This window comes from Hypanus sabinus, unplaced genomic scaffold, assembly GCF_030144855.1.
Source record: "Hypanus sabinus isolate sHypSab1 unplaced genomic scaffold, sHypSab1.hap1 scaffold_131, whole genome shotgun sequence".
In the NCBI taxonomy this organism is placed as follows: domain Eukaryota; kingdom Metazoa; phylum Chordata; class Chondrichthyes; order Myliobatiformes; family Dasyatidae; genus Hypanus; species Hypanus sabinus.
Window position 1 is genome coordinate 840891 of NW_026779378.1, and position 144179 is coordinate 985069.

Consider the following 144179-nt stretch of genomic DNA (forward strand, 5'->3'; position numbering starts at 1 on the left):
CGCTATTAATTCGGGTCTGGGACCCAGGAAATGAGAGCGAATCCACAAGGTTTGGAATGTGTCCTGGCCCCAGCGAGACAAAGCCACGGATACCGGCCATTGTCTCTGGGAGACGGAATTGTGTATTGAACGCTGTACTATTCATTGAAGCCCTCAGGGAATGACCAGAGTGGGCTGGTTGAGGGATTGCATCATCCCAACCTGATTGACATCTGAGACCCCGTGAGTGAGGATAAAAGAGGGTCTGGGGAACAACCCCTTTAGACGCACCAGGAGAAACGCTAGGAATCCCGTGACAGCGTTTAATAGCGACAGTCGGTGGGGGGTTCGTGTGTGTCCTTTCCCTTGCCTGGGATTGGCGACCTCACCACGGAAGAACGAGAGGCCACAAGTGAACGGCCACACCAACGGGACTCCCGAAGGATCGAAATCAGAAAGGTTGGAAAACCCGGAGCGGCAGCTGTTCCATTCTATTCTTATTTCTCTCTCTCTCCAACAAAGTGCAACACAGCGACAACCAAAAGACGGCAGCTTGTGGAACTTCAGTGAACTGTATATTTCCATTGGACAATTCGTTATCCCCGAGACAACGATAGAGCTTATTTCTTATTGATTATTAATATACCCGCACTTTTAGATTTAGTATTGACGACGTATATTATCTGTATATTTGCATTGATATTATTTTTGTGTATTTTTACTAATAAATACTGTTAAAAATAGTATCGTCAGACTTCAACAGACATCTCTATCTTTGCTGGTAAGTGACCCAGTTACGGGGTTCGTAACAAGTGCTACACCTGCCCTTACACTTCCTCCCTCACCACCACTCAGGGCCCCAGACAGTCCTTCCAGGTGAGGCGACACTTCACCTGTGAGTTGGCTGGTGTGGTATACTGCGTCCGGTGCTCCCGCTGTGGCCTTTTATATATTGGTGAGACCCGATGCAGACTGGGAGACCGTTTCGTCCGCCAGAAAAAGCAGGATCTCCCAGTGGCCACACATTTTAATTCCATGTCCCATTCCCATTCTGATATGTCTATCCATGGTCTCCTCTACTGTCAAGATGAAGCCACACTCAGGTTGGGGGAACAACACCTTATATCAGGCTGGGTAGCCCCCAACCTGATGGCATGAAGATTGACTTCTCTAACTTCTGTTAATGCCCCTCCTCCCCTTCTTACCCCATCCCTGACATAATTAGTTTTTTTTGCCACCCTCCTCCTTTTTTTCTCTCTTTCTGCCCGTCACTCTGCCTGTTCTCCAACTCCCTCTGGTGCCCCCTCCCCCTTTCTTTCTCCCGAGGCCTCCCGTCCCCTGATCCTTTCCCTTCTCCAGCTCTGTATCACTTTCGCCATTCACCTTTCGAGCTCTTGGCTTCTCCCCACCCCCTCCGGTCTTCTCCTATCATTTCGCATTTTCCCCTCCCCTCGTACTTTCAAATCTCCTACTATCTTTCCTTTCCGTTAGTCCTGACGAAGGGTCTCGGCCCGAAACGTCGACAGAGCTTCTCCCTGTAGATGCTGCCTGGCCTGCTGTGTTCCGCCGGCATTTTGTGTGTGTGAGTGTTGTCTGGAGAAGGGAAGATCTGATTGGGGAAAGAGGTAAAAAGCTGGAGAACAACACACGCAAAAAATGCTGGTGGACGTCCTGACGAAGGGTCTCGGCCCGAAACGTCGACAGTGCTTCTCCCTGTAGATGCTGCCTGGCCTGCTGTGTTCCACCAGCATTTTGTGTGTGTTGTCTGGAGATGCTGCGGATCCGCGGTAAAACGGGATCACGTGACGGGTGGAGGGTCTCCCACGTGACCCGGTGACTCCACTCCTCGCCCCTCACACGCTGCCCGACCTCCCCACCGCATCTCCCACGTTATCCCATATTTACACCGGGTACATGTTTAACATTTTCCCTCCGTATATTCCCGTCCCATCCCTCCACCTCCCTGGGTTAGGGGCTACGGGTTCGAATCCCATTCCGATCCGACTAACATTTTAGATCCAAACCAGAATTGTGCAGGTTTCATGTAAATCAGTCGATGTTTATAAACACTAATTTGTATTCACATTCCTCCTGCCTCACTGGACAGGAACACTGAAACATCAAGTGAGAATCCGCTGGAGGTGGCCATTTAGCCCCTCAAACCATCAACAAGATGGCGGCTGCTCTCCCATAGACACATGTTTCTGTCCGATCCTAATTTCCTCAATCCCTTCGGTCTCCACACATGAGTCAGCCTCTGTTTTACGTGGGGACGATCATCGAGTCTTCACCACCCTCTGAGGTGGGATTTACAGACATTCACCACCCTCGGAATGGAGACATTTCCCCTCATCTCAGTCCCGGACAGACCACTCCTTTTTTCAGAGACTGTGATCCCTCCCTGGTTCAGCCGGTAATGATGTTGTACATTTCAATGTGTCTCAATCCTCGATTCTCTAAATCAAAGGGTTATCACATTTGATCTTTATTCATATGATGAGCCCAGCACCCCAGGGATCAGTCTGGTGAATCTTCATTGCACTCTCTATAACAAATACTCTCTAACTTCTTTGTTAATCTTCTGTGGAATTAACTTCCATCTTCTGCAGCCCCATGTTGCCCCAACCACTCACCTCCCACCACTGTCACTATTTCCACCTTCCCACCTCCCCCTCACCTGGATCCACCTCTCACTCCCCAGCTCTTACCCCATCCCCACCCCTCTCCTCTTTTCTCTGACTATTTCCCGTCCACTCTCAGTCCAGAGGGAGGGTCTCGGCCCGAAATGTTGACGGTCCATTTCCGTCCACAGATGCTGTCCGACCCACTGAGTTCCTCCGGCAGTTTGTTCTTTGGTCTGTATAACCCGTGTTAGTCTGGGGAGCGGGATTTTACACCATATTCCAGGTACAATCTCAACAAAGCTCAAATAATTGTCACTTTGCCCGGACCATTGGCCCCGCTTGCAGGGCAACAGTCTGCCGGTGTTTGCCCCCAATGTGGTGAATCCCTCTGCTCGACACCACCGTGTGCTCAGACATTTCCACAGATGAGCCCCTCCTGTCCCCACCGGGACAAACATCCTGTCCGCCCCGTCTCTCAGCATCTTCATCCTTTCAATAAAATCCCTCCCCGGGGAACCGGCATCGAACCGACGGGCCGAGCGGTCTCCTCCTACCTCTCAGCGATACATCAGACTCCGGCCGCGGGAGACGCTTCACAAACGCCCCAACTTCCCTCGGAGGGAAAGGGAAATAAATCAGAAAGCGGACATTTACTTTGGGGTTTTCTCCGCTCTGATGAGGCGGTCGGCGCTTGAGCGGGAGACGAACTCAGAGGGGTAACGCCCACTCGGCTTGTCCGCCTCTGCGATTGGTTGTAACCAGTGACTGACATCGCTTCGCACCAATAGGAATAGCGCAGCTCCTAAATCCTCTGTTGACAGCGGTGGGGGAGGGGCTGGTCACGTGATTATTAGCCCTGCTGTTAAACCGATAAAGCTCGAGCACAGCAGCGCGTGGGTGACGTAAGACACCGCGCACGTGAGGGCAGATCCCGGTGTGGGGAGCCCATGTGTGACGTCAGGCGCGTGGGAACTGTGTCTGACGTCACCTGTGGGCGAGCGCTGGCATTTAAAAGCACCTCAATGGACTTTTCAGTGGGACAACAACATTAATGACGGGTTTCATCACTGAATCCAGTGTTGTGGGATGTAAAGTCCCCTGTTATGTGTCCGGCTGTGCCGTGTTGTTGGTGGAGTGGGCAGCGTGGTGTTTGTCTCGATTCGGGTCACAACACCAGAATTGCCAGCGGGGTCCACACACATATTAGTCAACAGAATACACTGTGTGTATTCTCAAGTGAGGAGTCTGTGTGGAGATGCAGCTTCGCTGGAGGTGGACGAAAGAGGACACACCAACAGGTGGAACCATCTGCGGGAAGACATGATTTTTCAGGTCTGATGACGAGCTGAATGTACCATAACCTTCAGACTGAATCAGAAAACCATTCTGAGGATATTTGAAACGTCAGAAGCAGAGGAGATGTGATCCTATGTCTCCATCAGACCCTCAGTGAGATGGTTCCAGTTAGAACGTGCAGGGATGAAAGCACAGTGTTTGGGGTCTGATTTAATCACTGATTCTGACACAGTGAGAGGGTTAGTTTTGCTGTAAGGCAGCAACATTAATGCAAGAAGACACAGGAACTTCATCAGTTGCCAGTTGTTTAGCAGAAGTGACCAATCTCTATGCTACTTTGACAGAAACAGATACTCCCAGAGGTGAGAAAGGGGTGCAGTCTGGTTTATTTCAGTTTGGAGAGGGGTGTGGAGTTTTGAAATCAATGCCTCGTGGTGCCACCATCGTTAATTTACCATGTCCGGAGCGGTGGATCACACAGCACGGGAACAGGCCTTTGGCCGGCCATACCTGTTCTGACCATCCACTCACTGTCCACACGGGTCCCATTCATCAGCACTTGGTTCACAGCCGACTGTATCTCGGCAGTTTCAATGCTCATCCTCTTCGTAAATGTTGTGAAGGGACCTGCCTCCACCACCACCTCGGGCAGTGAGTTCCAGATTTCAGCTACCCTGGTGACACCGGCTCCTCCGCTATTGTGCGGGGTAGGGTTGTTTCCTTTGGGGGGGGGGGCTCGATGTTATTGTTCCCTTTTGTCCAGAGCGGTGGGGTTTGTAGATTGATGATCGGGATGCCGTTCTTTTTTTAAGCTGGGGTTGGGGTGGGAGTTTGATTTTTCTCTCTGAACGACTTTCATGCTGGGACTCACAAACACAACAGCTCGTTAGTTCCGCTGTATCTGTCAGTTCACCAGCGCTTGAATGCCGCCAATCCTTGAATGTGGAGGCGGAGATGCTGGAGAAGACAGCGCCCCACTCGCTACAAGGAGAGCACAATCACGTGTCCATGTACGTGATGTGATTGGATACATCGCCATGACGTTCAGAGCAGTGAGATATCATTCCCTGGATCTCATTTTGGAAGGGATTCAGTCGGCCATCGCAGATTCACCAACAGCTTCGCGCTGGGAAGCGGCCGTTCACCTGCTCCGTGCGTGCGAAGAGACTCATTCAGTTAACCCACCTTGTGATGCTCCGGTGAGTTCACAATAAATAGAGGCCACATTTCTGTCCGGAGTGAGCAAAGAGTTTTACTCAATCATCCCAGCTGCTGCAACACCAGCAACTTCACATCAGGGAGGAAGTTCAAATCAGCTCTATGTTAAATGTTTAACCATCACGGTGACTGAAGGCAGCTGCTCATCGTAGCCAGGACTGAACCCTGGTCACTGAGCATTGGAGGAGTCGGTTCTGCTGATGTTAGACTTAAACTAGTCTGGTGTTTAATATTGTGGAGCTGTGAAAGATAAATCAGTTTGTATCAAATCCCGTGTCTCAGGTTCTTATCGTCTCTAACACACTCACAATGTACACTAGAGTGGCCACTCTGTCCATCTGGTCCCTGCCCATGTTTCTGTTCCATATCAGTATATTAAAATCTACCCCTGCCGTTCCCCCTCTCACTCTCCCTGTGATGACAGGTTACAACTAGTCACCGCTCCGTGGAATAGGAGATTTCTCTTGAATTTCAGAGAATCATAGAAATCTACAAAATATTACAGACGCTTTGGCCCACAATGTTGCGCCGACCATGTAACTTACACTAAAAACTGCTTTAAAATTACCCTACCGCATAGCCACCTATTTTCCTAAGCTCCGTGTACCTATCATAGGACTCTTAAAATACTCTATTGTATTCGCTTCTGCCACCATCGCTGGCAATGCATTCCACACAAACACCACTCTTTGCTTTAAAACCTTAGCTCTGACATCTCCTCTGTACCTACTTCCAAGCAGCTTAAACCTATTCCCCCTCGTGTTAGCCGTTTCTGCCCTGGGAAAAAAGCCCCTGGCTATCCACACGACCAATGCCTCTCATCATCTTATACACCTGCATGAATTTCCTGCATGATTTTCTCCGGGCTGAACAAGACGATGAGCTCACTGTGGTTGTGACGTTGTTCAGGGCTCCGGACGAAGTTGGTTAAACTCCTTCTTCTCCGCTCTTTTCAATGTTTTGTGTCATTTTCACCTATTTTAAAGGACTGTGCCTCAGACAGCTGGGTTGTTGCAATTTTTACGTACCAGCAGCAATAGATCACTAACGGAGTCTGGTTTCGATGTTAAAACCACTCTCTTCATTAGTATCTACTCCAAATCTAAAAGATTGAACGAAATAAACAGCAATTAACGGTGTTGTACGTATTCCAAACTATTGGGAAACAATGCTTAAAGTCTTAAGATGGTAAAGTGGAAAAGTTCAGTAATCTACGGAACAAGCGAGTGAGAGGAGAGATTTGTAAATCCACACGAAGATGTAGAGAGAAGGCAATTACGAAGAATTCCACACACATTCCACGCTGGGTGGACGAAATAACAGTCGCCGAAGATCTTATCCGTCGATTAGTTCCGAAATACACTTAGAAATATCACCAGGTGACAGTGACAGGAATATCGTTTCCAAGTGGTTACCACAGAACACCCCGATTCCGGGTAAGGGAAATCCACACATATGGATTATACGAAGTGACAGTCACACATCCGTTGTGCACTGCGTGCCGGTGATCAACCCAATCTTTTGGGCATAGCAGTGACAAGCTGAAGTCTCTCTCACTCTTCCTCTCTTCCTCTCCCTCTATCTCTCTCTCTCCCCTCCCTCTCCTCTGCCCTTTGTCTCTCTGTCTCTGCTGCAGCGCCTGTCTGACGTCACAGACCCGCCTCACTCAGGCACTTAAAGCGACACTCACAGTAAACGAACCTGCGGTCTCGTAACACAATACACCTCTAAAGTCTGACAGCAGACTGGCGAGTGAAACTTCGATGGTGCAGAATCAGAAACCAAAGAGTTGCCAGCCTGAGTCAGGCTTTGCGGCTCCAGAGAGAGATGGGGTCTGGAGTTTACGAGGAGGAGGAGAGGGAAGAAACAGACCAACAGGATATGGCTACAGAAGGAAAATCAGAAAAATTTGGAAAAAAGATTGTTAGTTTCTGCAAAATACTGGTGGAAATCAAAAGATTAGGCAGCAATTGTGGAGAGGAATAAATAAACAACTTTTAGACCGAGCCTCTTCAGCATGCCTAGACTGTGGACTCCACTGCTTAGTTACTACCTGAACTGCAGAGCTCCCCAGCATTTTGTGTGTGTGCGTCTCTGTATGTCCAGCCACTGCAGAATCTCCTGTGTTTTATACTTGCATTTTACATTGGCACTAGATACACGTGGATATTGAATACATTGTTTATGTGAGCCGCTTCCTGCGTTAAAAAAGCTTCAGATTTTTTCTATATACCCGAAAAAAAATGAGATATGGTCATTGAATCGGTGCTTCAAGAACTGTTTAATGGCACCGGTATTACCCAAAAGGCCCTGCCAGAATAATTCTTATCAGGCACTGAAGCTCTGATGAACTGCGCAGGCGTCAGGCTGACGACGTCCCCGAGTATCACGCATGCGCGCAGCACACGAGGCCTTGAAAATGTCGGTTGCAGGTAAGAGCGATTCTCCGTGTTTTTTTCGTAAACACCGACTTCGGGATAATTCCTCTGAATTTCGGAGACCGTGACCCGCAATCCCGGGACAGTCCTGTTCTCTTCCCTCTCTCTCAGTCCCACGATCCGTACACGGGCCCCGGGGAGCTTCCGGCTGCTGAGGGAATGGGAACCGATGGATCTCTCAGACAGAGCTGAGCTCCAGCTATCTAAATGCAAGGATTAGGAACTCGGAGAAAGGGAATGTCAGAAACACACTGAGTCTCAGCAATTTGCAGAACGGTAAACTTTATTTTTCGAGTCTGCAGAGTCGGACCCAACCAGCTCCTGCTAGATTGAGTGCCGAATTACACTTTGCACAGTTTTTTTTATACCCTACTTGTTTACGATTTTGTGAGTTGCACCCATGTGAGGTGCAGACATTCTTCCTTATTACAAAATTACAAATGTGACTACTCTTTGGCCCACTTATCAGCCTCAGCGCATTAACACCGTTATTGTTCAACCGTTAAGCATGTCTTCCCGTTACCTGTATCGCTTCTTTAATCAGCAAGCTATTGTTTCATCCTGATTTTGCAAATTGGTTTATACGTTGCCCTGCAAGTTGCTTTGCACGTTCTTTCTGTGTCAGCACATTCTAAATGGACTCCTTAAGAATCATTTCTCTCAATCCACCCTTTTTCTTTTTAGAATGTGCTATCAGTTGGGCTTTTGCCACGGGTTTACATAGGCTTCTTCCTCTAGCTCTATTTCCCTTTGTAGGAGTACCTGAACAGGATCAGCTGGGGCCCCTGGTTGCATGACTTGTCTTGCCACCCGAGCTACTAGCTCCCGCAAGCAGGGAATCAGACATGGTAGCAGAAGGAGGACCATCAATCCCCTCCTATAACCCCTAAAGCGGTTCGCCACCAGCCTCCTTTCAACCATCCGTCCAGCCAGTCCCAATACCCCAGCGGCTTCCAGGTCTGTACCGGCACGTGGGCCAGTTTCCTTATTTTATCTGATATTTTTTGAACCACCTTTCCGTTGTCATCTATCTTTAAGCAGCAGTTGGTTAGATTAAACTTTCCACATACTCCTCCTTTTTGTTGTAGTCATAACATTTCTCGTTTACATGCGAGTGTGATACAAAGGACCCTGGAAAAACCGTCATGCCCACCCTTACCGTCGTCCTGCACTTATCACATCCCCCTTCAGCGCTTCTCAACAATAGCAGTATATACATTACAGTCCCAAAGTTCATTCTGTCCGTCTTTTGAGCTTTAGCACCATCGGGTCTTCTCCCTGGATGCAAGTCCATTCTGCACCTTCTTCGGGCTTTACGGGTCCCTTGATTCTCGCGGCGTGGGTCCACCCTTTTTCTTTTGTCCTTACTGCGGCTTCGGTGGTCAGTAGCACCTGGAATGGGCCTTCCCACTGCGGCTGTAACTTCTCTGGCTTCCAAGTCTTAATCAGGACCCAGTCACCGGGCTGAGTTCGGTGGAGTGCGAAGTCCAGAGGTGGGGTTTGTGCGAGTAACCCCTTCCTGCGCAATTCTGCAAAAGAACGAGATAGTGCCTGTAAATAGTCCCTTACAAAGACATCTCCCCCTTGCAGGGAAGGATAGCCCTCCACCTTGTTCCAATATGGAAGGCCAAACAACATTTCATAAGGGGATACTCCTATATCTTTTCGAGGAGCCGTGCGGATTCTTAGTAGGGCCAGGGGTAGACACTTGGTCCAGGGTAGCTTGGTTTCCATCATTAGTTTTGTCAATTGCGTCTTCAAAGTACTGTTCATCCTCTCAACTCTTCCTGAGCTCTGAGGGTGCCAGGGGGTGTGCAGCTTCCACTGGATTCCTAAGGCGTCACAGATTAGCTGGTGTGTTTTTGAGGCAAAGTGTGTTCCCCTATCTGAATCAATAGACCCCATTATTCCATATCTCGGGACTATATTTTCTAATAGGATCCGTGCCACTGTAGGGGCGTCCGCTTTAGTGGTTGGGAATGCTTCCACCCACCGAGTGAAGTGATCCACAATTACTAACAGGTACTTCCATCTCTGAACTTGTGGTAGTTCCGTAAAGTCTATTTGGATCCGATGGAACGGTCGGTCGGCTAGTGTTTGTCCCCCCTTATGGGTGGCACGCATCATTTTCTTGTTTACCTTTTGGCAGGTGTAACAGCCCCACACCTCCTGTTGAGCTAGTGTGAATATCCCTTTACAAACATAGTCCCTTAGGATAGTGTCGCACATAGCTTGCACTCCCCAATGGCTTTGTTGGTGTAGTTGTTGCAGTATATGACGAGTTACTTCCTTATTCAGTACTTGCCGTCCGTCGGGGGTCTTCCACTCGCCTTCTGATGTTTGTCGGGCTCCCCTGTTGATTCCCCATATAAGAACTGTGCCGGGTTACAACTATTGTTCCTTTCAAAGCTTACATCATCCCCGACCATCAGAATGGTTTCGTATTTCAGTATGCGAGAGTCCGTCAACCACCGCTGAGCTTTTTGGGCTAAGAGGGTGCTAACGGAGTGCTGGGTATACACCGTCATTCTTCCCCCAAAGGTTAATTTCCGTGCTTCTTCTACTAGTACGGCTGCTGCCGCTACGGCTTGTATGCACGTCGGCCATCCCCGGGATACCGGGTCTAACATTTTTGATAAAAAGGCCACAGGTTGCCGCTTTCCTCCTTTTTCTTGGGTTAGTACTCCTAACGCAGTTCCTTCATTGTTTGTTGCATACAGCTGAAAGAGCTTTTCCAGTGCTGGCAGTGTTAATACCGGGGCCCGAATTAGTTGCCCTTTTATTTTCCTGAACTTCTGTTCTTCTTCTTCGGTCCAGCGGATTATTCCCCGGTCTTCCTTTGCCAATTTGTCGTACATAAACTTCACCAGGGAGGTATAATTCTCTATCCAAATCCGGCAATAGCCCACTAAGCCCAGAAATTGTCTTATTTCCTTCTTTGTCCTGGGAAGCGGTATTTTAGTTATTCCCGCTATTCTTTCTGGGGTTATTTGGCGGTGCCCTTTACTGACTCTGTGTCCGAGATATGTTATTTCCTTCTCGACAAATTGCAGTTTCTTCTTGGGCACCCGCAATCCTTTTTCTCCTAGGTAATTCAGGAGTCTTATAGTATCGTCTCGCACTACCTCCTCTGCTGGTCCCGATAGTAGTAGGTCATCGACATACTGTAATAGTTGGTTCTTTTCGGTACAATGGAATCCAGCCAATACTTGCTCCAGTACCTGTTCGAATAGGTTTGGGGACTCCGTGAACCCTTGGGGCAAGACGGTCCACCGGAGTTGCTTCTTCCGCCCAGTGAAGGGATTTTCCCATTCAAATGCGAACATATCTCGGCTACCTTCCTCCAACGGGCAACTCCAAAAGGCATCTTTTAGATCTATCACACTGAACCATTCATGTTCAGGAGGTATTTTGCTCATTAATGTATAGGGGTTAGGCACTACCGGGTATCGTGTTTGGACTACCGCATTTAAGCCTCTCAGATCTTGAACCATTCGATACGTGCCGTCGGGCTTTCGGACCGGTAGGATGGGGGTGTTAAAGGGTGACATACATTCTTCCAGGAGTCCATCTGATACTAATGTCTCAATTACAGGTTGTAATCCCCTCCTCCCTTCCATGGCAATGGGATATTGCCGTCTTCTCACCGGGCGGCTGTTTGGCAACAGGGTGATTTTCAGTGGGGTGATGTCCAGGCCGCCCCGATTACCTTCTTGATACCAGACACTGGCCTTTATTTCCTGATCATCCTTTTCAGTCATTACGAACAGTTTCACCTGAATTTCACCTTGATATGGCACTGTCCCGATCCCTAGCAGTGCCTGCAAATCTCTTCCCAATAAGTTGAATCCGGCTGACGGAAGTAATAACACATCCTGGATACCTTCCCGGTCGTCGCATTTTATCTGTACATCTTCTATTATTGGGACCTGCATAGTTTTTCCTCCTATTCCGGAAACCCCAATGGTTTTGGTCCCAATCTTGGTTCCCGGAGGGGCTTGGATTATACTAGTTCTTTCAGCTCCTGAGTCGACCATAAAGGTTACTTCTGACCCTTGAGGACCTAATTTTAAATTTACCAGGGGTTCCTGCTTGTATCTCGTCCCCAAGGGTTGGGAGCCCTGACACCCCTATTCTTCTTCCATGAGGGCATAAGCTCGGACTTCTTTTCGATATCTTGGGCACTCCCTCTTAAAGTGGCCTTCCTCATTGCAGTAAAAACATCGTGCCGCCCTCCTCATCCTCCTTCCCTCTCCGGGTCTATTTCTTCTGTTTTTTTTACTTTCTTCACGTCCTCCCTCTGCTCCCGCAAGGGGCGCAGAAGGCTGGACATAGGGAGGGGGTAAATGATCGAGTGGGTCCCACTTCCGCTCCCCTTTAATGCCCAACTTAAAACTCTTTGTTGTTACTCCTGGCCAGGGAGCCCAACAAAAAGCATAAGCAATTTCTTCCGGTTTTACATTTGGTTTTGAATTAACGTAAATGTTTAAGGCTTGTCGTACCCAATCCTCCTCAGACCCAAGCCGCGGCCACCAGACCGCAGGTTTTTCTATCGGCTGTTTCGACCAAATTAAACAGTACTGTATCATTTTTTTTCTTTTGTTTCCCTTTTAGTCTTCCACATCCCCAATTCTCAAACATTCTACCGAGGGGCCTATCAGGAGGAACCCCCGGGTATGGTCCCGGTCTCTCCGTTTCCTCTTTCTTTTTAGAGCCACCCCCTCCCATCTTATTCCGCTCTTACTTAATCAGGAGGACCCCCGGGTAGCGATCCCGGTCTTCTCCGTCCTTACTTATTCCCGCACCTTTCTACTATAATAGTAGGCACTTACCCGGTGCGTCCTGGGGACTTCCAGTTCCAGGTACTGTCCCCTTCTCCCCGTTTACCGCTCTGCGCTGTCCGGATATCACTCGCTCAAGCCGCGCTGGAGCGACGAGCAAGGAGTCAGGGACCGCCAAACTCGGCGGGGTGCACCGTCTCCGATGTCCTTCCTCGTGTCCACCGCGGCCGGAGTGTGGATCCCGGACGAGCCCCCACGTTGTCAGAAACACACTGAGTCTCAGCAATTTGCAGAACGGTAAACTTTATTTTTCGAGTCTGCAGAGTCGGACCCAACCAGCTCCTGCTAGATTGAGTGCCGAATTACACTTTGCACAGTTTTTTTTATACCCTACTTGTTTACGATTTTGTGAGTTGCACCCATGTGAGGTGCAGACATTCTTCCTTAATCTCATTACAAAATTACAAATGTGATTACCCTTTGGCCCACTTATCAGCCTCAGCGCATTAACACCGTTATTGTTCAACCGTCAAGCATGTCTTCCCGTTACCCGTATCGCTTCTTTAATCAGCAAGCTATTGTTTCATCCTGATTTTGCAAATTGGTTTATACGTTGCCCTGCAAGTTGCTTTGCACGTTCTTTCTGTGTCAGCACATTCTAAATGGACTCCTTAAGAATCATTTCTCTCAGGGAACAAAATCTTTTACATCACCCATCTGTGGACACTCTCTGGAGGTCTAAGATTCGTATGTTACACGACCGCTGGACTAAGTGTGTAAATGTAGGAGTGGACTATGCTGAAAAATAGATGTGCTAGATTTTCTAAAATTGACTCCTTCTTCCTTAGACCACAACCTTATCTGTCATTCCTTATTTATTTATTTATTTATCTATCTATCTATCTATCTATCTATCTATCTATCTATCTTATATATGGAAAAGCAGTATAACATTAGATGATCATCAGCATAAGATGAAAGTTTAAACCTTAGCCTTTGTTTTAAATTAGTACTTAGTCCTTTCTGTGATTAGAAAATCGGAATCTTGGTTAAATTACTGGACATAAAGTATGGTGAGGTGCAGTGCTAGCATTGTAGATTAGCAAAGATTCTACTTTGGATTGGACTTCCAGAGCACAGTTAGTGGATATCCACAGGACAGTACTGTCGAAGACTAAGACAGTACTTCCAAATAGAATTGGAAAGGAAATGAGAGTGAATTTTTGCAGTGATGCAGGGCAAGAGAAAAGGATTGGAGTTGAAAGGATAGTTCTGGTTGATGATCTCCTTTCATGCCAACAATAATTTTATAAAATTGTTCTGTGATTCTGTGTGAAGCTTTCCCTGGTCATTTGCCAGCTCTTCTTGTGATTCTGCTCCTAAATGTGAAAACTTGGGGAAGTGAGTTTAAAATTATGCCATTGAACTGGTTGTAAGAATGGACCACACCTATTGGTCCTCATTTGCTTTATTCAGAGCCTTGTCAATAGCATGAATAACTGAATAAACATTTCATTAGAACGGGGTGGATTAAACTGAATATATAGGATCTTTAAATTATACCCCTTCCCACTTATTATTTTCACTGGAAAAGAGATGTTGAAATTCTAAGTAATCCTGACTAAAGTGTAATATGGTTTTAAAAAAAAGCTCAAGGTCAAATAAGTGTGAAACATCTGTCGAGCATTTTATAGGAAGGGACATTAAAGACATTCATCATTCATGCTGATTTTTCCTCCCAGCACTGCCGCAAATACACAAACCACTCCACCTCCCTTCAGACCTTCTCCATGCTGTGCCTGATGAACCAGCCAAGATTAGCAGTTCACCATCTGTGGGAAAAATTGAGTACAAATACCTAATAAGGTTGGGATGTGTACATTTGTCTCCCAATTTATGATGTAGGAGCATTGATATTATGCTGCTTTGTGCGTAAAATATACAATCCTCTTTGTTCAATTCTTTATTAGCTAGTGAACTTACAAGTTTGCTTCAGGGAGTTAAGCAATTTAATTTTAAACAAAAGCATGAATTGATAAATGTTACCAATTTTAAATAGCAAAAAGTTTATAGTATTTTTTTCCTGGGAAAAAATAAAAGGGGGAAAAATAAGACTTTTGGTCAGAAGTTTGAATAGTATTATGATGTGACTGCATTTTTCGAAAGAAAAGAAGAAAAATTGTAGATATCCAAATGCAGAAAGGTTAATTCTATGTTAAACTTGTGAATTAGGATTAAGAGATGCAAGATAATGTTAATTTAATAAAATAATTTAAATCCAATTAATGCTTTAAATCTGCAGTATACGTTCAAGAATGCATTTTAGGTAGCTCAACACCTCATGCAGGTCAGTCAGGTATCTCTGCTCCCTTTAAACTTGCACGTTTCTGTTTCCCAGATGACTTTGAAACTTACTTTGACCTTATTTTCACATTATTCTAGAATGTGATGTCTAAAAACAGTGATTTGGAAGTGAGGTATGATGTATTAATAAGAGAACATCTAATAATACAGAAAATCTGCTGGTCCGACACCCAAGACCCAACCATGGCAGGTTCACTAAGTTTTACTGTGGTTCGTCACATGTTTGGAGGGCTGTCGCCTGAAAGTAATGATCATTAATCACCATCAATGTTACATAGTTCACACTGAAAATAAAAGCACAAGGGAGAAATCGGCCTCTGCCGCACCTTTTTTTCAGAGTGCTCAGTGGTTCATTTGAAATCAGGTACAGAATTTTCCTGCACTTCTGATGGGAAATCTGTTGGATGTGTTTCTGACAAACATACACCCAAAAAATGTAATGAGTCAATGCACCAAGTGGATTGAACGCCAGCACTTTTGAACAGTGTGTTTCAGCCTATTCTGTTTCAATCTTTATGAAATGTGAAATAATATGAAAGGTCTAGAACTTGATAGAGGGCTAAAAGATTACGAGAGGCATAGACAGGGTGGATAGTCAGTACCTGTTTGCCAGGGCACCAACAGCAAACACCAGAGGGCATATGTATAAAATTAAGGGAGGGAAGTTTAGGGGAGACTTCAGGGGTAAGTTTTTTTTTTACACAGAGAGTTATGAGTGCCTGGAATGACTTGCCAGGGGTGGTGGTGGAGGCTAAAACATTAGGGGTATTTAACAGCCTCTTGGACAGGCACATGGATGAAAGAAAAATGGAGGGTTACGGGGTAGTGTGGGTTTAGTTCTTTTTTTAAGGTTTATATGGGTTGGCACAACATGGAGGGCTGAAGGGCCTGTACTGTGCTGTAGTGTTCTATTCTATGGCTCTAAAATCTTTTACATCACCAGTTGAGAAAAATCATCTTTGTTCTTCCTCCAATCACAAAGAGGAATTCGGCAGTTGCTGGAAATCCAAGCTACACACACAAATTGCTGGAGGAATTCAGCATTAGTACTCTTTTCCATAGATGTTGCCTGGCCTGCTGAGTTCCTCCAGCATTTTGTGTGTGTTGCTTGTTCTACCTCCTCTTGGTCTGCATTTTTCTACCAGTGAGAACATGCTTCCACCAATTCTGTCTGGCTACATAATGATATCAAACACCTTTGACCTGGCCAACAAGTAGCTTTCACATCAGAAATGTGCCAGACTCCAGGGAGACAGACTACTGCCCTTAGAGGCAGTATTCCTTGGCATTACCATCACTGAGTTCACCACTGTCAGTCACCTGGGTGAGACTTCAGGGGAAATACTTATGTACAATACCGTCTGTATTGTTGCTGGAGAATTTTCAAGTGGGAAGAAGTGGAGTGATATTTGGAAATCTGAAATTTAAAGCATCATTTAGCAAGAAAATCACAAATAGGTCATTTGCAGAAGCTGTGGCGAGTAAATCCTTCATTAACCTCTTACATAGGTTGTATGAGAGTGCAGATGAACTCAATCAAGACTCAACCAGAGGAGATTAAAGTTCTTACTGACAGTGACTTGCTCGCTGTTGAAATGAATACCTCTCTATATAAAATTCAGTTTGCACATGTTGTTGTCACTGGGTAAAAATTGTACAGTACAAGGTTTTTGCACACACTGGTCATTACAAATTAGAGGGGATATTGGTGGGAAGGCTGGGAGACCTCCAGTGTCCCTGACGCCCTCACGTATATCCAGCTGCACTTTAAGGAGTTGGAGTAGGTAATGGATGAATTCCGCATCATCCAAGCGTCAGAGGGTGTGATAGGTATGATGTGCAGAGAGGTGAGTTGTACCCAGGGTGCAGGACACAGGAAACTGGGTGAGAGTCAGGAAGGGGAATGAGGTTAAATAGCCATCGCCGAGTACTCTTGTTGCCATCCCACACAACAACAGGTGGACACTTTAGAAACTGTTGGGGGGAATTACCTGGCAGAGGAAAGTCAAAGGGGTGATAGGGGATTTGTTAGTTAGTGGAACAGAACTAGAAAGGGATGAGTATCCTAGTGGCAAGGCTTGCTGGTGCTCCCCCTGTGGGGTGGGTGGTTAAACTAAAGTTGCAGGGAGGATTGGAGCCAGAATGACAGAACAGATAGTGGAGAGGTTGAATTGAATCGAATTGACTTTATTACTTACATTCTTCATACATGAGTTGTAGAAATCTTTATGTTACGTCTCTGTCTAAATGTGCAATGTGAAATTTATAATAGTTTATAATAAATAGTATGTACAACAGGACAGTCAGGATAAATAAAAGTACAATTGTATCAGCATGAATTAATCAATCAGAGGGCCTGGTGGAAGAAGCTGTCCCTGGGCCTGTTGATCCGGGCTTTCAGGCTGTGCTACCGTTTCCCAGATGGTAGCAGCTGGAACAGTTTGTGGTTGGGGTGACTCTGGTCCCCAATCATCCTTTTTACACAGTGGCCCTTTTTACACACCTGTTTTTGTCAATGTCCTGAATAGTGAGAAGTTCACATCTACATATGCGCTGGGCTGTCTGCACCACTCTCTGCAGAGTCCTGCAACTGAGTGAAGTACAGCACCCATACCAGGCAGTCATGCAGCCAGTCAGGATGCTCTCAATTGTGCCCCTGTAGAAAGTTGTTAGTATTTGGGGCCCCGTCCCACACTTCCTGAACCGCCTGCGGTGAAAGTGGTGCTGTTGTGCCTTTTTCACCACACAGCCAGTATGTACAGACCCGGTGAGATCCTCGGTGTTGTGTGTGCCAGGGAACTTAAAGCTGTTCACCCTCTCAGCCCCAGATCCTGGGTCAGCCTGTCTCCATTTCTCCTGTAGTCTACAGCCAGCTCCTTTGTTTCAGTGACATTGAGGGCAAGGTTCTTTTTTTGACATCAAACAGATGTCATTCAGACCTCAGGACATGAAATTATGATATTGTAGCCATTACTTGGACTTGCTTGCGCCCAACAGTCTGATGGATTTCAAGGAACAAATCTGTAGAGAGATTGCGGACTATGCCAAGAAACAAAGGTTGATAAAGTGAGTGATTTTAACTTTCCATTTATTGACTGGAATCCTAGGCTGTAAAAGGACTAGATGAGGTAGAGCTTATCAAATCTACCTTAATCAGTATGTAAAATTCCCGATGTAGAAGTGTGCAATAAGCTATTGGGAAGTGATCTAGGGCGAGTGACAGAAATTAGTGTATGGGAACACTTTGTATCTACTGATCATGAGATTCCAAGTAAATACAGAAAAGCAGAGGCCTAGACCTCTCTTGAGATTCTAAATTGGAGAAAGGCCAATTTTTTTATGATATTTGCAAGGATTTGACAAGCGTTAATTGGGACAGGATGTTTTTTAGCAAAGGAGTACTTGGTAAGTGGGAGTTCTTCAGAAGTGAAATTTTAAGGGTGTAGAGTTTGTATGTGTCTGACAAAATAGAAGTTGAATGGTAACGAGTGCAGGGAATCTTGGTTTTCAAGAGATATTGAGGCCCTGGATATCTCGTTCCTCTAAATGCCGCGGACTGTTGGGTGCAACCAAAACTCATTAATGACAGCCATTTCATAATTCCACTCCCAAACTCATCTGACTTTCCTTTAGTTGTCTTCTGTTGGATTCTAAAAGCTTCCTAATGGTCCTTTGCTCTTTTGTTTGCCCTCTCCTCTGCTTTTATGTTGGTTTTGGATTCTCATTTATCCCACGGTTGTGCCCTGCTGCCTTTCCAATGCTTCCACGTCTTTGGGATGTATCGATTACTCAGCTCTCGAATTGCTCCCAGAAACTCCAGCCATTGCTGCTCCGTTGTCACTCCTACCTTTTCCCTTCCAAACAAGTTTGGCCAGCTTCTCTGTCACAGAAACATGAAGAAGTTCAGTGGAGAAACAGGCTATTTGGCCCATTTAGTCAATGCCACAAAAACATTTAAGCTCTCTATTGCAACTACCTGCACCGGGATCATCACCCTCTGTACCCCTACCATCCAGGTACCTGTCAAACTTCTCTTAATGGTGAAATCGAGCTCATATTCACCACTAGTGCTGACATCTCATTCTGCACTCTCATGACCATTTCAGTAAAGAACTTTTCCAAATGTTCCCATTAAATTTTCACCTTCCCCACTTACCCATGACCTCTGGTTGTCATCCCACCCAACCTCAGTGGAAAAAGCTGATTGCATTTACCCTATCTATACCCTCATAATTTTGTTTACTTCTGACAAATCCTCAGAGCAATGTAAAATTTCCTTGTTTATGTTTAGAGCCTTTTTTAGGTGTATAAGATGATGAGGGGCATTGAGTGTGTGGAGAGCCAGAGGATTTTTTTCCAGCGTTAACATGGCTAACAGGATGGGGCATAGTTTTAAGGTGCTTGGAAATATATGCGGAGGGGATGTCAGGGGTAGGTTTTTTACACAGAGAGTGTTGGATGTGTCGAATGCACTGCCAGCAGCGGTTGTCGAGGCGGATACAACAGGGACTTTTCACACTCTCTTAGATAGTTACATGGAGCTCAGAAACATAGAGGACTATGCGCTAGGGAAACTCCAGGCAGTTTCTAGAGTAAGTTACATAGTCGGCACAGCACTGTGGGCCAAAGGGTCTGTAATGTGCTATAGATTTCTATGATTCTATGAAATTCAAGGGAAATCTCCAAACCCACGGAGTGGTGACTAGTAGTGAATAGTGGGAAAGTTACTGGAACGTATGTTCAGGAACCGGAAATATAAGTATTTGGATAGATGTGGACTGATTAAGTATAGGCAGCACGGCTTTGTGCATGGTAGGTCATGTCTAACCAATCTCATGGAGCTACTCGAGGAAGTTATCAGGAAAGTGGATGAAGACAAGGCAGTGGATGTCGTCTACATGGACTTTAGCAAGGCGCTTGACAAAGTCTCATATGGGAGGTTGGTCAAGAAGTTTCAGTCACTCAGCATTCAAGATGAGATAGTAAATTGGATGAGACACTGTCTTTGGCAGAAGCCAGAGTGTGGTAGCAGATGGTTGCCTCTCTGACTGGAGGCCTGTGACTAGTGGTTGCCACAGGGATCAGTGCTGGATCTGTTGTTGTTTGTCATCTATAACAGTAATCTGGGTGATAGTGTGGTTAACTGGATTAGCAGATTTATGACTGGTGGTGTAGTGGACAGCGAGGAAGACTATCATGGCTTGCAGTGCAATCTGGACCCCCTGGGAAAATGGTTTGAGAAATGGAAAATGGAATTTAATGCAGACAAGTGTGAGTTGTTGCACTTTGGACTGACCTACCAACAGAGGTCTTTCACAGTGACTGGTCGGGCACGGAGGAGTGTTGTAGAAGAAAGGGACCTGGGAATATAAGTCCTTAATTCACTGAAAGTGGTATCACAGTTAGATAGTGATGGAAAGAAAGATTTTAGCCCATTGGCTTTCATGAACCAAATACTGACAATAGATGGATATTATGTTGACTTGTAAAAGAGGCCTAATTTGGAGTGTTGTGTGATGTTTTGGTCACCTACCTACAGGAAAGATTTAAAAGAGTTTCAGAGATTTCAGAGGAAATTCACAAGGATGTTGCCAAGTTTGGAGTACTTGGTTATAAGGAAAGATTGAACAGGTCAGGACTTCATTCCTTGGAATGTGGAAGATCGAGGTGAGATTTGATTGTGGTAGAGGGGCACAGATAGTGTAAATGCAAGCTGGCTTTCTCCACTGAGATTGGGTGGGACTTCAACCAGTGGCCAGGGGTCAAGGGTGAAAGGTGAAATGTTGAGGGGAACATGAGGGGAATCTTCTTCACACAGATGGTCATCTAGGTTTGGAATGAGCAGCCATCCCGAGTGGTGCATGCGAACTCGATTTCAACATTTAAGAGGTTCATGTAGGTACCTGGATGGTAGGGGTGTGGGAGTGGCAGTTTAAATAGTTCAGCACAGACTAGATGGCCCAAAGGACCTGTTTCTGTGTTGTAATTTTCTACAAGAACCTGAAATATTACAAAAATTCACTCTAACCCCTTTTAACCGCTTTGCGGACCAACCATTCATCTCAGCACGAGTTTTTTTTTTATATGGTGTTAAAACTGTGGCAGTTTAAGTTAATAATACATAAAAGAAAATCCTAGGTGCACATCCACAAAGACAATTTGCGTGAGACTGTTTCAGTTACTGTGGGGCCAGGCACCCATACTGCTCAACAGGAACAGGGAATAATACCAACGGAGAGAGTCAGACTGAGCCAGGTCACAGATCGGAGGCGGCAGAAATGCCCCATTGTTATAGAGACAGGAAGAGTATCAGGGAATTGATGGTCATTCCAGGTTCCAGCACTCTGCCCAGTCAGGAGATGATTTCTCTGTCCAACTTGGGTTGAACATCACTGTAACAGTGTGATACCAGATCAAACCTTGGCAACTCAAGAATTCTCATCTGAAATGTGGTCCTAAATCCATTGATGGATTTTGTAAATCTTTTCACAGGATAAAAATGAGAAGGAATTTGTCACCGGGAATCTCAAACACAGTCCGCCAGTTTTGCTGTCTCTGTCTGGATATTTAAGAAGTGGAGCAAGGATATTCAATCAACCATCCTTCCTGCTCAGACTGTGGGGAGGGATTTATTCGGTCATCTCAACTGAAGGTACATCAGCAAGTTCACACTGGGCAGGGCCATTCACCTGTTCTGTGTGTGAAAAAGGATTCAGTTGGTCTTCCCGCCTGTGGACACACCAGTCAGTTCACACCACACCGGGCGGAGGCTGGTCATCTGTTGAATTTCTGGGAAAGGATTCACTCAGTCATTTGACCTAATGGCTCACCAGCAAGTTCACACTGGGGAGAAGCCATTCACCTGTTCAGTCTGTGGGAAGGGATTCACTCAGTCATCCGCCCTACAGAGACATCAGCGAGCTCACACTGGGGAGAAGCCATTCACCTGCTCAGTCTGTGCGAAGGGATTCACTCAGGCATCCAACCTACGGAGACATCAGCGAGTTCACACTGGGGAGAAGCCATTCACCTGCTCAGAATGTGGGAAAGGATTCAGTGAGTTATCCAACCTACTGGTACATCAGCGAGTTCACACTGGGGAGAAGCCGTTCACCTGCTCAGAATGTGGGAAAGGATTCAGTGAGTTATCCAGCCTACTGAGACATCGGCGAGTTCACACTGGGGAGAAGCCGTTCACCTGCTCAGAATGTTGGAAAGGATTCAGTGCTTTATCCAGCCAACTGAGACATCGTCGAGTTCACACTGGGGAAAAGCCATTCACCTGCTCAGAATGTGGGAAAGGATTTACTGATTCATCCACCCTACAGAGTCATCAGCGACTTCACACTGGGGAGAAGCCGTACACCTGTTCAGAATGTGGGAAGAGTTTTACTCAGTTATCCCAAGTACAGAGTCATCTGCGAGTTCACACTGGGGAGAGGCCATTCACCTGCTCAGACTGTGGGAGCAGATTCACTCATTTATCCAGCCTACAGAGACATCAGCGAGTTCACACTGGGGAGAAGCCGTACATCTGCTCAGAATGTGGAAAGGGATTCATTCAGTTATCCCACCTACAGAGTCATCAGCGAGTTCACACTGGGGAGAAGCCGTTCACCTGTTCAGAATGTGGGAAGAGATTTAATCAGTCATCTAACCTACTGGTACACCAGCGAGTTCACACTGGGGAGAAGCCGTTCACCTGCTCAGAGTGTGGGAAAGGATTTACACAGTCATCTGCCCTACTGGTACATCAGCGAGTTCACACTGGGGAGAAGCCGTTCACCTGTTCAGTCTGTGAGAAGGGATTCACTCAGTTAGCTACCCTACTGAAACACCAGCGAGTTCACACTGGGGAGAAGCCGTTCACCTGCTCAGTCTGTGGGAAGGGATTCTCTGACTCTTCCACCCTTCTGATTCATCAGCGAGTTCACACTGGGGAGAGGCCGTTCAGCTGCTCCAAATGTGGGAAGGGATTCACTCAGTCATCCCACCTACGGAGTCACCAGCGAGTTCACTCCGAGGCGAAGCCATTCACCTGCTCAATTTGTGGAAAGGGATTCACTCAGTCATCTACCCTGCTGGTACATCAGCAAGATCACACTGGGGAGAAGCCGTTCACCTGCTCAGTCTGAGGGAAGGGATTCACTCAGACATTCACCCTACAGAGACATCAACGAGTTCACACTAGAGAAAGGCCATTCACCTGCTGAGAATGTGGGAAAGGATTCACTCAGTCATCCCACCTACTGGCACACCATCAGTTCACAATGGGGAGTGGCCATTGTTATGAATCTCTAGGTTTTGTTTGCTGTGGAGAGAGAGAGAGAGAGAGAGATTAAGAAGGCAAATGTGTCTGACTTGCAGCTTGTTTACATCGCGTGCAGCTTGTTTAGTTTTAACCGAGGACACAGACACTCAGAGACAGATAGAGACAAAGGAGGAAAAATGGAAGAATTGAAACCAGGGAACTAGTGGCCAAGGGTCACTGTTTGGAACCTTCCTTCGCCCACAAGGGTGGACAAATTATCGATTCACCATACATCGAATGTGTGGTTGTCACCTCATTTGATCCATAGCAGAGGATCTGATTTGGGGTATCCTGTGGAGACCACTTATGTGTTAACCCTTGCCTGGCTGTGGTGTGGTAGTTCACTTGAAGATGATACCCCTTATGACAAGTCACTTCGGGTGATAATTAGTATGTGGATTTGGAAGGATGACAGATAAAATCTACAGCGACTGTTGGTCTCGTTTTACCACCATGGAACCTGTGGAATATGACATAATGGCCTTCTCTCAACATTTACCCTGGATTACAAATATCTCTCTCTCATCACTTATTCTGTAGTTGAACTGAACTTTCATACTTTACCATCTCAAGACTCCAAGCCTTGTTTCCCCCGAGCTCAATAGTTTGGGAGTTTTATTTCTACAGATTTATACACATAACACTCATGAGGAAATCTGTAGATGCTGGAAATTCAAACAACACACACAAAATGCTGGTGGAACCCAGCAAGCGAGGCAGTATCTATAAGGAGAAGAAATGTCGATGTTTCAGGCTGAGACCCTTCGTCAGGATTAACTGAAAGGAAAGATACAAAGAGATTTGAAAGTAGTGGGGGGAGGGTGAAATGCGAAATGATAGGAGACAGGAGTTGGTGGGATGAAGCTAAGAACTGGAAAGGTGATTGGCGAACGTGATACAGAGCTGGAGATGGGAAAGAATCATTGGACAGGAGGCCTCAGGAGAAAGTAAGGTGCGGGGGAAGCACCAGAGAGACATGGAAAACAGGCAAACAATTAAATATGTCAGTGATGGGGTAAGAAGTGGAAGAGGGGCATTAACGGAAGTTAGAGAAGTCAATGTTCATCCCATCAGGTTGGAGGCTACCCAGCCGGTATATAAGGTGTTGTTCCTCCAACCTGTGTTTGGATTAATTTTGACAGTAGAGGAGGCCATGGATAGACATATCAGAATGGGAATGGGATGTGGAAATAAAATGTATGGCCACTGGGAGTAGTCTGTTGCTGCTGGTTCTTTTTTAAAGCGTTATGGTTTGTAACAAAATGGGGCCTGCGTCTGGGATATGAACAAATTTAAGGATTGATTTAATATCGATTTCATTGGATAAATCCCTTTTGATTTATTTGTGTGTGGAAAATCTGCAGCAATGGATGTTGATAGATATCTGGAAGTGTGAACCTCTCAGGCATTAGAAGACACCAGAAGGATTGAGTTATTGAGTATTGCTAAAGTGTTAATATTTGCTAAGGTGAAATTGACAATGAGCAGGGCACAGATGCAGAGGATAATAGCTGAACATTATGTATCTGAGGGGGTGTTTAAAGTGGAGGAGTTGGAGGTGTTTCCTGAACGTAAACCTAGTGAGCTTGAGCTCCAGTACAAGTGAGAAAAATTAAAGATGGAGGCAGAGGCAATTTCAGGCTGGAGAGACAGAAAAGCAGTAAGAAAATACTCTTACTAAGTGTAATTAAGGGGAAGGCTGAGCAAGCCTATTCTGCTTTGACAGCGCTGAAGCAGCTTATTATTTATTTATTTATGCTTCCCCAATCATCGCCACTGGGCTATAAATGTGCAGGAGCTGTGTGTGGTTCAGTGCTTTGCTCAAGGACACACAAGCTGCCTTGGCTGAGGCTCAAACTCATGACTTTCAGATTGCTAGTTCAACACCTTAACCACATGGTCACGCACCACATATTATGACATAGTGAAACAGGCTGTGCTCAAAGCTTATGAGTTGGTCCCAGAAGCAGACAGGCAAAAGTTTAGAAATTTGAAGAAAACTGTGAACCAGACATACAGAATTTGCTTACGAGAAATTTGTGTGTTTTGACCGCTGGTGCACATCTGAACATGTAAATGATGATTTTAACAGCTTGAAAGAGTTGGTTTTAATTGAAGAATTCAGAAGGTGTGTCCCTGATGACAGAAAGATGTATTTAGATGGAAATGATGCTGCCACTATGGAGGAATCTGCTGGATTAGCAGATCAGTTTGCTTTAACTCATAAAGTTATGTTTACCCTGAATAAGAGTTTCCAAAAGGTACTTGTCAAGTTGTGGGTAAACCTAATGAGCTCACCCCAGTGGCCTGTACCTGCATTCAGTGAACCCTTTTCCAAAGTTATAGTGGATTGTGTTGGCCCATTGCCAAAGACCAAAGCTGGCCATCAGTATCTGCTAACTATTCTGTGTACTGCATCCAGATTCCCAGAGGCAATACCTCTCAGAAATATTAAAGCTAAAACTGTGGCAAAGGCTCTCACCAAGATTTTCACATTATTCGATTTGCCTAAAGAAATCCAGTCTGATCAAGGATGTAATTTTACATTTGGATTATCCCAGCAGGTAGTTTCTGAACTGGGAGCAAAACAAATTGCATCACCTGCATACCATATAGAATCACAAGGGGCTTTAGAAAGATTTCATTCTACCCTCAAAACAATGATTAAGACATATTGTGTTGAAAATGGAAAAGACTGGGATGAAAGAATACATTTGCTTTTGTCCACAGAAAGAGAGTCAGTACAGGAATCACTGGGCTTTACTCCATTTGAACTTGTATTTGGTCGCAGAGTGACCTTTTAAAAGAAACAATGGATTGATGTTAACTCGTTAGACTATATTTTGAAGTTCAAAAATAAACTACACCAAACCTGTAATCCAGTGAGACAAAACTTAAAGATTTCTCAAAACAAAATGAAGTGTTGGTTTGATAACAGGGCTCGCGAAAGAAAATACCAGGTGGGAGATAAGGTACTTGCCTTATGTTGACGAATCCACTTCAGGCGAAATTCAATAGACCATATGAAATAGTCTCCCAAATTAATGATGTGAATTATGTTATTAAAACACCCAACTGACTTGAACTAACGCAGGTGGTACACATAAATATGATAAAGCCTTTTTTGACAAGCAGGTACCATCTGTGAGTGTTGTTGTCAAAACAAATGAAACTGCCAACCCTGAAAATGAAACAATTGACTTGTCTGAGACTTTTCACAAGCCAAACGTGGTCCCAGTTAGGCTAATGAACTCAGTTGTTCCAGAAAACATTGCTAACAGATTGTCTCATCTGCAGCCAAAGCAACAACAACTTGCTTGTCCGAGAAAATCTTATGGCGGTGCTTTGGAAGGATAGATTAGAGAGCTCTTCTAAGGAGGCCATTTGGGTGGAATTGAAGAATGGGAAAGGTGCAGTAACACTGATAGGAGTGTATTATAGGCCACCTAATGGGGCGCGTGAGTTGGAAGAGCAAATGTGTAAGGAGATAGCAGATATTTGTAGTAAACACAAGGTGGTGATTGTGGAAGATTTTAATTTTCCACACGTAGACTGGAAAGCTCATTCTGTAAAAGGGCTGGATGGTTTAGAATTTGTGAAATGTGTGCAGGATAGTTTTTTGCAACAATACATAGAAGTACCGACTAGAGATGGGGCAGTGTTGGATCTCCTGTTAGGGAATGCGATAGGTCAGCTGACAGATGTATGTGTTGGGGAGCACTTCGTTTCCATTGATCACAATAGCATTAGCTTCAATATAATTATGGAGAAGGACAGGACTGGACCTAGAGTTGAGATTTTTGATTGGAGAAAGGCTAACTTTGAGGGGATGCGAAGGGATTTAGAGAGAGTGGATTGGGTCAAGTTGTTTTATGGGAAGGAAATGGAGGTCATTTAAGGGTGAAATTATGAGGATACAGAATCTTTATGTTCCTGTTAGGGTGAAAGGAAAGGTTAAAGGTTTGAGAGCACCATGGTTTTCAAGGGATATTAGAAATTTGGTTCAGAAAAAGAGGGATGTCTACAATAGATATAGGCAGCATGGAGTAAAGGAATTGCTCGAGGAATATAAAGAATGTAAAAGGAATCTTAAGAAAGAGATTAGAAAAGCTAAAAGAAGATACGAGGTTGGTTTGGCAAATAAGGTGAAAGTAAATCCGAAAGGTTTCTACAGTTATATTAAAAGCAAGAGGATAGTGAGGGATAAAATTGGCCCCTTAGAGAATCAGAGTGGTCAGCTATGTGTGGAACCGAAGGAGATGGGAGAGATTTTGAATGATTTCTTCTCTTCGGTATTCACTAAGGAGAAGGATATTGAATTGTCTAAGGTGTGGGAAACAAGTAAGGAAGTTATGGAACCTATGACAATTAAAGAGGTGGAGGTACTGGCGCTTTTAAGAAATTTAAAAGTGGATAAATCTCCGGGTCCTGACAGGATATTCCCCAGGACCTAGAGGGAATTTTGTGTAGAAATAGCAGGAGCTCTGACGGAGATCTTTAATATGTCATTAGAAACGGAGATTGTGCCGGAGGATTGGTGTATTGCTCATGTGGTTCCATTGTTTAAAAAGGGTTCTAGAAGGAAGCCTAGCAATTATAGACCTGTCAGTTTGACATCAGTGGTGGGTAAATTAATGGAAAGTATTCTTAGAGATAGTATTTATAATTATCTGGATAGACGGGATCTGATTAGAAGTAGCCAGCATGGATTTGTGCGTGGAAGGTCATGTTTGACAAACCTTATTGAATTTTTTGAAGAAGTTACGAGGGTAAGGCAGTGGATGTAGTCTATATGGACTTCAGCAAAGCCTTTGACAAAGTTCCACATGGAAGGTTAAGAAGGTTCAGTCGTTAGGTATTAATGCTGGAGTAATAAAATGGATTCAACAGTGGCTAGAAGGGAGATGCCAGAGAGTAGTGGTGGATAATTGTTTATCAGGATGGAGGCCGGTGACTAGCGGGGTGCCTCAGCGATCTGTTTTGGGCCCAATGTTGTTTGTAATATACATAAATGATCTGGATGATGGGGTGGTAAATTGGATTAGTAAGTATGCCGATGATACTAAGGTAGGAGGTGTTGTGGATAATGAGGTGGATTTTCAAAGCTTGCAGGGAGATTTATGCCGGTTAGAAGAATGGGCTGAACGTTGGCAGATGGAGTTTAATGCTGAGAAGTGTGCGATTCTACATTTTGGCAGGAATAATCCAAATAGAACATACAGAGTAAATGGTAGGGCATTGAGGAATGCAGAGGAACAGGGAGATCTAGGAATAACTGTGCATAGTTCCCTGAAGGTGGAGTCTCATGTAGATAGGTGGTGAAGAAGGCTTTTGGAACGCTTGCCTTTATAAATCAAAGCATTGAGTACAGAAGTTGGGATGTAATGCTAAAGTTGTACAAGGCATTGGTAAGGCCAAATTTGGAATATTGTGTGCAGTTCTGGTCACCGAATTATAGGAAAGATATCAATAAATTAGAGAGAGTGCAGAGACGATTTACTAGGATGTTACCTGGGTTTCAGCAATTAAGTTACAGAGAAAGGTTGAACAAGTTAGGTCTCTATTCATTGGAGCGTAGAAGGTTGAGGGGGGATTTGATCGAGGTATTTAAAATTTTGAGAGGGATAGATAGAGTTGACGTGAACAGGCTGTTTCCATTGAGAGTAGGGGAGATTCAAACTTGAGTACGTGATTTGAGAGTTAGGGGGCAGAAGTTTAAGGGAAACACAAGGGGGTATTTCTTTACTCAAAGAGTGATAGTTGTGTGGAATGAGCTTCCTGTAGAAGTAGTAGAGGCCAGTTCAGTTGTGTCATTTAAGGTAAAATTGGATAGGTATATGGACAGGAAATGAGTGGAGGGTTATGGGCTGAGTGCGGGTAGGTGGGACTAGGTGAGATTAAGGGTTCGGCACGGACTAGGAGGGCCAAGATGGCCTGTTTCCGTGCTGTGATTGTTATATGGTTATATGGTTTATATGGTTAACAGCTGAAGGAATTATTTCTGAAGTTTAAGGATTTATTTCCCTTTGTTCCCAAGCAAACCACGGACGTAGTACATGACGTAGATGTTGGTCAAGCTAAACTGATTAAACAACACCCAAATTGCATGAACGTAGAAAAGTGTAAATTCGCTGACCAGGGAATTGAGTATATGCTGGAGAATGGTATTATTAGGCCTTCAAAATGAGATTGGAGTCACCCTGCATTATTGTGCCCATACCTGATGGTAGTGTTAGATTTTGCACTAATTATAGAAAGGTAAATACAGTAACAAAAACAGATGCCTATCCTATCCCTAGAGTGGATGATTGCATCGATAAGGCTGGAAAAGCTAATTTCTTACAACGATTGATCTGTTGAAAGGGTATTGGTGTGTTCCATTGATGGACAGAGGTAGAGAAATTTCTGCATTTGTGACACCATCTGGGTTGTATGAATACAATGTTTTGCCTTTTGGAAGGAAAAATGCTCCAGGAACATCCCAGAGAAAGACTGATTTTGTAATTCGAGGGTTAGAAGACACAGATACCTATATTGATGACTTAGTTACAGGGAGTGGCACTTGGGAAGAGCATATCTCTGCAGTAGAAAAGCTGTTTGACAGGCTTTCCTGGGACAACCTTACAGTTAACTTGGCTAAGAGTGAATTTGGCCATGCCAGTATGACCTATCTTGGCTATGTTGTTGGTCAAAGCAAGTTGGCTCCTGTTCGGGCAAAAGTCCAGACAATTTCTCAAGTTCCTATTCTGACTGCTAAGAAGGCTCTTAGAAGGTTTCTGGGAATGGATGGATATTATCGTAAGAACTCTGCTGCGATTGCTCTTCCTCTGACCAATCTCCTGAAGAAGCGTGAAAAGTTTGTTTGGACCGACCCTTGTCAGAAGGCATTTGATTGATTGATATCAGTATTTGAGATTAGGCCAATCAATGTAGTGCTGTCAGCAAAATTTAATTAGCAGATTGGAGCTGTGGGTGGCAACACAAGTCATGGGTGCACAGAGAGTAAAGGAGGGGTCCAAAGTGCCAACCCTGTGGGGTATGTGTGCTGAGGGTCAGAGAGACAAAGGAGATGGAGCCCACTCTTACTACCTGCTGGTGACCTGACAGGAAGTCCAGGATCCAGCTACACAAGGCAGGGTGAAGGCCGAGGTCTCTGAGCTCCTTGTCGATACTTCACACCTTTTTATGGCTACTGCTCTGCCCAAGACTGCAAGGAACGGCAGAGAACTTTGGAGAGCAGAGAACATCAGAGAAACAAGCCTCCACTCCATGGACTCTTCCTACACTTCCACTCCCTCGGAAAAGCAGGCCATGTACTCAAAGAACCTCATTACATGGACATTCTTGCTGCAAACCCGCTCCTCCATCGGGGAAGAGATACAAAAGCCTTAAAGTGCGTAACACCAAGCTGAAGTATGGCTTCCTGTCTACAGCTATAAGCCAAATGAATGATAAGATGGACTCGACCTCACAATTTAACTGGACGTGACCCTGCACCATTTGCCTATCTGCACTGCACTTTCTCTGCAGCCACAATGCTTTGTTACAGTGATTATTTTGTTGTATATCAGCTCAATGTACTGTTGGAATGTATCCATCTGTGTGGATGGTACATCAGGCAAGATTTTCACTGTAGCTCAGTACATGATGATAATAAACAAATTTCCCATTTCAATTGTGTGGAAATATTAAACAGACTGAGCTTCTGCTCTGGAAGCTCAGAAGGAAACTGAACTGTTGTCATTTCTGAGGAATACAAATATATGGAAAATGCTTCAATCTCACATTACGATCTGTGGTACCTGGGATCAGGGTGGTGGGTCTCCCATCAGAATCCGGTTTAATAGCACCGGCATGTGTCATGAAATTCGTTGTCCCTGCGGCAGCAGTAGAACCTAATTCAGAACAATAGATTTTAACAATTGTGATTTAAAATATGAATATACATATATATAGTACAAAAATGGAAAAAATGCAATAAGCTATTTTAATTGTGTGGAGCAATTTGACTGACTGGGTGTTGCTTTGGAAATTCTGAAGTGAAGCTGAACTAAACTTTACACATTTATGAGAAGCGCAGATAAATACAAAAGGCTAAATTCTCACATAAACGGGTCAGACACCCAGAAACATCAGCTGCACTTCAGCACCACAAAACAGTGGAATGAAACAACAGAACGTGTCGCAGAGAAATAAACATTGTCCACAAACAACGAGAGGACGTGACAGATCCGGATCTCACTGCCTTGTCTGAACGGGGAAAGGTGGAGCTACACGGACACATAGAACAGTGACCCGCAGATGCTGCAGATCTGCGGAACAACATGAACAGGAAACGGGATCAGTTGACGGGTGGAGGGACTCCCTCCTGAACCGGTGACTCTGCTCCTCACCCCTCACACGCTGCCAAACCCATCCACCACATTCCCCACATTATTCCATATTTATCCCAGATACATGATTATTTTTCCACACCATATCTTCCCCGATCCTTTTCCCTCCACCTCCAGGTCACAGAGTCACCGGCTCATTCCCATCCAGGTCCAAAACATAATTCAGACCCAAACAGGAAATGTTCACGTTTCATTTAAATCAGTTCTATGTTTATAAACTCTAATTTCTATTTACATTCCTCCAGAGCCTTGCTGGACAGGAACTCTGAAACATCAAGTGAGAAACAGCAGGAAGAGGCCATTCAGCCCCTCTAACCATCAGCAAGGAGGCGGCTGCTCTCCCATCTCAGCCACACGTTCCTGCCCAATCCTCATTTCCTCCACCCCTTCGGTCTCCACACAACTGCCGGCCTCTGTTTTACATGGGGACGATCACTGAGTCTTCACTGCCCTCTGTGGTGGGGATTTACAGACATTCACCACCCTCGGAGTGGAGACATTTCCCCTCATCTCAGTCCCAGACAGACCACTCCTCTTTTCAGAGACTGGGATCCCTGGTTCAACCGGTAATGATGTTGTGCATTTCAATGTTCACCTCTCAGTCCTCGATTCTCTAAATGAAAGGGTTATCACATTTCATTTTTCTTCATATGATGACCCACCACTCCAGGGATCAGTCTGGTGAATCTTCATTGCACTCTCTATAATAAATACTCTCTAACCACTTTGTTAATCCTCTGTGGAATTAATTACCATCTTCTGCAGACCCATGTTGCCCCGACCACTCACCTCCCACCCCTGTCACTATTTCCACCTTCCCACCTCCCCCTCACCTGGATCCACCTCTCACTCCCCATCTCTTGCCCCATCCCCACCCCTCACCTCTTTTCTCTGACTATTTCCCGTCCACTCTCAGTCCAGAGGGCCCGAAATGTTGACGGTCCATTTCCCTCCACAGATGCTGTCCGACCCACTGAGTTCCTCCGGCAGTTTGTTCTTCGGTCTGTATAACCCGTGTTAGTTTGGGGAGCGGGATTTTACACCATATTCCAGGTACAATCCCAACAAAGCTCAAATAATTGTCACTCTGCCCGGACCATTGGCCCCGCTTGCAGGGCAACAGTCTGCCGGTGTTTGCCCCCAATGTGGTGAATCCCTCTGCTCGACACCACCGTGGGCTCAGACATTTCCACAGATGAGCCCCTCCTGTCCCCACCGGGACAAACATCCTGTCCGCCCCCTCTCTCACCATCTTCATCCTTTCAATAAAATCCCTCCCTCCCCGGGGAACCGGCATCGAACCGACGGGCCGAGCGGTCTCCTCCTACCTCTCAGCGATACATCAGACTCCGGCCGCAGGAGACGCTTCACAAACGCCCCAACTTCCCTCGGAGGGAAATGGAAATAAATCAGAAAGCGGACATTTACTTTGAGGTTTTCTCCGCTCTGAGGAGGCGGTCGGCGCTTGAGCGGGGTAACGCCCACTCGGCTTGTCCGCCTCCGCGATTGGTTGTAACCAGTGACTGACATCGCTTAGCACCAATAGGAATAGCGTAGCTCCTGAATCCTCTGTTGACAGCGGTGGGGGAGGGGATGGTCACGTGATTATTAGCCCAGCCGTTAAACCGATAAAGCTCGAGCACAGCAGCGCGTGGGTGACGTAAGACACCACGCACGAGGGCAGATCCCGGTGTGGGGAGCCCATGTGTGACGTCAGGCGCGTGGGAACTGTGTCTGACGTCACCAGTGGGCGAGCGCTGGCATTCAAAAGCACCTTAATGGACTTTTCGGTGGGACAACAACATTAATGACGGGTTTCATCACTGAATCCAGTGTTGTGGGATGTAAAGTCCCCCGTTATGTGTCCGGCTGTGCCGTGTTGTTGGTGGAGTGGGCAGCGTGGTGTTTGTCTCGATTCGGGTCACAACACCAGAATTGCCAGCGGGGTCCACACACAGTGTATTAGTCAACAGAAAACACTGTGTGTATTCTCAAGTGAGGAGTCTGTGTGGAGATGCAGCTTCCCTGGAGGTGGACGAAAGAGGACACACCAACAGGAGGAACCAGCTGCGGGAAGACATGATTTTTCAGGTCTGATGACGAGCTGAATGTACCATAACCTTCAGACTGAATCAGAAAACCATTCTGAGGGTATTTGAAACGTCAGAAGCAGAGGAGATGTGATCCTATGTCTCCATCAGACCCTCAGTGAGATGGTTCCAGTTATAACGTGCAGGGATGAAAGCACAGTGTTTGGGGTCTGATTTAATCACTGATTCTGACACAGTGAGAGGGTTAGTTTTGCTGTAAGGAAGCAACATTAATGCAAGAAGACACAGGAACTTCATCAGTTGCCAGTTGTTTAGCAGAAGAGACCAATCTCTATGCAACTTTGACAGAAACAGATATTCCCAGAGGTGAGAAAGGGGTGCAGTCTGGTTTATTTCAGTTTGGAGAGGGGAGTGGAGTTTTGAAATCAGTGCCCTGCGGTGCCACCATCGTTAATTTAGCATGTGCGGAGTGGCGGATCACACAGCACGGAAACAGGCCTTTGGCCGGCCATACCTGTTCTGACCATCCACTCACTGTCCACACGGGTCCCATTCATCAGCACTTGGTTCACAGCCGACTGTATCTCGGCAGTTTCAATGCTCATCCTCTTCGTAAATGTTGTGAAGGGACCTGCCTCCACCACCACCTCGGGCAGTGAGTTCCAGATTTCAGCTACCCTGGTGACACCGGCTCCTCCGCTGTTGTGCGGGGTAGGGTTGTTTCCTTTGGGGGGGGGGGGGGGGCTCGATGTTATTGTTCCCTTTTGTCCAGAGGGGTGGGGTTTGTAGATTGATGATCGGGATGCCGTTCTTTTTTTAAGCTAGGGTTGGGGTGGGAGTTTGATTTTGCTCTCTGAACGACTTTCATGCTGGGACTCACAAACACAACAGCTCGTTAGTTCCGCTGTATCTGTCAGTTCACCAGCGCTTGAATGTCGCCGATCCTTGAATGTGGAGGCGGAGATGCTGGAGAAGACAGCGCCCCACTGGCGATAAGGAGAACCCGAGCACGTGTCCATGTCCGTGATCTGATTGGATACATCGCCATGACGTTCAGAGCAGTGAGATATCATTCCCTGGATCTCATTTTGGAAGGGATTCAGTCGGCCATCGCAGATACACCAACAGCTTCGCTCTGGGAAGCGGCCGTTCACCTGCTCCGTGTGTGCGAAGAGACATATTCAGTGAACCCACCTTGTGATGCTCCGGTGAGTTCACATTAAATAGAGGCCACATTTCTGTCCGGAGTGAGCAAAGAGTTTTACTCAATCATCCCAGCTGCTGCAACACCAGCAACTTCACATCAGGGAGGAAGTTCAAATCAGCTCCGTGTTAAATGTTTAACCATCACGGTGACTGAAGGCAGCTGCAGGTTCATGAGGGACTGTTACTGTCAGATTCTGCAGTTCTTGCGGCTGCTCATCGCACCCAGGACTGAACCCTGGTCACTGAGCATTGGAGGAGTCGGTTCTGCTGATGTTAGACTTAAACTAGTCTGGTGTTTAATATTGTGGAGCTGTGAAAGATAAATCAGTTTGTATCAAATCCCGTGTCTCAGGTTCTTATCGTCTCTAACACACTCACAATGTACACTAGAGTGGCCACTCTGTCCATCTGGTCCCTGCCCATGTTTCTGTTCCATATCAGTATATTAAAATCTACCCCTGCCGTTCCCCCTCTCACTCTCCCTGTTACAGGTTACAACTAGTCACCGCTCCGTGGAATAGGAGATTTCTCTTGAATTTCAGAGAATCATAGAAATCTACAACACATTACAGACGCTTTGGCCCACAATGTTGCGCCGACCATGTAACTTACACTAGAAACTGCTTTAAAATTACCCTACCGCATAGCCACCTATTTTCCTAAGCTCCGTGTACCTATCTAAGAGACTCTTAAAATACTCTATTGTATTCGCTTCTGCCACCATCGCTGGCAATGCATTCCACACAAACACCACTCTTTGCTTTAAAACCTTAGCTCTGACATCTCCTCTGTACCTACTTCCAAGCAGCTTAAACCTATTCCCCCTCTTGTTAGCCGTTTCTGCCCTGGGAAAAAGCCTCTGGCTATCCACACGACCAATGCCTCTCATCATCTTATACACCTGCATGAATTTCCTGCATGATTTTCTCCGGGCTGAACAAGACGATGAGCTCACTGTGGTTGTGACGTTGTTCAGGGCTCTGGACGAAGTTGGTTAAACTCCTTCTTCTCCGCTCTTTTCAATGTTTTGTGTCATTTTCACCAATTTTAAAGGACTGTGACTCAGACATCTGGGTTGTTGCAATTTTTACGTACCAGCAGCAATAGATCACTAACGGAGTCTGGTTTCGATGTTAAAACCACTCTCTTCATTAGTATCTACTCCAAATCTAAAAGATTGAACGAAATAAACAACAATTAACGGTGTTGTACGTATTCCAAACTATCAAACTTGGGAAACAATGCTTAAACTCTTAAGATGGTAAAGTGGAAAAGTTCAGTAATCTACGGAACAAGCGAGTGAGAGGAGAGATTTGTAAATCCACACGAAGATGTAGAGAGAAGGCAATTACGAAGAATTCCACACACATTCCACGCTGGGTGAACGAAATAACAGTCGCCGAAGATCTTATCCGTCGATTAGTTCAGAAATCCACTTAGAAATATCACCAGGTGACAGTCACAAGAATATCTTCTTCGGGTGGTTACCACAGAACACCCCGATTCCGGGTAAGGGAAATCCACACATATGGATTATACGAAGTGACAGTCACACATCCGTTGTGCACTGCGTGCCGATGATCAACCCAATCTTTTGGGCATAGCAGTGACAAGCTGAAGTCTCTCTCACTCTTCCTCTCCCTCTATCTCTCTCTCTCTCCCCTCCCTCTCCTCCCCCCTCTGTCTCTCTGTCTCTGCTGTAGCGCCTGTGTGACGTCACAGACCCGCCTCAGTCAAGCACTTAAAGCGACACTCACAGTAAACGAATCTGCGGTCTCGTAACACAATGCACCTCTAAAGTCTGACAGCAGACCAGCGAGTGAATCTTCGATGGTGCAGAGTCAGAAACCAAAGAGTTGCCAGCCTGAGTCAGGCTTTGGGGCTCCAGAGAGAGATGGGGTCTAGAGTTTACGAGGAGGAGGCGGAATCAGACCAGCAGGATATGGCTACAAAAGGAAGATCAGAAAAATTTGGAAACTGGTTGACCGGAAAAAAAAGATTGTTAGTTTCTGCAAAATACTGGTGGAAATCAAAAGATTAGGCAGCAATTGTGGAAAGGAATAAATAAACAACTTTTAGACCGATCCTCTTCAGCATGCCTAGACTGTGGACTCTGCTGCTTAGTTGCTACCTGAACTGCAGAGCTCCTCCAGCATTTTGTGTGCATGCATCTCTGTATGTTCAGCCACTGCAGAATCTCTTGTGTTTTATATCCACATTTTACCTTGGCATTAAATACATGTTGATATTATATTGTTTATGTGAGCCGCTTCCTGCGTTAAAAAAGCTTCAGATTTTTTCTATATACCCGAAAAAAAATGAGATATGGACATTGAACCGGTGCTTCAAGAACTGTTTAATGGCACCGTTATTACCCTTAAGGCCGTGCGCGAATAATTTTTATCAGGCACTGAAGCACTGATGAACTGCGCAGGCGTCAGGCTGACAACGTCCCCGAGTATCACGCATGCGCGCAGCACACGAGGCCTTGAAAATGTCGGTTGCAGGTAAGAGCGATTCTCCGTGTTTTTATCTTAAACACCGACTTCGGGATAATTCCTCTGAATTTCGGACACCGTGGGCAGCAACCCCGGGACAGTCCTGCCCTCTTCCCTCTCTCTCAGCCCCACGATCCGTACACGGGCCCCGGGGAGCTTCCGGCTGATGAGGGAATGGGAACCGATGGATCTCTCAGACAGAGCTGAGCTCCAGCTATCTAAATGCAAGGATTAGGAACTCGGAGAAAGGGAACAAAATCTTTTACATCACCCATCTGTGGACACTCTCTGGAGGTCCAAGATTCGTATGTTACACGACCGCTGGACTAAGTGTGTAAATGTAGGAGTGGACTATGTTGAAAAATAGATGTGCTAGATTTTCTAAAATTGACTCCTTCTACCTTAGACCACAACCTTATCTGTCATTCCTTATTTATTTATTTATCTATCTATCTATCTATCTATCTATCTATCTATCTATCTTATATATATATATATATACATATGGAAAAGCAGTATAACATTAGATGATCATCAGCATAAGATGAAAGTTTAAACCTTAGCCTTTGTTTTAAATTAGTACCTAGTCTTTTCTGTGATTAGAAAACCGGAATCTTGGTTAAATTACCGGACATAAAGTATGGTGAGGTGCAGTGCTAGCATTGTAGATTAGCAAAGATTCTACTGTGGATTGGACTTCCAGAGCACAGTTACTGGATATCCACAGGACAGTACTGTCAAAGACTAAGACGGTACTTTCAAATAGAATTGGAAAGGAAATGAGAGGGAATTTTTGAGTGATGCAGGGCAAGAGAAAAGGATTGGAATTGAGAGGATAGTTCTGGTTGATGATCTCCTTTCATGCCAACAATAATTTTATAAAATTGTTCTGTGATTCTGTGTGAAGCTTTCCCTGGTCATTTGCCACCTCTTCTTGTGATTCTGCTCCTAAATGTGAAAACTTGGAGAAGTGAGTTTAAAATTATGCCATTGAACTGGTTGTAAGAATGGATCACACCTATTGGTCCTCATTTGGTTTATTCGGAGCCTTGTCAATAGCATGAATAACTGAATAAACATCTCATTAGAATGGGGTAGATTAAACTGAATATATAGGATCTTTAAATTATACCCCTTCCCACTTATTATTTTCGCTGGAAAAGAGATGTTGAAATTCTAAGTAATCCTGACTAAAGTGTATTAATGTTTGAAAAAAAAGCTCAAGGTCAAATAAGTGTGAAACATTTGAAGAGTATTTTATAGGAAGGGACATTAAAGACATTCATCATTCATGCTGATTTTTCCTCCCAGCACTGCCGCAAATACACAAACCACCCCACCTCCCTTCAAATCTACTCCATGCTATGCCTGATGAACCAGCCAAGATTAGCAGTTCACCATCTGTGGGAAAAATTGAGTACAAATACCTAATAAGGTTGGGATGTGTACATTCGTCTCCCAATTTATGATATAGGAGCATTGACATTATGCTGCTTTGTGCGTAAAATATACAATCCTCTTTGTTCAATTCTTTATTAGCTAGTGAACTTACAAGTTTGCTTCAGGGAGTTAAGCAATTTAATTTTAAACAACAGAATGAATTGACAAATGTTACCAATTTTAAATAGCAAAAAGTTTATAGTATTTTTTTCCTGGGAAAAAATAGAAGTGGGGAAAAAAAAGACTTTTGGTCTGAAGTTTGAATAGTGTTATCATGTGACTGCATTTTTCAAAAGAAAAGAACAAAGATTGTAATTATCCAAATGCAGAAGGGTTAATCCTACGTTAAACTTGTGAATTAGGATTAAGAGATCCAAGATAATGTTAATTTAATGAAATAATTTAAATCCAATTAATGCTTTAAATCTACACTATACGTTCAAGAATGCATTTTAGGTAGCTCAACACCTCATGCAGGTCAGTCAGGTATCTCTGCTCCCTTTAAACTTGCACGTTTCTGTTTCCCAGATGACTTTGAAACTTACTTTGACCTTATTTTCTGAGCGTCTTTTAAACTTGGAGGTTATGTGGAACACATCATTCTGTAATGTGATGTCTAAAAACAGTGATTTGGAAGTGAGGTATGATATATTAATATGAGAACATCTAATAATACAGAAAATCTGCTGGTCCGACACCCAAGACCCAACCATGGCAGGTTCACTAAGTTTTACTGTGGTTCGTCACATGTTTGGAGGGCTGTCGCCTGAAAGTAATGATCATTAATCACCATCAATGTTACATAGTTCACACGAAAAATAAAAGCACAGGGGAGAAATCGGCCTCTGCCGCACCTTTTTTTCAGAGTGCTCAGTGGTTCATTTGAAATCAGGTCCAGAATTTACCTGCACTTCTGATGGGAAATCTGTTGGATGTGTTTCTGACAAACATAAACCCAAAAAATGTAATGAGTCAATGCACCAAGTGGATTGAACGCCAGCACTTTTGAACAGTGTGTTTCAGCCTATTCTGTTTCAATCTTTATGAAATGTGAAATAATATGAAAGGTCTAGAACTTGATAGAGGGCTAAAAGATTACGAGAGGCATAGACAGGGTGGATAGTCAGTACCCGTTTCCCAGGGCACCAACAGCAAACACCAGAGGGCATATGTATAAAATTAAGGGAGGGAAGTTTAGGGGAGACATCATGGGTAAGTTTTTTTTTACACAGAGTGTTGTGAGTGACTGGAATGACTTGCCAGGGGTGATGGTGGAGGCTAAAACATTAGGGGTATTTAACAGCCTCTTGGACAGGCACATGGATGAAAGAAAAATGGAGGGTTACGGGGTAGTGTGGGTTTAGTTCTTTTTTTTAAGGTTTATATGGGTTGGCACAACATGGAGGGCTGAAGGGCCTGTACTGTGCTGTCGTGTTCTATTCTATGGCTCTAAAATCTTTTACATCACCAGTTGAGAAAATCATCTTTGATCTACCTCCAATCACAAAGAGGAAATCTGCAGATGCTGGAAATCCAAGCTACACACACAAATTGCTGGAGGAATTCAGCATTAGTACTCTTTTCCATAGATACTGCCTGGCCTGCTGAGTTCCTCCGGCATTTTGTGTCTGTTGCTTGTTCTACCTCCACTCGGTCTGCATTTTTCTACCAGTGAGAACACGCTTCCACCAATTCTGTCTGGCTACGTAATGATATCAAACACCTTTGCCCTGGGCAACAAGTAGCTTTCACATCAGAAATGTGCCAGACTCCAGGGAGACGGACTACTGTCCTTAAAGGCAGTATTCCTTGGCATTACCATCACTGTTCACCACTGTCAGTCACCTGGGTGAGACTTCAGGGGAAATATTTATGTACAATACTGTGTGTGTTGTGGTGATGCAAGAGTTGCTGGAGAATTTTCTAGTGGAGTGATATTTGGAAATCTGAAGTTGAAAGCATCATTTAGCAAGAAAATCACAAATAGGTGGTTTGCAAAAGCTGTGGCGAGTAAATCCTTCATTAACCTGTTACATAGGTTGTGTGAGAGTGCAGATGAACTCAATCAAGACTCAACCAGAGGAGATTAAAGATCTTACTGACAGTGACTTGTTCGCTGTTGAAATGAATATCTCTCTATGTAAAATTCAGTTTGTACATGTTGTTGTCAGTGGGTAAAAATTGTACAGTACAAGGTTTTTGCACACACTGGTCACTACAAATTAGAGGGGACATTGGTGGGAAGGCGGGGAGACCTCCAGTGTCCCTGACGCACTCACGTAGAAGGTGTATATCCAGCTGCACTTTAAGGAGTTGGAGCTGGAAGTGGATGAATTCCGCATCATCCAAGCGTCAGAGGGTGTGATAGGTATGACGAGCAGGGAGGTGAGTTGCACCCAAGGTGCAGGACACAGGAAACTGGGTGAGAGTCAGGAAGGGGAGTGAGGTTAAATAGCCATTGCCGAGTACTCTTGTTGCTATCCCACACAACAACAGGTGGACACTTTAGAAACTGTTGGGGGGAATTACCTGGCAGAGGAAAGTCAAAGGGGTGATAGGGGATTTGTTAGTTAGTGGAACAGAACTAGAAAGGGACGAATATCCTAGTGGCAAGGCTTGCTGGTGCTCCCCTGTGGGGTGGGTGGTTAAACTAAAGTTGCAGGGAGGATTGGAGCCAGAATGACAGAACAGATAGTGGAGAGGGTGAATTGAATCGAATTGACTTTATTACTTACATTCTTCATACACGAGTTGTAGAAATCTTTATGTTACGTCTCTGAGGTCTAAAGTTGCAATGTGAAATTTATAATAGTTTATAATAAATAGTATGTACAACAGGACAGTCAGGATAAATAAAAGTACAATTGTATCAGCATGAATTAATCAATCAGAGGGCCTGGTGGAAGAAGCTGTCCCTGGGCCTGTTGGTCCGGGCTTTCAGGCTGTTGTACCGTTTCCCAGATGGTAGCAGCTCGAACAGTTTGTGGTTGGGGTGACTCTGGTCCCCAATGATCCTTTTTACACAGTGGCCCTTTTTACACACCTGTTTTTGTCAATGTCCTGAATAGTGAGAAGTTCACATCTACATATGCGCTGGGCTGTCTGCACCACTCTCTGCAGAGTCCTGCAACTGAGTGAAGTACAGCACCCATACCAGGCAGTCATGCAGCCAGTCAGGATGCTCTCAATTGTGCCCCTGTAGAAAGTTGTTAGTATTTGGGGCCCCGTCCCACACTTCCTGAACCGCCTGCGGTGAAAGTGGTGCTGTTGTGCCTTTTTCACCACACAGCCAGTATGTACAGACCCGGTGAGATCCTCGGTGTTGTGTGTGCCAGGGAACTTAAAGCTGTTCACCCTCTCAACCCCAGATCCTGGGTCAGCCTGTCTCCATTTCTCCTGTAGTCTGCAGCCAGCTCCTTTGTTTCAGTGACATTGAGGGCAAGGTTGTTTTTTTGACAGCAAACAGATGTCATTCAGACCTCAGGACATGAAATTATGATATTGTAGCCATTACTTGGACTTGCTTGCGCCCAACAGTCTGAGGGATTTCAAGGAACAAATCTGTAGAGAGATTGCGGACTATGCCAAGAAACAAAGGTTGATAAAGTGAGTGATTTTAACTTTCTGTTTATTGACTGGAATCCTAGGCTGTAAAAGGACTAGATGGGGTAGAGCTTATCAAATCTACCTTAATCAGTATATAAAATTCCCGATGTAGAAGTGTGCAATAAGCTATTGGGAAGTGATCTAGGGCTAGTGACAGAAATTAGTGTATGGGAACACTTTGTATCTACTGATCATGAGATTCCAAGTAAATACAGAAAAGCAGAGGCCTGGACCTCTCTTGAGATTCTAAATTGAAAGGCCAATTTTTATGATATTTGCAAGGATTTGACAAGTGTTAATTGGGACAGGATGTTTTTTAGCAAAGCAGTACTTGGTAAGTGCGAGTTCTTCAGAAGTGAAATTTTAAGGGTGTAGAGTTTGTATGTGTCTGACAAAATAAAAGTTGAATGGTAACTAGTGCAGGGAATCTTGGTTTTCAAGAGATATTGAGGCCCTGGATAACTTGTTCCTCTAAATGCCGCGGACTGTTGGGTGCAACCAAAACTCATTAATGACAGCCATTTCATAATTCCACTCCCGAACTCATCTGACTTTCCTTTAGTTGTCTTCTGTTGGATTCTAAAAGCTTCTTAATGGTCTTTTGCTCTTTTGTTTGCCCTCTCCTCTGCTTTTATGTTGGTTTTGGATTCTCATTTAACCCACGGTTGTGCCCTGCTGCCATTCCAATGCTTCCACGTCTTTGGGATGTATCGATTACTCAGCTCTCGAATTGCTCCCAGAAACTCCAGCCATTGCTGCTCCATTGTCACTCCTACCTTTTCCCTTCCAAACAAGTTTGGCCAGCTTCTCTGTCGCAGAAACATGGAGAAGTTCAGTGGAGAAACAGGCTATTTGGCCCATTTAGTCAATGCCACAAAAACATTTAAGCTCTCTAATGCAACTACCTGCACTGGGATCATCACCCTCCGTACCCCTACCATCCAGGTACCTGTCAAACTTCTCTTAATGGTGAAATCGAGCTCATATTCTCCACTAGTGCTGACATCTCATTCTACACTCTCATGACCATTTCAGCAAAGAACTTTTCCAAATGTTCCCATTAAATTTTCACCTTCCCCACTTACCCATCTGGTTGTCATCCCACCCAACCTCAGTGGAAAAAGCTGTTTGCATTTACCCTATCTATACCCTCATAATTTTGTTTACTTCCAACAAATCCTCAGAGCAATGTATAATTTCTTTGTTTATGTTTGGAGCCTTTTTTAGGTGTATAAGATGATGAGGGGCATTGAGTGTGTGGATAGCCAGAGGATTTTTTCCCAGCGTTAACATGGCTAACAGGATGGGGCATAGTTTTAAGGTGCTTGGAAATATATGCGGAGGGGATGTCAGGGGTAGGTTTTTTACACAGAGAGTGTTGGATGTGTCGAATGCAATGCCAGCAGCGGATGTCGAGGCGGATACAACAGGGACTTTTAACACTCTCTTAGATAGTTACATGGAGCTCAGAAAAATAGAGGACTATGCGCTAGGGAAACTCCAGTCAGCTTCTAGAGTAAGTTACATAGTCGGCACAGCACTGTGGGCCAAAGGGTCTGTAATGTGCTATAGATTTCTATCATTCTATGAAATTCAAGGGAAATCTCCAAACCCACGGAGTGGTGACTAGTAGTGAATAGTGGGGAAGTTACTGGAACTTATGTGCAGGAACCGGAAATATAAGTATTTGGGTCGATGTGGACTGATTAAGGATAGACAGCATGGCTTTTTGCATGGTAGGTCATGTCTAACCAGTCTTACAGAGTCTCTTGAGGAAGTTATCAGGAAAGTGGTTGAAGTCAAGGCAGTGGATGTTGTCTACATGGACGTTAGCAAGGCACTTGACAAAGTCTCATATGGGAGGTTGGTCAAGAAGTTTCAGTCACTCAGCATTAAAGATGAGACAGTAAATCGGATGAGACACTGTCTTTGGGAGAAGCCAGAGTGTGGCAGCAGATGGTTGCCTCTCTGACTGGAAGCCTGTGACTAGTGGTTGCCACAGGGATCAGTGCTGGATCTGTTGTGGATTGTCATCTATATCAGTAATCTGGATGATAGTGTGGTTAACTGGATTAGCAGATTTATGACTACCAAGACTGGTGGTGTTGTGGACAGCGAGGAAGACTATCATGGCTTGCAGTGCAATCTGGACCCCCTGGGAAAATGGTTTGAGAAATGGAAAATGGAATTTAATTCAGACCAGTGTGAGCTGTTGCACTTTGGTCTGACCTACCAAGGGAGGTCTTTCATAGTGACTGGTCGGGCACGGAGGAGTGTTGTAGAAGAAAGGGACCTGGGAATACAAGTCCTTAATTCACTGAAAGTGGTATCACAGTTCGATAGTGACGGAAAGAAAGATTTTAGCCCATTGGCTTTCGTGAACCAAATACTGACAATAGATGGATATTATGTTGACTTGTAAAAGAGGCCTAATTTGGAGTATTGTGTGATGTTTTGGTCACCTACCTACAGGAAAGATTTAAAAGAGATTCAAAGATTTCAGAGAAAATTCACAAGGCTGTTGTCAAGTTTGGAGGACTTGGGTTATAAGGAAAGATTGAACAGGTCAGGACTTTATTCTCTGGAATGTAGAAGATTGAGGGGAGATTTGATTGTGGTAGAGGGGCACAGATAGTGTAAATGCAAGCTGGCTTTCTCCACTGAGATTGGGTGGGACTTCAACCAGTGGCCAGGGGTTAAGGGTGAAAGGTGAAATGTTAAGGGGAACATGAGGGGAAACTTCTTCACACAGATGGTCATCTGGGTGTGGAATGAGCAGCCAGCACAAGTGGTGCATGCGAGCTCGATTTCAACATTTAGGAGGTTCGTGTAGGTACCTGGATTGTAGGGGTGTGGGAGGGGCAATTTAAATAGTTCAGCACAAGACTAGATGGCCCAAAGGACCTGTTTCTGTGTTGTACTTTTCTACAAGAACCTGAAATATTACAAAAATTCACTCTAACCCCTTTTAACAGCTGTGCGGACCAACCAGTCATCTCAGCAGGAATTTTTTTACATGGTGTTAAAGCTGTAGCACTTTAAGTTAATAATACATAAAAGAAAATCCCAGATGCACATCCACAAAGACAATTTGCGTGAGACTGGTTCAGTTACTGTGGGGCCAGGCACCCATGCAGCTCAGCAGGAACGGGGAATAATACCAATGGAGAGAGTCAAACTGAGCCAGGTCACAGATTGGAGATGGCAGAAATGCCCCATTCTTATAGAGACAGGAAGAGCATCAGAGAGTTTGATGGTCTTCCAGATACCAGCACTGTGCCCAGTCAGAAGATGATTTCTCTGTCCAACTTGGGTTGAACCTCACTGTAACCGTGTGATACCAAGTCAAACCATGGCAACTCAAGTTATCTCATCTGAAATGTTGTCCTAAACCCATTGATGGATTTTGTAAATCTTTTCACAGGTTAAAAACGAGAAGGAATTTGTCGTGGGGATCTCAAACAGAAAACGCCAGTTTTGCTGTCTCTGTCTGGATATTTAAGAAGTGGAGCGAGGGATTCAATCGACCATCCTTCATGCTCAGACTGTGGAGAGGGATTCAATTGATCATTTGACCAAATAGCAAGCCAGTCATCTTACACAGGAGAAAGGCTGTTCACCTGCTCAGACAGTGGGAGTAGATTCACTCAGTTATCACAATTAAAGGTACATCAGCAAGTTCACACTGGGCAAGGCCATTCATCTGTTCTGTGTGTGAGAAAGGATTCAGTTGGACCTGTGGACACACCAGTCAGTTCACACCACACCTGGTAGAGGCTGGTGATCTGCTGAATTTCTGGGAAAGGATTCACTCAGTCATTTGACCTTATGGCTCACCAGCGAGTTCACACTGGGGAGAAGCCATTCACCTGTTCAGTCTGTGGGAAGGGATTCACTCAGTCATCCAACCTACGGAGTCCCCAGCGAGTTCACACTGGGGAGAGGCCGTTCACCTGTTCAGAATGTGAGAAGAGATTCACTCAGTCATCCAACCTACGGAGTCCCCAGCGAGTTCACACTGGAGAGAGGCGCTTCACCTGCTCAGTCTGTGGGAAGAGATTCACTCATTCATCCGCCCTACAGAGACATCAGCGAGCTCACACTGGGGAGAAGCCGTTCACCTGCTCAGTCTGTGCGAAGGGATTCACTCGGTCATCCAACCTACTGGTACATCAGCGAGTTCACACTGGGGAGAAGCCATTCACCTGCTCAGAATGTGGGAAAGGATTCAGTGAGTTATCCAACCTACTGGTACATCAGCGAGTTCACTCTGGGGAGAAGCCATTCACCTGCTCAGTCTGTGCGAAGGGATTCAGTCGGTCATCCAACCTAAGGAGACATCAGCGAGTTCATACTGGGGAGAAGCCATTCACCTGCTCAGAATGTGGGAAAGGATTCAGTGAGTTATCCATCCTACTGGTACATCAGCGAGTTCACACTGGGGAGAAGCCATTCACCTGCTCAGAATGTGGGAAAGGATTCAGTGATTTATCCAGCCAACTGAGACATCAGCGAGTTCACACTGGGGAGAAGCCATTCACATGCTCAGAATGTGGGAAAGGATTCAGTGAGTTATCCAGCCTACTGAGACATCAGCGAGTTCATACTGGGGAGAAGCCATTCACCTGCTCAGAATGTGGGAAAGGATTCAGTGAGTTATCCACCCTACAGAGACATCAGCGACTTCACACTGGGCAGAAACCGTTCACCTGTTCAGAATGCGGGAAGAGATTCACTCAGTCATCCCACCTACAGAGTCATCTGCCAGTTCACACTGGGGAGAGGCCATTCACCTGCTCAGACTGTGGGAAAGGATTCACTCTGATATCCCGCCTACAGAGACATCAGCGAGTTCACACGGGGGAGAAGCCGTTCAACTGCTCAGACTGTGGGAAGGGATTCACCCAGTCATCCGACCTACGGAGTCACCAGCGAGTTCACACAGGGGAGAAGCCATTCACCTGCTCAGTCTGTGGGAAGAGATTCACTGTGTCATCCCACCTACAGAGTCATCAGCGAATTCACACTGGGGTGAAGCCGTTCACCTGTTCAGAATGTGGGAAGGGATTCACTCAGTCATCCAACCTACGGAGTCATCAGCGAGTTCACACTGGAGAGAGGCCGTTCACCTGCTCAGAATGTGGGAAGAGATTCACTCATTCATCCGCCCTACAGAGTCACCAGCGAGCTCACACTGGGGAGAAGCCGTTCATCTGCTCAGAATGTGGGAAGAGATTCACTCATTCATCCGCCCTACAGAGACACCAGCGAGCTCACACTGGGGAGAAGCCGTTCATCTGCTCAGAATGTGGGAAGGGATTCACTGAGTCATCCTACCTACAGAGACATGAGAGTGTTCACACTGGTGAAAAGCCGTTCAATTGCACAGAATGTGGGAAACGGTTCACTCTGTCATCCAACCTTCTGAAACACCAGCGAGCTCACACTGGGGAGAAGCCGTTCATCTACTCAGAATGTGGGAAGAGATTCACTCATTCATCCGCCCTACAGAGACACCAGCGAGCTCGCACTGGGGAGAAGCCGTTCCTCTGCTCAGAATGTGGGAAGAGATTCACTCGCTCATCCGACCTGCAGAGTCATCAGCGAGTTCACACTGGAGAGAAGCCATTCCCCTGCTCAGAATGTGGGAAGAGGTTCAGTCACTCACGCTCCCTGCAGAGACACCAGTCAGTTCACACTGGGGAGAAGCCGTTCATCTGCTTAGTCTGTGGGAAGAGATTCACTGAGTCATCCAGATTACTGGAACATCAGCGAGTTCACACTGGGGAGAAGCCGTTCATCTGCTTAGTCTGTGGGAAGAGATTCAATAACTCATCCAGATTGCTGGAACATCAGCGAGCTCACACTGGAGAGAGGCCATTCACCTGCTCAGAATGTGGGAAGAGATTCACTCACTCTTCCACACTACAGAGACATCAGCGAGTTCACACTGGAGAGGAGCCATTTACCTGCTGAGAATGTGGGATAGGATTCACTCAGTCATTCCAACTGCTGGCACACCAGTCAGTTGATATGAATCCCTAGGTTTTGTTTGCTGTGGACTGTCATTTTAAGAGAGAGAGATTAGGAAGTTTAATCAGTCTGACTTGCAGCTTGTTTAGTTTTAACTGAGGACACAGACACTCAGAGTCAGACGGAGATGAAGGAGGAAAAATGGAAAGATCGATACAAGGGAAATAGGTGCCCGCAAGTGTGGGTTAATTATCAATTCATCATACATCGAATGTGTGGTTGTCACCTCGTTTGATCCATAGGAGTGGATCTGATTTGGGGTATCATGTGAAGACCACCGATGTGTTAACCCTTGCCTGGGTGTGGTGTGGTAATTCACTTGAAGACGATACGCCTTGTGACAAGTCACTTTGGGTGATAATTATTATGTGGATTTGGAAGGATGACAGATAATATCTACAGTGACTGTTCTCTTGTTTTACCACCATGGAACCTGTGGAATTCGACATAATTGCCTTCTCTCGACATTTACCCTGGATTACATATATCTCTCTCATCACCTATTCTGTGGTTGAACTGAACTTTCATACTTTACCATCTCAAGACTCCAAGCCTTGTTCTCCCCAAGCTCAATAGTTTTGGATTTATATTTACACACATATATACACATAACACTGTTAACTTTTGTTTATCTTGCTTAAGTTACTACATTATAAGTCGATTCTAATAAAGATAGTTTTAAGATCAAAAACAGACTCCTGGTGTAGTCTTCACGAGGAAATCTGCAGATGCTTGGAATTCAAACACACACAAAATGCTGGTGGAGCACAGCAGGCCAGGGAGCATCTATAAGGAGAAGCACTGTCAACGTTTCAGGCCGAGGCCCTTTGTCCGGCAGTCTCAGGCAGTCCTGATGAAGGGTCTCGGCCTGAAACGTCGACTATGCTTCTTCTTATAGATGCTGCCTGGCCTGCTGTGTTCCACCAGTATTTTGTGTGTGTTGTTCCAGGTGTAGTCTATTGGTGCTGATTCTTTTTTAAAGCTTTACGATTCATAACAAAATTGGGGCCTGCATCCGGGATATGAACATCTATGGGGGCGTCGTCATTAATTATCGATTTCATTGGGGAAGTCCCTTTTGATTTATTTGTGTGTGGAAAATCAGCAGCGGATGCTGATTATTGTTTGGAAGCAGCAACCTCTGAGGCATTAGAGGATGCCAGAAGGATTGAGTTGTTGAGTCTTGTTAGAAGGTTAAAACTTGTTATGTTGAAATTGACAATGAGGAGGGCACAGTTGCAGAGGATAACAGCTGAACATTATGTTTCTGAGAGTGTGTTTAAAGTGGAGGAGTTGGAGGTGTTTCCTGAAAGTAAATCTAGTGAGCTTGAGCTCCAGTATGAGTGAGAAAAATTAAAGATGGAGGCTGCGGAAAGGCAGAGGCAGTTTGAGGCTATCGAGGCAGAAAATCAGAGAGGAGGCAGAAAAACAGAGGGAGGAAGCAGAAGGACAGAGGCTATTCGAGCTGGAAAAGATACAGTGGTTGCAGCAAAGGGGTCTAGCGTTAGACTCTGGTGATGAGTTTGAGGCCAGTTAGGAAATTAAATTGGTACCTCCATTTGATGAGACAGAGGTTGATAAATACTTACAGCATTTTGAGAAGGTTGCTTAGAATTTAAAGTGGCCAAAAGAGGGTTGGTTCTCTTACAAAGGGGGAGGCTTAGCAAGCCTATTCTGCTTTGACAGTTGATGAAGTAGCTGATTATGACATAGTGAAACAGGCTGTGCTCAAAGCTTATGAGTTGGTCCCAGAATCATACAGGCAAAAGTTTAGAAATTTGTGGAAATCTGTGAACCGGACATATGTAATTTGCTTATGAGAAGTCTGTGTGTTTTGATTGCTGGTGCACATATATGATGATATATATGATGATGATAAATATATGATGATTTTAATAGCTTGAAAGAGTTAGTTTTAATTGAAGAATTCAAAAAGTGTGTCCCTGATGACACAAAAACATATTTAGATGAAAAGGATGCTGCCACTTTGCAGGAGTCTGCTAGATTAGCAGATGAGTTTGCTTTAACTCATAAGTTTAAGTTTACCCAGAATAAGAGCTTCCAAAAGAGTAGCAGGGATCACCAGGGTAAACGCGAAATTATAGCTGGGACTAGTGACAAGTGTAAGGATGAAGGGAAGCAGTTGAAAGAGAAATATTCTGGTCTTGCTTGTTACTATTGTAAGAAAGCTGGTCATATGATGGCTAATTGTTCTATCCTGAAGAAGAAAAAGGAAAAGGTGTCAGTCCCGAATACCTGTGATCAGTCTGTTGAAGCACCTATCAACCCACAGGGTTCTGAACATTCTGTTGAGGCTCAGTTATGGACTGAGAGTTCTGACCGAATTAAGAAGGCTTTTGATCATTTTATGTCAAATGGGTTTGTATTAGTAAAGTAAGGGTGAACCCAAGAACCAGTGAAAATTCTTCGAGTTACTGGCGATTCTCAGTCACTTATATTAGACAGCATTCTAAAGTTTGGTGATGAGATTTAACACTGGTGAGGTAAATCTTATTAAAGGCATTGTGCCGTTGTACAAGGTAACTTTACTGTCAGGGTTGGTTTCGGGACCTGTTAAAATCGGATTATACTCCATTTTACCATTGGAAGATGTTGGTTTGCTGTTAGGGAATGACCTAAAGTTGTTCCTGCAGCGCTATTGACAACTAAGACAACCACTGACGACCCACAGATGGAATTTAACATTTATCCTTCCTGCGCAGGAACTCAAAGTATGGCTAAGAAGTCTGCCGATGCAGACGGTTCTGTGCAGCATGATTCTGATATCCATGATAGCCAACATCGGGATTCAGGTTATGATGTCAGGGAATTTCTGCCTTCATTGTTTCAACAGGATTCAGGTCGTAAGTCTGATGAGAAAGATTTATCCCTGTGTCGGAAGGAGTTTATAGCAGAACAGAACCGAGACCCTGAGATTGAAGCTTTAAAAGAAACAACTTTCTCAGATGATGAGATTAAGAAAGTGCCAGTAGGGTATTATCTCAAGGATGGAGCGTCAATGAGGAAGTGGAGGCCACCTGCTATTCCAGCGAGTGAGGAATGGGCAATTGTTCACCAAGTTGTAGTTCCTAAAGTTATATGGCTGAAATTTTAACTTTGGCCTGCAGTCTGCCATCAGGTCGACATTTTGGAGTGAATAAAACTGTAAACAGTTATGAAATAATTCTACTGGCCTAATTTGAGGAAAGATGTTGTGACCTTTTGCATAATCTGTCACACTTGTCAAGTTGTGGGTAAACCGAATCACTCTGCCCTATACCTGCATTCGGTGAACCCTTTTTAAAATTTATAGTGAGGGGACCTTTGTCCTTGTTAAAGGAACAGTGGATTGATGGGGATGTACATCTTAACTTGTTAGACTTTGTGTAGAAGTTCAAGAATAAACTACAAGTCTGTAGTCCAGTGAGACAAAACTTAAAGATTTCTCAAAACACAATGAAGTGTTGGTTTGATAAGTTGGCTTTGGAAAGAAAATACCAGGTGGGGGATAAGGTGCTTGCCTTATCTCCAATATTGATGAATCCACTTCAGGCTAAGTTCAATAGACCGCATGAAATAGTCTCTCAAATTAATGATCTGAATAATGCTATTAAAACACCTGACCAACGTAAACTAACACAGGTGGTACACATAAATATGATAAAGCCTATTTTGACAAGCAGGCTCCATCTGTGAGTGTTGTTGTCAAAACATATGAATCTGGTAACCCTGAGAATGAAACAATTGACTCGTCTGAGAATTTTCACAAGCCAAACATGGTCGCAGTTAGGCTAATCAACTCGGATGTTCCAGAAAACATTGTTAACAAGTCGGCTCATCTGCAGCCAAAGCAACAACAACAGCTGAAGGAAGTAATCCGGATGTTTAAAGATTTATTTCCCGATGTTCTCAAGCAAACCACGGTCGCAGTACATGATGTAGATATTGGTCAAGCCAAACCGATTAAACAACACCCATATTGTATGAACGTTGAAAAATGTAAATTGGCTGAGCAAGGAATTGAATATATGCTGAAAATGGTACTATGAGTCCTTCAGCATCAGATTGGAGCTCACCCTGCATTATTGTGCCTTAACCTGATGGTGGTGTTAGATATTGCACTGATTATGGGAAGGTAAATTCATTAACAAAAACAGAATCCTCTCCTATCCCTAGGGAGGATGATTGCATCAATAAGGTTGGAAAAGCTAAATTTCTTACAAAGATTGATCTATTGAAAGGGTATTGGTGTGTTTCATTGACGGACAGAGGTAGAGAAATTTCTGCATTTGTGACACCTTCTGGGTTGTGTGAATACAATGTTTTCTCTTTTGGAAGGAAAAATGGTCCAGGATCATTCCAGGGAATGATTGATTCTCTAATTCGAGGGTTAGAATATACAGATGCCTATATTGATGACTTAGCCACAGGGAGTGGCACTTGGGAAGAGCATATCTCTGCAGTAGAGAAGCCGTTTGACAGGCTTTCCCAGGACAACCTTACAGTTAACTTGGCTAAGAGTGAATTTGGCCATGCCACTGTGACCTGTCTTGGCTATGTTGTTGGTCAAAGCAAGTTGGCTCCTGTTGGGGCAAAAGTCCAGGCAATTTCTCAAGTTCCTATTCTGACTGCTAAGAAGGCTCTTAGAAGGTTTCTGGGAATGGATGGATAGTATGTAAGTTCTGTAAGAACTTTGCTGCTATCACTCTTCCTCTGACCAATCTCCTGAAGAAGCGTGAAAAGTTTGTTTGGACCGAACCTTGTCGGGAGGCATTTGATCGATTGAAAGTTATTATTTGAGGTTAGGCCAATCAATGTAGTGTTGTCAGCCAATTTCATTAGCAGGTTGGAGCTGTGGGTGGCAACACAGTGTTATAGGTGCACAGAGAGTAAAGGAGAGGGCCAAAGAGACAACCCTGTGGGGTATGTGTGCTGAGGGTCAGAGAGACAGAGGAGATGGAGCCCACTCTTACCACCTGCCGGCGATCTGACAGGAAGTCCAGGATCCAGCTACACAAGGCAGGGTGAAGGCCGAGGTCTCTGAGCTCCATGTCGATACTTCACGCCTTCGTCTGGCTACTTCTCTGCCCATGACTGCAAGGAACTGCAGAGAACTTTGGAGAGCAGAGAACATCAGGGAAACAAGCCTCCCCTCCATGGACTCTCCCTACACTTCCCCTCCCTTGGAAAAGCAGGCCATGCACTCAAAGAACCTCATAACCTGGACATTCTCGCTGCAAACCCGCTCCCCCATCGGGGAAGAGATACAAAAGCCTTAAAGTGCGTAACACCAGGCTGAAGGATGGCTTCCTGTCTGCAGTTATAAGCCAAATGAATGATAAAATGGACTCGACCTCACAATGTAACTCGACGTGACCCTGCACCATATGTCTATCTGCACTGCACTTTCTCTGCAGCAATAATGCTTTGTTACAGTTATTGTTTTATCGTATATCAGCTCGATGTACCTTTGTAATGTATCGATCTGTGTGGATGGTACGTCAGGGAAGATTTGAACTGTCGTTCAGTACATGATGATAATAAACAAATTCCCCATTTTAATTGTGTGCAAATATTAGACAGACTGAGCTTCTGCTCTGGAACCACAGAAGGAAACTGAACAGTTCTCTTTCTGAGGAACGCAAGTAAATAGAAAAGGCTTTAATCTCTCATTACGATCTGCGGTAAGTGGGATCAGGTGACTGGTGGTGGGTCTCCCATATTAACATCAGAATCAGGTTTAATAGCACCGGCATATGTCATGAAATACGTTCAGAAGTAGAACCTAATTTTTAACCATAGATTTTAACAATTGTGATTTAATATAAGAATATTAATATCACATTGTTAAATTATATAAATAGTACAAAATGAAAAAAAGATGTAATAAACTATTTTAACTGTGCCGACTGTTTGACTGACTGGGTTGTTGCTTTGGAAGTAGTGGAGTGAAGCTTAACTGAACTGTACACATTTATGAGAAGCTCAGATAATTATAAATGCTAAATTCTCACATAAGTGGGTCAGACACCCAGAAACATCGGCAGCACTTCAGCAGGTGAAAACAGTGGAATGAAACATGCTGAAAATATTGCCGGAAAAAAACCATATTGTCCACCACAACGAGAGGACGTGACAGATCCGGATCTCACTGCCTTGTCTGAACGGGTGAAAGATGAAGCTACACGTATAGGTAGAGCAGTGACCCGCAGATGCTGCAGATCTGCAGAGAAACGTGAACAGGAAACGGGATCACATGGCCGCTTTGGTCTCTCACCCCCAGATAGATTTCCGTTTACCCACTACTCTGTGGAAAGACGCAAACGCCGCTCACATCTCCACTCACCTTAACTGGATTAGACATTTCAACCCCCAGGAAAAATATATCGTCTGTCCACTCGATCTATTCCTCTCGTAATCTTGTAAACGTCCATCCAGTCTCACCCCAGCCTGCGCCGCTCTGGAGAAAACAACACAAGTTTGTCCAGCCTCTCGTTATAGCTCATGCCCTCTAATCCAGGCAGTGTCCTGGTAAACCTCTTCTGCGCCCTCTCCAAAGCCCCGACATCCTCCCGAGAATGGGGGCGACCAGAACTGTATGAAACACTCCAGATGTGGGCTAACTAGTTTTATAAAATTGTGTTACAAACTGTAGCGTTTTAGAAACAAACCAGCAGCAATAGAGTTCACAGTGGAGTCTGGTTTTGATGTTAAAACCATTATCTTTAGTAGTATCGACTGATAATATAGTAACTTAACGAAATAAAGGAAAGTTAACAGTGTTATGTGTATATATGTGTAAATATAACTCCCAGACTATCGAGCGTGAGGGAACAATGCTCAGAGTCTTGAGATGGTAAAGTAGGAAAGTTCAGTAATCCACGGAATAAATGATGGGAGAGAGATATTTGTAATCCAAGGTGAAACGTAGAGAAAAGGCCGTTACTTCAAAACAACCACCGTCGAAGTTCTTATCCGCTGAATCCGTCCACAGACGAGTTATCAGCGAAAGTGACCTGTCACATGAATACCGTCTTCCAGGGGTTACCACACAACATTCCCAGGCAAGGGTTAACACAAGATATTCCACAATCCACTCCTATGGATTATACGAAGTGACAGCCACACACATTCGTTGTGTTTCCGTGTACCGATGATCAAACCACTCTTGTGGGCATAGGAGAGTTCCAAGCATCTGCTGCGACTAACTAAAGCGATCAGCTTTTCTTCTCTCTCTCTCTCTCTCTCTCTCTCTTCCCCTCTTCCCTCTCTCCCTCCCTCTCCCTCTCTCTCCTCCTCTCTCTCTTCTCTCTCTCTCTCTCTCTCTCTCTCTCTCTCTCTCTCTCTCTCTCTCTCTCTCTCTCTCTCTCTCTCTCTCTCTCATGGTTCAGTCCACAGTCAGCGCTGTCAGCCTGTGACTGACGTCATAGTCCCGCCTCCTCACGCCGGCGCTCTTAAAGAAACAGTCACAGTACGACCACAGGCTCGTAACAGCCGGAACACAACTTCCCGACTGTTGAACTCAATGCTTCAACTAAGAAAGACAACCATGCCATTTGCCTTCTTAACCACCCGATCAATCTGTGCAGTCTCTTTCAGGGAGCGATGAACTTGGAGTCTAAGATCCCTCTGATCATCAACACTGTTCAGGGTTTTACATTTAACAGTGTACTGTCTCATACATTCGACCTACAGAGCTGCCAAGATGATCATCACTAATCAAATCTCACTGAGATTTCTCAGGACCTGTTGAATTTATTGCCAAGTGCACAAGTACGGGAAGGTACAGGTACAGAGAAACACTGACTTGTGGCAGCATCACAGGCAAGTACATTCAGATAACACGCGGAACACAAATTATACGATTCTCTGTCAGTAACAATCTATAAATATGTTTTATGTCATTAACAATATATAAAATACATTGTGCCATGATCAATATTAAAATGTGCATTTTGTGTCAATAACAGACTTGGAAATGTTGAATTTGGTCCCTGTCTCCATTCCTCCTGTAATCCACAACCAGCTCCTTTGTTTTTGTCACAATGAGGGAGAGATTGTTTTCTTGACACCACTGTGTCGGGGTGATGACTTCTTCTTCATAAGTTGTCTCGTTATTATTTCGGATTCGGTCGTGTACTGCCGTCAGCAAATCTAATTAGCAGATTGGGACCCGCCACTGCAGCCCCACAGTGCACTATGTACTGATTGCAAAGCTACGAAATTGCATGTGAATAGCCTCCCCTCCCCCAATTCCACTCTTTCTGCGTCAACAGCAGACTGGGGCATCTCACATCTCGCTGCCTCCGCCAGGACATTAAACTGTGAACAACTGTGGTCAGGGACTGATCTCTGGGGTACTCCAAACGCTACCTCCTTCCAGTCTGAAAACGACCCACTCATCCAGACACACACTACCGGCAGTTTATCGATCTCCAACGAAAAAGCCTAATCACCTACTCCTGAGGGTCAATACCATTGCTGACTCTGAGTTTACCACCGTCAAATGCCGGGAGGGACATAATAATCAGAAAGTCTCTAGTCACAGCCGTGTAAATACAATGTGATCTCAGTGGGTGTGTGGCGCATGCTCAGAATGCGAAGGAGACGGACAAACTGAGCCAAGTCACAGACTGATGAAGGGGAGGAATAATCCATTTTGATACAGAGAGGGAAGCGGAGAGTTTGATGTTGTGCCTGATGCCGGAACTGTAGCCTGTTAGAAGATGAAGTCTTGTTCCTCCAACTTGTTCTGAGCTGTGACAGTTTTTTTCAGAAGGCACCATGGAGAGTAAAATTACCTGAGTTGAAATGTTGTCCTTCACCCTCCAACGTGCTTTGTAAGCTTTTAACAGTGTAGAAAAGGCAAAGGAATTGTCTATGGGACTCACAAACACGTTAGTCTGCTGTATCTGTCAGGTCACCATCGCTTGAATGCCTCCGGTCCTTGAATGTGGAGGCAGAGATGTTGGAGAAGACAGCGTCCCACTCGCGACAAGGAGAGCCCGATCACGTGTCCATGTCCGTGATCTGATTGGATACATCGCTATGACGTTATAGCACTGTGACGTCATTCACTGGCTCTCATTTTGGAAGGGATTCAGTCGGCCATCGCAGATACACTAACAGCTTCGCACTGGGAAGCGGCCGTTCACCTGCTCCGTGTGTGTGAAGAGACTCATTCAGTTAATCCACCTTGTGATGCTCCGGTGAGTTCGCAATAAATAGAGGCCACATTTCTGTCTGGAGTGAGCAAAGAGTTTTACTCAATCATCCCAGCTGCTGCAACACCAGAAACTTCACATCAGGGAGGAAGTTCAAATCAGCTCCGTGTTAAATGTTTAACCATCACGGTGACTGAAGGCAGCTGCAGGTTTATGAGGGACCGTTACTGTCAGATTCTGCAGTTCTTGCGGCTGCTCATCGCGCCCAGGACTGAACCCTGGTCACTGAGCATTGGAGGAGTCGGTTCTGCTGATGTTAGCCTTAAACTATACTGGTGTTTAATATTGTGGAGCTGTGAAAGATAAATCAGTTTGTATCAAATCCCGTGTCTCACTTGAGAGACCACTCGGCCCAGCTGATCCCTGTCCATTTTTCTGTTCCATATCAGTATATTAAAATCTATCCCTGCCGTTCCCCTCTCACCCTCCCTGAGATGACAGATTGCAACTAGTCACTACTCCGTGGGATAGGAGATTTCCCTTGAATTTCACAGAAACATAGAAATCTACAACATATTACTGATGCTTTGGCCCACAATATCGTACCGACCATGTAACTTAGTCTCTTAACTGTCTAGAATTACCCTACCGCATAGCCACCTATTTCCTAAGCTCCATGTACCTATCTAAGCGTCTCTTAAAAGATCCTATTTTATCCGCCTCTACCGACGCTGGCGGTGCATTCCACACAGACATCACTCTCTGTTTAAAAAAAAAACTTGGCTCTGACGCCTCCCCTGTACCTACCTCCAAGCAGCTTAAACCTATTCCCCCTCGTGTTAGCCGTTTATGCCCTGGGAAAAAGCCTCTGACTATCCACACGACCAATGCCTCTCATCATCTTATACACCTGCATGAATTCCCTGCATGATTTTTGCCCGGGCTGAACAAGACGATGAGCTCACTGTGGTTGTGACGTTGTTCAGGGCTCAGGACGAAGTTGGTTAAACTCCTTCTTACCCGCCCTTTTCAACGTTTTAGGTCACTCTCACTAATTTCAAAGGTCTTCGCTTCGAACTGCTGGGTTGTTACAATGAACATCTGAAGTCTGACAGCAGACTAGCGAGTGAATGGAGCAGAGTCAGAAACCAAGTTGCCAGTCAGGGATTTGGGGCTCCAGAAAGAGATGGGGCCTGGAGTTTACAAGGAGGAGGAAGAAGACAAACCGAACCTGCAGGATGTGGCTACAAATGAAAGATCAGACACATTTGGAAACTGCTTGATTGAAAAAAAAGTGGTTAATTTCTGCAAAATACTGGAGGAAATCAACATATCAGGCAGAAGATGTGGAGAGGAATAAATAGACAACGTTTAGGCCGAGCCCTTCAGTATGCCTAGACTGTGGACTCCTCTGCTCAGTTGCTGCCTGAACTGCACAGTTCCTCCAGCATTGTGGGTTTGTGTGTGTGTGTCTGTATTTCTAGCAACTGCAGAATCGTTTGTGTTTTATATCTTCATTTGTAAGAGGGTTGTACTTCGGCATTAGATAAACAGAATGCCTGTTGATATTGTTTTTGGGAGCCGCTTTCTACGTTAAAAGAGCTGCTGAGTTTTCTACACAGAAAAAACCCTGAGGTGTGGACATAGAACCGGTGCTTGCAGGAACTTTTTATGGCACCGTGATTACCCATAAAACAGTGCGTTTAAAATTTCTCTGCCTCTGAACCACCAATCAAATGCGCAGGCGTCAAGGTTGTTGACGTATTCAGATCGCATGCACGCTGTACACAAAAGGACTCAGCAGGAGCGTTCAAGGTAAGAATGAATCTACGGGCGGCTATCTTAAACACCGAGTGTGGAACAATTGCTCTGATGCCGGACACCGTGACCCACAATCCCGGGACAGTCCTGCTGTCTTCCCCTTCTCTCAGCCCCACGATCCGTACACAGGCCCTGGGAAGCTTCCGGCTGCTGAGGGAATGGGAACCGATGGATCTCTCAAACAGAGCTGAGATCCAGCTATTTAAATGCAAGGATTAGGAACTCGGAGAAAGGGAACAAAATCTTTTACATCACCAGTTGAGAAAATCTTCTTTGTTCTACCTCCAATCACAAACAAGAGAAAACCCGTGGAGAGGGCGCAGTTTTAAGGTGCTTCGAAGCAGGTACGAAGGAGATGTCAGGGGTGTTGTGTTCTTTATACGGACCGTGGGTTACTCATAACAAACTATATTAGGGAAGAATTGACCTTTTATTTAACAGCAACAAAACCACGTTTTACACTGCCATGCTTCTCGATCATTCTTCATTTCTGCGCATTCTCAGAACTCTGTCCAGTCACGTCCTGGCACGTGATATCACCACGGGGGGGTGAGTTTCTTTACGCAGAGTGATGAGTGTCCGGAATGGGCTGCCGGCGACTGTGATGAAGGCGGATGCAATAGTGTCTTTTAAGAGGCTTCTGGTACATGGTGCGCAGAAAAATAGAGGACTATGGGAAACTCTAGGTAATTTCAAAAGTAAGTAATATGTGGCACAGCATTGTAGGCCGAAGGGCCTGTATTGTATTGTATAAATGGTGAAGTCACTTACCCATGACCTCTGCTTGTCAGCCCACCCAACATCAGTGGAAAATGCTGCTTGCAAATACCTCTATCTATACCCTTATAATTCTGTATACTTCCAACAAATCCTCAAAGCAGTGTACAAACTCCATTTCCAAAAAAGTTGAGATATTTTCTAAAATGCAATAAAAACAAAAATCTGTGATATGTTAATTCACGTGAACCTTTATTTAACTGACAAAAGAACAAAGAAAAGATTTTCTATAGTTTTACTGACCAACTTAATTGTATTTTGTAAATATACACAAATTTAGAATTTGATGGCTGCAACAGACTCAACAAAAGTTGGGACAGAGTTAAAATAAGATTGAAAAGTGCACAGAATATTCAAGTAACACCGGTTTGGAAGACTCCACATGAAGCAGGCTAATTGGTAGCAGGTGAGGTATCATGACTGTGTATAAAAGTAGCGTCCATCAAAGGCTCAGTCTTTGCAAGCAAGGATGGGTCGTGGCTCACCCCTTTGTGCCAAAATTCATGAGAGAATTTAGGTCTTTCAATATCTACAGTACATAATATTGTGAAGAGATTCAGAGAATTCAGAGACATCTCAGTGCGTGAAGGGCAAGGTCGGAAACCACTGTTGAATGCACGTGATCTTCAAGCCCTCAGGCGGCACTGCCTAAGAAACAGTCATGCTATTGTGACAATTATAGCCATCTGGCCTTGGGAGTACTTCGGAAAACCATTGTCACTTAATGCAGTTTGTCGCTCCATCCAGAAATTCAACTTGAAACTGTATTACTCAAGGAGGAAGCCATACATCAACTCTATGCAGAAACGCCAGCAAGTTCTCTGGGCCTGAGCTCATCTCAGATGGACTGAAAGACTGTGGAACTGTGGTCAGATGAGTCCACATTTCAGTTAGTTTTAAGAAAAAATGGGCATTGAGTTCTCTGTGCCAAAGGTGAAAACGACCATTCTGATTGTTATCAGTGTAAGGTACAAAAGCCAGCATCTGTGATGGTATGGGGGTGCATCAGTGCCCACGGCATGGGTGAGTTTCATGTATGTGAAGGTAACATTGACTCTGAGGCATATATTAGGATTTTAGAGAGACATATGTTGCCATCAGGGCGACGTCTCTTCCCGGGACGTCCATGCTTGTTTCAGCAGGACAATGCCAGACCACATTCCGCACGGGCTACAACAGCGTGGCTTTGTAGACACAGAGTGCGTGTGCTTGACTGGCCTGCTGACAGTCCAGATCTATATCCTATTGAAAACATATGGCGCATCTTGAAGAGGAGAATCAGACAACGGAGACCACGGACTGTTGAGCAGCTGAAGTCTTACATCAAGCAAGAATGGACAAAATTTCCAATTGCAAATCTACTACAATTAGTATCCTCAGTTCCAAAACGATTCAAAAATGTTATTAAAAGGAAAGGTAATGTAACACAATGGTAATCATGCCTCTGTCCCAACTTTTGTTGAGTGTGTGTGTTGCAGCCATCGAATTCTAAATTTGTGTATATTTACAAAATACAATTGTTGTTCAGTAAAACTATTGCAAATCTTTTCTTTGTACTTTTGTCAGTAAAATAAGGGTTAATGTGAATTAACATATCACAGATTTCTGTTTTTATTGCATTTTGGAAAATATCCCAAGTTTTCTGGAAATGTTGTTTGTATAATTTCCTTGTTTATGCTTAGAGCCTTTTTTAGGTGTATGTGAGCTCGATTTAACATTTAAGAGGTTTTTAATAGGTACCTGGATGGCAGGGGTATGGGACTGGGCAGTTTAAATGGTTCAACACAAACTCGATGGCACATAGGGCCTGTTTCTGTTTTGTATTTTTCTACGACTGTGACAGGATCCTGAAATAATTCTAATATGTACTCTATGAACTTGTAACAGCTGTGTTGACCAACCATTCATCTCAGCAGGAATTTTTTATATGGCGTTAAAACGGTGGCACTTTAAGTTAATAATACATAAAAGAATTCCCAGCAGCACGTCAAGAAAGACTATTTGCGTTTCAGATACTGTGGGGCCAGGCACCCGTGCTGCTCAGCAGGAATAGGGAATATGAGCATTAGAGAGAGTCAAACTGAGCCAAGGCACAAATTCGAGATGGCAGAAATGCCCCATTCTTATAGAGACAGGAAGAGCATCAGGGAATTGATGGTCATTCCAGATACCAGCACTGTGCACAGTCAGGAGATGATTTCTCTGTCCAACTTGGGTTTAACATCACTGTAACATCAGGGTGATACGAGATCAAACCTCGGCAACTCAAGTAATTTCATCTCAGATGTTGTCCTAAACCAATTGATGGATTATGTAAATCTTTTTACAGGTTAAAAACGAGAAGGAATTTGTCTCCACGAATCTCAGATACGGCACGGCAATTTTGCTGTCTCTGTCCCGATATTTAAGAAGTGGAGCAAGGGATTCAATCGACCATCCTTCCTGCTCAGACTGTGGGAATGGTTTCACTCGGTTATCTCAGTTGAAGGTACATCAGCAAGTTCCCACTGGGCAAGGCCATTCATCTGTTCTGTGTGTGAGAAAGGGTTCTATTTGGCATCCCACCTGCGGACAGACCAGTCCGATCACACTGGGCCGAGGCTGGTCATCTGCTGAATTTCAGGGAAGGGATTCTCTCGGTCATCTGACCAAATGGCACACCAGCAAGTTCATACCGGGAAGCGGCCATTCACCTGCTCAGACTGTGGGAAGGGATTCACACAGTCATCCACACTACAGATTCATCAGCGAGTTCACACTGGGGAGAAGCCATTCACCTGCTCAGAATGTGGGAAGGGATTCAGTCAATCATCCAACCTACAGAGTCACCGGCGAGTTCACACAGGGGAGAAGCCATTCACCTGCTCAGACTGTGGGAAGGGATTCACACTGTCGTCCCACCTACAGAGACACCATCGAGTTCACACTGGGGAGAAGCCGTTCACTTGCTCGGTCTGTGGGAAGAGATTCAGTGAGTCATCTGACCTACTGGTACATCAGCGAGTTCACACTGGGGAGAGGCCATTCACCTGCTCAGTCTGTGGGAAGGGATTCACTCAGTCATCCAACCTACAGATACATCAGCGAATTCACTCTGGGGAGAGGCTGTTCACCTGCTCAGTCTGTGGGAAAGGATTCACACTGTCATCCCACCTACAGAGACATCTGCGAAGTCACACTGGAGAGAAGCTATTCACCTGCTCAGAATGTGGGAAGGGATTTACACTGTCATCCCACCTACAGAGACACCAGCGAGTTCACACTGTGGAGAAGCCATTTACCTGCTCAGAATGTGGGAAAGGATTCACTCAGTCATCCATACTGCAGATTCATCAGCGAGTTCACACTGGGGAGAAGCCGTTCACCTGCTCAGACTGCGGGATGAGATTCACTTGCTCATCTAAACTGAAGGTACATCAGAGAGTTCACTCTGGGGAGAAGCCGTACACCTGCTTAGACTGTGGGAAGGGATTCACTCAATCATCCAACCTACTGGTACATCAGCGAGTTCACACTGGGGAGAGGCCATTCACCTGCTCAGTCTGTGGGAAGAGATTCACTTGCTCAACAAAACTGAAGGTACATCAGAGAGTTCACACTGTGGAGAAGCCGTTCACGTGCTCAGTCTGTGGGAAAGGATTCACTCAGTCATCCAAACTACAGAATCATCAGAGAGTTCACACTGGGTAGAAGCCGTTCACGTGCTCAGTCTGTGGGAAAGGATTCACTCAGTCATCCCAATTACTGGCACACCAGTCAGTTCACAATGGGGAGTGGCTGTTGTTATGAATCCCTGGGTTTTGTTTGCTGTGGACTGTCATTTTAAGAGAGAGACAGATTAAGAAGGTGAATCAGTCTGACTTGCAGCTTGTTTACATCGCTCACAACTTGTTTAGTTTTAACTGAGGACACAGACACTCAGAGTCAGACGGAGACGAAGGAGGAAAAATGGAAGGATCGAAACCAGGGAACTGGAGGCCAAGGGTCAATCTTTGGAACTTTCCTATGCCCACAATGGTGGGTTAATTATCGATTCATCGTACATCGAATGTGTGGTTGTCACCTCGTTTGATCCATAGGAGTGGATCTGATTTGGGGTATCATGTGAAGACCACTGATGTGTTAACCCTTGCCTGGGTGTGGTGACGATACCCCTTGTGACAATTTGCTTTTGGTGATAATTCGTATTTGGATTTGGAATGACGTTGGATAAAATCTACAGCGATTATTCTCTCGCTTTACCACCATGGAACCTGTGGAATTCGACATAATTGCCTTCTCTCGACATTTACCCCGGATTACAAATATCTCCCTCATCACCTATTCCGTGGATGAACTGAGCTTTCATACTTTACTATCTCAAGACTCCTTGTTTCCCCCGTGCTCAGTAGTTTGGGAGTTATGTTTACACACATTTATTCACATAACACTGTTAACTTCTGTTTGTCTTGTTTAAATTACAATATTATAAGTAGTTATTAATAAAGATAGTGGTTTTAACATCAAAACCAGACTCCAGGTGTAGTCTATTGCTGCTGGTTTGTTTCTAAAGCGTTACGGTTCATAACAAAATTGCATCCTGCGTCCGGGATATGAACAAACTTGGGGAAATATTGATCGATTAATTATCGAGTTGAATGGGGTGATCCCTTTTGAATTATTTGTGTGTGAAAATCAGCAGCAATGGATATTTATATAATTCTGGAAGCACCAACCCCTGAGGCATTAGGAAAAGCTAAAAAGAATGAATTGCTGACTATTGAACCTCAATGAGGTAAGGGGGTGTGAAGGAGCAGGGGAAGCATAAAACTGGGAGAGCAGGTAAAGGTGAAAAAAATAGGGGTTTTATTACCCAGAATGTTTATAAACTCAACAGAACTGTTCTAGAGTCAAACTTGAATCAGCTAAACAGAACAAAACTGGGTTACAACAATGCAGCGAAATACTCCTCAGACCTAGAGACACCGCTCAGCTCCTGGCTGTGGGCTTATATTGGATGCTGGCTATTCAATAGTAAATTGCATGGGACAGAAAACATTCCTCTCCTTTAAAAGATATGCCATAAATGACGTAGCTCCAGAGAACACCCCTCTGGCTGTAGCAGAATCCAATTATCCAGCCCCATCTACATAGGCTGGTGTCATGCAGCCACTGAGTCATTTCCCAGGTTATCAGGAGGACGGTCGGCTACAGGACACTTTAATAGGCCCGGCTGATGGTGCGGCTGCGAATTGCAGACGCCACAGGGGACTATGAGAAAGCCAGAAATTCAGAGGAAAATAGTTGAGCACTATATATCTATGAAGGTATTTGATAAGGAAGTGTTAAAGAGGTTTCCTGTGAGTAAAGAGGAGATCCAGTTACAACTAGAACAATTGAGGACTGATGTACTTAGATTAGAGGCTGAAGAAAAAGAGACAGAGGGGGTTTGATGCTAGAGAGGTAGACAAACAGAAGGAGGAAGCAGAAAATAAGGTGTTTTGAAGCTGAGGAAGCAGACAAACAGAGGGAAGAAGGAAAAAGACAGAGGCAGGTTCTGACAGATAAGTTAAGGCTCAAGAAAGAAGTTGCTGTCTCAAAGGAGTTGGTTGTACCATTTATTGCCAGCCAGGAAGTTAAATTGGTCCCTCCATTTGATGAAACCGACGTAGGTAAATACTTCCAGCCTTTTGAGAAAGTGGCTGAAAGTCAAAAGCGGTCGAAAGGAAGCTGGACTCTTTAGTTACAAAGTATAATTAAGGGCAAGGCTCAACACACACATTCTGCCCTATCAATTGAAAATGCAGCTGATTATGTCATTGTGAAACAGGCTGTGCTCAAAGCTTATGTGTTGGTTCCAGAAGCTTACAAAGGCTTGGAAATTGGAGGAAATCTATGAAACAGACTTACATGGAATTTGCTTCTGAGAAGTTTGTGTGTTTTGACCGCTGGTGCACATATAAAAATATAAATGATGATTTTTACAGATAGAAAGAGTTGGTTTTAATTGAAGAATTCAAAAGGTGCGTCTATGATGACATAAAGAGATATTTAGATGAAAATGATGCTGCCACTTTGCAGGAGTCTGCTAGATTAGCAGATGTTTGCTTTAACTCATAAGGTTAAGTTTACCCCGAATAAGAGCTTCCAAAAGAGTAGCAGGGATCACCAGGGTAAACCAGAAATTAAAGCTGGGACTAGTGACAAGAGTAAGGATGAAGGGAAACAGTTGAAGGAGACATATTCTGGTCTTGCTTGTTACTATTGTAAGAAAGCTGGTCATGTGATGGCTAATTGTTCTGTCCTGAAGAAGAAAAAGGAAAAGGAGGCAGTCCCAAATGCCCGTGGTCAGTATGTTGAAGCACCTATAAACCCACAGGGTTCTGAATATTCTGTTGAGGCTCAGTTAAGGACTGAGAGGTCTGACTGAGTTAAGAAGGTGTTCGATCATTTTATGTCAGATTTTTTGTATTAGTAAATGAAGAATCAACCCCAGTACCAGTGAAAATTCTTCGAGATACAGGGGCTTCTCAGTCACTTGCATTAGACAGTGTTCTAAAGTTTGGTGATGAGTCTAACACTGGTGAGGTAAATCTTATTCAAGGCTTTGGGGGCGGTGTGGTTTCTGTGCCGTTGCACAAGGTAACTTTATAATCAGGATTGGTTTCAGGACCTGTTGAGATAGGATTGTGCTCCAGTTTACCAGTGGAAGATGTTACTTTGCTGTTAGGGAATGACCTGGCAGATGGTAAAGTAGTTCCTGCAGTGCAGTTCACTACTAAGCCAACCACTGATGACCCACAGATGGATTTTAACATTTATCCTTCCTACGCAGGAACTCAAAGTATGGCTAAAAAGTCTGCCAATGCAAAGTCTGTGCAGCATGATTCTGATACCCATGATAGCCAAAATCGGGATTCAGGTTATGATGACTCGTCAGGGACTTTTCTGCCTTCATTGTTTCATCAGGATTCAGGTCGTAAGTCTGATGAGAAAGATTTATCCCTGTCTAGGAAGGAGATTATAGCAGAACAGAACCGAGACCCTGAGTTTGAAGCTTTAAAAGAAACAGCTCTCTCAGATGATGAGATTAAGAAAGTGCCAGTAGGGTATACATCCAGATTCCCAGAGGCAATAGCTCTCAGAAATATTAAAGCTAAAACTGTGGCAAAGGCTGTTACCAAGTTTTTTACTTTATCTGGTTTGCCTGAAGAAATCCAGTCTGATCAAGGAAGTAATTTTACATCTGGATTATTCCAGCAGGTAGTTTATGAACTGGGAACGAAACAAATTACATTAACTGCATTCCATCTGGATTCACAAGGGGCTTTGGAAAGATTTCATTCTGCCCTCAAAACACTGATTAAGACATACCATGATGAAAATGGAAAAGACTGGGATGAAGGAATGTATTTGGTTTTGTTTGCAGTAAGAGTTGGTACAGGATTAACTGGGCTTTAGTCCATTTGAATTTGTATTTGGTCGCAGAGTGAGGGGACCTTTGACCTTGTTAAAGGAACGGTGGATTGATGGGGATGTACATGTTAACCTGTTAGACTATGTTTTAAAGTTCAGAAATACACTGCACGAAGCCTGTATTCTAGAAAGACAAAACTGAAGGATTTCTCAAAACAAAATGAAGTGTTGGTTTGATAAGCGGGCTTGCGAAAGAAAATACCAGGTGGGGGATAATGTGCTTACCTTATCTCCAATGTTGATGAATCCACTACAGGTGAAATTCAATGAACCATTTCAAATAGTCTCTCAACTTATTGATGTGAATTATGTTATTAAAACACCTGATCAACGTAAACTAACACAGGTGGTACATATAAATATAATAAAACCTTATTTTGAGAAGCAGGCATCATCTGTGAGTGTTGTTGTCAAAACATATGAATCTGGTAACCCTGAGAATGAAACAATTGACTCGTCTGAGACTTTTCACAAGCCAAACATGGTCCCAGATAGACTAATGAACTTGGTTGTTCCAGAAAACATTGATAACAAGTTGACTGATCTGCAGCCAAAGCAACAACAACAGCTGACGGAATTAATTCTGAAGTTGAAAGATTTTTTTCCCGATGTTCCCAAACAACCACAATCGCAGTACATGGCATAGATAATGGTCAAGCTAAACCGATTAAACAACACCCATATTGCATGAACATGAAAAGTGTAAATAGGCTGAGCAAGGAATTGAATATATGCTGAAAAATGGTATTATTAGTCCTTCAGCATCAGATTGGAGCTCACCCTGCTTTATTGTGCCCAAACCTGATGGCAGTGTTAGATTTTGCACTGATTATAGGAAGGCAAATGCAGTAACAAAAACAGATGCCTATCCTATCCCTAGGATAGATGATTGCATCGATAAGGTTGGAATAGCTAATATCTTACAAAGATTGATCTGTTGAAAGGGTACTGGTGTGTTCCATTGATGGACAGAGGTAGAGATATTTCTGCATTTGTGGCACCATCTGGGTTGAATGAATACAATGTTTTACCTTTTGGAAAGAAAAATGCTCCAGGAACATTCCAGAGAATGATTGATTCTGTAATTCGAGATTAGAACACACAGATGCCTATATTGATGACTTAGTCACAGGGAGTGACACTTGGGAAGAGCATATATCTGCAGTAGAAAAGCTGTTTGACAGGCTTTCCCAGGCCAGCCTTACAGTTAACTTAGCTAAGAGTGAATATGGCCATGCCACTGTGTCCTGTCTTGGCGATGTTGTAGGTCAAAGCAAGTTTGCTCCTGTTCGGGCAAAAGACCAGGCAATTTCTCAAGTTCCTATTCTGACTGCTAAGAAGGCTGTTAGAAGGTTTCTGGGAATGGATGGATATTATCGTAAGTTCTGGAAGAACTTTGCTGCTATCGCTCTTCCTCTGACTAATCTCCTAAAGAAGGTTGAAAAGTTTGTTTGGACCGAGCCTTGTCAGGAGGTATTTGATCGATTGAAAGTTATTTTTTGAGATTAGGCCAATCAATGTAGTGCTGTCAGCAAATTTAATCAGCAGATTGGAGCTGTGGGTGGCAACACAAGTCATGGGTGCACAGAGAGTAAAGGAGGGGGCCAAAGAGACAAACCTCTGGGTTATGTGTGCTGAGGGTCAGAGAGGCAGAGGAGATGGAGCCCACTCTTACCACCTGCGGCGACCTAACAGCAAGTCCAGGATCCAGCGACACAAGGCAAGGTGAAGGCCAAGGTCTCTGAGCTCCTTGTCGATACTTCACGCCTTCGTATGGCTACTGCTCTGCCCATGACTGCAAGGAACTGCAGAGAACTTTGGAGAGCAGAGAACATCAGAGAAACAAGCCTCCCCTCCATGGACTCTTCCTACACTTCCCCTGCCTCGGAAAAGCAGGCCATGTACTCAAAGACCCTCAGAACCTGGACATTTTTGCTGTAAACCCGCTCCCACATTGGCGGAGAGATACAAAAGCCTTAAAGTGCGTAACGCCAAGCTGAAGGATGGCTTCCTGTCTGCAGTTATGCCAAATGAATGATAAAATGGACCCGACTTCACAATGTAACTCAGCGTGACCCTGCACCATATGTCTATCTGCACTGCACTTTCTCTGCAGCCATAATGCTTCGTTACAGTTATTTTTTTTGTTGTATATCAGCTCAATGTACCGTCGTAATGTATCGATCTGTGTGGATGGTACATCAGGCAAGATTTTCACTGTAGCTCAGTACGTGATGATGATAAACAAATTTCCCCATTTTAATTCTGTGGAAATATTAGACAGACTGAGCTTCTGCTCTGGAACCTCAGAAGGAAACTGAACTGTTGTCATTTCTGTGGAATGCAAATATATGGAAAATGCTTCAATCTCACATTACGATCTGCAGTAACAGGGATCAGGTGACCGGTGGTGGGTCTCCCATATCAATATCAGAATCAGGTTTAATAGCACTGGCATATAGATAGATAGATAGATAGATAGATAGATAGATAGATAGATAGATAGATAGATAGATAGATAGATAGATAGATAGATAGATACTTTATTCATCCCCAAGGGGAATTTCAACCCATGAAATATAACTCATGAAAGGGGAAATGTGCCATGAAATTTATTGTCTCTGTGGTAGCAGTAGAACCTAATTCTTAACAAAAGATTTTAACAATTGTGATTTAAAATAAGAATATATATATAGTTCAAAAATAGAAAAAATAAAAATCTAATAAACTTTTAATTCTGTGGAACTATTTGACTGACTGGGTTGTAGCTTTGTAAATTCTGAAGTGAAGCTGAATTAAACTTTACACATTTCTGAGAAACTCAGATAAATACAAATGGCTAAATTCTCACATCAATGGGTCATACACCCAGAAACGTTGGCAGCACTTCAGCACGTCGAAACTGTGTATGAAACATGCAGAAAATATTGCAGGGAAAAAAAATAACACTGTCCACCCACAACGAGAGGATGTGACAGATCCGGATCTCACTGACTTGTATGAATGGGTGAAAGATGAAGCTGCACGGACACGTAGAGCTGTGACTCGCAGATGCTGCAGATCTGCAGAAAAACGTGAACAGGAACCGGGATCAGGTGACGGGTGGAGGGACTCCCTCCTGAACCGGTGACTCTGCTCCTCGCCGCTCACACGCTGCCCGACCCATACGCCGCATTCCCCACATTATTCCATATTTACACCAGATACCTGTCTACTTTTCCACACCATATCTACCCCGATCCCTTTCCCTCCACCCCCAGGTCACAGAGTCACGGGCTCGATTCCCATCCCCTTTTTCAGAGACTGGGATCCCTGGTTCAACCGGTAATGATGCTGTGCATTTCAATGTGTTCAGATCTCAGTCCTCGATTGTCTAAATGACACTTAGAGTTATCACATTTGATCTTTCTTCAAGTTATGACCCCACCACTCCAGGGATCAGTTAGGTGTATCTTCATTGCACTCTCTATAACAAATACTCTCTAACCTTTTTGTTCATCCTCTATGGAATTAATTTAAACTTTCTGCAGCCCTGTGTTGCCCCAACTACTGACGTCCCACCCTTGTTACTATTTCCACCTTCCACCTCCCCCCTCACCTGGATCCACCTCTCACTCCACAGCTCTTGCCCCATCCCCACCCCTCACCTCCTTTCTCTGACTATTTCCCGTCCACTCTCACTCCAGAGGGATGGTCTCGGCCCGAAATGTTGACGGTCCATTTCTCTCCACAGATGCTGTCCGACCCATTGAGTTCCTCCGGCAGTTTGTTCTTTGGTGTGTATAACCCGTATTAGTATGGGGAGCGGGATTTTACACCATATTGCAGGGTTAGTTTGTTGAAGTTCTTTGTTACGTCAGCAATATTTCAATGTTATTTTCAGTTCGGTGCATTGTTTTACCATACCGAGCTGCAGAAATCTTTTCAGCATTTTGTCCAACTTTGCCAAATCATTCCTGATTCCCACATCACTCTCTGGGACTGGGAGCCTTTCCCCATCAGCAGGTCTGAGGAAAAGCAGGGAATCCTCTGTCACGGTTTCCTTCTCTGTGAGTTCTGTGATTTCCTGTAAACATGGAAGGTGTTGAGTGATGGATTGAGTGAAAGGGAATGGAGAAGACATTATCTGCTCAGTGATGAGACGTCTCAGTGACTTTGATCACAGGAACAGTCACTGGGCAGCCTCTACACCCATTCTGTAAATTACTGGGTTCGGTAATTAGCAGCAAAGCACATGACTGTGGAAATAACAACTTGCATACACTTCCCATCCATGTCCTTACCCAAATTTCTCTTTAGTGTCTAACTTGAACCCACATCCACCACTTCCACTGGCAGCTCATTCCACACTCTCACCAACCTCTGAGTGAAGAATCCCCCTTCAGATTCCCCAAAAATATTTCACCTTTCACCCTGAAATATCGTGTGACAGTGGGAAAGTGTGTATTGAACCGGAGGAAATAGCAGAGGTACTTAATGAATACTTTACTTCAGTATTCACTATGGAAAAGGATCTTAGTGATAGTACTGATGACTTGCAGCAGACTGAAAAGCTTGAGCATGTAGATATTAAGAAAGAGAATGTGCTGCAGCTTTTGGAATGCATCAAGTTGGATAAGTCGCTATGGATATGAACATTTGGAGAGGTATAATATGATTAGTAATAGTCAGCATGACTTTGTGAAGGACAGGTCGTGCCTTACGAGCCCGATTGAATTTTTTGATGATGTGACTAAACACATCAATGAAGAAAGAGCAGTAGATGCAGTGTATATGGATTTCAGCAAGGCATTTGATAAGGTAACCCATGGAAGGCTTATTGAGAAAGTAAGGAGGCATGGGATCCAAGGGGACATTGTTTTGTGGATCCAGAACTGGCTTGCCCACTGAAGACAAAGAGTGGTTGCAGATGGGTCATATTCTGCATGGAGGTCGGTGACCAGTGGAGTGCCTCAGGGATCTGTTGTGGGACCCTTACTCTTTGTGTTTTTTTATAAATGACCTGGATGAGGAAGTGGAGGGATGGGTTGGTAAGTTTGCTGATGACACAAAGGTTGAATGTTTTGTGGATAGTGTGGATGGCTGTCAGACTTTACAGCGGGACATTGATAGGATGCAGAACAGGGCTGAGAAGTGGCAGATGGAGTTCAGCCCTGGTAAGTGTGAAGTGGTTCATTTTAGTAGGTCAAATATGATGGCAGTTAACATGTCGGGACTGAGATGAGGGGAAATGTCTCCACTCCGAGGGTGGTGAATGTCTGTAAATCCACACCACAGAGGGTGTTGAAGACTCGGTGATCGTCCTCACATAAAACAGAGGCTGGCAGATTTGTGGAGAGCCAAGGGATCGAGAAAATCAAGATCGGTAGAAGCATGTGGCTGAGATGGGAGAGTAGCCTCCATCTTGCTGATGGTTAAAGGGGCCGAACGGCCTCCTCTTGTTGTTTCTCACTTAATGTTTCAGTGTTCCTGTCCAGTGAGGCCAGAGGAATGTGAATAGAAATGAGTGTTTATAAACATAGACTGATTTAAATGACAAACACGAGGAGATTTGCAGATGCTGGAAATTCAAGCAACACACACAAAATGCTGGTGGAACGCAGCAGGTCAGGCAGCATCTATAGGGAGAAGCGCTGTCCACGTTTCAGGACTGACGAAGGGTCTCGGCCCGAAGCGTCGACAGCGCTTCTCCCTGTAGATGCTGCCTGATCTGCTGCGTTCCACCAGCATTTTGTGTGTGTTGACTGATTTAAAAGAAACCAGCTCATTTTCTGTGTGGGTCTGAACTGTGTGTCGGGATGGGAAGTGAATCGAGACTATATCTCTGAGAACTCTGTGACCTGGGGCTGGAGGGAAAGGGATCGGGGAAGATATGGAGGGAAAATCTAAATACGTATGGAAATGATATAGGGAAATAATGTGGGAAATGCGCCGGTGGGTAGGGCAGTATGTGAAGGGCGAGGAACAGTCACCGGTCACATGGGAGACCCTCCAGCGAAACGTGATCGTGTTTTACCGCAGATCGGCAGCATTTGCAGGTTTGTTTCCGTGGCTCCGCCCACCGCCTGTGACGCAAAAAAGAAGCATATTGCGCATGCTCACAGTGCAAAGCCAGGCAGTGATTTTTTTTTCTTTGTGGAAGTGGGTCAGCGGTGGGTCCGGGTCCGGGATCGGGATCGGGATCGGGATCGAGATCGGGATCGAGAGGGGGTCCTCGCCCCCTTGGACAGGGAGCCGGAGACGGATTATTCTCTGCGGGGCAACACCAACAATTTCCCTTCAGTGAGTATTGAAGCCGGTCCCGAGCGGGGTGGTCTGACGTTGTGTGGTGAGTTAACTTTCCCGAACTTAAACAAGAGAAAATCTGCAGATGTTGGAAATGCGAACAACGCGCACAAAATGCCGGAAGAACTCAGCCGGCCGGGCAGCATCTAGGGGAAGAATACAGTCGACAATACCGACATTACTGCCCTTCGGCAGGACTGGAGAATAAAAGGTGGGGGAGGGGAAGGGAGCGAGAAACACAAGGTGATCGGTGAAACCTGAAGGGGGAGGGGATGAACTTTCCAGAACTGGCGGCCTCGCCTCGCTTCCTTCACAGAATCTGCCGGGGTCGGTCCGGGTTGTGAGACCTTCACACCGAACCGTCTGAGATGAGCCGCCGCTCAGCCTGTTGTTCTGGTCCCATTAGCAGGATGAAGTTAAACATGTTTCTATCTTGTTACTGACAGAGAATTGTAAAATTGCTGTTCTGTGTGTTATCTGAATGTACTTGTCTGTGATGCTGCCACAAGTCAGTGTTTCTCTGTACCTGTATCTTCCCGTACTTGTGCACTTGGTAATAAATTCAACAGGACCTGAGAAATCTCAGTGAGATTTGATTAGTGATGATCATCTTGGCAGCTCGGTAGGTCGAATGTATGAGACAGTACACTGTTAAATGCAAAACCCTGAACAGTGTCGATGATCAGAGGGATCTTAGACTCCAAGTTCATCGCTCCCTGAGAGAGACTGCACAAATTGATCGGGTGGTTAAGAAGACAAATGGCATGGTTGTCTTTATTAGTTGAAGCATTGAGTTCAAAAGTCGTGAAGTTGCGTTGCAGCTTTATAAAACTAGTTAGACCACATCTGAAGTGTTTCATACAGTTCTGGTCTCTCCTATTCTCGGAAGGATATCGGGGCTTTGGAGTGGGCGCAGAAAAGGTTTACCAGGATATTGCCTGGATTAGAGGGCCTGAGCTGTAACGGGAGGTTGGACAAAATTGTGTCGTTTTCTCCGGAGCCTTGCCGGCTGGGTTGAGACTGGATAGACGTTTAGAAGATTACCAGACGATTAGAAGCCATGTCTCAGAAAGGCAGCGTCCATTATCAAGGACCTCCAGCACCCAGGGCATGTCGTTTTCTCACTGTTACCATGAGGTAGGAGGTACAGAAGTCTGAAGGCTCACACTCAGTGATTCAGGAACAGTTTCTTCCCCTCTGCCATCCGATTGATAAATGGATTTTGAACCCTTGAACACTACCTCACATTTAAAATATATAGTATTTCTGTTTGTTGCACGATTTTTAATTTATTCACAGAAACATAGAAAACCTACAGCACAATACAAGCCCTTCAGCTCACAAAGTTGTGCCAACATGACCCTAACTTAGGAATTACTATGGTTACCCGTCGCCCTCTATTGTTCTAAGCTAGTATTTCTTTATTTTTCTCCAGTGTCTCCAGGTACCTATTGTGCTGTCTTGCCATAACCATTTCAGACCAGGGAAAAAGTCTCTGACTATCCACATGATCAATGCCTCTCATTATCTTATACACGTCTATCAGGCCACCTCTCATCTTCTGTTGCTCCAAGTAGAAAAGGCCGAGTTCACTCAAACTTTTCTAATAAGGCATGCTCCCCAATCCAGGCAACATCTGCGTAAATCTCCTCTGCACCCTTTCTATGGTTTCCACATGCTTCTTGTAGTGAGGCAACCAGAATTGAGCACATTGGGGTGTGACCAGCATCACATATAGCTGCAACATTACCTCTCGGCTCCTAAATTCAATCCCACGATTGATGAAGATTGATTGAAGATTGATATGCCTTCTTAACCACAAAGTCAACCTGCGTAGCAGCTTTGAGAGTCCTATGGACTGGGACCCCAGGATCCCTCTGATCCTCCACACTGCCAAGAGTCTTACCATTAATGTTATATTCTACCATTATGTTTGACCTAACAAAATGAATCACTTCACACTTATCCTGGTTGAACTCCATCTGCCACTTTTTTGCCCATTTGTTCATCCTATCAATGTCCCACTGAATCCTCGGACAGCCCTCCACATTATCCACAACTCCTCCAACCTTTGTGTCATCAGCAAACTTGCTAACCCATCCCTCCACTTCCTCATCCAGGTCATTTATCAAAATCACAAAGAGTAAGGGTCCCAGATGAACTGTAAATGATTTAGTTGTTTATTTTTATTATTTTATATTGTTTTTTTTTTCCTTCTATAATATGTATTGCATTGAATTGCTGCTGCACGGTTTTCAAATTTCATGACACACACCGGTGATAATAAACCTGATTCGGATTCTGAGTGGACAGACAATCTATTTTTCCTGGGGGTTGAAATGTCTGATATATTTATGGTGAGAGGAGATGTAAGCAGCAAGTTTGTTTCTTTACACAGAGTGGTGGGTAGCTGGAGAACTCTGCCTGGGGTGGGAGACCTGACTGTTCACGTGATCCCGTTTGCCCCTCCCATTTAACAGCAGATGGGCAGCACCTGTGCACCTGTTTCCGAGGACCCGCCCTCCGGATGATGTGACACTCACTTCGCGCATGTTCACTGTCTCCGTCTGGGTGGTGTTTTCTTTTCCGCTCAGTGCTGAAGTGCATCACCTGTGGGATCGAGGGAAGGCTCCTCACCTCCTGGGTGGGGGAGCCAGGGGTTGGAATCACTGTCTGTGGGCTGAAGATACTGCGTTCCCATCGGGGAGTATTGAGACCGATCCCGAGCGGGGAGATCCGATGTTGGCCGTGAGCCCCGAACTGAGGACCAATTACTCATTTATTTTCCGATTATCTGGGCTGGGCAAAAATGTGTAGACTTCGCTTAATCTGCATTGAACGATCCAAACCTGGAGCCCAGGATGTCTATTTCCACAGAGTTGAAAAGGGAGACCCACTGACAGGTCACGTGAGTCTGTTTACTGTCGATCTGCCCTACCCTTCACTTTGTAATGCAAGATGACGTGGTGTGTGCTCAGAGTCCCCAGATGGGTCAGGGTACTTCCTCTATGTTGTGTTGGGGAATCTGATGTTGGTCACTGAGTCCCGTTAACTTCCCCCAACTCGCCTCGTTTCCTGAGGCTGCTCAAATTTGTCCTTGAGCTTTCTGACTGTTGTGTCTTCTCCTGGACTGGGGTGGCTGAGAAAGGAGAACGTCTCAGGTTTTGGGGATCTTTGATTTCACTGCCTGCTTTACCGAGGGACTGGGAAGTCTAGGGGGGAGAGTGGTTTCTGTGATGTGCATGTGGCCAAGTGGTTAAGCAATCTGAAGGTCATGAGTTTGAGCCTCAGGCCAGGCAATGTGTTGTATCCTTGAGCATGGCACTGAACCACACATTGCTCCTACATGTTTATAGCCCAGATGGATTAAATCACCTGATCCTGTTCCTGTACTACCATGACAGAATGATGGCTCCTTCTTATCCTATATTGTTTTTTGATGTGTGAGCGACAATATAATACTGTTCACTGAGATTATTATATTTGGCTTCAACGTTTAAATTTCAGTGAGTTTTGTTCTTAGTAATATTAAGCAGAAATGTTTGGTTCTCTTTTTCATTGTTACTGTGCTTCATTATCTCTTTGGTTACTGTTAGACCTGCGGTGAGAGGTTTATTGGAAGAAAAACCCCAACTGGAAGCAAACCATGGCTAAAGATGTGGGAATAGCAACAAGTGAACTGGCCCGAGGACTGAGAGCATCAACTGGAGAGAACAACACTGAATCAGCTGACTTGGAGTTCCCAGTGAGTCAGTGAGGAGGAAGTTTGGTGAGTCTCATTTACTCAAACACTGGTTCTTTATACATTACATACCTGTACAATAGAAGATGGGAAAAAGTTGTTGAGACTGAATGTGCCCAGAAGAATCATTTATGCCTCTGTCAGACACAGTTGCAATCACACCAGGTCCGGTAATGTGCTTCCAGCAGCCCAACCCTTTAAAATCACTCACATATTGTGGAAGTCAAATCTGGATGAAGTGGTGGAAATCGGGCACAATCTTAAGTTGCTGGAGCTCTGCACTAAAAACTGAAAATGTTTGAAGTCATCCTGACAAAATGTTATTAACCTGAATTGTAAAGATTGTCCCCCTCCCCACAGCTGTTCCTTACATGCTGAGCAGTTTGGTCATTCCAATTTCTTTTTATTACATTCACTCTGGATTGGTTTATGTTTCCTAAAATGTATCAGTTTTAATGTGGAAGTGGAAATGGCTCACTCTTTGATAGTTGAACAATAAAGTAACCACAACTTTTCCCTGCAAATTACCCTGGTGCCAATTAGTTTGTTATTCCTAGAAATGTGTTCAGTACAGTTGTTGTGAACAAGGTTTACAAGAATAATCTCAGGAATGTTCGGCATTATGTATGAGGAGCATTTGATGATTCTGGACCTGTGCTCAATGGAGTTCAAAGGGACGGTGGGGATGGTGGAGGGATGTTTGGTTAAATAAACCTACCAAATACTGAAAATCCTGGATACAGTGGACATGGAGAGGATGTTTCCATTAGACTGTGATCTGATGGCACAGTCTCGGAATAAAGAAGCTTTCCTTTAAAACTGAGGGGAGGAAAAAATTCAGCCAGAAGATGTCTGATCTGTGGAATTTGTTGCCACAGAGTTGGTTGAAGCTGCCATTTGGGTATACATATGACAGAGATTAACATATTGATGATTGCTGAGCAGCTCAGGGTTACAGGAGGAAGGCAGGAATGTGGTGTTGGAATGAAAATCAGCCATGGTTAAATGGTGGGGCAGACCAGTTGGACCAAATCACATAATTCTGTTCCTGACTGAATGATGGCTCCTCCTTATCCCGTATTGTTTTGTGATGTGTGAGTGACAATAAAAAAATGTTTACTGAGATCATTATATCAGCTTTCTACGTTTTGTTCTCAGTAACATTAACCAGAAATGTTTGGTTCTCCTTTTTATTGTTATTGTGCTTCATTGTCTCTCTGGTTAAAGTTAGACCTGCGGTGAGAGGTTTCTTGGAAGAAAAACCCCAACTAGAAGCAAACCACGGCTAAGACAAGGGAACAGCAACAAGTGAACCAGCCCGAGGACTGAGAGCACCGACTGGAGAGGACCCATCTGACTCAGGGTTTCCATTGATTCAGTCAGGAGAAAGTCTGGTGAGTCTCATTTACTCAAACACTGGTCCTTTAGACATTACATACCTGTACAAAGGAAGGTAGGAGATAGTTGGAGTTGGAGAATGTGCCCAGAAGAACCAGTTATGCCTCTGTCAGACCCAGTTGCAATCACTCCTGGTCTGGTAATGAGCTTCCAGCAGTGCAGCCCTTTAAAACCATTCCCATTCTGTGGAAGTCGAATCCGGATAAAGTCACTCAGAGACCGTACGGTACAAACTCTTTATTCCAAGCACCCGGGGCTTACTTAGTTAGTTGCTCAAACAGGAACAGTCTGTGACTGTTCCCACCCAATCCACTAACTGACTAACAATTCCCCTTACACCACAGATATATCCATCCAGATACCCCCACACAAGACAGGCTATGTACTACATGACAGGCTGGAGCCCCTAAAGACAAACTACAAAATAGTCATAATGGTTTACCCACACAGAACAGACTGAAGCTATCCTATCTCTACATGTGAATGCGCAAGGAGATAAGCATCCGGAAACCCTAGCTCGCTACCCTCAAGAAGAAATATGGCTCAGCATGGCTTAGTACATCTATTGATCATCAGAATTTTCTTTCAGAAAAACAGGCTGCTATTGTTTAACAAAGTGTTAACCATTTTACACACTTTATCCTTCCCTCCTTTTGATCATTACATTATCAACAACGCAGTAACTTTTTACAGAGAAAGCAACTGACGACAGCATTGACTTATCAGTGGGTAAAGACAGTGTACAACAGTAATTGTAACAAAGATATATACAAATATTAGGCCATAATGCAGTCTTATTCCCCACATATTACCAAATAGGCCTTCACAGATCACCCGTGTAATCGGTGAACCCGTGTAAATCCTGCCCTACTTTCTTGATGCTGTCAATCTCCTTTTCAGTGTGCTCGGAGAGGGATGTAATGTTAGTAGATTCATTAGGGGATATACATGCAGCATTCTGTGTCAATAACAGCACAGGTTCCCTCTTTCTCAGCTGGGATAAACTCTAAAGCCGTACGATTCTGTACGACTGTTTGCCAGATTGCAATCATTTCAGTGGATATTTCCATTACTTGGGCTTCTGTTACTGTCAGGGCCCCTGCAGTGTTGTGGCCAGCTCCTCAAGTGCTGTATCCAAATTGATTATCTCTAATGAATTCCTGGCTACTCCATAGGAGAGAAAAGTAATCATTCAAAATCAAGCAGACTCAGTTGTTCCTCTCGGCTGCTGGGCACCTGCAAGTATGGCCAGGATGCATGTTTCCCAGTATTGGAAGTTCCATTTGATGGGGGTCTGAGACACCATCCCTCAAAACACTGACAGCCGCAGTCATCTCTGACTGGACCACAGGTCCTCATCTCACTTCCCCGGAAGTTATTTGAGAAAGCCCGGGCTGAGAGTTCCTCACTCTGGTTGAGCAGGATTACTGACATTGGAACCACAGTTTGACCATGCTGTGGAATTTCAGCACAAACCCAGCAGGCCCCTAGTTCTACCTGTTTGGCATAGGTATGACAGAAAGATGGAAATGTTGACATGGGTGCCCCCGGATGCTGGGGTGAGCCCTCTCAAAGACATAACCATGAACACCACTAACAACCAATACGTTTTCCATTAGTCTAAGAGGGACCTTCTACACAGTTCCTTCAGTAACATGTTTGGCACCTAATTGCTGTATCCACCGAGATTGCCCCTTCAGTTTCACACCCATCTAAGTGGTCAGCAACACCTAATATGGTCCTCTCCACCGAGGTCCAAGGTTCCCTCAATCCCAGTTGTTTGTCCGGAAAAAAGTATCCCAGGTTCCATGGTGGGATAGTCACTCCTCTCTGCAGAGTAGTTCTCTTCCTTGTAAGTCTGTCGTACCTGTGAATGTATGCTTGGAAAATTTTGGTTAGTTAGCATATATATTTCCCCATGTCTTCCCCTTGGGTATGAATATCCAATTTTGTTGGTAGACTTTCTGGGAGCAATGGTACACAAGGTCTTAGTCCCCAGGGTGTCCTCATGGGCCATCCATAAATAATTTCAGCTGGTGACAAATCTGTTTTCCCCTGTGGAGTAACCCTCATATGGAACTGGTAGGACTTTCAACTGAGTCCATTCTCCACTGTTAGTTTGGCCAATTTACTCTTCAGAGTGCCATTGGCTCTCTCCACTGTGCCAGCGGCCCGTGGGTGGAGTACAAAGTTGAATTGTTGCTGGATAGCTAGTTCATTACTTATGCCTTTGTTTACTTTCATCACGAAGTGTGGGTCATTGTCAGAGCTCAGCATCTCTGGCAGGCCGTACCTGGGAATTATATCCTGTAATAATACCTTCACAACAGTCATAACAGTATTGTTGGTAGTTGGAATAGCTTCAACCCATCTACTAAACACATCTATAATATCTAAGCAGTATCTATAGCAATGTACTCTAGGCAATTCAATAAAATCAACTTGTAGACACGAAAAGGTCCACCTGGCAAGGGACTCGTACCCGGTGTGCAGGGTACAGGTTACCAACCATTCCCTCCTTTCCCAGGTGTGTATAATTACGTATATAATCGACCAATGTTGGTAAAAACTGTGTAGGAACACAAACCTGTCCCACTGGGGTGATCCAAAATCCTAGGTCGGGGTCTTACTGGCACCCCATCTGGGACCACAGTTTTCGCTTCTCCTCAGAGAAAAAACAAAACAAAACTCGAGGTAGCTGTAGAGCGGTGAGTAAGTTGTTTACAAAGGTGGCATTACTAATGGGGTGGGCAGAGAAAGTCAGGGATCCCCACGTTCCCAGAGAGCCCAGTAGTCATGTACAATTCCAAATGCGTAACGGGAGTTTGTGTAAACGTTCCCACTTTAGTCTGTTGCTGGGATACAGGCACGAGTCAGAGCAAACAGCTCAGCCTTCTGGGCGGAGACAGCTGCTTCAAAAGAGGCCTGTTCAATTACTTCACTGCCCATCACTATTGCATAGTCAGAATATTGTTATCCTGCTGGATCCACAAAAGAGCTTCTATTCTCATAAAAATTTGCCTCGGGATTGAGGGGATATTGCTAAATGGATGGGAGAGTCTGTCCTTCTTTCATGGTGATCCAGACAGGGGGGCAGTTGGTGCGACAGACTTCTTGGCCTGAAATTGCACAGAGATGGGGTACAGCATGGGATTGGCCACCATTAAAAGGTTTTCTTACCAGATATCCCGTCTTCACCATAGACTCCTTCCTATATTGGACTAGACCAGGCATGGGCAAACTACGGCCCGGGGGCCATATGCGGCCCGTTAAGCTTTTTAATCCGGCCCGCAGAACTTGATGAAATTATATTAATAAGCCTTGTTAACGTTTTTTCCCCGCAATTCTGGCGTTTTCCCAATAGATGACGCACTCTATATACATTTGTGGCGACCCATTTCCTGGCACATCGGAACCGGCTCACAATTAGCCAGCGTTCCGGCTAAGGGAGATAGCCTGCGGGGATTTGTGAGCACAGAGCTTTGGAGCCTCTGCGCCACGGGGGGCAGGTTGAGGGAGGCTTAAAAGTGAAGCTGGGGATTTCGAATAAAGTTTTTTTTCTTCGACTGCAGTTACCGACTCTGTGTCGTAATTTTAGCGCTGCATGTAGCACACCGCTACACATTGACCTTTGTTGAGGTGCAGCGTATTACTCCACATTTGCACTTTACTCTTTGTTCGGCTCGACCTATTTGTGTGAACAGGCGTTCAGCGTCATGAACATCAACAAAGCCAGCCACAGATCCAAGTTAACTGACCAACACCTCAGATCCATCCTGAGAATCACCACAACAATACTAAATCCAGACTTCGATGCGCTGGCTAAAAAGGGAGACCAACAACATTGTTCCCACTGAAATTAAAAATAAGTTTCTTCGTTGTGTTATGTAAAAAATGCATTTGAAAATATTTTTTTCAATAAGCATTACATGTTACGTCATTGCTGTTAAGTGATGGACATGAGTAGTGCGCAGGTGCACGTACGTTCTCAAGATAAAAAATGCGCTCCAGATCAAATAACGCGCTCTGCATACTGGCGCGCTGTCATTGTTCTGTCCTTGTGCTGGTCATTGTTGAGTTTTGGCACAGGGGACTATTGAATAAGAAGGAGCAGGACAAGTAGACCTGCATCTCCTACCGTTTTTGAAATAAAGACAGGCAGGAGGAGAGTGATGATGATAATATCTTGAAGGATAACAGAATTTTCAGTGCTTTAAAATAGTAACTGTTACTATTTAAAAAAGCTGTATTTTATTCATTTAATTTTCAGTGTTTTAAAAGTCATTTCAATAAATAGCTAAATACCATGGGACTTCAAAGACAGATATTTTGTTGTAATGCATTTTCAATTGAAATTAAAGCACATGTTGTCTACATATCCCATGATATTTTATTTTCTCTTATGAGGTGTATTACCAAAACACTCCGTCCATCTGCTCCTGGTCCAGCCCCCCTGTCAAATTTTAGAACCCTTTGTGGCCCACAACTCAAAAAGTTTGCGCACCCCTGGACTCGACCCACAGTCTCCCTCGGTGCTGAAGGCTTGTTTTGTTAGGGTGTAGGGCAGGAACCCTGGGCTCTTTGGCTTGAACCCAGTGCAAATCCTAATGGTGGTATTGTAGCGGTGTGCTACACGCAGCGCTAAAATTAAGACACGGAGTTGGTAACTGCAGTCGAAGGAAAAAACTTTATTCGAAAACTTCAGCCTCACTTTTAAGCCTCTGTCAACCGGCCCCCCCCATGGCGCAGAGGCTCCAAAGCTCTGTGCTCGCAAACCCCCGTAGGCTATCTAATTGTGAGTCGGTTCGGATACGCTAGGAAATGGGTCGCCACAGTATGGGCAACTACCAGTTCTGCCTGTCGCCAAAGGAAATCCGGAAATTCGGCCAGTAATGCAATACCGTCTCTTCCTTTAACCTCTCTAATCACCGTGACTGGGAACTTCTGTCCCTCGGGGGATGCATAATATTGGCTTTCCTCAGTGGCGCACCCCGTAGGGTCAAAGCGCAGAGTCACATGAGGGTTGGCTGCTGGCAGAAGGAGTGTCCAATTTAATTGCCCTCCTCCTGGGGGTCAGAAACTGGGGAAGCTGTCGGTTGTTCACCTGACAAGGGTGACAGCATTGACTGTGCAAAGAATCTCGACTTCCAACGGACAGAGCAAGTCTCTCCCTGCGAGATTACACCCCCCGTCTGGTGGTGACTGTAAATGAAACCTCACACTGGCTCCCCTGGAATTCCACCTGCAGAGGCTGGGTACGTGAATATGTACGTTCCGTGCCTTCGAACCCTAACAGAGTGATTGTAGCGTCTGATAGCTGGAATCCCTTTTCCGATACTATTTCCTGATTGAGAGTGGAAAACTGACTGTAAATGATTTATAGATAAGTGAACAGAAAAAAGATTGTTTAAGACAAATGTAAGTCCCTTTCAGTTCGAAACAGGTGAATTGATCATAGGGAACAAGGACATGGCAGACCAATTGAATAACTACCTTAGTTCTGTCTTCGCTAAGGAGGACATAAATAATCTTCCGGAAATAGTAGAGGACCAAGGGTCTAGTGAGATGGAGGAACTGAGGGAAATACATGTTAGTAGGGAAGTGGTGTTAGATAAATTGAAGGGATTAAAGGCAGATAAATCCCCAGGGCAAGATGGTCTGCATCTCAGAGTGCTTCAGAAAGTAGCCCAAGAAATAATGGATGCATTAGTGATAATTTTTCAAAACTCCTTAGATTCTGGATTAGTTCCTGAGGATTGGAGGGTGGCTAATGTGACCTCACTTTTTTAAAAAAATGAGAGAGAGAGAAACCGGGGAATTATAGATTGGTTAGCCTGACATTGGAGGTGGGTAAAATGTTAGAGTTTGTTTTGAAAGATGTAATAACAGCACATTTGGAAAGAAGTGAAATAATAGGACAACATGGATTTGTGAAAGGAAAATCATGTCTGGTGAATCTTAAAGAATTTTTTGATGATGTAACTGGTAGAATGGATAGGGGAGAACAAGTGGATGTGGTATATTTGGATTGTCAAAAGGCTTTTGACAAGGTCCCACACAGGAGATTAGTGTGCAATCTTAAAGCGCACGGTACTGGGGGTATGGTATTGAAGTGGATAGAGAATTGGTTGGCAAACAGGAAGCAAAGAGTGGGAGTAAATGGGACCTTTTCAGATTGGCAGGCAGTCACTAGTGGGGTACTGCAAGGCTCTGTGCTGGGACCCCAGTTGTTTACAATAATGATTTATACGATGGAATTAAATGCAGCATCTCCAATTTTGTGGATAACAGAAAGCTGCGTGGCAGTGTTAGCTGTGTGGATGCTAAGAGGATGCAGGGTGACTTGGTGAGGTTAGGTGAGTAGGCAAATTCATGGCAGATGAGGCCACAGCCGGCGTACTGTGTGCAGTTTTGGTTCCCTAATCTGAGGAAAGAAATTCTTGCCATAGAGGGAGTATAAAGAAGGTTCACCAGGTTGATTCCTGGGATGGCAGGACTTTCATATGAAGAAAGACTGGATCAACTAGGCTTATACTCGCTGGAATTTAGAAGATTGAGGGGGGATCTTATTGAAACGTATAAAAATCTAAAGGGATTGGACAGGCTAGATGCAGGAAGATTGCTTCCGATGTTGGGGGAGTCCAGTACGAGGGGTCACAGTTTAAGGATAAAGGGGAAGCCTTTTAGAACCAAGATGAGGAAAAACTTCTTCACACACAGAGTGGTGAATCTGTGGAATTCTCTGCCACAGGAAACAGTTGAGGCCAGTTCATTGGCTATATTTAAGAGGGAGTTAGAAATGGCCCTTGTGGCTAAAGGGATCAGGGGTTTGGAGAGAAAGCAGGTACAGGGTTCTGAGTTGGATGATCAGCCATGATCATACTGAATGGCGGTGCAGGATTGAAGGGCCTAATGGCCTACTCCTGCACCTATGTTCTACGTTTCTATGTGTGGACATTTAAAATCTCCCACAATCACAACCTTGTGCTTACTGCAAATATCTGCTATCTCCTTACAAATTTGCTCCTCCAATTCGGTGGTTTACAATACACCCCTATAAGTGTTACTATACCTTTCCCATTCCTCAATTCCACCCAAATAGGCCCCCTAAATGAGCCCTGTAATCTATCTTGTCAAAGCACTGCTGCAATATTTTCTCAGACAAGCATTGCAATACCTCCCCCCTTGCCCTTCTGAAACAACAAAATCCAGGAATATTTAGTTGCCAATCACACCCCTCCTGCAACCATGTTTCACTAATAGATACAACATCATATTTCCAGTTATCAATCCATACTCTAAGCTCATCCACCTTTCTTACAATGTTCCCAGCATTAAAATAGATGCATTCAAGAAACATTCCACCTTTTCCTCTCTGTTTATCCCTAACGGTGCAAACAACTTTATTATCTATTTTTTTTCCTTCTCCCGTACATCATCGGTCTGAGCAGTCCTACATCAGGGAGGATGTTCAAGTCATCTCTGTGTTAAAAGTTTAGCCATCACGGTGACTGAAAGCAGCTGCAGGATCATGAGGGACGGTTCTGATTCTGAAGTTCTTGTGGCTGCTCGTCGCACCCAGGACTGAACCCTGGTCACTGAGCATTGGAGGACTCCGTTCTGCTGATGTTAGTCTTAATCTAGATTGGTGTTTAATATTGTGGATCTGTGAAAGATAAATCAGTTCTGTATCAAATCCCGTGTCTCAGGTACTTACTGTCTCTACCACACTCATAATGTACACTAAAAAGGCCACTCAGCCCATCTGGTTCCTGCCCATGTTTCTGTTCCATATCCGTATATCAAAATCTCTCCCTGCCGTTCCCCTCTCACTCTCCCTGAGATGACAGGTTGCAACTAGTCACCACTCTGTGGGATAGGAGATTTCCCGTGAACTGCATGGAAACATATAAATGCACAACTCATTACAGATGCTTTGTCCCACATTGCTGTGCCGACCATGTATCTTACTCTAGAAGCTGCTTAGTATTACCCTGCCGCATAGCTACCTATTTTCCTAAGCTCCATGTACCTATCTGAGAGTATCTTAAAAGACCCTATTGTATCCACCTCTACCATCGTCGTTGGCAGTGCATTCCACACACACACCTCTCTTTGCTTAAAAAACTTGGCTCTGACGCCTCCCCTGTACCTACTTCCAAGCAGCTTAAACCTATTCCCCCTCGTGTTAGCTATTTCAGCCCTGAGGAAAAAGCCTCTGGCTATCCACACGACCAATGCCTCTCATCATCTTATACACCTGCATGATTTTGTCCCGGGTGAAAAAGACGATGAGCTCACTGTGGTTTTGACGTTCTCTCTCTCTCTCTCTTTCCTTGTGAATGATGTCACAGCCCCACCTCAGTGAAGCACTTAAAGCGACACTCACTGTAAGTGAACCTGGGGTCTCGAAACACAATGCACCTCTAAAGTCTGACAGCAGAGTAGCGAGTGAATCTTCGATGGTGCAGAGTCAAAAACCAAAAGTTGCTCCAGAGAGAGATGGGGTCCAGTGTTTACGAGGAGGAGGAGGAGGAATCAGGAGGAACCAGCAGGATGTGACTACAGAAGAAAGGTCAGAAACATTTGGAAAAAAATGGTGGTTAATTTTGGGCAGCAAATGTGGAGAGGAATAAAAAGACAATGTTTAGGCCGAGCCCCTTCAGCATGCCTAGCCTGTGTACTTAGCTGCTTAGTTGCTCTCTGAATTGCAGAGTTCCTCCAGCTTTTTGTGCATGTGTGTGTCTCTGTATTTCCAGCAACTGCAGAATCTCCTGTGTTTTATAACAGCATTGTACTTTGGCATTAGATACACGTTGATATTGAGTATATTGTTTATGGGAGCCACTTTCTGTGTTAAAACAGCTGCAGATTTTTTCTACACACACTATAAAAAAAAATGAGGTATGGTCATTGAACCAGTGCTTGCAGAAATGGTTAATGGCACCGTGATGTGTCAGAGGGCCATGCGTTAAGAATTTTGCTGGCTCTAAAGTGCAGATGAAATACGCAGGCGTCAGGCTGAGGCCATCGCTGAGTATCACGTATGCGCGCAGTACACAGAAGGCCTTGAAAATGTTGGGTACAGATAAGAGCAATTCTCTGTGTTTTTATCTTAAACACTGACTTCAGGACAATTCCTGTGAAATCCGGACACCATGGCCAACAATCCCGGGACAGTCCTGCTCTCGTCCCTGTCTCTCAGCACCACAATCCGTACATGGGCCCCGGGGAGCTTCCGGCTGCTGAGGGAATGGGAACCGATGGATCTCTCAGATAGAGCTGAGCTCCAGCTATAATAAAGGCAAGGATTAGCAACTCAGAGAAAGGGAACAAAATCTTTTACATCACCAGTTGAGAAAATCACCTTTGTTCTACCTCCAATCACTAACAAGAGAAAATCTGCAGATGCTGGAAATCCAAGCAACACACACAAAATGCTAGAGGAATTCAGCATTAGTACTCTTTTCCATAGATGCTGCTTGGCCTGCTGAGTTCCTCCAGCATTTTGTGTCTGTTGCTTGTTCTACCTCCTCTTGTTCTGGACTTTTCTATCCGGGAGAACATGTTTTGTCCCATTCTCTCTGGGTATGTAATGATATCAAACACCTTTGTCATGGGCAGCAAGTATCTTTCACATCCCAAATGTGCCAGACTCCAATGAGACAGACTCCTGTCCTTCCCTTCGTATTCATTGGCATTGCCATCACTGAGTTCACCACTGTCAGTCAATGGGGGAGGCTTCAGGGGAATACTGGTGATACTCGTGTGTATTCTGGTGTTGCAGTAGTTGCTGGAGAATTTGCAAATGGGTAGAAGTGGAGTGATATTTGGAAATCTGACTTTTTAAAGTGTAACTTAGCAAGCAAACCTCATATGGACAATATGCAAAAAATTTTGGTGAGAAAATCCTTCATTATCCATTACAGGCCAGCTACATAGGTTGTGTGAGAGTGCAGATGAACTGGATCGAACCCAGAGGAGATCAATGTTCCTATTGACAGTGATTTGCCAGCTCTTAAAATGAATACCTCTCTATAAAAATTCACTGTGCATATCTTGTCACTGGGTAAAAAAAAAAATGCACAGTGCAAGATTTATGTACACACTGGTTATTACAAGTTAGAGGGTGTATTGGAGGGTATGGAGGGTAGATGGGAAGACCTGTAGTGTCCCTGATGCCCTCACTTCCAAGATGTGCATCCAGCTGCAGTTTGTAACCCTGCACTGTAAGGAGTTGGAACTTGAAATGCATATGGGAATAGATGGTCATTCCAGATAGCAGCACTCTGCCCAGTCAGGAGATGATTTATCTTCCAACTTGGGTTTAACCTCACTGTAACAGTGTGATACTAAATCAAACCTTGGCAACTCAAGTAATCTCATCAGAAATGTTGTCCTACACCCATTGATGGATTTTGTCAATCTTTTACAGGATAAAAAATGAGAAGAAATTTGTCTCCAGGAATCTCAAACACGACACGCCAGTTTTGCTGTCTCCGTCTAGATATTTAAGAAGTGGAGCAAGGGATTCAATCAACCGTCCTTCCTGCTCAGACTATGCGGAGGGATTCACTTGGTCATTTGAACATCTAGCAAGCCCGTTATTTTACACAGGAGAAAGGCCTTTCACCTGCTCAGACAGTGGGAATGGATTCACTCGGTTATCACAATTGAAGGTACATCAGCAAGTTTACAATGGGCAAGGCCATTCACCTGTTCTGTGTGTGAGAAAGGATTCTGTCGGGCAACCCACTTGTGGACACACCAGTCAGATGACACTGGGCAGAGGCTGGTCATCTGCTGAATTTCGGGGAAGGGATTCTTTCGGTCTTCTGACCTAATGGCACACCAGCGTGTTCACACCAGGGCGCGGCCATTCACCTGCACAGTCTGCGGGAAGGGATTCACTGCATCGTCCAACCTACAGAGACATCAGCGAGTTCACACTGGGGAGAAGCCATTCACCTGCTCAGTCTGTGGGAAGAGATTCACTCAGTCATCCAACCTACAGAGTCATCAGCAAGTTCACACTGGGGAGAAGCCGTTCACCTGCTCAGACTGTGGGAAGAGTTTCACTCGGTCATCCCGACTACTGGCACACCAGTCAGTTCATACTGGGGAGAAGCCATTCACCTGCTCAGTCTGTGGGAAGGGATTCACTCAGTCATCCCACCTACTGAGACATCAGCGAGTTCACACCGGGGAGAGGCCGTTCACCTGCTCAGTTTGTAGGAAGGGATTCACTGATTCATCCGCACTACAGAGTCATCAGCGAGTTCACACTGGGGAGAGGCCATTCATCTGTTCAGTCTGTGGGAAGGGATTCACTCATTCATCCCATGTACAGAATCATCAGCGAGTTCACACTAGGGAGAAGCCGTTCACCTGTTCAGAATGTGGGAAGGGATTCACTCAGTCATCTGACCTGCAGAGACATCAGAAAGTTCACACTGGGGAGAAGCCGTTCACCTGCTCAGAATGTGGCAAGGGATTTACACTGTCATCCTACCTACAGAGACATCAACGATTTCACACTGGGGATAAGCCATTTACCTGCTCAGTCTGTGGGAAGGGATTCACTGAGTTATCCACACTACAGAGACATCAGAGAGTTCACACTGGGGAGAAGCCGTTCACCTGCTCAGTCTGTGGGAAGAGATTCACTGATTCATCCCACCTACAGAGTCATCAGCGAGTTCACACTGGAGAGAAGCCATTCACCTGCTCAGACTGTGGGAAGAGTTTCACTCGGTCATCCCAACTACTGGCACACCAGTCAGTTCATACTGGCGTGAAGCCATACACCTGCTCAGTCTGTGGGAAGGGATTCACTCTGTCATCGACCTTACTGGTACATCAGCGAGTGCACACAGGGGAGAAGCCGTTCACCTGCTCAGACTGTGGGAAGGGATTCACTCATTCATCCAGCCTACAGAGTCATCAGCGAGTTCACACTGGAGAGAAGCCGTTCACCTGCTCAGTCTGTGGGAAGAGATTCACTCGGTCATCCCACCTACAGAGACATCAGCGAGTTCACTCTGGAGAGAAGCCATTCACCTGCTCAGTCTGTGGGAAGAGATTCACTCGGTCATCCCACCTACAGAGACATCAGCGAGTTCACACTGGGGAGAAGCCGTTCTTCTGCTCAGTCTGTGGGAGGGGATTCACTCAGTCATCCCACATACAGAATCAGCGAGTTCACACTGGGAAGAAGCCGTTCACCTGCTCAGACTGTGGGTAGAGTTTCACTCGGTCATCCCAACTACTGGCACACCTGTCAGTTCATACTGGGGAGAAGCCATACACCTGCTCAGTCTGTGGGAAGGGAATCACTCAGTCATCCCACCTACAGAATCATCAGTGAGTTCATGCTGGGGAAAAGCCATTCACCTGCTTAGACTGTGGGATAGGATTCACTCAGTCATCACAACTACTGGCACACCAGTCAGTTCACAGTGGGGACTTGCCATTGTTATGAATCCCTGGGTTTCCTTTGCTGTGGACTCTCATTTTAAGAGAGAGAGATTAAGAAGATGAATCAGTCTGACTTGCAGCCTGTTTACATCGCTCAGCTTGTTTAGTTTTAACCGAGGACACAGACACTCAGAGTCAAATGGAGACGAAGGAGGAAAAATGGAAAGATTGAAACCAGGGATCTAGTGACCAAGGGTCACTGTTTAGAAGTTTCCTATGCCCACAAGGTTGGGTTAATTATCGATTCATGTACATCAAATGTGTGGATGTCACATTGTTTGATCCATGGGAGTGGATCTCATTTGGGATATCCTGTGGAGACCACTTATGTGTTAACCCTTGACTGGCTGTGGTGTGGTAGTTCACCTGAAAACATACCCCTTGTGACAAGTCACTTTCGGTGATAATCAGTATGTGGATTTGGAATGATGACGGATAAATTCTACAGTGACTGTTCTTTCATTTTACCACCATGGAACCTGAGGAATGTACACATTTACATATCTACATAATATCGACATATTTGCCTTCTCTTGCCATTTATCCTGGATTACAAATCTCTCTCTCTTATCGCCTATTCTGTAGTTGAACTGAACATTCATACTTTACCCTCTCAAGACTCCGAGCCTTGTTTCCCCCCGAGCTCAATAGTTTGGGAGTTATATTTACACACATTTATAAATGTACCACTATTAACTTCTGATTATCTTGTTTAAGTTGCAATATTACAAGTAGATTCTAATAAAGACAGATTTAACATCAAAACCAGACTCCAGGTGTAGTCTATTGCTGCTGGCTTGTTTCTAAAGCATTGTGGTTCATAACAAATTTGGGGCCTGCGTCTGGGATATGAACACATTTGGTGGCTATTGATCGATGAATTATCAGTTTGATTGGGGAAATCCCTTTTGATTTATTTGTGTGTGGAAATCATTTATTTATAATTTATAAATTTCTGGAAGCGCCAACCCCTGAGGCATTACGAAAAGCCAAAAAGAATGAATTGCTGACTGCTGCTAATGGGCTGAATCTTAAACAGGTAAGGGGGTGTGAAGGACCAAGGCAACCATAAAATTGGGAGAGGAGGTAAAGGTAAAACAATAGGGGTTTTATTATAAAATATAGGCATCCACCCCCTTTTTCAGAGACTGGGATCCCTGTTTCTACCAGTAATGATGTTGGACATGTCAATGTGTTCACCTCTCAGTCCTCGATTCTCTAAATGAAAGGGTTATCACATTTGATCTTTCTTCATATGATGACCCAACCATTTCAGGGATGAGTCTGTTGAAACTTTATTGCACACTCTATAACAAATACTCTCTAACCACTTGGTTAATCATCTGTGCAAAAAATGTTCATCTTCAGCAGCCCCGTGTTGCCCCAAACACTCACCTCCTACCCCTGTCATTGGCCCACTTGCAGGTCAACCGTCTGCTGGTGTTCCCCCCCCCCCCCCCCCAATGTGAATCCCTCTGTTCGCCACCACTGTGGTGTCAGATATTTCCACAGATTTCCACCGGGACAAACATATTGCCCGCCCCCTCTCACACTATCTTTTTCCATTCAATAAAATCCCTCCTCTCCCTCCCCAGGGAACTGGCATCAAACCGATGGGCCGAGTGGTCTCCTCCTACCTCTCGGCGACACATCAGACTCCGGCCGCAGCAGACGCTTCAAAGAACGCCCCAACTTCCCTTGGAGGGAAATGGAAATAAATCAAAAAACGGACATTTACTCCGCTGTGATGTGGAGTTTAAGGCCGGAGCGGGAGGCTAACTCAGCGGGGGTAACACCCTCTGGACTTGTCCACCTCTGCGACTGGTGGTAACAAGTGATTGACATCGCTTTGGATCAGAGGGAATAGCGCAGCCCCTGAATCCTCAGTTGACAGCTGTGGGGGACGGCTGGTCACGTGACTATTAGCCCAGCTATTAAACTGTTAAAGCCCGAGCTCAGCAGCGCATGCATGACGTAAGACACTGTGCACGTAAGGACAGATCCCGGTGTGGGAAGCCCATGCGTGACGTCAGCCACGAGGGGGGTCTGTGTGACATCACCTGTGGGGAAGCGCTCGTATTAAAATGCACCTCAATGTGCGTTTCTTATGATTTCAGAGGGACAAGAACATTAATCACGGGTTTCATTACTGAATCCAGTGTTGTGAGATGTAAAGTTCCCTGTTATGTGTCCGGCTAGGCCGTGTTGTTTGGGGGCTATTGATCGATTAATTATCTATTTGATTGGGCATAACCCTTTTGATTTATTTGTGTGTGGAAATCAGCAGCAGTGAATATTGATAAATTTCTGTAGGTTGGATGACTGAGTGAATCCCTTCCCACGTACTTCCTCATCCAGGTCATCCACACTTGGTCTTCCTGGAATCATTCTTTGACACTTCTCCGGACCCACTCCAATACGAACACATCTTTTGCTCAGATAATAAGTCGGAAGTACAGGTCGGAATCTGCTCACAATACACCAACAGTGATCTGCCCAATGCGTTATAAAGCTATAGTATCGCATCCTTGCTCTTATATTGCTAACATTGCAGTTGTCATCCTTAATCAACTCAATCTACAAGCAAATCTTTAGGGCCTCTTGCTCAAGGACTTACAAGCACTTATGCACCTCTAATTTTTTCAAGCTTCTCCCATTTATTTTTTTTCTACGCCCAATTACTTCTACCAAATGTACATGACTTGCACATACTGTATTTCAACTGCTACTTTGCTGGCATTCTCCAGACCTATCGAAGTCCTTCTGCAGACTCCCGCTTTGCTCTAAACTACCTGTCCCGTACCTATCTTTGTATCAACTGCAATGTTCGTCGCCAAGGTATCAATGCCGTCATCCATATCATTCAGATTTAACATGAAACGATGCGGTCTCAATACTGACCCCTACAGAACAGCATTTGTTACCGACAGCAAAACAGAATTGCCCACATTATTCTGACAGTACATTATTCTTGTCAGTACAAGTTTCTTTCCTGTAATTCCATGAGCTGTGATCCTGTTAAGCAGCCTCACGTGCAGCACCTTAGAAACATAGAAAACCTGCAGCACGTTACAGGCCCTTTGGCTCACAAAGCGATGCCGAACATGTCCTTGCTCTAGAAATGCCAAGGGTTACCTACAGTTCTCTGTTTTTCTAAGTTTCGTGTACCTATCCAGGAGTCTCTTAAAAGACCCTATCGTGTCCGCCTCCACCACCATTGCCGGCAGCCCATTCCAACCACTCACCACTCTCTATGTAAAAAAAACATACCCCTGACATCTCCTCCGTACCTACTTCCAAGCATCTTCAAACTATGCCCTCTCGTGCTAGCACTTTCAGCCCTGGGAAAAAGCCTCTAACTATCCACACGATCAATGTCTCTCATTTTCATGAACACCTTTATCAGGACACCTCTTATCCTCCATCACTCCAAGGAGAAAAGACTGAGTTCACTCAAACTATCCCTATCCAAACAACATCCTCGTAAATCTGCTCAGCACCCTTTCTATGGCTTCCACATCCTTCCTGTAGTTTGGCGACCAGGACTGAGCACAGTACTCCAAGTGGGGTCTGACCAAAGTCCTATATAGCTGCAACATTACATCTCGGCTTTTAAACTCAAGCCTGCGGTTGATTAAGGCCAACGCACAGTATGGCTTCTTAACCACAGAGTCAACCTACATAGCAGCTTTGAGTGTCCTGTGGACTCCGTCCCCAAGATCCCTCTGTTCCTCCACACTGCCAAGAGGCTTACCATTAATACTATATGCTATCATATTTGACCAAAGCAAATGAACCACATCACACTTCTTTGGGTTGAACTCCATTTGCCACTTCTCAGCCCAGGTTTGCAGACTATCAATATCCCCCTGCAACCTAACCCAACCTTTGTGTCATCAGCAAATTTACTAACCCGTACATCCACTTCCTCATCCAGGTCATTTATAAAAGTCACGAAGGGTAGGGGTCCCAGAACCGATCCCTGAGGCAGACCACTGGTCACCGACCTCCATGCAGAATATGACCAGTCTACAACCACTCTTTGTCTTCTGTGAGCAAGCCCGTTCTGGATGCACAAAGCAATGTTCCCTTGGATCCCATGCCTCCTTACTTTCTCAATAAGCCTTGAATGGGGTACCTTGTTGAAGATCATCTGAAAATCCAAGCAAACAACATACACTGCCTCTGCTTTATCTATCTTTCCTGTTATTTCTGCAAAGTATTCCAAGAGATTTGTCAGTCAAGATTTCCTTGAAGGAATCCGGCTGACTTTGGCCTACTTCATCATGTTTCCCCAATTACAGTACCCAAAAAACACACTCTTAGTACACTCTAACATCTTCCTGACCACTAAGGTCAGACTGTCCAATAATAATAACTGTCCAACAATAATAACTGTCCAATAATTTTCCTCTTAAATTGTGTAGTGACATTTGCAAATTTCTGGTCCACCAGAACCGTTCCAAAATCTAGTGATTTGTGATAGATCATTACTCATCACTTGAAGAGAAAACTAAGGGGGAACTTCTTCATTCAGAGGCGGGGAGAGTGTGCACCGAGCTGCTGAGCAAGTGCAGGGACGATTGTAATCTTTAAGAGAAGTTTGCTTAGGTCACTGGATGAGAAGCATATGGAGGGCGATGGTCCAGGTGGAAGTTATTGGAACTCGGAAGATTAATGCTTTCGCACGGACTAGACTGGCCGAATGGCATTTTCCTGTGTTGTAGTGTTTTATGACTCTAATGCCTTCACAATCTCTTCAGCTACCTCTTTCTGAACTCTGCGGTGTCTTATCTACCTTCAGGCCTTTCAGCTTCAAAAACACCTCCTCTCCTTGGTAAAAGCATGTATCCTCACTTCTGCCCCAGGTACTGCTGAATGTTTGGCTTTTATGTAATAAATTTAATGACACAACTGTAGTGGGTGACTTCAATCTGCAGGAGGATCGGGAAAGTCAGATTGGCGTGAGATCGCAAAAGAGGGGAAGTATTGAATGCAAACGAAATGGCTTTTTAGAGCAGCTGATGGTTGAGCCTACTCGGGGAACTGCTATCTTACATTGGGTGTTGTGTAATAACCCAGATCTTATTAGGCAGGTTAATGTAAAGGAACCATTAGAAGGCAGAGATCATAATATGATTGAAGTCCTACTGCAATTTGTGAGGGAGAAGCACAGGTCACATGTGTAGTATCGCAATGGAATGAAAGTGAATTACAGAGGCATGAGAGAGGTGATTCCCCAGGTGGATTGGAGGATGCTGGTGGAGATGATGCCAGAGCAGAAATGTCTGACGTTTCTGGGAATAGTTCATAATGTGCAGGATAGATATATTCCACAGACGTAGTTCTCAAACAGCGGGGCTGGGCTATCGTGGCCGACAAAGGAAGTTAAGAACTGCATAAAAGCATATAAGGTAGCAAAAGTGAGTAGTAGGTTGGATAAATGGGTAGCTTTTAATATCCAATAACAGGCAAATTTAAAATAAAAGCTATAAGGGGAAAGGTGAAATAAGACAGCAAACTATACAATAATATAAACCAGTTATAAAATATACGAAAGTGAGGCGAGAGTTGATATTGGACCACTGGAAAATGATGCTTATGGGGTACAAATGGGGAAGAGATGGTAGACTAACTTGATAGATACTTTGCATCCATCTTGTCTGTGGAAGACACCACCCGTGTGGCAGAGATCCATGAGTGTCAGCGAACAGGAGTGAGTGCCATTGCTTTTACAAAGGAAAACGTGCTTGGCAAACTCAGGTTCTTAAAGTGGATAAGTCACCTGGACCAGATGGATTACATCCCAGAGTCCTGAGAGAGGTTGCTGGAGAGATAACAGATGCATTGGTCATGACACGTCAAGAATCACTTGATTCTGGCATGGTCCCGGAGGACAGGAAGATTGCAATGTCAATCCACTCTTTGAGAAGGGAGGAAGGCAAAGTAAAGCAAATTATAGTCCAGTTAGCCGAACCTCAGTAGCTGGGAAATTGTGGAGTCATGATAACAGATGAGGTTTTGGGGTACTAGGAGACTAATGATATAATGTCAAAGCCAGCTTGGTTCTGTACAGGCAAATCTTGCCTGACAAGTCTGTTACAGATCTTCGAGGAAGTCAAAGATCCTGGACAAACGAGAGGCAGTGGATATCATTTACTTGGATTTTCAGAAAGCTTCCGATAAGGTGTCACACATGAAGCGGCTGTTCACCTACTCAGACTGTGGGAAGGGATTCACACAGTTAGGTAGCCTACAAGTACACCAGTTAGTTCACAGTGGGAAGCGGCTGTTCACCTACTCAGACTGTGGGAAGGGATTTACCACATCATCTCACATAGTGACTCATCAGTCAGTTCACACTGTTACGTATTCAGGCAACAATAAATATATGAGATCGGCAAGGGTTTCTTATAACAAACAACACGTTTATTAAACACAGAAAACAAACCCCCCCAAAAGTAAACAAACACTACCGTAACCGGAAACAGCTGCTGAGCGGCAGCCCAAACAGTTCGTAAAGTGATATTCCAAAACAGTTCTTAAAGTGATATTGCCAAAAGTTCGATATGCTCAGAGTCCATTTAAAAGGAGAGACTTTACAGGACGATTTAAGTTCTCTTTCACGTCGCTTGCTTCGATCCCCGACATCGAACTTCCCACGAAGAATTCACGAAACAGAACGGCTTAAACGCACTGACCTTTCCTTCTCCACTACCTTCAATCCCTTCTAGGTAAACCTAGGGATTAACACGAAGATAGTCAACGAAATCCTTCCAAATAAGGATCAAACAAAGGTCGCCCCCGTTTCACCGTAGAAAGCGATTCTCCTCGATCTTTAACTTCCAACTTCGAATCTTCACTCTCCTCTAATTTCGAACTAACAGAATCATAAAGAACCTGCTGGCAATAACCTTTTAAACTTTAGGCATTAAATAAAAACTTCATCCTTCAACTAAACTGCGTCATCTCTTAAAACACGCAGTGACATGAAGTCAACCTGGCAAATCCAGCCACGAACTGCCCCTCCTCACAGGGTGGGGTCTACCTTTTATAACCTGTAAAAAAACACCCGTCACATGCTCTCTACTGGCGGGAAAATGACATCATTCCACCATCACAAGACCATCACCTCAAGTCCAGTACAGCTTCAACCCCAGTCACATGACAAGGGCTCCACTGTCATGTGTCACGAGTACGTAACAACACAGCAGAGAGGGATTTCACCCGCTCAGATTGTGAGAAGGGATTCACTCAGTTATCTGATCTGCTGGCACACCAGTGAGTTCCACTGGGGAGAGGCCGTCGACCTCTAAATGTGGGAAGGCATTCACACGATCATCTCATCTATTAAAACACCAGCAAGTTCACACCGGTTAGATAATGATCGTCTACTCAGACTTTGGGAAGAGATTCACTCAACCGTCTCCACGAATGCTGCATCATTGTGTTCCACTGGGGAGAGGCCGTTCACCTGCTGTGAATATGGGAAGGGATTCACTCAATAATCTAACCTTGTAACACACGACTGGGTTCACATTGGGGAGAAAGTTCCAAGAAGCTGCAGGCTGGATATTAGTCCATCCCCATTGCTGAATGCAATTTCAGGAGTGACTGGGGGAGCCTAGTACAAGAGGGCATGACTTAAGGTTTGCAGGGCGCCCATGCAGAACAGAGATGTGGAGAATTTTTTTTAAGTCAGAGGGTGGTGAATCTGTGGCATTTTTTTGCCACGGGCAGCAGTGGAGGCCAAGTCATTGAGTGTGTTTAAGGCAGAGATTGATAGGTATCTGAGTAATCAGGGCATCAAAGTTTATGGTGAGAAGGCGGGGGAATGGGACTGAAGGGCAGATTGGATCAGCTCATGATGAAATGGTGTAGCAGACTCGATGGGCCAAATGGCCGATTCTGCTCCTGTGTCTTGTGGTCATATGTGATTTTTTTTCTCATGTGCGTTATTCTTCTTCCTCCTTCTGTCCAAGGAAGTGTTAATCCCGTTGGGTTTGAGTGTAAATAGACTTTTCTAAACTTGTCATTTCTGTTCTTACTTAACTTTGTAAATTTTATGATCGAAATGGGACTAAGATATTTTCATTTTAAAAAAGTCAATGTCGGTATTGATGGAAGTGTTTATTGCCTTTGTTGTATTTGTTGAGCATGGAGCTCTGTTCCGCAGTTTTTAAAGCCTTGAAATAAATTTTGTCACAGGTTTTCTCAATATTGCACTACTTTCTGTTGTCTTTGCTTGTTGATTTCCCAGATTCGTGGTTATCAAGAGTCCCAAAGAAGGGTATTGGCCCGAAATGTTGATTCCCATCCACAGATGCTGCCTGACCTGCTGAGCTTCTCCAGCACTTTGTGTGAATTTCTCTCGATTTCTTGCACCTGCAAGTCCCCTTGTTTCCCAGATATTTATATGTTTAGTGAAATAACAAGCTGGTCGTGGGGTTGTGTGACTCTGTTGGTGAAATATTAAATAAAATCGTTAGATAAGAGGTGGCATAGCGTTGGGCAGTGTAGAATCTGTGGGTAGTATTAAGGAACAGCAAATGTACAAAAAACCCCTGATGGGAATTTTATAGTGACCCCAAAACAGTAGTAAATATGTGATCCACAAATTACAATGAGAGATGGAAAATGAGTGCCAAACGGGCAATGTTACAATAGTCATGGGGATTGTCATGCAGGTGATTAGGAAAATCAGGATGGTGTTGGTTTGAAGAGGAGGAATTCCTAGAATGCCTACAAGATGCTTTTTAGAGCAGCTCGTGATTGAGCCCACTTGGGGATCAGCTATTCTGGATTGGGTGTAGTAACGAACCGGAATTAATTAGGTCACTTGAGTCCAAAGAACACTTAGGGGCAAGTGTTCTTAATCTGATCAAATTCACCCCGATATTAGAGAAGGAGAAACTAAAGTCGATGTGGAATAAAGAGAATTAGAGAGGCATGAGAGAAACATTGTCAAAATTGATTTAAAAAGAACATGAAACAGAGCAACAATGGCTGGAATTTCTAGAAGCAATTCAGAAGTCAGAGTGGAAGTGGTATTCTAAAGGTAAGTTGACAAAACCGTGGCTGATAAGGGAAACCGAAGACAACATATAAAACAAAGAGAGGGCACAGAACAAAAATTACTATAAGTTGGAGGATTGTGAAGCTTTTAAAAGCAAACAGAATGCAACTAAAATCATTAAGAAGGAAAAGATGGAATACTTAGGTGAGCTAGCCAGTATTATTAAAGAGGATACTATTTTTATCTTCAGGCATATATAGTGTAAAAGAGAGACAGCAGCGAATATCAAACCAACGGAAAATGATGCTGGAGAGGTATTAATGGGGTGAGGGTGAAAGATGATGGCTGATGAACTGAATAAGTATCGTACATCACTCTTATCTATAGAAGACACTGGCAGGAATATGGAAGTCCCAGATGTCAGTGGTCAGAATGTGTAAAGTTACATTACTCGGGGGTATGTAGAAGGAAAGGTGGGCAGTAATTTTTTTACTGGAAGGAGAAACCGATATTCATGCCTTCCTGTTGGAGCTCTGCAGGTGGAATATGATGTGTTTCTCTTCAACCCTGAGGCTGTCGAGTTGAACAACTCCAGCCATAGCAATTCTGCCATCATCCCTGCTAGTGTCCCCTTCCAATCAACTTTGGTAAGCTCTTCTCCCGTGCCTCCGAAGTTCCCCTCACCCTACTAATAATGATGCATCTTGTTGTACCTTTCCTCTCTCAAAGTGCAGGGTGAATTGCAACATGTTACGATCACAATGTCCACGTGTTTCCTTTACCATAAGCTCCCTAATCAAATTTGGTTCTTTGGACAACACCCATTCCAGAATTAACTTTTTTCAAGAGGGCACAATTACAAGCTATTCTAAAAGCACCTCATTAGTATTTTCCAAATTCCCTCTCTTGAGATCAAGCACCAACCTAATTTTCATAATCTATCTCCACCCATCCCACTGATGGACGATTCATCTCACTCTCATTGGTGGGGAGATGCTCAGCATCCTTACCAGGATTACCAGCCTCCGGGACAGATACTTTTCCCAACCAGTAAGGCTGATAAATATCTCTACCCTCTAACCCACCCTTCCACAACACCAAACACCTCTACTTTATCATTTCCTGTCTGTCATCTTATATACAGGCATCCAATGCCGAGCGTCACTTTATGAACATACAATCAATCCGTGCACAGTATATAAGCTGTGGATATATGTTATTACTATTGTGTTTTTGTGTTGTATTGGAGCCGGAGTAATAATTATTTCGACCTCGTTTACACATGCCTGCTGGAAATGGAATTAAACAACTCTGAATCTTGAATAAATATTTCAGCAGGCTGCGCGTTACATTTCTGTCTCTCAGCATTATTGCGGCAGAGCGCCACCTGGTGACAATGGAGTCCACAAATCGGGGGGGGGGGGGGGTCCTGTTATTGTGGCAAATCACCAGCAAGTGGCAGTGTTGTCCACAAAAGGGAGAGGTTTACAGCGATAGTGAAGTGGACTGGAAGCGAACTGCAAGTGGATGAAGTGCCAGACCTGCCCGAAACCACTTTCCTCACCACTAGTCAGGGTCCCAAACTGTCCTTCCATTTGAGGCAACTTTTCAACATCGTGACTGTCGGGGTCATCCACTGTTTCCAGTTTTCCAGGTGTGGCCTCCTCGACATCAGTGAGACCCGATGTAGTCTCTGCATTCTGCACTCTGTCCCGATGAGATTCTGCAGACTTTGGAGATGCAGAGTCACATAAACAAAATGTTGGAGGAAGTCAGGAGGTCCGGTAGCTTCTATAGAGGGGATAGAGCAAAGCAGAGATTTCCTGCCGAGACCCTTCATCGGGACTGGAAGTGCGGAGAAGCCGGAACAAGATGGAGCGGGGAGTGGAAAGCGTCCAAGCTGGTAGGTGATAGGTGAAGCCAGATAAGAGTGAAGGTGAGTGGGTGGGCGAGGTGGGAGATGAAGTGAGACGCTGTGAGGTGGTTGGTGGAAAATGCAAAGGACTGAAAAGGAGGAATCTGATAGGAGAGGAGAGCGGACAATGGGGAAGAAACTAAAGGGGAACCAGAGGGAGACGATCCGCAGTGGAGAAGAGAGAAGTGAGGAGACATAATGGAAGAGACTGGCGTGTGGGTTGATGAAATGAAAAGGTGGAGATAGAAGTTAAAGATATCGATGCTCATGCTACCCGGAAGTAATATGAGGTGTTGCTCCTCCAAACTGAGAGTGCACTCATCGTGTTAGTTAAACAATGAACCGGAAGGGAGAGTGGATTGATAATTTTCCCCTGGGATCTCTATTAAATCAATCCTCTCTTACCTTAAACCAGTCCTCTCTGGTTGTTGATTCCACAAAAATGGGGTAAAAGAAAAAAATAAACTTAGAAAACCTACAGCATAATACAGGCCCTTCGGCCCACAAAGTTGTGCTGAGCATGACCCTAAATTAGAATTTACGAGGGTTACCCATAGCCCTCTATTTTTCTAAGCTCCATGTACCTATCCAGTAGTCTCTTAAAAGACGCTATCGTAGCCGCCTCCACCTCCGTCGCCAGCAGCCCGTTCCACACACCCACCACTCTGAGTATAAAACTTACCCGTGACATCTCCTCTGTACCTGCTCCCAAGCATATTAAACCCGCAGCAGGCATTTTAGCCCTGAGGAAAAGCCGCTGACTATCTACAAGATCAATGCCTCTCATCACCCTGTACACCTCTATCTGGTCACCTCTCATCCTCCGTCGCTCCAAGGAGAAAAGGCCGAATTCTCTCAACAGCGCACTTTCTCCATTTCTGTACACTTATAGTTTGGAACACCTGCATAATGTCGGCCTCATTAGTAAGTCTTCGGAATCTGTTGAATTTATAACAGTGCTAGTGTACAGTAGAGAGTCAACTCAGGCCTGCTAAACCCTACCACTGATTCTGTTCCACGACACTCCTTTTAAATCCTCCCCTGTTGTTCCCCTCTCGTTCTCCCTGCGAAATGGGTTGCAGTCACCACTTTCTGGGGGAAGAGGTTCCCCTTGAGTTATCTGCAGACTGAAGAAGACGAGCTGACTGCAGTTCTCTCCAACATGTTCTTCGCCCCTCTCATCTCTGGACTGAGGAAGAATGACTTTGCTAGTTAACCTCGTTATTCACGACTTATTTCCATATTATGGGTCATTTTCCCTGCTTCTAAAAGTTGTTGAAAACACCCCTGTCCTTTAAAGACTGAAAGCAGAATGGGGAACCACCTGTCGGATGTTCAACGAAGCAGGGTCAGAAACCCAAGGGGGGTCTACACAGGGCAGAGATTGGGGCTCTGGATTATGAACGTATGATGAGGAGAAGGGAAGCTGCAGCGGGGCGTGGCAACGAATGACAGAGTAGCAACATTTGGAAGCTGATTGACAGAGAAAATAATTTGGTTGTCTGATTGATGACACAAGAAATGACTGTGGTGAGGTGCTCCACTGGTTGAGGAACATGTGTTGGGAATGGTTTAATCTGCTGGGGGAGTTGATCGTGTTTGGTTAACCTGTAATATTACAACCGGATGGTTATTATGGATTGTCCTATCTGACATAATGTATTGATTATCATATAATATGTAAGATTTTGACACTAAAACCGTATCGGGTTTGAATTTATGGTACCTTTATGAAGTGATGGGCATTCATGAGTTTGTATTTTCAAGCAAGATTTTGGTAAATGATATTTGCCATTTGTTTGTACCTTTGTAAGTAATCAGATTGAGTTAAACTGCTGCAGGATATTGGAATGTGTTGGATTGTGTCTGCTTTCTCTGGCATTTTCTGCACTAACTGCCTCGTTTGTTAATATTTCATGTATTTTTGATGTTTCCCCCCTTTTGTCAAACGTCCTTTATTTCTGCAAGGAACCCCTTTGTTTTTTGGGGAGAGGTCTCCAACTCTCAGTCAGGTGCTCACGGCTTCCTTGTCACCATCTAGTCTACTCAGATTGTTGGGATGTCTCGCATGGAGGGTCATACTCATTTCACTGGTTAAAGTTTTCTTCCGGAGTGATGATTGATTGTTCTGAGTTGGCCTCACATGTACGTGTTCTGGTTGTATTTCTTATCACGATTGCAAATACACACATGGAGAGCTGAATCCTGTTCATTTTGTTGAAAATATACACTTAAACGTTTTATCTGTTTTTCTTGTTTTTTTTTATTGAAGTTCATCGTCAAACAAACATTTCCAGAAGTTGTATTTCAGACTTTGTAGATATATATCATATAATCAAATATGTCACAAATCTCAGCATTGAATTTATCTGAGGTATACACTTATAGAAAAGAGTGAAAGAAAAAACAAGCAAAAGGAAAAAAAAAACTATGTACAAGTAGGGAGTGATCTTTTTTTAACAACATATTAAATGATTTGTGAGAATAAAATCAGGCCTATGAGGCATTATGTAGTTAAACCATTTTTCCCAGTATGAATCAAATTGTTCCAGATTATGATTATCTTCTGCATTTTGTAAATGTCCATTGTAATTTCCATCCATGCATTTAACCTTGGGCTCTCCTGTGATAACCATATCCCAGTAACAGTCTTTTTACCAGCCACCAACCACATATTCATTAAATATTTATCTTTTTTCAACCATTCTTGAGGTATATATCCAAAATATATGGTCTTACTCCCCAAGGGTATTTCACACTTAAAGATGCCATGTCGGGCATTGTGTATCCCCCTCCAATAGTCTTTGATAGCAGGGCAGTCACAAAAAAATATAATAATGATTTGCATTTCGATTTCCACAGTTTCTCCAGCAAACAGCGAGGTTACTATCATAATGGGATTTCTAAGAGGGTGTAATAAAATATCTTATCAAGTTTTTCTGTCCGAACTCCCTCCATTTCTGTGAACTGGTACACTTCCATTGATACCTCCATATTGTTGTCCATTCTTCCTCAGATATAATTATCCCTCCTTCCTTCTCCCATTTTGTTTTAAAGTATGAAGTCAAATGTATTTTAAGATTTGACAAACCCTTATTCATGCTTGAAATAATTCCACTACCGTTATCTGAATTATATGCTTTTCTAAACAGCTCTAACATGCACGTACTTGCCTTGGTTACAATCTTAAGCATCCTATTAACATACTGTCGCATCTATAAATACTGATAAAAATCTTGTTTTTCTAAATGTTTCCCTTTCAGCATTTCAAAGCTGAACAGTGTTCCTTCTTTTATTATGTTGCAAAGAACTGTTATTCCTTTAGCTGTCCAGTCCTTAAATCTAGCATCCAATTTATTTGGTGTAAAATCCGAGTTATATGCACACCATTGAAGAATTGCAGTATCTCCCTCGAGATTATATTCTTTTAGAGTAGTTTTCCACATTGAGTCAATTTCACCCATGGATTATCAATATTATTTATGTACCTTTGCAAGTTATTATCAGCCAAAACTGCTTGTATGGGGATGGGAAGTACCCGCTCCTCAATGTTTTTCCATTGAGCGTCATACGATGGGTTGCTCCAGCATATCACAGCTCTCAACTGTGCTGCAAAATTATAACCTCGAAGAGAAGTTAGGCCGCATTCACCCTTTTCCTTTGCCAATTGCAAAGTTTTGAGATGAACTCTAGGCCTTTTACCTTGCCAAATATACCTTGATAACATCTTGTTCCATTCATTGAATTGATTTTGATTAATCTCTATTGGCAGGGTCTGAAAGAGATATAACAGTCTGGGCAGTGTATTCATTATAATAGACTCACTCCTTGAACTGAAACTAAAAGAAAGGAATCAGGTTCCATCTTGCTATATATTCCTTAATGGTTTTTTATATAAAGGCTGATAATTACATTCTGATAATGTTGCCTAATCTTTTGGCACAATGATGCCCAAATATTTGAAAGACTCTGTTTGCCATGCCCGGGGTTATCTACTTTCAATTTCTCTTGCTGGGCTGTAGTAATATGAAAGTAATTGGGTTTTATCTATGTTGATCTTGTATCCTGATAATTGACCATATTGTTCAAAGGATTGCATCAATCAGGTAAAGAGTATGTTGGTTGCCCTAGATAGATCAAAATGTCATCCACGTAACAAGCCAATTTATGCTCTGCCCCTTTACTAGTAATTCCCCACTTTGTCTCATGTATTGAGCTAATGGTTCCAGATATAATGCGAAGAGTAGTGCTGACCATGCAAAACCCTGTCTTGTGCCCCTTTCTAGGGTAAGACTATTTGATTAAATATCCATTGATTTTAATCCAGCGGTAGGGTTGTCATATAGTGCCTGTATAGTTTTAATAATTGATATGGAAACCAAATCTATGTAAAACTCTGTAAAGAAAATTATAATTAACCGAATCAAATGCCTTTTCAGCGTCCATGCTTATCACTATTGCTTTGATTTTATTTTTTTGTATATATGATCCATAATGTGAAGTATCCTTCGTATATTGTGCAAACACGAGGAAATCTGCAGATGCTGGAAATTCAGACAACACACACACAATGCTGGTGGAACACAGCAGGCCAGGCAGCATCTATAGGGAGAAGCACTTTCAACGTCTCTGGCCGAGACCATTCGTCAGAACTAACAGAAAGGAAAGATACTAAGAGATTTGAAAGTAGGTGGGGGAGGGGGAAATGCGAAATGATAGGAGAGGACCGGAGCGGGTGGAGTGAAGCTGAAAGCTGGAAAGGTGATTGGCAAAAGTGATAGAGCTGGAGAAGGGAAAGGATCATGGGACAGGATGCCTAGGGAGAAAGAAAGGTGGAGGGGAGCACGAGAGGGAGATGGAGAACAAGTGGAGTGATGGGCAACTAAGCATGTCAGGGATGGGGTAAGAAGGGGAGGAGGGGCATTAACGGAAGTTAGAGAAGTCAATATTCATGCCTTTCTTTCTCCCTTATCACTATTGCTTTGATTTTTTTTTGTATATGAATTTGTATACAAGTTCCCTCTCTTCAGCAAGAGTCATTCCTTTGCCGCCTGGCTGGCAGTTTCCGCAGCCACAACCCCCGCATTTTAGCTCGCATTCTGTAACAATACTATCCCACTTCCGATTTCCACACTCCATTTCCATAGCGGTTTTCTAGAACACAGAAGATGACTTCTGCAGTTTTATAAGTTTTGAGGCGAAGGTCTCTTCTGACTTTGTCGTCAAGACTGTCCAGCAGTTGAATCTTTTTCACCTCTCTTGAACCGGTCGGCTCTCGCTGCCTCTGGAGTGCTTCCCAGTCCTTTCTCCACCTGTGAAAATCACGTCTGCTGCCAGTAAACTTGGGAAGGGCCGTCGGTTTCAGTCTGATGGCTGGCGTGGGAAAATTGGAGGAAAAGCCCAACGCCGTCAGTGTTAGTCTTTCTGCATCCTCCTTTCTCCTTGCCTGTATGAAGTGGGCCTTCTTGGAAACCAGCTTGGGGATTTGGAGTTCGAGCCCCTTTAGGCGACTCTGAAGGTGCTTCCGATCCCCTGGCCGGTTCCATCGTTCCCACCTTCTTCACTGTCTTTACCAGTCCTTGCAGGTGGTTAAGCATGAAGCCATACGCCTCCTGGTGGCCATCGGGTTGTACAGCAGTGACGTCTTCACATTCATCCTCTGCTACTTGTAGTACTGTGAGCAACTCAACATTTCCAAAGTTGGTCCAAAGAGTCTCCCGGATCAACCTTCTGATTTCCTTCAGTTTCAACTCACACTCATTTGCCGTCTTTGCCAGGTCAGCTTTTTGCTGTTCAGTTAACACAGCTACTTTCTCTGTGTTCAGCTCCACCTCCCGTTCTGCAGTGAGTCCGGCCTCCACATCATCATTGGCTTCCATGACTTTCTCGGTTTCTATTGTGAGTTTATTGAAACTCACTCTGAGCTCCTCTTCAGACATGTCTTCATAGGTCCTGGTAATACTGTTGGCCAGACAAGAAAACAATCTTTTTGCTGTCATTCTCTCTAGCTTGAGTTGCTCAACTGATTTCCCAATAGCTTGATCAGACATGTTTGATTCCCTCTGCAGGGGAGAGTACAACTTTTTAGTGATGCTTTGATGTTGTTTTATCTGAACTTGATTTCCTTCCTATTTCAGGACTCCAGGTTATTGCTCTTGCTGTTCCAGCTCAAAGCTCCCAGATTTCTTTTTCCTGGTCAAACAGTATTTTCACTGTCAAGTCGGAGTTCTTGCTCCCATGTGCAGCTTCCCCACTTGAAAGGGACAGAATACGCCTACCTGAAGGTTTTAACCGGATTCCACTCAATGACCAAACAACTTTCTTTCTTCTTCCTTTTTTATTTTTATTTTCGCAAGTGTGGCAGTTGGTAATTATTAGTCAGTAGTCATAAATAATCAGCGGTAAGTCAGTCATTAGTCTAGTCAAGGATAGTCATAAAGCATTAGCATTAGGATCAGGTGAAAAACTGGCTGCCTCTCGGACTTTGGAGATGATTTTGGACCTGCACCTCTGTTTCTCTACTGGACCGTTATGGTTCCAAACTGGGTGAACTCTCTCGAAGGTTCGCAAGCTCTTCTTAAGCCTCGCACCGGTTTCAAGAAGTCCCTGCATGCGATGATCCCGGTGGCGGAGTTCACCCAAACGCAGTGACAGCAGTGCTCCTTTCCCTGAAACAGTCTCAACAATTATTTAAAGTTCGGCATCTTACCGCGGGTTGTGACGCTGCTCCTGGCTGCCGATGTGACGCTGCTCTCGGACTGCCACTGTGACGTTGCGGGGTCCGCCCAAATGTTCCGGGCAGAAACCGCCCTCAGGCAGTAGGTTCCTTCCTCTCTGCCAGTGAATTCTTGCTCTTCCTTGATACCTTCCTGAAACTCAAGTTTAACTTGACAATCATGCACATTTGGTGGAGATGGCCGAGAAAATCTCTGACCAAAGACTGAGCAGGTGATCAGCCTCTACCCAGTGTGAACTCGCTGGTGTCTCAGTAGATTAGATGACAGTGTGAATCCCTTCCCACAGTCTGAGCAGGTGAATGGCTTCTCCCCAGTGTGAATTCGTTGGTGACGGTGTAGGGTGGATGAATCACTGAATCCGTTCCCACAGACTGAGCAGGTGAATGGCTTCTCCCCAGTGTGAACTCGTTGGTGACTGTGTAGGCTTGATAACTGTGTGAATCCCTTCCCACAGTTTGAGCAGGTGAATGGCCTCTCCCCAGTGTGAACTCGCTGGTGATTTTGTAGATCAGATAATTGAATGAATCCCTTCCCACAGTTCGAGCAGGTGAACGGCTTCTCCCCAGTGTGAACTCGCAGATGTCTCTGTAGGTGGGATGAATTACTGAATCCCTTCCCACATTCTGAGCAGGTGAAAGGCCTCTCCCCAGTGTGAACTTTCTGGTGTCCCAGTAGTTGGGATAACCGAGGGAATCCCTTCCCACAATCTGAGCAGTTCAATGGCCACTCCCCAGTGTGAACTGACTGGTGTCTGAGGAGGTGAGATGACTGAGCAAATCCCATCCCACATTCTGAGCAGATGAATGGCCTCTCTCCAGTGTGAACTCGCTGGTGACTCTGTAGGTTGTATAACTGAGTAAATCTCTTCTCACAGACTGAGCAGGTGAATGGCCTCTTCCCAGTGTGAACTCGCTGGTGTCTCAGTAGGTGAGATGACTGAGTAAATCCCATCCCACAGTCTGAGCAGGTGAACGGCCTCTCTCCAGTGTGAACACGCTGATGTACCTTCAGTGCAGATAACTGACTGCATCCCTTCCCACAGTCTGAGCAGGTGAATGGCCTCTCTCCAATGTGAACACGTCGGTGCGCCAGCAGGTCAGATGATCGAGTGAATCTCTTCCCACAGTCTGAGCAGGTGAACGGCCTCTCCCCAGTGTGAACGCGCTGGTGAGCCATTAGATCAGATAACCGAGTGAATCCTTCCCCACAAATTCAGCAGATGACCAGCCTCTGCCCAGTGTGAACTGACTGGTGTGTCCACAGGTGGGAAGACCAACTGAATCCCTTCCCACACACAGAATAGATGAATGGCCTTGCCCAGTGTGAACCTTCAGTTGAGATTACCGAGTGAATCCATTCCCACTGTCTGAGCAGGAGAACGGTCTCTCCCCTGTGTAAAATGACAGACGTGTCAGTTGGTCAGATGACCGAGTGAATCCCTCCGCACAGTCTGAACAGGAAGGATGGCTGATTGAATCCCTTGCTCCTTAAATATCTAGACAGCGACAGCACAACTGGTGTGTTGCATTTGAATTCCCATAGACAAATTCCTTGTCGATTTTAACCTGCAAAAAGATTTAAAAATCCATCAGTCGGTGAAGGACAACATTTGAGATGAGATCACTTGAGTTGCCAAGGTGTGATCCGACATCACACTGTTACAGTGAAGCTCAACACAAGTTGGAGAGAGAAATCACCTTCTAACTGGGCACAGTGCTGGTATCTGGAACGACCCTCAAACTCTCTGATGCTCTATAAGTATGGGGCACTTATGCCATCTCCAATCTGTGACTTGGCTCTGTTTGACTCTGTCCTTTTGAATTAGTCCCTCTTCCCACTGAGCTGAAAGGGTGTCTGGCCCCACGGTAACTAAACCCTCTCACGTAAATAGCCTTTGTTGACGTGCAGCTGGGGTTTCCCTTTATGTAATGTTAATATAAAATTCCACAGTTTCAATGCCATGTCAATGCCATGTCCTGACCTGGCTGGTGGCATAGTGGCATCAGTGCCAGACTTCGGGACGAAAGGTCCCGAGTTCGAATCCGGCCGGCTCCCCTGCACGCTTTCCATCCGTGCTGAGTTACGAGCTGGTGATCTCTTTGGAAACTCACCTGGCAGAAGTTTCCCCTCATGTTCCCCTGAACGTTTCACCTTTCACCCTTAACCCATGGCCTCTGGTTATAGTCACACTCCATCTCAGTGGTAAAAGCCAGCTTGATTTTATCCTATCTCTAACGCTCATAATTGTAGAATACCTCCATCGAATCTCCCCTCAATCTTCCACATTCCAAGGAATAAAGTTCTGGCCTGTTCAATCTCTCCTTGTAACCCAAGTCCTCCAGATCTGGCAACATCCTTGTGAATTTTCTCCAAACGCTTTCAAAGTCTTTACATCTTTCCTGTAGGTTGGTGACCAAAACTGCACACAATACTCCAAATTAGGCCTCACCAATGTCTTGTACAAAGTCAACATAACATATAATTCAGTACTTCGGATTATGAAGGCGAATGTGCCAAAATCTTTCTTTCCGTCCCTATCGAAATGTGTCAACAGTTTTAGTGAAATTTCGACCTGTATTCCCAGATCCCATTCTTCAACAACACTCCTCCATGTCTGACCAGTCACTGCGTAACACCCACCCTGGTAGGTCCTACCAACATGCAACACCTCGCATTTGTCTGCATTGAATTACATTTTCCATTTCTCAAGCCATATTTCCACCTGGTCCAGATCACACTGCAAGCCATGATAGTCTTCTCACAGTCCGCTGAATCCCCAGTCTCAGTTTCATCCACAAATTTGCTGATCCCAAACCATCTGATCATCCAGATTACTGATATAGATGACAAACAATAACAGATCCAGCACTGATCCCTGTGGCAACCACTAGACACAGGTTCCAGTCAGAGAGGCAACCATCTGCTACCAAACTCTGGCTTCTCCCAAAGACAGTGTCTCATCCAATTTACTGTCTCATCTTGAATGCTGAGTGACTGAACCTTCTTGACAAACCTCCCATATGAGACTTTGTCAAGTGCCTTGCTAAAGTCCATGTAGACAACATCCACTGCCTTGCCTTCATCCACTTCCCTGATAACTTCCTCGAGAGACTCTGTAAGACTGGTTAGACATCACCTACCATGCAAAAAGCCATGCTGTCTATCCTTAATCAGTCCACATCGACCCAAATACTTATATATCCAGTTTCTGCACTTATGTTCTAATAACTTTCCCACAACTGATGTCAAGCTCAATAACGTAACATTTTCTCGTTTCTCCTTACAGCCCCTCTCGAACAGTGGAACAACATTGTCTGTCCTCCAATCCTCCAGTACCTCACCTGGCACTACGGATTATTTCAATATCTCTGCTTGGACCCCGACAATTTCTGCACTTGTCTTCCGCAGGGTCCGAGGGAACAACTTGTCAGGTCCTGGGGATTTATCCATGCTAATTTGCCTTAAGGCAGCAAAACCTCCACCTCTCTAATCTGTCCAGGGTCTCTGAATTTGATGCTGCTTTGCCTCACCTCTATCGACTCTGTGTCCATCTCCTGAGTAAATACGGATACAAAACTACTATTTACAACCTCCCCCATCTATTTTGTCTCCCGTACAGATTACCATTCTGATCGTCCAGAGTGGGCACGTTTCTGTTCTGACCTTCTCCATGTTTCTGTGACAGAGAAGCTGGCCAAACCTGACTGGAAGGGGAATCTGGTAGGAGTGACGATGGAGCAGCAATGGCTGGACTTTCTGGGAGCAACTCGGGAGCTGAGTGATCGATACATCCCAAAGAAGTGGAAGCATTGGAAAGGCAGGAGGACACAACTGTGCCTGAAATGAGATGCAAAAGCCAACATAAAAGCCAAAGAGAGGGCAAATAATAGAGCAAAAAACATTGGGAAGCTTTTAGAAAGCAACAGAAGTCAACTAAAGCAAGTCAGATGAGCTCAGGGTGTAGAAGTATGATATAGTAGTCATTAATGCATCTTGGTAGCACCCAACAGCCTGAGGAATTTAGAGGAACAAAATATCCGGGGCCATGATATCTCTTGAAAACCAAGGTTCCCTGCACCAGTTACCTTTCAACTTTTATTTTGGTAGGCACATACAAACTGCACCCTCAAAATTTCACTTCTGAAGAACCCCCACTTACCAAGTACTCCTTTGCAGAAAACAGCCTGTCCCAGTCCACACTTTTCAAATCCTTGCAAATACCATAAATATTGATGTTGCTCCAATTTAGAATCTCAAGAGAGGTCCAGACCTCTGTTTTTCCGTACTTACTTGGAATTTCATGGCATTATGATCACTATACACAAAGTGTTCCCATTCACTAATTTTTGTCACCAGCCCTGGATCAGTTCCCAACAGCTTATTGTACACTTCTACGCCGGTTGTTTTATGTACTGATTAAGGAGCATTTGACAAACTCTACCCCATCTAGTCCTTTTACAGTATGGGAGTCCCAGTCAATATATGGAAAGTTAAAATCACTTACTATATCAACTTTTGTTTCTTGGTATAGTCTGTGAACTCTCTAAAAATTTGTTCCTCTAGATCCCTCAGACTGTTGGGTGCAACCAATTCCCAGTAATGCCTACGATATCACAATTCCATGCCCTGGGCTCATCTGGCTTTCCTGCGATGCTTCTTGCATCGTGATTTCCACAGCTCCACGCATTCATCGCACCAGGCTCAAGCATTTGATTACTGACTCTATCTGAGCTCTGAACAACATCTGTCTGGTGTCAAGAAAGCAACCTGTCCCTCAATGTCAGGAAAACATCTGACGCTGAATTTTGTGGTGAGGATGCAGGAAAGGTTTTCTTCTGATGACTCTCCATGCAGGTCATATTTGTGCAGGTGTCACTGCACAGTAGAACAGTGCACCACCACTCCAGAGTCTGCTAAATCCCCCTGAATGTTTTTTACAGTCAAACAGGGGTTTTGATTTGCCTTTCTAGCAATCCTACGAGTAGTTCTCCCAAAAAGTTTTCTTGGTCTTCCAGACATCAACTTGACCTCCACCGTTCCTGTTAAATGCCAGTTCTTACTTACATTATGTACTGAGGAAAGGGCTACCTGAAAATGCTTTGCTGTCTTAGAGCCTTCTCCTGCTTTGTGGGCATCATTTATTTTAACTTTCAGAGTGCTCAGCGGCTGCTTAGAGGAGCCCATGGCTGCTGATTGTTGGGACAAGGTTGGAGGAGTCAGGGTATTTATAAGGCTTTGCAATTTGTACAGCCTGGTCTGTCCTAATGATGATTGCAAACAAGCCATAGCCCTAACAAGCTAATTCAGATCTGAGACCTCGGTAAAATTTAACTGAGAGCTCAAATCTCTTGGGGTGCCCGAACTTTTCCATGGTGCTCCTTTCCCTTTTTTCTCCCACTCTAAAATTGTACAAAACAGAAATAATACACTAAACTCCTGATGAAGGGTTTCGGCCCGAAACGTTGTCACTACCTCCTCCCATAGATGCTGTCAGGCCTGCTGAGTTCTGCCAGCATTTTGTGTTTTTAATAATACACTCATCTTGCTTAAAATGTTGAATGTTTTGTCTTTAATTTTCTGACTTTTGGAGACCAGTTCACCTTCTACTCACTTAACTATTCACAGTAACAGGAAGTTTGACCAGTGGTGCCCAGCCGTTTGCATACCACTATATGGGATGGGGTGGAGAGTGCGGGGTGTGACGGGAGAAAGGGGGAGGAGAAGGAGGACTGACAGGGAGCGAAGAGGGAGAACGCGTGGGGTGAGTGGTAGATTTAGAGGATGAGAAAGAGGGGAAGACAATGTGGGATACGGGAGACAGCAGGGAGTGTTTGAGAGAGGGGAGAGGGTGGGATGTAGGGAGAGAGAGAGAGAGAGGTTGAGAGCTGGAAATGGAGGTGGTTACAGAGTGGCAGAGGTGAGTGAGTGAGAGACAAGTTTGATTGAGGTGCGTGAGAGAGGAGGAGATGGAGAGGGGAAGACAGAGGGTAACTGAGATTGAGAGTGGGATGGCGGGTGATAGGGGTAGGGACGGGTTGTGGAATGGGAGAGAGAATGGAACAGTAAGAGAAATAGATGGAGAGATGGAGAGAAAGAGGGAGAGAGTGAGAGAAATGAAGAGTCATGACAGTGAGGAGATGAAGAGAAACAAGAGAGAGCAGTATGATTTATTACTAGAGGGGTAGAGAGAGTGGCAAAAAAGGAGAGCGCGAGGAAAGGGGTGAAAGAGTGGGAGACTGGTCAAGTAGCAGTGCAACAGGGATAGGGAAAGAAGCGGGAGGGAGAGAGGCGGTGAGGAAGCAAGGATGATTGAGGGGGCGATGATAAGGAAGGGGTGAGGGAGAGTAGAGACAGTGAGGGAGAGAGGGAGCAAGAAGGAAGGGCTGGAGTAGAGGGCCCTATGAGGAAGAGGAACTGTGAGGAGGGTGTGGTGAGGGAAATGGGGTAAGTAGCTAGGGGTGAGGGAGAAAGGCAAGGAGGTTGGTGTGTATGATCTGAATTGTTAGATGAACTATTTACTCAGTCCCCAGTTGCAGGGTCATTAATCACGTATGTTCACAAGTCACGGAACAAATCCACCGTGGGATTACGGTTCCATGCTGGGAATTATGAGTGTGAGGGCAGCTTGCTGTTCTCGGTGTCAGATGTGGGAGGTCCTGGAGTCTCCTAGCCTCCCGGACGTTCACATTTGCGCCTGGTGTGTCGAGCTGCAGTTCCTAAGGGACTGTGCCAGGGAACTGGAGCTGCAGCTCAATGACCTTCGTCTGGTCAGGGAGAGTGAGGAGGTGATAGAGAGGAGTTACAGGCAGGTGGTCACACCGGGGCCATGGGAGGCAGACAGGTGGGTCATGGTTAGGAGGGGGAAGGGGAAGAGTCAGGTACTAGAGAGTACCCCAGTGGCTGTACCCCTTGACAATTAAGTACTCCTGTTTGAATACTGTTGCGGGGGGGGTGAACAGCCTACCTCAGGGAAGCAACTGTGGCCGTGCCTCTGGCACAGAGTCCAGCCCTGTGGCTCAGAAGGGGAGGGAAAGGAAAGAGGAAGGCAGTAGTAATAGGGGACTCGATAGTTAGGGAGTCAGATAGGTGATTCTGTGGATGCAGTCAGGAGATCTGGATGGTGGTTTGCCTCCCTGGTGCCAGGGTCCGGGATACTTCTGATTGCGTCCAAGATATCCTGAAGTGGGAGAGTGAGGAGCCAGAGGTCGGGGTACATATAGGTACCAATGACATAGGTAGGAAAAGGGAAGAGGTCCTGAAAAGAAAATATAGGGATCTTGGAAGGAAGTTGAGAAGAAGGTCTGCAAAGGTAGTAATCTCGGGATTACTGCCTGTGCCACACGGCAGTGACAGTAGTAATGGAATGAGGTGGAGGATAAATGCGTGGCTGAGGGGTTGGAGCAGGGGGCAGGGATTCAAGATTCTGGATCATTCCGACCTCTTTTGGAGCAGGTGTGACCTGTACAAAAAGGACGGGTTGCACTTGAAACCTAGTGGGACCAATATCCTGGCGGGGAGATCTGTGAAGGCTACTGGGGAGACTTTAAACTAGAATGGTTGGGGGGATGGGAATCAAACTGAAGAGACTGGGAGAGAGGAGGTTAGTTCACAAATAGAGAAAGCTTGTAGACAGTGTGAGGAAATCTAGGAATAATGGTGCATATTTCCCTGAAGGTGGAAGCTCATGTGGTGGTGAAGAAAGCTTTTGGTATGCTGACCTTTATAAATCAGAGCATTGAGTACAGGAGTTGGGATGTAATGTTAAAATTGTACAAGGCATTGGTGAGGCCAGAATTGGAGCATTGTATACAGTTCTGGTCACCAAATTATACGTAAGATGTCAACAGAGAACAGAGATTTACTAGAATGTTACCTGGGTTTCAGCACCTAAGTTACAGAGAAAGGTTGAACAAGTTAGGTCTTTATTCTTTGGAGCGTAGAAGGTTGAGGGGGAACTTGATAGAGGTATTTAAAATTGAGGGGGATAGATAGAGTTGACGTAGTTAGGCTTTTTCCATTGAGTGCAGGGGAGATTCAAACAAGAGGACATGAGTTGAGAGTTAAGGGGCAAAAGTTTAGGGGTAACACGAGGGGTAACTTCTTTACTCAGAGACTGGTAACTGTGTGGAACGAGCTTCCAGTGGAAGTGGTAGAGACAGGTTCGATTTTGACATTTTAAAAAAATTGGATAGGTATACGGACAGGAAAGGTATGGAGGGTTATGGGCTGAGTGCGGGTTGGTGTGACTGGGTGAGAGTAAGCATTCGGCACGGACTAAAAGGGCCGAAATGGCCTGTTTCTGTGCTGTAATCGTTATGTGGTTTTACTGCGTACGATTCTGGTCTCCATATCCGACAGCGGGGAGTTTTAACACATACGGGGACCAACTGCATCTCAACCCCAGCTGATGCGGGTGTTTCTACTGTTCAGGTGGCGGTGAGGAAGGCGTTAATCTTGGGTTTGTGTAAATCCAGGGCTGGTTGCAGTGAGAAAGGGCTGAGACCGAGCCGGACAGCAGGAGGCTCCGGGCTCTCCAGTCTTGCATCCCTGGTTTTAGTTTTGCACTGTGTCGGGATCGCGGGATCAGTTTGTTGTGGTTCCCCAAGCTGGGAGGGTGGACGTGGGTGAAGGGGGCCTGTCTATGTGTCGGTGTGGGGTGAATGGTCAGAAGGGTCTGGGGCCACTGGTGGAACGGAGGGTGGTTGGGGTACTGTGGGTTATCGGAAGTAACATGACCTGGGTGGATGGGCAAGGGGTAAATTACGTTGTCAACGAGGGTGGATCTGGTCCAATGAATCAGGCAGCTCAGCTCGCGTGTCCTTTCAGGAGGCCACAATTCTCTCATCATCTTAATCACTGACTAATCTTCCTGATAACATTGAGTTGGTTACAGAGCCCCAGAGTCTGGGAATGGCTGGGTGGTAGGAGGCACAGGGTGATGGTGAGAGGCTGTTTCTTGGACTCGAGTCCAGTGCTTAGTGACGTTCTCTGAGGTTACGCCCATTCATACTTGTCATCTATGTCAATAATTTAGTTGAGAAAGTACAGGGTATGGGGAGAGAGTTTGCAGCAAGGTCAAACAATTACTGTTTTTGAAAGACAGTCAGTATAAACACTCCCCTCTCCCCACTCAGAACTGACCAAAAGCTACATCAGAGGATGCAAGATCTTGAACTGAGTAACCACTGTGAGGGAATGGGAGTGGTTTCAAAGGGGTGGGCTGCTGGAAGCACATTACCAGACCTGGAGTGATTGCAACTGGGTCTGACAGAGGCATAACTGGTCCTTCTGGGCACATTCAGTCTCACTCCCCACTATTATGTACCTTCCTTTGTTCAGGTATGTAATGTCTAAAGGACCAGTGTTTGAGTAAATGAGACTCACCAAACTTTCTCCTGACTGAATCAATGGAAACCCTGAGTCAGATGGGTTCTCTCCAGTCGGTGCTCTCAGTCCTCGGGCTGGTTCACTTGTTGCTGTTCCCTCGTCTTCAGTCGTGGTTTTTCTTCCAATAAATCTCTCACTGCAGGTCTAACTTTAACATGAAAGACAATGAAGCACATTAATAATGAAAAGGAGAACCAAACATTTCTGCGTAATGTTACTAAGAACAAAGCTCACTGAAATTTAAACACTGAAGACAGATTTAACGATCTCAGTGAACAATCTTTAATTGTCCCTCACATGTCACAGAATGATATGGGATAAGAAGGAGCCATCATTCAGTCATGGTAAGACACAAGACACAGGAACAGAATCAGGTGATTCGATCCATCTGGTCTGCCCACCATTCAACCAGGGCTGATTTTTATTCCAACACCATATTCCTGTCTTCCTCCTGTAACCCTGAAGCTACTCAGCAATCATGAGTATATTAATCTCTGTCATAAATATACCCAAATGGCAGCCTCAACCAACCTCTGTGGCAACAAATTCCACAGATCAGACATCTTTTGGCCAAAAAATTTTTCTCATCTGAGTTTAAGGGGAAGCATCTTTATTCTGAGACCATGCTGTCAGATCACAGACTCTGTCTAATGGAAACATCCTCTCCATGTCCACTGTATCCAGACTTATCAGCATTCGGTAGGTTTACTTAACCATACATCCCTCCACCACCCCAACCGTCCCTCTGAACTCCATTGAGCACAGGTCCAGAACCATCAAATGCTCCTCATACATAACACCGATCGTTCCTGAGATTATTCATGTAAACCATGTTAGCAACAACTGCACTGAACACATTTCCAGGAAAAACAGTAAAATTGGAACCAGGATAATTGACAGGGAAATGTTGTGCTTTCTTTACTGTTCTACTATCACATGTGCTGGCGCGTGACCAAGTGGTTAAGGCGTTGGTCTAGTGATCTGAAGGTTGCTAGTTCGAGCCTTGGCAGAGGCTGCGTGTGTGTCCTTGAGCGACGACACCGGTGCCAAGCTGTATGGGTCCTAATGCCCTTCCCTTGGACAACATCGCTTGCGTTGAGAGGGGAGACCTGCAGAGACTCTCAAAGAGGCCTACAAACTATCACACCCATTTTCATTTCCAGGTTAAAACAGGTCCATTTCATGAAATATAAGCCAAGAAATAAAAAGAAACTGGAATTACCAGAAACACTCTGCAGGTAAGGAACAGCTTACAATACAATTCAATTAATAACATTTCATCAGAATGACTTCAAACATTTTCAGTTTTTAGTGCAGATCTCCAGCACAGCTGCCTGATTTCCACTGTGTGATTTCCAAACACAGTTTGAACACCAGACTCAGGGTCTATTTCTACTGTTGTAAACATGGAACAGCCCATTTACTCACAGCCTCTCCCTGTGAGGATGGAATGGGAACTCATCCTCTCCTCAGACTGGCAGTCATTGCTTCCAAAGGAACTCCAGAAACAAACATCTGATCCCAGACCAGAAATACTCGATCAACACCTCACAAGCCCAAACAGATCGATCCCTGATTCCACTTTAGCTGGATCAAAAACTATGATATCCCAGAACCCAACCTCACAGACTCACACAGCTGAATCTGCCACTCACTGACCCTGAGAGTCTCACACATCGTCCCCACATCTCACACTGGGTAGTGCAATCTGAGATTTCCCCACAGCCAATGGCCAGCTGCTCGAAATTTCTGCTTCATTGCAGGATGACCATCCAGCCCCATCTGTAGAAGCTCAAACCAAAGTCAAAGCCAAAACACCAGCAGTTCCATTTGCCTGGAAAGCCGATCACAGGATTAGAGCCCAAGCACCAACTCTCCCAGTACTCTTTGCTGCCAGTAAAATGCTGCAGTGTGTCAGCCAGTCACTGTTGATAAACGAGCACCTCCACACCAATGCACAACAGAACTGGGACCTGATGACCCTCCGGCATTCCAGCTAACAAAAGCCGATTCTGGAAATGACTCAGCGAGGCCAAAGGTTCAAAAGAACACTTCGCAATGAAGACAGAGGTTGGAAGAAAGTTTGCTGATATATAACATTGAGGAGGTGGGATACAGGGTGGACCGAAGATGACCCAGATGGGAGATGTAAATCACTGAAGCAGGAAGATGGGTTTAGGAGACTGCACAGAGATTGAACAAGATGAGCAGAGATAAGCAGATGGAACCAGATGGGAGAAGGGATCATACATTCAGAGGTGCAGTGCTACCAGAGCTCACCGGACAACTGCTCCGATACCTCTGTAAAACAGTCAAAATAAACAAGTGGGTAATTTAACATCAGCCACATATTAAATAGAGGGAATTCTACGGAAGCAGGGGGTTGGGAAGTGGGGGTGTTGGCTGGTAGGAAAAAGTACCACTAATAAACATTAGGATATTTGATCGTTTTTGGTTTAGTCCTGGAGCTGTGACTGTTTTTTATTTAGGTATTTGTGAAATTCCTTCTCGCTCGACCCATTGTCCAAGGAAGCTGGGAAATACCTGCACAGAAGTGTAAGCATTTTCCTGCTCTTTCCAACGGGTACCATTGGATTCCAGGAAGGAGCTATAGTAAGCAAGGAATGAACATAGAAACCCAAGTTTAGAAGTTGAAAACAATGAAAGAAAAATTCACTGCTCGCTCATCTTCTTCCTGATTTTGATCAAATACACAAGCTAATCATCCAAAATCCTCTTCTACACCTGGATAAATTTAGTTTTGTTTTACAAGCTAAATGGAAAAAAAAAACATTTCTGGGCTATAAGGTAGTTTTACGTCATTTCAACTATCATTAATAGCGGATCAACCCCTTGGCCTCGCTCCACCAACTGTAGCTGATGGGAAAGAGGCTCTTTTTCTCTTTGTGTTGATAGGAAAAAGAGTAATTTAGTGAGGCAATGAATGAGATGAAATGCATTTCCAAAACTCCCAAATGGTTGCTGTCCTCCCGTTAACATTTTTCACTTCCAAACAACGATATTTTCTATTTGTATAAATGCGATAATAATTTATGTAAAGATTCAAACTTCTTTAACTTTTTATATATTTAAAGACTAAACAGGATCTGTAAAGGTTGAACTATGTAACACCCGACGTGTGAGGAGATTGTATCGACACTCACAGATACACTTCCCGTCCAACCATTTCTGCGAGAGAAATGGTACGAGGCAGATTTGCCAACCAACCACTTTTGAGAATAACATTCAGCAATATTCGTGGCTTTTGCAATAGTTCATCAGAGTTTATTTTTTCATACTTGATTACTTGGTTCCAATTTAGGTGGCTAAAATCGTAAAAAATGAATTGCTTTATTTCTGTTATTTTTATACCTCTGAGGAAATCTGCTAAGCGCTGCGGGCCCTGCCGTCTGCTCTGACTCAGTCGTATTAGTAAGGCTACATCTATGGTGGTCCGTGGATTACTCGCTAATCCTAAAGTAAATTTTTCTCAGTAACAACCCTTTGGCTTCTAAGCAAACAAAGTTATTTTACTTGCTTGATAATTATATTTTATGATAATCGGTTAAGTGCAACAATGCAATATTTTGTCATATTATTAAATTAAGTATTATATGTTTAATTTTACCAGTTAAACACTGAAATGTAATGATAGGCTGTCATCTTGTTAATGTCTTAGCTGTGGAGCTCTGGAATTCATATATTTCTTTCACCTTGGTTTACTGCTTGCCATTATAGGAAGCCCTATATATGTCACATCCAATTTGTGCACCTGCTCATTGCACGTATGGGGCAAGGCAGTTGCCCAGTAAATGAAATGAGCATGTACACAAATTGGATATCACAAACTGGAAGTGATTGATAAGTTCATGGCCTAAGGTGGAAGGAGTCAATTTTACAAAACCGATCAATTTTACAAAACCTAGCCATTTTCAATTATCTGAAACAGAAATACCACAAAAGTTATTAACTTCAAACTTACTGCATAATCACTCAAAGAGTTGAACGACACGTGCAGGCACCGAGCGCTGTATAACTTCAGGCCTTTCAACTTAGGCCACGAACTTATCAATCAAACCACCACCCACCCCCCCCCCCCCCCCCCCCCACAGCTTCGGCAGCTAAAAAATTACCTCTTCAGCCCTGCTCCTCAGCCGTCCGGCAGAGCTCGGGCCCGGCCCTTTCCCAATGCAACCGGCCCCCGAGTTACACAACACCGGGATCATTCCCGACTCACCCCTGCTCGAATCGGAGAACCGCCAACAACAGCGGCACTCGGCACCGCGCATGCGTTCAGCAGGCGTTTCTCCGCAGCGCCACCGATGGCCGGAGGTCTGCACATCGTCTCCGAAGGCCGGAGATCTGCACAGCGCCACCAGTGGCTGGAGATCTATACAGCGCCACCCATGGTCGGGGGCCGGAAGGACAACGGAGAGGTAAATCACAAACACGACAAAGTCTGTAGATTCTGGAAATCCAAAGCAACACAAACAAAACGCTGGCCGAACACAGCAGGCCGGGTAGCAGCGGGAATGGAAATCAGAATGAAAATGTCTGGACACCGGGAACTCCCGCACGGAGCGGATAGTGCAAAGGTTAGTTTATTATTAGAGCAGCTATCCATAAATAACACTAGTTTCTGTTTCTCCATAGAACCACGAAACAAAGAAAGAGCATGAAAGTCGCTCAGGGAGAAAAATCAAACTCCCACCCCACCCCCCGGATCAAGAAGAACGGGATCCCAATCATCAAACCCCAAAACCCACCCCTCCGCACAAAAGGGAACAATAACATCGAGCCCCCCACAAAAAAAAACACTCCTACCCCGCACAACTGCGGTGGAGCCGGTGTCACCAGTGTAGAGGCGGCCGCATCGGGAGCAGCGGACACAACGGGCGACCCCGGAAGATTCACAGGTGAAGTGTCGCCTCACCTGGAAGGATGTTTGGACAACGGAGAGAGTTCGGCCATCCGGCCCTTTCATTGTGACACCCCGAACTCCACGTCAAATCCGTCCAAACGAATCTGGGTGAATTTTAATGACCAATATATATCGATCAGCTGTCTGAATGATTCCCTTACTCTGAGAGGAAGGGGTATCTATGGTCCACACTGTCAGGTTGTTGAGTTTACCAGGAGACAAAGACTGCAGGGACGAAAGGTTTTCTGTTGGCTAATACACTGTGTGTGGACCCCGCTGGCAATTCTGGTGTTGTGACCCGAATCGGGACAAACACCACGCTGCTCACTCCACCAACAACACGGCACAGCCGGACACATAACAGGGGACTTTACATCCCACAACACTGGATTCAGTGATGAAACCCGTGATTAATGTTGTTGTCCCACTGAAAAGTCCATTAAGGTGCTTTTAAATGCCTGCGCTCTCCCACAGGTGACGTCACACAGCTCCTACCCCCCACGCGCCTGACGTCACACATGGGCTCCCCACACCGGGATCTGCCCTCACGTGCGCGGTGTCTTACGTCACCCACGAGCTTCATCGGTACAACGGCTGGGCTAATAATCACGTGACCAGCCCATTCCCCCATCGCTGTCAACAGAGGATTCAGGAGCTACGTTATTCCCATTGGTGCGAAGCGATGTCAATCACTGGTTACAACCAGTCACGGAGGCGGACAAGCCGAGTGGGCGTTACCCCGCTGAGTACGTCTCCCGCTCAAGCGCCAACCGCCTCCTCAGAGCGGAGAAAACCTCAAAGTAAATGTCCGCTCTCTGATTTATTTCCATTTCCCTCCGAGGGAAGTTGGGGCGTTTGTGAAGCGTCTCCCGCGGCCGGAGTCTGATGTATCGCTGAGAGGTAGGAGGAGACCGCTCGGCCCGTCGGTTCGATGCCGGTTCCCCGGGGAGGGAGGGATTTTATTGAAAGGATAAAAATGGTGAGAGAGGGGGCGGACAGGATGTTTGTCCCGGTGGGGACAGGAGGGGCTCATCTGTGGAAATGTCTGAGCCCACGGTGGTGTCGAGCAGAGGGATTCACCACATTGGGGGCAAACACCGGCAGACTGTTGCCCTGCAAGCGGGGCCAATGGTCCGGGTAAAGTGATAATTATCTGTGCTTTGTTGAGATTGTACCTGGAATATGATGTAAAATCCCGCTCCCCAAACTAACAGACCAAAGAACAAACTGCCGGAGGAACTCAGTGGGTCGGGCAGCATCTGTGAAGGGAAATGGACCGTCAACATTTCGGTCCGAGACCCTCCGTCTGGACTGAGAGTGGTCGGGAAATAGTCAGAGAAAAGAGGTGAGGGGTGGGGATGGTGCAAGAGATGGGGAGTGAGAGGTGGATCCAGGTGAGGGGGAGGTGGGAAGGTGGAAATAGTGACGGGTGGGAGGTGAGTGGTTGGGGCAACACGGGGCTGCAGAAGATGGAAATTAATTCCATAGAGGATTAACAAAGAGGTTAGAGAGTATTTGTTATAGAGAGTGCAATGAAGATTCACCAGACTGATCCCTGGAGTGGTGGGTCATCATATGAAGAAAAATGAAATGTAATACCCCTTTCAATTGGAGAATCGAGGACTGAGAGGTGAACACTGAAATGCACTACATCATTACCAGTTGAACCAGGGATCACAGTCTCTGAAACAGGGGTGGACTACCCGGGACTGAGATGAGGGGAAATGTCTCCATTCCGAGGGTGGTGAATGTCTGTAAATCCCCACCACAGAGGTTGTTGAAGACTCGGTGATCGTCCCCATGTAAAACAGAGGCTGACTCATGTGTGGAGACCGAAGGGGTGGAGGAAATGAGGATCGGGCAGGAACGTGTGGCTGAGATGGGAGAGCAGCCGCCACCTTGCTGATGGTTAGAGGGGCTGAATGGCCTCTTCCTGCTGTTTCTCACTTGATGTTTCAGAGTTCCTGTCCAGCAAGGCTCTGGAGGAATGTGAATAGAAATTAGAGTTTATAAACATAGAACTGATTTAAATGAAACGTGAACATTTCCTGTTTGGGTCTGAATTATGTTTTGGACCTGGATGGGAATTGAGCCGGTGACTCTGTGACCTGGAGATGGAGGGAAAAGGATCGGGGAAGATATGGTGTGGAAAAATAATCATGTATCTGGGGTAAATATGGAATAATGTGGGGAATGCGGTGGATGGGTTTGGCAGCGTGTGAGGGGCGAGGAGCAGAGTCACCGGTTCAGGAGGGAGTCCCTCCACCCGTCAACTGATCCCGTTTCCTGTTCATGTTGTTCCGCAGATCTGCAGCATCTGCGGGTCACTGCTCTACGTGTCCGTGTAGCTTCACCTTTCACCCGTTCAGACAAGTCAGTGAGATCCGGATCTGTCACGTCCTCTCGTTGTGGGTGGACAATGTTTATTTCTCTGCAACACTTTCTGTTGTTTCATTCCACTGTTTTGTGGTGCTGAAGTGCAGCCAATGTTTCTGGGTGTCTGACCCGTTTATGTGAGAATTTAGCCATTTGTATTTATCTGCGCTTCTCATAAATGTGTAAAGTTTAGTTCAGCTTCACTTCAGAATTTCCAAAGCAACACCCAGTCAGTCAAATTGCTCCACACAATTAAAATAGCTTATTGCATTTTTTCCATTTTTGTACTATATATATGTATATTCATATTTTAAATCACAACTGTTAAAATCTATTGTTCTGAATTATTTTCTACTGCTGCCGCAGGGACAACGAATTTCATGACACATGCCGGTGCTATTAAACCGGATTCTGATGGGAGACCCACCACCCTGATCCCAGGTACCACAGATCGTGATGTGAGATTGAAGCATTTTCCATATATTTGCATTCCTCAGAAATGACAACAGTTCAGTTTCCTTCTGAGCTTTCAGAGCAGAAGCTCAGTCTGTTTAATATTTCCACACAATTAAAATGGGAAATTTGTTTATTATCATCATGTACTGAGCTACAGTGAAAATCTTGCCTGACGTACCATCCACACAGATGGATACATTCCAACAGTACATTGAGCTGATATACAACAAAATAATCACTGTAACAAAGCATTATGGCTGCAGAGAAAGTGCAGTGCAGATAGACAAATGGTGCAGGGTCACGTCCAGTTACATTGTGAGGTTGAGTCCATTTTATCATTCATTTGGCTTATAGCTGTAGACAGGAAGCCATACTTCAGCTTGGTGTTACGCACTTTAAGGGTTTTGTATCTCTTCCCCGATGTGGGAGCGGGCTTGCAGCAAGAATGTCCAGGTTATGAGGTTATTTGAGTACATGGCCTGCTTTTCCGAGGGAGTGGAAATGTAGGAAGAGTCCATGGAGTGGAGGCTTGTTTCTCTGATGTTCTCTGCTCTCCAAAGTTCTCTGCCGTTCCTTGCAGTCATGGGCAGAGCAGTAGCCATACAAAGGCGTGAAGTATCGACAAGGAGCTCAGAGACCTCGGCCTTCACCCTGCCCTGTGTAGCTGGATCCTGGACTTCCTGTCAGATCGCCGGCAGGTAGTAAGAGTGGGGTCCATCTCCTTTGTCTCTCTGACCCTCAGCACACATACCCCACAGGGTTGTCACTTTGGACCCCTCCTTTACTCTTTGTGCACCCATGACTTGTGTTGCCACCCACAGCTCCAATCTGCTAATTCAATTTTGCTGACAACAGTACATTGATTGGCCTCATCTCAAATACTGATAACAATCAATCAAATGCCTTCTGACAAGGGTCGGTCCAAACAAACTTTTCACGCTTCTTCAGGAGATTGGTCAGAGGAAGAGCAATCGCAGCAGAGTTCTTACGATAATATCTATCCATTCCCAGAAACCTTCTAAGAGCCTTCTCAGCAGTCAGAATAGGAACTGGAGAAATTGTCTGGACTTTTGCCCGAACAGGAGCCAACTTGCTTTGACCGACAACAAAGCCAAGATAGGTCATACTGGCTTGCCAAATTCACTCTTAGCCAAGTTACCTGTAAGGCTGGCCCGGGAAAGCCTGTCAAACAGCTTTTCTACTGCAGAGATATGCTCTTCCCAAGTGCCACTCCCTGTAACTAAGTCATCAATATAGGTATCTGTGTGTTCTAACCCTCGAATTACAAAATCAGTCATTCTCTGGGATGTTCCTGGAGCATTTTTCCTTCCAAAAGGCAAAACATTGTATTCATACAACCCAGATGGTGTCACAAATGCAGAAATTTCTCTACCTCTGTCCATCAATGGAACACACCAATACCCTTTCAACAGATCAATCGTTGTAAGAAATTAGCTTTTCCAGCCTTATCGATGCAATCATCCACTCTAGGGGTAGGATAGGCATCTGTTTTTGTTACTGTATTTACCTTTCTATAATCAGTGCAAAATCTAACACTACCATCAGGTATGGGCACAATAATGCAGGGTGACTCCAATCTCATTTTGAAGGCCTAATAATACCATTCTCCAGCATATACTCAATTCCCTGGTCAGCCAATTTACACTTTTCTACGTTCATGCAATTTGGGTGTTGTTTAATCAGATTAGCTTGACCAACATCTACGTCATGTACTACGACCGTGGTTTGCTTGGGAACAAAGGGAAATAAATCTTTAAACTTCAGAAATAATTCCTTCAGCTGTTAACCATATAAACCATATAACAATCACAGCACGGAAACAGGCCATCTTGGCCCTCCTAGTCCGGGCCGAACCCTTAATCTCACCTAGTCCCACCTACCCGCACTCAGCCCATAACCCTCCACTCCTTTCCTGTCCATATACCTATCCAATTTTACCTTAAATGACACAACTGAACTGGCCTCTACTACTCCTACAGGAAGCTCATTCCACACAGCTATCACTCTTTGAGTAAAGAAATACCCCCTGGTGTTTCCCTTAAACTTCTGCCCCCTAACTCTCAAATCATGTCCTCTAGTTTGAATCTCCCCTACTCTCAATGGAAACAGCCTGTTCACGTCAACTCTATCTATCCCTCTCAAAATTTTAAATACCTCGATCAAATCCCCCCTCAACCTTCTACGCTCCAATGAATAGAGACCTAACTTGTTCAACCTTTCTCTGTAACTTAATTGCTGAAACCCAGGTAACATCCTAGTAAATCGTCTCTGCACTCTCTCTAATTTATTGATATCTTTCCTATAATTCGGTGACCAGAACTGTACACAATATTCCAAATTTGGCCTTACCAATGCCTTGTACAATTTTAACATTACATCCCAACTTCTGTACTCAATGCTTTGATTTATAAAGGCCCGCGTTCCAAAAGCCCTCTTCACCACCCTATCTGCATGAGACTCCACTTTCAGGGAACTATGCACAGTTATTCCTAGATCTCCCTGTTCCTCTGCATTCCTCAATGTCCTACCATTTACTCTGTATGTTCTATTTGGATTATTCCTGCCAAAATGTAGAATCTCTCACTTCTCAGCATTAAACTCCATCTGCCAACGTTCAGCCCATTCTTCTAACCGGCATAAATTTCCCTGCAAGCTTTGAAAATCCACCTCATTATCCACAACACCTCCTACCTTAGTATCATCGGCATACTTACTAATCCAATTTACCACCCCATCATCCAGATCATTTATGTATATCACAAACAACATTGGGCCCAAAACAGATCCCTGAGGCACCCCGCTAGTCACCGGCCTCCATCCCGATAAACAATTATCCACCACTACTCTCTGGCATCTCCCATCTAGCCACTGTTGAATCCATTTTATTACTCCAGCATTAATACCTAACGACTGAACATTCTTAACTAACCTTCCATGTGGAACTTTGTCAAAGGCTTTGCTGAAGTCCATATAGACTACATCCACTGCCTTACCCTCGTAACTTCTTCAAAAAATTCAATAAGGTTTGTCAAACATGACCTTCCACGCACAAATCCATGCTGGCTACTTCTAATCAGATCCCGTCTATCCAGATAATTATAAATACTATCTCTAAGAATACTTTCCATTAATTTACCCACCACTGATGTCAAACTGACAGGTCTATAATTGCTAGGCTTCCTTCTAGAACCCTTTTTAAACAATGGAACCACATGAGCAATACGCCAATCCTCCGGCACAATCCCCGTTTCTAATGACATATTAAAGATCTCCGTCAGAGCTCCTGCTATTTCTACACAAACTTCCCTCTAGGTCCTGGGGAATATCCTGTCAGGACCCGGAGATCTATCCACTTTTAAATTTCTTAAAAGCGCCGGTACCTCCACCACTTTAATTGTCATAGGTTCCATAACTTCCTTACTTGTTTCCCACACCTTAGACAATTCAATATCCTTCTCCTTAGTGAATACCGAAGAGAAGAAATCATTCAAAATCTCTCCCATCTCCTTCGGTTCCACACATAGCTGACCACTCTGATTCTCTAAGGGGTCAATTTTATCCCTCACTATCCTCTTGCTTTTAATATAACTGTAGAAACCTTTCAGATTTACTTTCACCTTATTTGCCAAACCAACCTTGTATCTTCTTTTAGCTTTTCTAATCTCTTTCTTAAGATTCCTTTTACATTCTTTATATTCCTCGAGCAATTCCTTTACTCCATGCTGCCTATATCTATTGTAGACATCCTTCTTTTTCTGAACCAAATTTCTAATATCCCTTGAAAACCATGGTGCTCTCAAACCTTTAACCTTTCCTTTCACCCTAACAGGAACATAAAGATTCTGTACCCTCATAATTTCACCCTTAAATGACCTCCATTTCTCTATTACATCCTTCCCATAAAACAACTTGACCCAATCCACTGTCTCTAAATCCCTTCGCATCCCCTCAAAGTTAGGCTTTCTCCAATCAAAAATCTCAACTCTAGGTCCAGTTCTGTCCTTCTCCATAATTATATTGAAGCTAATGCTATTGTGATCAATGGACCCGAAGTGCTCCCCAACACATACATCTGTCAGCTGACCTATCGCATTCCCTAACAGGAGATCCAACACTGCCCCATCTCTAGTCAGTACTTCTATGTATTGTTGCAAAAAACTATCCTGCACACATTTCACAAACTCTAAACCATCCAGCCCTTTTACAGAATGAGCTTCCCAGTCTACGTGTGGAAAATTAAAATCTTCCACAATCACCACATTGTGTTTACTACAAATATCTGCTATCTCCTTACACATTTGCTCTTCCAACTCACGCGCCCCATTAGGTGGCCTATAATACACTCCTATCAGTGTTACTGCACCTTTCCCATTCTTCAATTCCACCCAAATGGCCTCCCTAGAAGAGCTCTCTAATCTATCCTTCCAAAGCACCGCCATAAGATTTTCTCGGACAAGCAAGTTGTTGTTGCTTTGGCTGCAGATGAGACAACCTGTTAGCAATGTTTTCTGGAACAACCGAGTTCATTAGCCTAACTGGGACCATGTTTGGCTTGTAAAAAGTCTCAGACAAGTCAATTGTTTCATTCTCAGGGTTGCCAATTTCATTTGTTTTGACAACAACACACACAGATGGTACCTACTTGTTCAAAAAAGGTTTTATCATATTTATGTGTACCACCTGTGTTAGTTCACCGTCAGTTGGGTGTTTTAATAACATAATTCACATCATTAATTTGGGAGACTATTTCATATGGTCTATTGAATTTCGCCTGAAGTGGATTCGTCAACATAAGGCAAGTACCTTATCTCCCACCTGGTATTTTCTTTCGCGAGCCCTGTTATCAAACCAACACTTCATTTTGTTTTGAGAAATCTTTAAGTTTTGTCTCACTGGATTACAGGTTTGGTGTAGTTTATTTTTGAATTTCAAAATATAGTCTAACGAGTTAACATCAATCCACTGTTTCTTTTAACAAGGTCAAAGGTCACTCGGCGACCAAATACAAGTTCAAATGGAGTAAAGCCCAGTGATTCCTGTACTGACTCTCTTTCTGTGGACAAAAGCAAATGTATTCCTTCATCCCAGTCTTTTCCATTTTCAACACAATATGTCTTAATCATTGTTTTGAGGGTAGAATGAAATCTTTCTCAAGCCCCTTGTGATTCTGTATGGTATGCAGGTGATGCAATTTGTTTTGCTCCCAGTTCTACCTGCTGGAATAATCCAAATGTAAAATTACATCCTTGATCAGACTGGATTTCTTTAGGCAAATCGAATAATGTGAAAATCTTGGTGAGAGCCTTCGCCACAGTTTTAGCTTTAATATGTATGAGAGGTATTGCCTCTGGGAATCTGGATGTGGTACACAAAATAGTTAGCAGATACTGATGGCCAGCTTTGGTCTTTGGCAATGGGCCAACACAATCCACTATAACTTTGGAAAAAGGGTTCACTGAATGCAGGTACAGGCCACTGGGGTGAGCTCTTTAGGTTTACCCACAACTTGACAAGTACCTTTTGGAAACTCTTATTCAGGGTAAACATAACTTTATGAGTTAAAGCAAACTGATCTGCTAATCCAGCAGATTCCTCCATAGTGGCAGCATCATTTCCATCTAAATACATCTTTCTGTCATCAGGGACACACCTTCTGAATTCTTCAATTAAAACCAACTCTTTCAAGCTGTTAAAATCATCATTTACATGTTCAGATGTGCACCAGCGGTCAAAACACACAAATTTCTCGTAAGCAAATTCTGTATGTCTGGTTCACAGTTTTCTTCAAATTTCTAAACTTTTGCCTGTCTGCTTCTGGGACCAACTCATAAGCTTTGAGCACAGCCTGTTTCACTATGTCATAATATGTGGTGCGTGACCATGTGGTTAAGGTGTTGAACTAGCAATCTGAAAGTCATGAGTTTGAGCCTCAGCCAAGGCAGCTTGTGTGTCCTTGAGCAAAGCACTGAACCACACACAGCTCCTGCACATTTATAGCCCAGTGGCGATGATTGGGGAAGCATAAATAAATAAATAATAAGCTGCTTCAGCGCTGTCAAAGCAGAATAGGCTTGCTCAGCCTTCCCCTTAATTACACTTAGTAAGAGTATTTTCTTACTGCTTTTCTGTCTCTCCAGCCTGAAATTGCCTCTGCCTCCATCTTTAATTTTTCTCACTTGTACTGGAGCTCAAGCTCACTAGGTTTACGTTCAGGAAACACCTCCAACTCCTCCACTTTAAACACCCCCTCAGATACATAATGTTCAGCTATTATCCTCTGCATCTGTGCCCTCCTCATTGTCAATTTCACCTTAGCAAATATTAACACTTTAGCAATACTCAATAACTCAATCCTTCTGGTGTCTTCTAATGCCTGAGAGGTTCACACTTCCAGATATCTATCAACATCCATTGCTGCAGATTTTCCACACACAAATAAATCAAAAGGGATTTATCCAATGAAATCGATATTAAATCAATCCTTAAATTTGTTCATATCCCAGACGCAGGCCCCATTTTGTTACAAACCATAACGCTTTAAAAAAGAACCAGCAGCAACAGACTACTCCCAGTGGCCATACATTTTATTTCCACATCCCATTCCCATTCTGATATGTCTATCCATGGCCTCCTCTACTGTCAAAATTAATCCAAACACAGGTTGGAGGAATAACACCTTATATACCAGCTGGGTAGCCTCCAACCTGATGGGATGAACATTGACTTCTCTAACTTCCGTTAATGCCCCTCTTCCACTTCTTACCCCATCACTGACATATTTAATTGTTTGCCTGTTTTCCATGTCTCTCTGGTGCTTCCCCCGCACCTTACTTTCTCCTGAGGCCTCCTGTCCAATGATTCTTTCCCATCTCCAGCTCTGTATCACGTTCGCCAATCACCTTTCCAGTTCTTAGCTTCATCCCACCAACTCCTGTCTCCTATCATTTCGCATTTCACCCTCCCCCCACTACTTTCAAATCTCTTTGTATCTTTCCTTTCAGTTAATCCTGACGAAGGGTCTCAGCCTGAAACATCGACATTTCTTCTCCTTATAGATACTGCCTCGCTTGCTGGGTTCCACAAGCATTTTGTGTGTGTTGTTTGAATTTCCAGCATCTACAGATTTCCTCATGAGTGTTATGTGTATAAATCTGTAGAAATAAAACTCCCAAACTATTGAGCTCGGGGGAAACAAGGCTTGGAGTCTTGAGATGGTAAAGTATGAAAGTTCAGTTCAACTACAGAATAAGTGATGAGAGAGAGATATTTGTAATCCAGGGTAAATGTTGAGAGAAGGCCATTATGTCATATTCCACAGGTTCCATGGTGGTAAAACGAGACCAACAGTCGCTGTAGATTTTATCTGTCATCCTTCCAAATCCACATACTAATTATCACCCGAAGTGACTTGTCATAAGGGGTATCATCTTCAAGTGAACTACCACACCACAGCCAGGCAAGGGTTAACACATAAGTGGTCTCCACAGGATACCCCAAATCAGATCCTCTGCTATGGATCAAATGAGGTGACAACCACACATTCGATGTATGGTGAATCGATAATTTGTCCACCCTTGTGGGCGAAGGAAGGTTCCAAACAGTGACCCTTGGCCACTAGTTCCCTGGTTTCAATTCTTCCATTTTTCCTCCTTTGTCTCTATCTGTCTCTGAGTGTCTGTGTCCTCGGTTAAAACTAAACAAGCTGCACGCGATGTAAACAAGCTGCAAGTCAGACACATTTGCCTTCTTAATCTCTCTCTCTCTCTCTCTCTCCACAGCAAACAAAACCTAGAGATTCATAACAATGGCCACTCCCCATTGTGAACTGATGGTGTGCCAGTAGGTGGGATGACTGAGTGAATCCTTTCCCACATTCTCAGCAGGTGAATGGCCTTTCTCTAGTGTGAACTCGCTGATGTCTCTGAAGGCTGGATAAATTAGTGAATCCCTTCCCTCAGACTGAGCAGGTGAATGGCTTCTCCCCAGTGTGAACTTGCTGATGTACCAGCAGGGTAGATGACTGAGTGAATCCCTTTCCACAAATTGAGCAGGTGAATGGCTTCGCCTCGGAGTGAACTCGCTGGTGACTCCGTAGGTGGGATGACTGAGTGAATCCCTTCCCACATTCGGAGCAGCTGAACGGCCTCTCCCCAGTGTGAACTCGCTGATGAATCAGAAGGGTGGAAGAGTCAGAGAATCCCTTCCCACAGACTGAGCAGGTGAACGGCTTCTCCCCAGTGTGAACTCGCTGGTGTTTCAGTAGGGTAGCTAACTGAGTGAATCCCTTCTCACAGACTGAACAGGTGAACGGCTTCTCCCCAGTGTGAACTCGCTGATGTACCAGTAGGGCAGATGACTGTGTAAATCCTTTCCCACACTCTGAGCAGGTGAACGGCTTCTCCCCAGTGTGAACTCGCTGGTGTACCAGTAGGTTAGATGACTGATTAAATCTCTTCCCACATTCTGAACAGGTGAACGGCTTCTCCCCAGTGTGAACTCGCTGGTGACTCTGTAGGGTAGCTAACTGAGTGAATCCCTTCTCACAGACTGAGCAGGTGAACAGCTTCTCCCCAGTGTGAACTCGCTGGTGTCTCTGTAGGGTAGCTAACTGAGTGAATCCCTTCTCACAGACTGAGCAGGTGAACGGCTTCTCCCCAGTGTGAACTCGCTGATGACTCTGTAGGTGGGATGACTGAGTAAATCTCTTCCCACATTCTGAACAGGTGAATGGCTTCTCCGCCGGGCGAACTCACTGGTGTCTCTGTAGGGTAGCTAACTGAGTGAATCCCTTCTCACAGACTGAGCAGGTGAACGGCTTCTCTCCAGTGTGAACTCGCTGATGTACCAGTAGGGTAGATGACTGTGTAAATCCTTTCCCACACTCTGAGCAGGTGAACGGCTTCTCCCCAGTGTGAACTCGCTGGTGAGCCATCAGGTCAGATGACTGAGTGAATCCTTTTCCCAGAAATTCAGCAGTTGACCAGCCTCTGCCCGGTGTGGTGTGAACTGATTGGTGTGTCCACAGGTGGGAAGACCGACTGAATCCCTTCTCACACACAGAACAGGTGAATGGCCTTGTCCAGTGTGAACTTGCTGATGTACCTTCAGTTGCGATGACCGGGTGAATCCATTCCCACTGTCTGAGCAGGTGAAAGGCCTTTCTCCTGTGTAAATTACAGGCGTGCCAGTTGGTCAAATGACTGAGTGAATCCCTCCCCACAGTCTGAGCAGGAAGTGTGGTCAATTGGATCCCTTGCTCCACTTCTTAAATATCTAGGCAGAGACAACAAAACTGTTGTGCCGTGTTTGAGCTTCCTGAAGACGAATTCCTTCTCATTTTTAACCTGTAAAAAGATTTACAAACTCCATCAATGGGTGTAGGACAACATTTCTGATGAGATTACTTGAGTTGCCAAGGCTTGATCTGGTATCACACTGTTACAGTGAGGTTCTACCCAAGCTGGACAGAGAAATCATCTCCTGACTGGTCAGAGTGCTGGTATCTGGAATGACCATTAATTCTCTGATTCTCTTCCTGTCTCTATAAGAATGGGGCATTTCTGCCGTCTCCACTCTGTGCCCTGGCTCAGTTTGACTATCTCCGTTGGTATTATTCCCTGTTCCCACTGAGCTGCATGGGTTCCTGGCCCCTCAGTAACTGAAACACTCGCACGCAAATAGTTTTTCTTGACTTGCAGCTGGGATCTTCTTTTATGTATTATTAACTTAAAGTGTCACAGTTTTAACGCCACATAAAAATTCCTGCTGATATGACTGGTTGGTTCACACAGCTGTCAAAAGGGGTTAGAGTGAATTTTTGTATTATTTCAGGTTCTTGTCACAATCATAGAAAATTTCAACATGGAAACAGGCCCTTTGGGCCATCTAGTTTGTGCTGAACTATTTAAACAGCCCACTCCCACACCTCTGCCATCCAGGTACCAACACAAACCTCTTAAATGTTGAAATCGAGCTCACATGCACCACTTGTGCTGGCTGCTCATTCCACAGCCGGATAACCGTCTATGTGAAGAAGTTTCCCCTCATGTTCCCCTTAACATTTCACCTTTCACCCTGAACCCATGGCCTCTGGTTGTTGTCCCACCCAATCTTCATGGAACAAGCCAGCTTGCATTAACACTATCTGTGCCTCTCTATCACAATCAAATCTCCCCTCAATCATCTGCATTCCAAGGAATAAAGTCCGGATTTGTTCAATATTTTCTTTAACCCAAATCCTGCAGACATGGCAACATCCTTGTGAATTTTCTCTGAAATCTCTGAACTTCTTTTACAACTTTCCTGTAGGTAGGTGACCAAAACTGCACATAATACTCCAAATTAGGCCTCACCAATGTCTTCTAGAAGTCAACCGAACATCCATCTATTGTTATCAGTACTTTGGTTCATGAAGGGCAATGGGCTGAAATCATTCTTTCCATCCCTATCTACCTGTGATACCACTTCCAGTGAATTAAGGACTTGTATTCCCTGGTCCCTTTCTTCTACAACACTCCTCTGTGCCCGACCATTCACTCTGAAAGATCTCCCTTGGTAGTGCAACAACTCACACTGGACTGCATTAAATTCCATTTTCCATTTCTAAAACCATTTTCCCACCTGGTCCAGATCGCACTGCAAGCCATGATAGTCTTCTTGCACTCCACTGAACCCCAGTCTTGTTGTCATCCACAAATTTGCTGATTCAGTTAACCACACTATCATCCAGATTACTGATATAGATGACAAACAACAACAGATCCAGCACTGATCCCTGTGGTAACCACTAGCCACAGGCCTCCGGTCAGAGAGGCAACCATCTGCTACCACACTCTGGCTTCTCCCAAAGACTGTGTCTCATCCAATTTACTGTCTAATCTCGAATGCTGAGTGACTGAACCTTCTTGACCAACCTCCCATATGAGACTTTGTCAAGTGCCTTGCTAAAGTCCATGTAGACAACATCCACTGCCTTGCCTTCATCCACTTCCCTGATAACTTCCTCGAGAGACTCTGAAAGATTGGCTAGAGCCATGCTGTCTATCCTTGATCAGTCCACACCTATCCAAATACTTACAGTATATACCTGGATCCTGCACCCACATTCCAATAACTTTCCCAGTTCTGATGTCAAGCCCACCCACGTATAATTTCCTAGTTTATTTTTACAGCCTTTCTTGAACAGCAGAACAACATTGTCTGTCCTCCAATCCTCCAGTACCTCACCTGTCACTAAGGATGATTTAAATATCTGTGCTAAGGCCCCAATAACTTCTGCACTTGTCTTCCGTAGGGTCCTAGTGAACAACTTGTCAGGCCCTGGGGATTGATCCACACTAATTTGCCTCAAGACAGCAAACCCCTCCACCTCTGTAATCTGTACAGGGTCCATGAAGTTGATGCGGCTTTGCCTCACTTCTATAGACTCGGTGTCCATCTCTTGAGTAAATACGGATGCAAAAAAAATCTCCCCAAGTCTATGTTATCCCTTCATATGGATTACCATTCTGATCTTCCAGAGAATTATTTTTTTCCCTTGCAATCTTTTTGCTCTTAACATATCTGCAGAATCCCTGAGGATTCTCCTTGACCTTGTCTGCTGGGGAAACCTCATGCCTTTATTTCTTCCATAAGTGTTCACTTGAATTTCCTGTATTTCATAAGTACCCCATTTGTTCCTATCTGCCTGTACCTGGTATGCACCTCCTTTTTATTGATCTGGGAGAGGAAAGCCAAAGGGGTGATAGATCTGCATGGTGGGAGGTGGGGGTAAAGAGGGTTAAACTAAAGTTGCAGGGGGAATGGGAGTCTGAATAACAGAACAGATAGTGGTGGGGTTGTGGAGACAGATGTTGTTCAGGCCTCAGACAAAGTCAGGAATGAAAAAGTTGAGCATGGTGCAGTGAATATGCTGAGCCCTGTATATTTCAATACAAGGAGCAGCGTCGGAAAGGTGGATGTGTTCAGGACATGGATCAACACCTGGAATCAACACAAGGATCTGGCAACTGTGGACTGGGACAGGCTGCTTTATGGCAAAGGTGTGCTTGCTAAATGGGAGGCCTTCAGAGCGAAAATTTGAAAGTACAAAGCGGGTATGTCAGAATAAAAGGTAAAGATTGAAACTGTAGGGAAACTCGGATTGCAAGAGATATTCAGACCCTGGTAAAGCGCAAAATGGAATTGCATAACAGGGATAGGCAGTCAGTTTCTTATGGAGTATAAGAAATGCAAGAGAACACATAAGAAATAAATCCGGATGGCTAAAAGATGGCATGAGGTTGCCGTCACAGAAAAGGTGAAGGATAATCCTCAGGGATTCTAGAGATAGATTAAGAGCAAAAGGATTGCAAGGCACAAAGTTGGTCCTCTGGAAGACCGGAATGGCAATCCACGTGTGGAAACAAAGCAGATGGGGGAGATCTTAAATATTTTTCAAACTCAATTTACTCAGGAGATGGACAAAGGGTCTATGGGAGTGTGGAAAAGTGGCATTAACCATTTCAACCCTGGGGGAAAAAAACACTCCTCTGGCCACTCACACGCTCAATACCCCTCATCATTTTATACACCAAAAAATGTCTCTAAATATAAACAAGGAAATTATACATTGCACAATCTACTTTCCACGATTCAGTACATTTACATGGGCAGGTGTGTAAAAAGGGCCCAACGAATATCAGGGAGCAACAGGCCCAATTCACCCCAACCACAAACTGCTCCTGCTGCTACCATCCAAGAAACGGTACCACAGCCAAAGGAGCAACAGTCCCCGGGACATCATCTTCCACCAGGCCATCAGACTGATTAATTCACACTGATACATTTGCATTTTAATGTTATATTGACTGTCCAATGCACAATCTAGCTATTATAAATTACTATAAATTACACATTGCACATTTAGATGGAGATATAAGGTAAATATTTCTACTCCTCATGTTTATGAGGTATGTATCTAATAAAGTCAATTCAATTCACCCTCTCCACTATCTGTTCTGTCATTCTGGCTCCCATTCCCCCTACAACTTATTTTAACCACATCACCCCCTCCCCTGCTCACTACCACTAGCAAGCCTTACCACTAGGATATTCGTCCCCTCTTGTTCTGTTCCTATAACTAACGAATCCCCTATCAGCCTTTTGACTTTCCTCTGCCAGGTAATTCCCCCCAACAGCTTCTAAAGTGGTCCACCTGTTGTTGTGGGGGATGGCTACTGCAGTACTCTGCGATGGCTATTTAACCTCATTCCCCTTCCTGACTCTCACCGAGTTTCCTGTGTCCTGCACCTTGGGTATAACTCACCTTTCTTCGTGTCATATCTATCACCTCCTCCAACTGCTGGATGACCTGGAATTCACCCATTTCAAGTTGCAGCTCATTGAAGTGCTGGGTTACAAGCTGCACATCTTGTAGGTGAGGGCATCAGGGACACTGGAGGTCTCCCCTCCTTCCCTCCACTACCCCTCTAATTTGTAATAATCTCCCCTCTAATTTGTAATAACCAGTGTGCAGATATATTTTGCACTGTGCATTTTTTACCCAGTGACAAGATGTGCACAGTGAATTTTATATAGAGAGGTATTCATGTTCACAGCTGGCAAATCACTGTCAATAGGAACTTTGATCTCCTCTGGGTTTGATTGAGATCATCTGCACTCTCACACAACCGATATAGCAGGCCTGTAACAGGAAATGGAGGATTTTCTCACCAAAGCTTTTGCACATTGTCCATATGCGATTTCCTTGCTAAATTACGCTTTAAAAAGTCAGATTTCCAAATATCACTCCACTTCTTCCCATTTGCAAATACTCCAGTAACTTTTCAATCACCAAAATGCAAACAGGCATTACTAGTTTCTGTATTCGACATAAATATTCCCCCTGAACCCTCCCCCAATGACTGACGGTGGTGAACTCAGTGAATGAAATCCCAATGAATATGAAGGGAAGGGCAGTAGTCTGTCTCATTGGAGTCTGGCACATTTGTGATGTGAAAGCTACTTGTTGCCCAGGGCAAAGGTGTTTGATATCATTACGTACCCAGAGAGAATGGGACAAAACATGTTCTCACCGGTAGAATAGTCCAGAGCAAGAGGAGGTAGAGGAAGCAACACATACAAAATACTGGAGGAGTTCAGCAGGCCAAGTAGCATCTGCGGAAAAGTGTCCTAATGCCGATTTTCTCAACTGGTGACGTAAAAGATTTTGTTCCCTTTCTCCGAGTTCCTAATCCTTGCATTTAGATAGCTGGAGCTCAGCTCTGTCTGAGAGATCCATCGGTTCCCATTCTCTCATCAGCCGGAAGCTCCCCGGGGTCCGTGTACGGATCGTGGGGCTGAGAGAGAGGGAAGAGAGCAGGACTGTCCCGGGGTTGCTGGTCACGGTGTCCGAAATTCAGAGGAATTATCCCGAAATCGGTGTTTAAGATAAAAACACGGAGAATCACTCTTACCTGGAACCGACATTTTCAAAGGCTTCGGTGTACTGCGCGCATGCGTGAAACTCAGGGACGGCCTCAGCCTGACGCCTGCGCAGTTCATCGGCGCTTCAGCGCCGCCGAAATTCTTAACGCATGGCCCTATGGGTAATCACGGTGCCATTAAACATTTCTGCAAGCACCAGTTCAATGTCCATATCTCATTTTTTTTTATGGGTATAGAAAAAATCTGCAGCTGTTTTAACGCAGAAAGCGGCTCCCATAAGCAATATACTCAATATCAACGTATATCTAATGCCAAAGTAAAATGCAGGTATAAAACACAGGAGATTCTGCAGTTGCTGGAAATACAGAGACGCACACACACAAAACAATTCAGAGAGCAACTAAGCAGCGGAGTACACAGGCCAGGGATGCGGAAGGGGCTCTGCCTAAAAGTTTTCTATTTATTCCTCTCCAAAATTTCTGCCTGATCTGTTGATTTCCACCTGTGTTTTGCAGAAATTAACCACCTTTTTTTTTCGACCAACCAGTTTCCAAATACTTCTAATCTTTCACTTTTAACCACATCCTGCTGGTCTTATTCGTCCTCCTCCTCTGGACCCCATTTCTCTCTGGAGCCCCTGAATCAAGCTGGCAACTCTTTTGTTTCTGACTCTGCACCATCGAAGATTCACTCGCTAGTCTGCTGTCAAACTTCAGAGGTGCATTGTGTTACGAGACCGTTTACTGTGAGTGTCACTTTAAGTGCCTGAGTGAGGCGGGGCTGTGACGTCAGACACAAGCTGCGGCAGCCTGAGGGAGCGGGAGAGGGAGAGGGAGAGGGAGACAAGCTGTTGGAACTTCAGCGTGTGACTGCTATAGGCTGCAACTCTTCCATGCCCAAAAGGTACGGTTGATCTGATCATCGGCACGCAGTGCACAATGGATGTGTGACTGTCACTTCGTATCATCAATATGTGTGGATTTGCTGGAGTATCCTGTGGTATCATTTTAGTTGTCCCTTACCTGGAATCGGGGTGTTCTGTGGTAACCACTTGAAGACGATATTCCTGTGACTGTCACCTGGTGATATTTCTAATCTTCGGCGACTGTGATTTCGTTTACCCAGCGTGGAATGTGTGTGGAATTCTTCGTAATGGCCTTCTCTCTACATGTTCGTGTGGATTTACAAATCTCTCCTCTCACTCGCTTATTCCGTGGATTACTGAACTTTTCAACTTTACCATCTGAAGACTTTAAGCATTGTTTCTCAAGCTTGATAGTTTGGGAGCTATATATCCGCATTACACTGTTAACTTCTGTTTATTTCCTTTAATCTTTCATATTTGGAGTAGATACTGTTAGGTACCCCGTGACGGGTCAAAGAACCAGCAGAAATAGAAAACACCGTGGAGTCTGGTATTGCTGTAAACTAATGCTGTTTATTAGTAACTACGCGATACAGCAATATAAATGCAGATATATCAACCAGGTTAGCAATGATTATATGTGTGTGTGTGTGTGTGTGTGTGTGTGTGTGTGTGTGTGTGTGCGTGTGCGTGTGCGTGTGTGTGAGTGTGTGTGTGTGTGTGTGTGTGTGTGAGTGTGTGTGTGTGTGTGTGTGTGTGTGTGTGAGAGAGAGAGAGTGTGTGTGAGTGTGTGTGTGAGTGTGTGTGTGTGTGTGTGTGTGTGTGTGTGTGTGAGTGTGTGTGTGTGTGTGTGTGAGAGAGAGTGTGTGTGAGTGTGTGTGTGTGTGTGTGTGTGTGAGTGTGTGTGTGTGTGTGTGTGTGTGTGTGTGTGTGTGTGTGTGTGTGTGTGTGTGTGTGTGTGTGTGTGTGTGTGTGTGTGTGGAAATAGGAAAGCCAAGCTTCTTCACGCCTCGGGGTGAATGGAGACCGTCTGACGGTGATGAGTGAAGTTCGGTTCAGTTCGTGGGATTGAGTCGGGTAGTGATGGAGAGAGAGAGAAGGAGAGGTTTGTGTCTTCAGGTAAGCTGACGCCGTCGATAGTCCCGTCGTCCTCCGAAATCCTTTGGATGTCACCGACTGTGACACTACAAACGGGACCGTTCTTCAGTGGTGGAGTTATTAACCCAGGCGAGGGATGGACACACGAATAACTCCCCACTGGTCACAGCCTTTTCACACTGCGAGAGCCACTGATCGATGCTCCTGATCGATCCTCCAAAACCCACCTTTTTCTGTGGACACAACAAAGCTCATTCAGTGTCCAAAACCATGTGTCTGGAGGTCTGTCAGCGGACCTCCTACTTATCTCACCGTGCTGAGCCCCAGCTGTCCATCAAACAGTTCCTCCCTTCTCTCTCTGGAAGAACACAGAAGCTGACAGTGTCCTTGTAAAAGTGTAAAAAAGCTTGCAGATAAACCATAATTCATTCTCTCTCTCTCTCTCTCTCTCTCTCTCCAATGATTACAATACAACAACCATAACTACATCAGCACTCATGAACAGAACTGAACTATATACTTTTCTATGACAATTCATTTACCCCTAGACATCGATAGAGCTTCTTTATTATTGCTTGTTATTATTCCTACACTTTTAGGTTTATTACTGCTAACTTGTTTTATATGTATATTCGCATTATTGATATGGTTTTGCTTATTTTTATTAATAAACACCTTTAGTTTGGTACCACCAGACTCCAACAGATTCTTCTTTCTCTGCTGTTTAAATACCCAGTTACGGGGTACGTAACAAATCTCCTATCTCATAGAGTGGTGACCAGTTGCAACCTGTCATGTCAGGGAGAGCAAGAGGGGAACGGCAGGGATATATTTTCATATACCGATATGGAACAGAAACATGGGCAGGGACAAGATGGGCCGAGTGGCCTCTCCAGTGAGACACGGGATTTGATACAAACTGATTTATCTTTCACAGATCCACAATATTAAACACCAGTCTAGTTTAAGGCTAACATCAGCAGAACGGACTCCTCCAATGCTCAGTGACCAGGGTTCAGTCCTCGGTGCGATGAGCAGCCGCAAGAACTGCAGAATCTGACAGTAACAGTCCCTCATGAACCTGCAGCTGCCTTCAGTCACCGTGATGGTTAAACATTTAACACGGAGCTGATTTGAACTTCCTCCCTGATGTGAAGTTGCTGGTGTTGCAGCATCTGGGATGATTGAGTAAAACTCTTTGCTCACTCCGGACAGAAATGTGGCCTCTATTTATTGTGAACTCACCGGAGCATCACAAGGTGGGTTAACTGAATGAGTCTCTTCGCACACACGGAGCAGGTGAACGGCCACTTCCCAGTGCAAAGCTGTAGATCTCGGTCTTCGGTCTTGACCCGAAACGTTGACTGCTCATTTACACGGATGCTGCCCGACCTGCTGAGTTCCTCCAGCGTCTTGTACGTGTTGCTTTCCCCACAGCATCTGCAGTGTACTTTGTGTTCAAGCGCTGGTGAACTGACAGACAGAGCGGAACTAACGTGCTGTTGTGTTCGAGATTCCCATACACAAATCCTTTTAATTTTCTACACTGTTAAAAGTTTACAAAGCACGTCAGTGGGTGAAGGACAACATTTCAACTGAAATA

The 144179-nt window shown here is 44.7% G+C and overlaps 1 protein-coding gene, 1 long non-coding RNA gene and 1 pseudogene across 4 annotated transcripts; all 3 read left to right on the forward strand.

Annotated features, from left to right (window-relative positions):
* The first annotated feature begins 21077 nt into the window (after window positions 1-21077).
* On the forward strand, window positions 21078-48245 carry LOC132386790 (zinc finger protein 850-like). Of its 3 annotated transcripts, XM_059959133.1 has the most exons (3): window positions 21078-22768; window position 24255; window positions 46022-48245. In XM_059959133.1, the coding sequence occupies exons 1-3, from the start codon at window positions 21522-21524 to the stop codon at window positions 48179-48181; spliced, it is 3408 nt and encodes a 1135-aa protein (XP_059815116.1). In that variant the 5' UTR covers window positions 21078-21521; the 3' UTR covers window positions 48182-48245. The 3 variants fall into 3 exon arrangements, with proteins under 3 accessions (XP_059815116.1, XP_059815114.1, XP_059815115.1); XM_059959131.1 differs by lacking the exons at window positions 21078-22768; window position 24255 and adding an exon at window positions 37115-37168 and having other exon boundaries at window positions 45630-48234; XM_059959132.1 differs by lacking the exons at window positions 21078-22768; window position 24255 and adding an exon at window positions 39142-39240 and having other exon boundaries at window positions 45630-48234.
* A 10156-nt stretch (window positions 48246-58401) lies between these two features.
* Window positions 58402-92135, forward strand: LOC132386788 (zinc finger protein 850-like; annotated as a pseudogene).
* Window positions 73582-78877, forward strand: LOC132386793 (uncharacterized). The gene is made up of 3 exons (XR_009509668.1): window positions 73582-73737; window positions 77337-77509; window positions 78710-78877. It is a non-coding gene; the product is annotated as an uncharacterized LOC132386793 (long non-coding RNA).
* Window positions 92136-144179: the final 52044 nt, after the last annotated feature.

What these genes read in the sequence shown, in the direction of transcription:
- LOC132386790 (XM_059959133.1), top strand. Translation starts at nt 21,522, where the DNA reads ATGGCTCACCAGCAAGTTCACACTGGGGAGAAGCCATTCACCTGTTCA.